General features: G+C 47.9%; 5 protein-coding genes, 2 non-coding genes and 1 pseudogene across 12 annotated transcripts; 6 read left to right on the top strand and 2 right to left on the bottom strand.

Moving 5' to 3' along the window:
• Nucleotides 1-6,819: 6,819 nt before the first annotated feature.
• On the top strand, nt 6,820-17,407 carry PSME3 (proteasome activator subunit 3). Its single transcript, XM_010385849.2, has 11 exons — nt 6,820-7,716; nt 8,360-8,392; nt 8,513-8,575; nt 8,770-8,874; nt 11,317-11,365; nt 11,758-11,870; nt 12,407-12,475; nt 12,621-12,688; nt 12,788-12,842; nt 12,970-13,056; nt 15,155-17,407. The coding sequence occupies exons 1-11, from the start codon at nt 7,675-7,677 to the stop codon at nt 15,233-15,235; spliced, it is 765 nt and encodes a 254-aa protein (XP_010384151.1). The 5' UTR covers nt 6,820-7,674; the 3' UTR covers nt 15,236-17,407.
• A 125-nt stretch (nt 17,408-17,532) lies between these two features.
• AOC2 (amine oxidase copper containing 2) lies at nt 17,533-24,379 on the top strand. 3 transcript variants are annotated; one of them, XM_010385826.2, is made up of 4 exons: nt 17,533-19,862; nt 22,762-22,966; nt 23,268-23,397; nt 23,748-24,379. In XM_010385826.2, the coding sequence occupies exons 1-4, from the start codon at nt 18,275-18,277 to the stop codon at nt 24,012-24,014; spliced, it is 2,190 nt and encodes a 729-aa protein (XP_010384128.1). In that variant the 5' UTR covers nt 17,533-18,274; the 3' UTR covers nt 24,015-24,379. The 3 variants fall into 3 exon arrangements, with proteins under 3 accessions (XP_010384128.1, XP_010384119.1, XP_030779205.1); XM_010385817.2 differs by having other exon boundaries at nt 22,762-23,047; XM_030923345.1 differs by lacking the exon at nt 23,268-23,397 and having other exon boundaries at nt 22,762-23,047.
• Nucleotides 24,380-24,793: 414 nt separating this feature from the next.
• AOC3 (amine oxidase copper containing 3) lies at nt 24,794-32,108 on the top strand. Of its 3 annotated transcripts, XM_030923344.1 has the most exons (5): nt 25,760-25,899; nt 26,076-26,610; nt 28,418-28,703; nt 29,426-29,555; nt 30,254-32,108. In XM_030923344.1, exons 1-5 carry the CDS (start codon nt 25,891-25,893, stop codon nt 30,527-30,529), a joined length of 1,236 nt encoding a protein of 411 aa, XP_030779204.1. In that variant the 5' UTR covers nt 25,760-25,890; the 3' UTR covers nt 30,530-32,108. The 3 variants fall into 3 exon arrangements, with proteins under 3 accessions (XP_010384093.1, XP_010384101.1, XP_030779204.1); XM_010385791.2 differs by having other exon boundaries at nt 24,794-26,610; XM_010385799.2 differs by lacking the exon at nt 29,426-29,555 and having other exon boundaries at nt 24,855-26,610.
• An 8,924-nt stretch (nt 32,109-41,032) lies between these two features.
• LOC104679997 (membrane primary amine oxidase-like) lies at nt 41,033-49,505 on the top strand. Its single transcript, XM_010385770.2, has 4 exons — nt 41,033-43,298; nt 47,136-47,421; nt 48,125-48,254; nt 48,851-49,505. The coding sequence occupies exons 1-4, from the start codon at nt 41,702-41,704 to the stop codon at nt 49,124-49,126; spliced, it is 2,289 nt and encodes a 762-aa protein (XP_010384072.1). The 5' UTR covers nt 41,033-41,701; the 3' UTR covers nt 49,127-49,505.
• A 17,074-nt stretch (nt 49,506-66,579) lies between these two features.
• Nucleotides 66,580-66,686, bottom strand: LOC115894990. The gene has a single exon (XR_004055204.1). It is a non-coding gene; the product is annotated as a U6 spliceosomal RNA (small nuclear RNA).
• Nucleotides 66,687-76,872: 10,186 nt separating this feature from the next.
• Nucleotides 76,873-87,737, top strand: G6PC (glucose-6-phosphatase catalytic subunit). 2 transcript variants are annotated; one of them, XM_010385751.2, is made up of 5 exons: nt 76,873-77,245; nt 80,525-80,634; nt 83,746-83,851; nt 85,589-85,704; nt 86,903-87,737. In XM_010385751.2, the coding sequence occupies exons 1-5, from the start codon at nt 77,016-77,018 to the stop codon at nt 87,412-87,414; spliced, it is 1,074 nt and encodes a 357-aa protein (XP_010384053.1). In that variant the 5' UTR covers nt 76,873-77,015; the 3' UTR covers nt 87,415-87,737. The 2 variants fall into 2 exon arrangements, with proteins under 2 accessions (XP_010384053.1, XP_010384060.1); XM_010385758.1 differs by having other exon boundaries at nt 76,952-77,245; nt 80,525-80,640; nt 83,829-83,851; nt 86,903-86,948.
• A 749-nt stretch (nt 87,738-88,486) lies between these two features.
• Nucleotides 88,487-104,551, top strand: LOC104680591 (annotated as a pseudogene).
• An 18,355-nt stretch (nt 104,552-122,906) lies between these two features.
• Nucleotides 122,907-123,034, bottom strand: LOC115895046. Its single transcript, XR_004055251.1, has one exon. It is a non-coding gene; the product is annotated as a small nucleolar RNA SNORA40 (small nucleolar RNA).
• Nucleotides 123,035-125,735: the final 2,701 nt, after the last annotated feature.

The following is a 125,735-nucleotide window of genomic DNA, read 5'->3' as shown; positions in this document are numbered from 1 at the left end:
GGTTTCACCGTGTTAGCCAGGATGGTCTCGATCTCCTGACCTCATGATCTGCCTGCCTCGGCCTCCCAAAGTGCTGGGATTACAGGTGTGAGCCACCATGCCTGGCCTTTTTTTTTTTTTTTTTTTTTAAAGAGACACCGTCTCACTCTGTCACCCAGGCTGGAGTGCAGTGGTGCAATCTCAGCTCACTGGAACCTCTGCCTCCTGGGCTCAAGCAGTAGTTACTTTTTTATGAATTATGTTTGCATTCTTTGGTTATTTAGATATTGGATTCTTAGTATTTTTCTCAGTATTTGTAGTAATTTTTCATGAAGTGCTTTAATTAACGTATTTTCCCGATGTTTAGAAAGTTTTAAATTTTCAAGTCAAATCTGCTTATTTTTCTTGATGACTTATATTGCTTAGAAAGTTATTCCCACTTCCAGAAGTGTCTTTCTTTTCTTTTAAATGTATGTGGTCTTCTTATAGTTGGTATTGGATGTGATATGTGGAACTAGATTGATTTTTCTCCTGGTTTTGTGACTAGGGATAGTGTTCACAATCCTTCTTCTTGGCTTTTTCAGCATGAAAGCCCCTTTAGGAGAGGTGACTGAAATCATCCCCAAAGAATTCTCCCCTAGTCCTGGTGTGGCTGCTTCATCGTCCTGCGTTTCTTCCTGCTTGTCTGTCCCTAACACCATCTCAGAAAAGCGTAGAGAAGTAACAGGCTTCTAGAGAGGTAGGGCGTATAGTGTCACAACTGAAGATTTGGAAGTTGAGACCACCTGGTTCTTTACCATCCACTAGCCATGTGACCTTGTGCAATTCATTCAACTGTTCTGTGCTTTGTTTTCTTATTTACAAAATGAGAATAATAGTATACAATAGTAAATACCATAAAGGGTAAGGTGATAAATGACCTGATACAAGTGGAACAGAGGGCAATGACTGTTCCGTAGTGAATGCTCTGTGTGCCGTCCCACTTGGGAAGTATATGTAGTCAGTGTATGTAGTGCTTGAGGGATTAGTGAATAATCCACAACATATCCTCAGTCATCGATTCAACAGATGTTTATTGAGGATCTATTATGTGCCAGTCCCTATTCTAGGTCTGAAAGGATATACTGGTGAATTGCTCTGATAGTTTATATTCTAGAGAGAATTTGACAATAAACATGTAACTAAGTTAATAAGATAATTTCAAATAATGGCACATGCTATGGGTTGAGTGGTGGCCCCCAGAAGATGTTGAAGTCCTAACATCTGGGACTAACACATGGGAATGTGATCTTTTTTGGAAATAGGATCGTCGCAGATGAGGTCATTAACGTTAGCCCTAGACCAATATGACTGCGTCCTTATAAATAGGGGCAATCTGGACACAGAGACAGACACGTACTGTGTCTGAGGGAAGATGATGTAAGGAGACACAGGGTGACCTCTAAGCCAAGGAAGACCTGAGGCTGCCAGAAGCCAGGAAAGAGGTCTGGAACAGATTCTTCTCTGGCTCCCTTAGAAGGAACATGGTCCCGCTGATACCTTAATTTTGGACTTCTAGCATCCAGAACTCTGAGACAATATATTTTTCTGGTTCTAAGCCATCCACTTTGTGGTACTTTGCTACAGCAGCCCTGGAAAGCTAATACAGTAGGTAAAAGGGTGATGTGATAGAGAGTAAGTGGGGGCAGGGTGGGAGGAGCTACTTCAACTGGGGGATTCAGGAAGGCCTGTGCTATCTGGAAACCACTGAGGGTGATAAGCAGGGAAGAGACATGACTGGGTGACTTAAAAAGAAACTATTTACTGGGGGATAGAATATTTAGGGGAAAGGACATAAATCATATGTGTATTTTCAATGAATTTTTACAAAATGAACACGTCAATGTAACTAACACCCAACTCCCTCTCCCATGCCTCCTTCTAGTTGATGCCCACCCTAAGGGCAAACAATATCATCAATTCTGACACCCTAGATTGAGTTTTGACTGTTTTTTGAATTTCATGTAAATGGAATCATACATGATACTCTGTTTCTGTTTTCTTTTGCTTATCATGAGATTCACCCACCTTGTGTAGTTTTAGTTCATACATTCTCAATACTTTGTAGTATTCCATTGTGTGACTATATTAATCTATATTAATCTATATTAATATAGATATCTCTCTTGCTGTTCAGAGGCATCCGGGTAGTTTCCAGTTGGGTCTATTGTGAATAGTGTCGCTATGAACATTCTTGTTCATGTCTTTTGGTGAATATATTTATGCATTTCTCTTGGGCGGGTCCCTAGAATTGAGGTTTCTGGGATCTGTCTCTCTCTCTCTCTGTCTCTGTCTGTCTCTCTCTCTCTCCCTCTCTTCCCTAAGTATAGATATTCAGCTTGAGTAGATGCTACCATGTCTGTGGTTGATATATTAAAAAATTATTTTGAGCTGGCCTAGTGTGCACCTGTAATCCCAGCTCCTCAGGAGGCTGAGGCGGGAGGATCCCTTGAGCCCAGGAGTTCGAGACCACCTTAGGCAACATAGCAAGATCCTGTATCAGTCAATCAATCAATCAATGATAAATTTTGGTGCTGAGTGAAGAATAGAATGTGACAGTTGGTGGGGGGTGGCAAGAGTGGAAATGGAGAGACCAGATAGGAGCCTAGTGTAATAGTCCTAGCAAAGGATGACAGTGGCTTTGGCCAGGGTAACAAGAGATGGAGGAAAGCACACTCATACAGGATGCATTATACAGAGAAAGCTGACAGGACGTGCTGATGGATTGACTGTGGAGACATAAGGGAAAGAGAGGAATCAAGATTGACTGTTAGGTTTTTGGTTTGAACAACTGGGTGAACAGTTATGTCAATTACTGAGATGGAGAAGAATAGGAAAATAACAGGTGTGTGGGAGAATCAAGAATTCTGGTTTGGCCATGTTAAGTTTGATATGCTCATTAGGTTTCCAAGTAGAAACATCAAATAGGTGGTTGGAACTCAGTGAAGATGTCAGATGGGAGATACAAACCTGGGGCCCTCAAATCAGCATACAGATGATTTTTTTGTTTTTTTGAGATGGAGTTTCGCTCTTGTTGCCCAGGCTGGAGTCCAATGGTGCGATCTTGGCTTACCACAACCTCCACCTTCCAGGTTCAAGTGATTCTCCTGCCTCAGCCTCCTGAGTAGCTGGGATTACAAGGCATGTGCCATCGTGCTGGCTAATTTTGTATTTTTAGTAGAAACGGGGTTTCTCCATGTTCAGGCTAGTCTCGAACTCCCGACCTCAGGTGATCTGCCTGCCTCGGCCTCCCAAAGTGCTGGGATTACAGGCATTAGGCACTGTGCCTGGCTGCATACAGATGATACTTAAAGCTATGAACATGCATCGATCCTCTTAGGGAGAAAGTGTAAGTAGAGAATAAACGACATAAGTCTCCTGAAGCATGCCACCATTAAGAAGTGGAGCAGAGGAGGAAGAGCCAGCAAAGGAAATGGGGAATCACTGTTGAGGCTGGAGAAAGATCAGAACAGGTTGCTGTGTGTATTTTAAGAAGGGAAGTGGCTAAGATGTTGAGTACTACTGAGAAGTTCAAATAAGATGAGAGGTGACCACTGGTGCTGTCAACATGGAAGTCACTGGTAACCTAACAAAAATTATATCATTGAGAAAGTGGGGTTGAGAAGTCTGATTAGAGTGGACTGGAGTAAATGGGGCATGAGGAAGTAGAGTAAGAGACAATAAATAATTCAAGAAGTCTTGCCAGGAAGGAGAGCACAGAAAGGGAGTAATAGCTACAGAGGAACCTGGATTCAGGGGGGAGTTTTCTCAAGATAGGGGATATTGGTCATGTCTGGAAATGACCCAGCAGAGGATAAATGTGATGTAGGAAAACGAGGGGCTAATCATGGGCACAGACATTGAGAAAGTGAAAGGGGATGGAATCCAAGGAACAAAAGGAAGAAATGGGAACAGGTATGTTTCCTTCAACGAAAGAGGAAAGGCAGAAAGTATTTTGCAGATTGGCAGATTTGGTGGTGAGATGATGAGGAAGTTCTCATTTGCTTCTGTTTTCTCAATAAAGAATGAGCCCAGGCCGGGCGCGGTGGCTCAAGCCTGTAATCCCAGCACTTTGGGAGGCCGAGACGGGCGGATCACTAGGTCAGGAGATTGAGACCATCCTGGCTAACACGGTGAAACCCCGTCTCTACTAAAAAATACAAAAACTAGCTGGGCGAGGTGGCGGGCGCCTGTAGTTCCAGCTACTCAGGAGGCTGAGGCAGGAGAATGGCGTGAACCCGGGAGGCGGAGCTTGCAGTGAGCTGAGATCCGGCCACTGCACTCCAGCCTGGGCGACAGAGCGAGACTCTGTCTCAAAAAAAAAAAAAAAAAGAATGAGCCCAGACCCTAAGTTGGAGGTGGGAGGGAAGGAATACTGGAGGTTCAGGGAGATGAGAAAGTATGACAGTCATTGGGAGGGGGGAGAGCAAACTTGTCAGGAGCATGTAGTAGGACCTCAGGCAGTGTTGTGCACTCATTTGAGATTTCGGGACATGAATTTAAAATTAGACCAGTTATCAGTAATCACATGTGACTTGTAAGCACCCAGAAATGAATAGTTATTGTTAAATGTAGTGGTACCCTCCAGTTGTTCACTGAATAAACAAATGAATGAATAGAGTATTATATAAAACACTTGGATGGGGAGGAGGAAGGGAAATAAAGAGAATGTGTATCTGTCTTATAACCTACTTGAAGGAGACAAAACATAATTATTTGAGAACAAAGCATATTTTAACAGACACAAATATATTAAGTTTTCCAGTTGATGTTATAAATTCTGAAAGAAATACAGAATAGTGGCATACTTAAAATAGCATGGAGTTAATGTGGGAAATAATTCCTCAAGTTTCAAATCGGATCTCAAAAGTTCCCGGGGAAATGTGTTAACAGAAAACAGAGGTAAAAGGGGGAAAACTGTTAGATGTTTATGAGCAAGATGGATAGTATGGGCTATGTTATATGTGGCCTTCTATAAGCTGAAAAGGACTTTGAGCTTGAAAGCAGGAATGAAAATAATTACTGTCATTTAAGGACTAACCTCTTCATGCTAAGCGTTAACAGATCAGTTACTTATCTTACAGTGGCTACTATTTATTTTGTATCTAAGCACTGTGCTAATTGTTTTACATATATTATTTCTTTCTTTTTTTTTGAGACGGAGTCTTGCTCTGTCGCCCAGGCTGGAGTGCAGTGGCGCGATCTAGGCTCACTGCAAGCTCCGCCTCCCGGGTTCCCGCCATTCTCCTGCCTCAGCCTCCCCAGTAGCTGGGACTACAGGCGCCCGCCACCTCGCCCGGCTAGTTTTTTGTATTTTTTTAGTAGAGACGGGGTTTCACCATGTTCGCCAGGATGGTCTCGATCTCCTGACCTCGTGATCCGCCCATCTCGGCCTCCCAAAGTGCTGGGATTACAGCCACCACGCCCGGCCTACATATACTATTTCTAATAGTCACAACACTACAATATTACATACTATTATTTATTACTAATTATTAAAATTCCATTTTACAGATGAAGGAATTGACTCAGCATTTCAATAATTTGCCCAAGATTCCAGTTAGTAAGGAGCTGAGGTGGGATTTGAGGCACAGGTCTCTGATTCCAAAGGCCATAGTCAGTCTTCTGTGTTTTACTCCATTTAATTGTGTATTCCCCTCATTCTCCTAGCACTTAGTAGAGAGGCCAGTCTAGGATAAATGTTCAACAGCAAGAGCGACCCAAAAATATAAATCTGATGACCTCTTTTCGTACTTAATCTAGATTGTTTACTAACAACCCTCCTCACCCCCAGCTCACCAGTCTTTGTCTTCAAGACAGTCTCTTTCCTTCCCTAGAGCATTTGCCTGAGCTGCACTTACACCTCTCAAGGCTCTTCTCACTCTTTCCATGCTAACCCCTTTATGTCCTTTAGATCACAGCTTGTCACTTGTTCAGAGGCCTTCCTTGGCCATGCGATCTAAAATAGATCTCTGGTATTTTCTATGTCATCCACTTGTTTCCTAATATTTATCAAATTTTGCAGTTACTTTGTCAGTTTACTTTCTGGTGTTTTTCCAATATTATGCACCATGGGACCAGCGACCTTGAATCTTGTTTGCCTATGATTTCCCAGAGCTGTGCTGTTCAATACAGAAGCCAGCAGCCACATATGGCTACTGAGCACTGTACTGCAAATGTGTTGTTTTCTTATTGAGATGTGCAGTTAAGTGTAAAATACGCACTGGATTTTGAAGACTTGGTATGAGAAAAGAATGCATAAGATCTCGATTTTTTAATGTTGATTATATGTTGAAGGACTTGGATAAATTGGGTTGAATATATGACTAAAATTTTCACTTGTTTCTTTTACTTTTTATTTTATTTTTATTTTTTTTATTTTTATTTATTTATTTATTTATTTTTTTGAGACGGAGTCTGGCTCTGTCGCCTAGGCTGGAGTGCGGTGGCCGGATCTCAGCTCACTGCATGCTCCGCCTCCCAGGTTTACGCCATTCTCCTGCCTCCGCCTCCCAAGTAGCTGGGACTACAGGCGCCCGCCTAGTCGCCCGGCTAGTTTTTTGTATTCTTTAGTAGAGACGGGGTTTCACCGTATTAGCCAGGATGGTCTCGGCCTCCCAAAGTGCTGGGATTACAGGCTTGAGCCACCGCGCCCGGCTCTTTTACTTTTTAATTGTGGCTACTAGAAGATTTCAACCCATATATAAACTTACATATTTCTAGAATCTGAGACAGTGCCCTGGCCCATTTTATTGAATGAAATATCCAATGTCGAGAGAGAGATCGAATGAACGGGTGCATGAAGAGGTATAGTCTCAAGCTTCCATTAGGCAAATAGATACAGCACTGCCATAGAAGTTAGGAGATCTGGGTCCTGGCTCAGAATGTACTGGAAACGCCTTGGACAAGTCTTGCCCTACTTTGGGCATCAATTTGCCCATTAGGTAGTTGATCTTTGAGGTCCGGAAGCTTACGACAGTCAGTTGGCAGGGAAATGTACCAGGAAAGCTTGGCACAACCGCACTTGTCTTTTTCGCTCTAGCCTAAACACTTGAGCCGCGGCAAAGGGGCAGAGGCAGCGGGAATCAGGGACTACACCCCCGAACCCAGCACCCGGGTCCCCGACTTCCCCGAGCCTACGTCACTGGGGCGCGACGGCGCTGTCCCCGGGACTGCAGCGACTGAGGTCCCTTCGGTGAAGGCGAGTTCCAGGCCAACAGAGAGGGTCGCACCGTTTCCGAGTCTTTCGGAGGCTCAGTTCTCAGCGCACCATTCCCCACAGCTCTCCTTTTTACTTCACCCCTACCCAACACTTTACCCCGGCAGTGTGAACCCGCCTGGGAGCGTCCAAACCCGAGTCTCATCGCGGCTGCGCAGCGCACGTGCACAGCCTCGCAGGAGTCTCGGCGATTGGCTGTGACGCAGTTTCCGGCGTGAGCGGCGAAAGCCGGGAGGGCAAGCGAGAGAGCGAGCAGGCAGCAGGCTGCCGGCGGGCGGGCGGACGGCACGGAGGGAGCGAGCAAGCGAGCAGTGAGTGAGCCAGCGAGGGCGGCCGGGTCCCGAGGTCAGCCGAGATTTCTCAGGTCCCTCCGGCCCCCTCCCTGGAGTCCACAGCGCCTCCGGTGTCCAGCGGATCGGACACGGCCCGGCCCGGCCATGGCCTCGTTGCTGAAGGTGGATCAGGAAGTGAAGCTCAAGGTAGCGGCACCGGTCCGGCCTTTTTGCCCCTCGCTTTGATCCCCCTGCAGTCTGACCGGCTTCCTACTCCCCATGGCGTCTTTGTCTCCCTGGGGATACCAGCTCTGAGCTTCCGCTCGACTCAGCCCAGCCCCCAACTCCCGGGGTCGGCTTTCTTTACCGCGTCTGATGATGGAGAGTCCCGGGGACACCTCCGCGGACACGTGTTGGACTCAGGGCTTTAGGCCAGTGACAGCTGGAAATCCCCCAGCCCAACAACGTCCCTGGACACTGCCCCTGCCCTTGGTGGCTGGCCTGCCTGGTATCATAGGCCAGGTCTGTCTGGGTGGGGGGTTGGCACGTTTGTGAGCTCACATCTTTCCTAACTACCTGTCTTTTGTCTGCTTATCAAATTCAGACAGCTTCAGACACAGGAGGGAGGGAGGGGAGAGGAGAGAGGAGACAGGCAGGTGCTGCCCTCAAAGCCCTGCTTCTCCTGAGATGGAAAAATGGATCCTCAAAAAAATAAAGTATTTGCAGTCTGGGGGCCTCTCATCTTCTTATTACAGTTACAAGGTGAGGCAAAGACAGTTGGATTTGGGATTCTCCATCCTGCTCTTACCTCTGTCCCCAGGTACTGAATTGCTCTCTTTGTTAATTTTAGGTTGATTCTTTCAGGGAACGCATCACAAGTGAGGTGAGTGAAATAAATAGAAAAATGAGTGTTGGTTGAGAGTTTCCCAAAGAGGAGATATCTGGAGAGAGAGAGAGACCTTCCCACAGATATTAATTCAGCTGTATTTTCCCTCCTCCTTAGGCAGAAGACTTGGTGGCAAATTTTTTCCCAAAGAAGTTATTAGAACTTGATAGTTTTCTGAAGGTGAGAGACCCTTTTCTTTCTTCAAATTCCCCTATTTTTTTGGCCCTGGTATTACTGTGAACTGGAACAAATTGTGTGTTGATTCTTCTTTTTATTTTTTTAAACTGTAAAAGCGCTTTCATTTCTTGCTCTTCAATCAAATACTTCTTTATTCAGCTTGAAAAGATTAATGTTTTGGGGTGGGTGTCTTTCAGGAACCAATCTTAAACATCCATGACCTAACTCAGATCCACTCTGACATGAATCTCCCAGTCCCTGACCCCATTCTTCTCACCAATAGCCATGATGGACTGGATGGTGTAAGTGTCCTATATTTATCTTTGTGTTATTGAGCAGTAGGTCCTCTGTCCTCTGTTTCCTTGTCAGTTTTAAGATGTACAGAGGCAACAGTGGGATTTGGATCTGGGAACTAGGACTGTTACAGGCATGATGACTCTAGTATAGTTGTTTTATTTCTTATTTATTTATTTATTTTTGAGAAAGGGCGTCACTTTTTTTTGCCCAAGCTGGAGTGTAGTGGCGTGAGCACTGCTCACTGCAGCCTGGACCTCCCAAACTCAAGTGACCCTCCCTCCTCAGCCCGCCAAGTAGCTGATACTACAGGAGTGTGCCACCATGCCCAGCTGATTTTTGTATTTTTTGTAGAGACAGGGTTTCACCATGTTGCCCAGGCTGGTCTCAAACTACGGAGCTCAAGTAATCCACCCACCTCAGCCTCCCAAAATGCTGGGATTACAGGTGTGAGTCACCGCACGAGGCCTCCGGTATATTCCTTTTAGACCCTGAGTTTCATTTACGATGTGAAGTGAATGTGCCAATGCTACTCTCAGTGTTAGAGTGAGTTTCAAATAAAAGAGAACTAGCTTCGGCCAGGCGTGGTGGCTCACACCTTTAATCCCAGCACTTTGGGAGACCGAGGTGGTTGGATCATGAAGTCAGGAGATGGAGACCATCCTTGCTAACACGGTGAGACCCCATCTCTACTAAAAATACAAAAAATAGCTGGGCGTGGTTGTGGGCGCCTGTAGTCCCAGCTACTCGGGAGGCTGAGGCAGGAGAATGGCATGAACCCAGGAGGCGGAGCTTATAGTGAGCCAAGATAACGACACTGCACTCCAACCTGGGCAACAGAGCAAGACTCTGTCTCAAAAAAAAAGAGAACTAGCTTCATCAGGTTATCTGATTTTTCCCGTGGCTCTGAACAAGACTTTACTTACCTTTGTTTCCATGTCTTGATAAGTGTTAGGGATATGAAGTTCTTGCTGTGTAACTGCAATCGCTGTTTTGCTGTGCATCTTTAACAGCTAGTCCTTATCAGTCATGTGTCCACATGCTACTATAACACTGATGATACTGAATTGTTGTCTGTAGTACCGCCTCATTGACAGAACTTGTACGTCTGGAAGGCAGGAACTCCTTTTTTTTTTTTTTTTTGAGACAGTCTCACTCTGTTTCCTAGGCTGGGGTGCAATGGCACGATCTCAGCTTCCTGCAACCTGCCCCTCCCGGGTTCAAGTGATTCTCCCACCTCAGCCTCCATGTAGCTGAGATTACAGGTGCGCGCCACCAAGCCCAGCCAATTTTTTTATTTTTAGTGGAGACAGGATTTCACCATGTTGTCCAGACTGGTCTCGAACTCCTGACCTCAGGTGATCTACCCGCCTCAGCCTCCCAAAGTGCTGGGATTACAGGCGTGAGCCACCGTACTCGGTCGTCAGGAACTATCTTAATCTTTATATTCCCAGCACCTAGCGTTGATCCTGGTCCATAGCAATTGCTGAATGCATGTTTGTTGACTGAATAATGTGTTCCTTTGTGGAACCAGCAGATTTGTACGTATTCCCTTAATTATCTTGCCTACTTTGATAAGGTTCTTTTTTCTATTCCTTGTAATACTTAATGTGTTGTATTTCTGGAAAGATTGGTCTTCCCAACTACAGCATAATTTGCTTTGTGGCAAGAGCCTTTTCTTTCTTTTTCTGAGGGGGGACAGAGTCTCACTTTGTCACCCAGGTTGGAGTGCAGTGGCATAATCTCAGGTCACTGCAACCTCAAACTCCTTGACTCAAGCAATCCTCCTACCTCAGCCTCCCAGGTAGCTGGGACTACAGGCACATGTGCCATCATGTCCAGCTAGTTTTTGTATTTTTTTATAGGGACAGGGTTTCCCTGTGTTGCCCAGGCTGGTCTCGAGCTCCTGGGCTCAAGCGATCTACATGCCTTGGCCTCCCAAAGTGCTGGGATTACAGGTGTGAGCCTCCACGCCTCACCTCCAAGAACCTATTCTTTTTTTTTGAGACGGAGTCTCGCTCCGTCGCCCAGGCTGGAGCGCAGTAGCCAGATCTCAGCTCACTGCAAGCTCCGCCTCCCGGGTTTACGCCATTCTCCTGCCTCAGCCTCCCGGGTAGCTGGGACTACAGGTGCCTGCCACCTCACCCGGCTAGTTTTTTGTATTTTTTAGTAGAGACAGGTTTTCACCGTGTTAGCCAGGATGGTCTCAATCTCCTGACCTCGTGATCTGCCCATCTTGGCCTCCCAAAGTGCTGGGATTACAGGCTTGAGCCACCGCGCCCAGCCCCAAGAACCTTTTCTTAAAGCTTTATGTGTACTTAGGAAATTGTGCAGAAATTAATAACACAAGCTATGAGGCTGAGGAAGGGATTAAACTTGCTTGAAGGGTATCTTGTGATGGACATGTGGGTGTCAAAAGTAGGCTCATCCCTGCCTCTTTGTATCCTTAGCCCACTTATAAGAAGCGAAGGTTGGATGAGTGTGAAGAAGCCTTCCAAGGTAAGAGGCACCCTTACCTTACCTCCCCTCACCCCACCCCTGACTTGCAACCCTGAGAAGCAGGTGGATCTAGTTCTCCTGACCAGGAGGCAAGATCTGATCTTACTTCCCAGAGGTAGCATTCCAAGCTCCTCCAAACGTGCTTGTTATTTAGTGCTCTAAACCTGGTTTTCCAATAAACAGAGGGTTTAAGACTTTTGTCATGTTTCAGATGCTCATCTGTTGTTCTTTTGTTCCATACATTCTCGTTGATTCTAATAGTGGTGTCTTGGTAGGATTGTGACAAAGGCAGAGGTCACAGCATCTGATAGGTATAGGGAAAATGAGAGAGAGACAGGGGATGCTGTGTCCTTCCCTCTTCCCTGATCATTTGACCTTCATATCTCTGCCAGGAACCAAGGTGTTTGTGATGCCCAATGGGATGCTGAAAAGCAACCAGCAGCTGGTGGACATTATTGAGAAAGTGAAACCTGAGATCCGGCTGTTGATTGAAAAATGTAACACGGTGAGGCACAGGCTAGTGACCTATGGGCCGGTCCCAAGTACCCCAACCTGAAGTGCAAAAAACAGTGGATGTACGGGTGGTATGGAAATTGGCAGACTAGATTTTTGTGTGTGTTTTTTTTTTTTTTTTTTGAGATGGGGTCTTGCTCCGTCACCCAGGTTGGAATGCAGTGGCGCCATCTCGGCTCACTGCAACCTCTGCCTCCTGGATTCAAGCGAGTCTCCTGCCTCAGCTTCCTGAGTAGCTGGGATTACAGGTGTCTGCTAACACACCCAGCTACTTGTTGTATTTTTAGTAGAGATGGGGTTTCACCATTTTGGCCATGGTTAGCCAGGCTGGTCTCGAACTCCTGACCTCAGGTGATCCACCCGCTTCGGGCTCCCAAATTGCTGGGATTACCAGTGTGAGCCACTGTGCCTGGCCAGACTAGATATTTTGGCTTCTGTGTTCCTGGCATCTGGCCCCAGCCATCTGAATTGTGTACTTAATGGCTTCAGCCTTCAGGCAAAGGTCCTCATATATGTTTTGACCTCCAGGTCAAAATGTGGGTACAGCTCCTGATTCCCAGGATAGAAGATGGAAACAACTTTGGGGTGTCCATTCAGGTAATGTACTTGAATTACAAACTGGGAAGAGTGGTTTGGGAGATACTCTCATCTCCCCTGCGTTATCTTTTTTTCCTTTCTCCTTGGGGCTGCTGTGGATGTCATGGAAGTGGCTTTTGATGCACCTGTTGTTTGTTTGTTTTAGGAGGAAACAGTTGCAGAGCTGAGAACTGTTGAGAGTGAAGCTGCATCTTATCTGGACCAGATTTCTAGGTAGGGCTGCTTGGGCTTGGCCGAGGCATTGGGGACTGATGAGGTGGTGGGCACCATCAAGGGTCTCCTGCAGCTTCCTCCTCTTCTCTTTCCTTTCAGATATTATATTACAAGAGCCAAATTGGTTTCTAAAATAGCTAAATATCCCCATGTGGTAAGTAAGCGGTTTGTGGCCTGAGGGTGGAGGTGGCAGGATAGTGAACAGTGACTGTTACTGGGAAGGAGCTATCTGGGAACAGTTGGGCCTTGGGGACTAGCTTTTTCCTCTACCCTCCTTGCAGGAGGACTATCGCCGGACCGTGACAGAGATTGATGAGAAAGAATATATCAGCCTTCGGCTCATCATATCAGAGCTGAGGAATCAATATGTGAGTAACCTCAGTCCTTGTCCATAGTTGCTGTGGCTTCACTTAGCTCTGTTGAGAATGTTCTTGAAATTCTCTGAAGGGCTGAGATGAGGGTCTGAGGTAAAATTAGTAGACCAAATTCTGTTCATCATCTGAGTGTTGAGAACCATGAAGTCATCTAGCAGGGTGTCTCTCTCCTTTCTACCTGAGAGGAGGGGTGTGCAGTACAGTATGGTTAAGATATAGGTGTTAGAGTCAGACAGACTTAGGTTTGCAACCAGGCTCTACCTGTATTGTGTGATCTCGAGCAAATTGTTCAAGCTCAAACTTCAATTTCTTCTTTAAAATGGGACTGGGCTGGGTGCAGTCGCTCATGCTTGTAATCCCACCACTTTGGGAGACCAAGCCAGGTGGATCACCTGAGGTCAGGAGTTTGAGACCAGCCTGACCAACATGGTGAAACCACATCTCTACTAAAAATACAAAATTAGCTGGGTGTGGTGGCGCATGGCTATAATCCCAGCTATTTGGGAGGCTGAGGCAGGAGAATCACTTGAACCCGGGAAGTGGAGTTTACGGTGAGCTGAGATTGTGCCATTGCACTCCAGCCTGGGCAACGAGTGAAACTCCATCTAAAAAAAAATAAAAATAAAAATAAAAATAGGCCTGGTGTGGTGGCTCAGGCCTGTAATATCAGCACTTTGGGAGGCCGAGGCGGGCATATCACTTGAGGTCAGGAGTTCGAGACCAGCCTGACCAACATGGAAAAACCCTGTCTTTACTAAAAATACAAAAAAAAATTGACCGGGCATGGTGGCACATGCCTTTAATCCTAGCTACTTGGGATGCTGAGGCAGGAGAATTGCTTGAACCCGGGAGGCGGAGGTTGCAGTGAGCCAAGATTGTGCCCCTGGACTCCAGCCTGGGCAATAAGAGCAAAACTCAGCCTCAAATAAAAATAAAAATTAAAAAAATAAAATGGGACTGAAGAGGCCGGGTGTGGTGGATCACACTTGTAATGCCAGCACTGGGAGGCTGAGGCAGGTAGATCACATGAGGTCAGGAGTTTGAGACCAGCCTGGCCAACATGGTGAAGCGCTATCTCTACTGAAAATACAAAAATTTAGCTGGGCATGGTTGGTGGACCCCTGTAATCCCACCTAATTGGGAGGTTGAGGCAGGAGAATTGCTTGAATCCAAGAGGCGGAGGTTGCAATGAGCCAAGATTGTGCCACTGCACTCCAACCTGGGCAACAGGAGCGAAACTCCGTCTCAAAAAAAAAAAAAGGAAAAGAACTGAAGAGTACCTACTCACAAAATACATTCGCTTTTTTAAAATAAGTGAGATAACACATTGAAGAACCTGGTACAATTCTTACTATGTTAAGTGCACAATACCTGTTAGTTGCTATTAGACACTTGGGGCCTTGGAAATACCCATTTACACCCAGTTGAAGTATAAGAGAGGTGGTGCTGCCACCCTGAATGCAGGCTCAAGTGAGATTAAAATTACAGTAAGTCGGCCGGGTACAGCAGCTCACGCCTGTAATCCCAGCACTTTGGGAGGCTGAGGTGGGCATTTCACGAGGTCAGGAGATCGAGACCATCCTGGCTAACACGGTGAAACCCCGTCTCTACTAAAAATACAAAAAATTAGCTGGGCATGGTGGCGGGCGCCTGTAGGCTGAGGCAGGAGAATGGAGTGAACCCGGGAGGCGAAGCTTGAAGTGAACCGAGATTGTGCCACTGCACTCCAGCCTGGGCGATAGAGCAAGACTCTGTCTCAAAAAAAAAAAAAAAAAAAAATTACAGTAAGTCCTCACCTAATGTTGTCCGTAGATTTTTATAAACTGTGACTTTAAAAATGATGTATATCAAAACCAAGTTTTTTTCATTAACATTGTAACAAAATGACGTTATTTAAATCCAGGTTATTTGAGGGCCTTCTGTACTTGATTTGCTCACCTGCTTAAAGTCGCAGTTACTAAGAACCTATTGATGACATTAAGGGCTTACTGTATGCAGATGATTGCTTGGGAATTTGTAGAGGGGTCTGTCACTTTCTTGGTGAGGTAAGGGTTGTACAGATATGTGATTTCCCTGATACCTCTTCTCCCAGGTCACTCTACATGACATGATCCTGAAAAATATCGAGAAGATCAAACGGCCCCGGAGCAGCAATGCAGAGACTCTGTACTGAGGCCAGAGCCAGGGCCAGGGGACTCTGTGAGTCTGGCTCAAGACCGACATTGCCTTGGTTTGTTACATGACTATCGTGATGGGGAAACTGGCTGGAAATAGTAATCACACCTCTCTGTTTTTAGTTAGAGTCTAATGAAACTCTCATCTAGTTCTGTGATGTGTTTACCTCTTTTTTCAGGCCTCAGGAACTCTTCTATTTCCTTCCCTAATACCCCACACCCAACCTGTCGTAATTTCTGGAGAACTCCAGGTTTGTGTGTGCAGGATGTTGGCACAAAAATACTTGTGTTTTCACTCTCCTCCTCTCTCCCTCCTGTGTCTTGTGCTTTATGTTTTCTTCTTTTGATAATTAGTTGGTTAAAAGCTGAAGGGAACCGGAAGGAAAGTGCTAGGTGTTTTTTAGGAACTAGGGTGGCAGGGGGATGAACTTCTCTTCCTCACATGAGGTTACTGTTTCTTTCCTCTGTGGGGCATTGGATCCTTCCACAGTTGCCCTGGTGATGACTTCGGGCTTTGCATGTGTGTACATCCCACCTTGAATCTTGATCATGACAAGAAACACCTTAGGCCTTCAGTCAATTCCCAAGCTCCTTCAGATGTTTTTATAATGAGCGTTTTCACATGCACATGTGTGCATGTACGTATACACCCATACAGACATGCACACACACACTCCTACTCCATTAGCTAACATACCCTCCCTCTCCACAATCCCTGTCATGTACCTTTCAGGAGGTGATGGTTGTCTTAGTTGTCATCTGCCCAAACAAACGTCCTGGGCCCGTCCTCCGTCCTGATACTGTAGCCTCTTGGTACCCAGGGTGAGTTGGTGGAGAACAGAGAGATGAGAAGCAGAGGGCTTGGGGAAGGCCTCTCTGACTCAGCCCTTTTTGGCATTATTGCAAAAGCTTGACTCCTGGTTGCCTTTTCCCAGCCATTTGTTGGTTGGGGTGAAGATGTCTGCAAGTGTGAGGTCTGGACGCTGCTGCTCATGTTGGGCTTTCCTTTTGGGAAATATTTCTCTTATTTATAGTGTCGGGTTTCTGGGGAAAGCAATCACTGGTGTGTATGTGTATGTGCACGCACACACATACATATACACGTTTGTGTATGTGGAAATGCGCTGGGCAAGTCAAAACTATAGAAGAGTTGCCTCCTGTCTCTTGAATCTTCCAGAGATATCACTTAACTGTTAATAGCTTTTGTGTTAATCCCCATCAGCCCCCAGCTCTTTTATTCTACCACGGCTGGAGCGTTGATACCTGCAGTCAGCCTGCCAGTGACTCTTAGTGTCTGTTTCCGACTTCTTATTCCTGTCTCTGTCTTCCAACCCCCAATAATATTTCCACCTGGGATGCATCATTTGTACTCCCGATATTCTGTAGAGAAGGAGTCAGGATGCTGTCTTCCCACGAATAGTACTCAGTAACAAACCAACTGCATTTTAGTTGGGCAGTGCTCCCACCCACCCTCCAGATCCCTTCCAGCTAAAACCCTTCCCCCTTCCCTCCATGTGTTTCTCAGTTCCCCGTTTTGTTTGTTGGATTGTTCCACTGCCCCTACTCCTCACCCTACCACCCTTGGATCGTAATGTAAAATTCTTTTACCATGTCAAGAAATTATTAAAAATACAGGTACTTTGACCTCTTTCTAAAGCCGCAGACCCTGGTGCAATGCTCTGGTGGCTAGGGACGTACTCATGCTTGCATGTGTGCACACTCGGACACCCACCTCCATGGACACCTAGCCACCCTGTTGTGTGTCCTTATGCCAGTTGAGCTGAATCTTTTCCCCAGTATAGTGGAAAGACTGAGGCTTCTGCCTAGTGAGCTAGGGTGGGTGCTTTATTTGTGTTCAGTCTGAATTATGGGAAAGTTAGCTCTTCCCAGACCTAAGCTGCCTTCTTTCCCTACTTTCAGAAGATCCTAGTTCCTTCTTTCTGAGTGATACCCGTGAGCTGCCAGTAGAGGCTGCTATTGCTCCATGTGTAAGGAATGACCTGGTTCAAGGCGTGTCCTACCCAATCATTTTCTTTACCTTATACTAATTCTCCCTGAATAATGTCTTCAGTTTCTTGAGGAGACTCATAGTTTTGGTTTTCAAATTACTTGGAGGGCTGCCTAGGAATCTATCTCCCTCTGAAATAAAAGTTTCCTCAACTTGCACCTTGCAAGTAGCCTTCTGATTTCCAATGATCCCCTCGTTGCCTCTGTGAGGAGTTTAAGGTCTTGAACAATGGAGAAGCAGCTGCTCTGTTCTGTTTCAGAGATGACTACCAAAAGCTAGCAGTTTGTGAGTGCCTCCCCTGTTCCAGGCTGTTAAGTACCTAATGTGCGTGATCACATTTAATCTTTAGGATTCTGTAGGGTAGTTGTGTCTGTTTGTTACAGATGAGGACACTGAGACTCAGGATAAGTTTTTCTGCTAAGTTTACACAGCTGAGGGAACTGGGATTGGTGGACAAACCTGATTACTAAGCCCAGGCTCTCAGCCACTCCACTGGATGGAAAAGGCCTGACTACAAATCAAGGGCTTGGCATTAGGCAACAGGCAGAATTCAGTGCTTACTGCTGAACATGGCAGTGAATCCTGGAGTTGTTGAGATGCAGTTCCTGCCAGGAGGTAGGAAAATGGACAGCTCAGTGCTTGCATGCAGGCTGCAGAACTTAATTGGGCATCTGAGGTTTGTACTCTTCCTGAGACCCATTCTGGGTGGAAACTGGAGGTTAGCATCGTTAACCCAGATTCCCTTTCATCTGGTCTAAATGGTGGAAATCAGTAGTTAGTACTGACTGCTACCAGTGGGAGTTCAGGGGCGAGGAAGAGGCTATGCATGTGGAAGCAGTGCCTTGGGCCAAACCACAGGACAGAAAATTAGAACAGAATTACATAAATCAAGGTCAGAAATTTCCTGCCCAACCCATGGGGTGGAGTTTTCTCCATTCCTATCCATCCTAGTGAATATAAACCCCGACTTGATGTCAGTAACTGGAAGGAGCGGCTGTTAGAACTCTGATTTCAGCTCTCAGCATCCACTATGCATCTCAAGATAGTCCTGGCGTTCCTGGCACTGTCCCTCATTACCATCTTTGCCCTGGCCTATGTTTTGCTGACCAGCCCAGGTGGTTCCAGCCAGCCTCCCCACTGCCCCTCTGTATCCCATAGAGCCCAGCCCTGGCCACACCCTGGCCAGAGCCAGCTGTTTGCAGACCTGAGCCGAGAGGAGCTGACAGCTGTGATGCGCTTTCTGACCCAGCGGCTGGGGCCCGGGCTAGTGGATGCAGCCCAGGCTCAGCCCTCGGACAACTGCATCTTCTCAGTGGAGCTGCAGCTGCCCCCCAAGGCTGCAGCCCTGGCCCACCTGGACAGGGGGAGCCCCCCACCTGCCCGAGAGGCACTGGCCATCGTCCTCTTTGGTGGACAACCCCAGCCCAATGTGAGTGAGCTGGTGGTGGGACCGCTGCCTCACCCCTCCTACATGCGGGACGTGACTGTGGAGCGTCACGGCGGGCCCCTGCCCTATCACCGTCGCCCGCTGCTGAGAGCTGAGTTTACGCAGATGTGGAGGCATCTGAAAGAGGTGGAGCTACCCAAGGCACCCATCTTCCTGGCTTCCACCTTCAACTACAATGGCTCTACCTTGGCAGCTGTGCATGCCACCCCTCGGGGCTTGCGCTCGGGGGACCGAGCTACCTGGATGGCCCTCCACCATAACATCTCAGGTGTTGGTCTTTTCCTTCACCCCGTGGGGCTGGAGCTACTACTGGACCACAGGGCCCTGGACCCTGCCCACTGGACTGTCCAGCGGGTCTTCTACCTTGGGCACTACTATGCAGACTTGGGCCAGTTGGAACGGGAGTTTAAGTCTGGCCGGTTGGAAGTGGTTAGAGTTCCTCTACCTCCACCAAATGGAGCTTCATCCCTGAGGTCTCGGAACTCTCCAGGTCCTCTTCCCCCTCTTCAGTTCTCACCCCAGGGTTCCCAGTACAGTGTGCAGGGAAACCTGGTGGTATCCTCCCTCTGGTCATTTACCTTTGGCCATGGGGTGTTCAGCGGCCTGAGGATTTTTGATGTTCGGTTCCAGGGTGAGCGAGTAGCCTATGAAGTCAGTGTCCAGGAGTGTATGTCTATCTATGGTGCCGATTCACCCAAGACGATGCTGACTCGCTATTTGGATAGCAGCTTTGGACTTGGCCGTAACAGCCGAGGCTTGGTGCGGGGAGTGGACTGTCCCTATCAAGCCACGATGGTGGACATCCATATATTAGTGGGCAAAGGGGCAGTCCAGCTGCTTCCGGGGGCTGTGTGTATATTTGAGGAAGCCCAGGGACTGCCCCTCCGAAGGCACCACAATTACCTTGAAAATCATTTCTATGGTGGTTTGGCCAGCTCAGCCCTTGTGGTCAGGTCTGTGTCATCTGTGGGCAACTATGACTACATTTGGGACTTTGTGTTGTACCCAAACGGGGCACTTGAAGGGCGGGTCCATGCCACGGGTTATATCAACACAGCTTTCCTGAAAGGGGGAGAGGAGGGCCTCCTCTTTGGGAACCGTGTGGGGGAACGAGTGCTGGGAACGGTGCACACACATGCCTTCCACTTCAAGCTGGACCTGGATGTGGCAGGTGAGTGCTGAGGGATGAGGGCTTGGGGGTGGGGTCAGGTGGGGTGGAGGGAAGGGAAGGGAATCTCCCAGGTCAAGCTGAGATAAGTGGCAAGAGCGGGGTGTTCCAGCACCACAGATCTAGTGGCAACAGGACAGGGACTGAGCATATTCAGTGCAGTCAGTCTGGTACTGGGCTACTGGGTATCTGGCAAAAGGTGAAAAGGGTTCCCCCGCCTAGCCCCTCTGACTTACTGTGATTGTGAAACCAGTTTAAATGTAATGGCTGGGCATGATTGCCTTAGCCTCAAGTGACACTGGGTGGACTGGCCCAATGGGGCTGGAGTTGGAACACTGCTTCTTCCTAATTCTGAGGGTCAGTGAGGGTGGGGAGGGCAGAGTCCTGAGCCGAGGTCAGAAGCAGTCTGTCCAGAGTCTTCAGGAGGGGGGTGGACCTGGGGCTTGGGAAGGGGAGGGTACCAAAGCTGGGGTTGCTACCCATGATAGGGCCACTCCTTGTCAGGGGGGCCATCCCATTCCTGTCATCACTGTTGACTCATGGCAGGCACACAGCTTGCTGCAAGTATGGAAAGAGATTTCTCAAGCACAAAGGGCTCAAAGCACACAGAGGACTTGCTGTTCCTGACAGACTTTGTCAAGGACAGAAAGGAACTTACAGACTCAGACTTTGAGATCCACAAAGAAAATTAGAAACTCACCAGACCCTCTCCATTTTAAGGGAAACTAAAGAGGGTGGCGGGAGATGGGACAGGAAATGACTGCCCAGGTATAATGCAACATAAACTAGTATTTCTTGTGAAATGTTTTCTTATCCTCAAGTCTAAAGACATGGCACTTGCATGCCTGCGTGTGTCTGTGTGCATGCCCTTGCACTTGTGTTCGCAGTGGCGTGGAGGGTAGGGAGGACTAATAGCATGGTTGAAATGATCGTTTTTTAACTAGATAGACACACTTGGATTTTGACTTGTCTTCTGATTGGAAGTTTTTTTCAGCATCTTTGGCATTAAAGACCCTTGTTTTGGGAAGTAATATTTATTGGACTCCTAGCATGTGCAGCATGGGCTGCTGCTTTGGGCCAGTGAGGCTGTGTCAGGCACCAGCGCACAGGATGGCTGCAGAGGCACCAGCTTCAGCACAGTCCCTCCTGTGCCAGGTGCCTTCATATAGGTCTTGTTGAAAGGAACTAACAGTCCAGACCTGCAGAAAGTGTATGACCAAGTGCTGAGTTAGGCAATGCAGGTTATGGATGCTGTAGAATTCCAAGGAGCTCCCAGACAAAGGTATGAATGTGCTCGCTTCTGAAAAACACTGACAGTACTTCCCACCTTGCTGAGATCGAAGGTGAAGCCTCAGAGCTGGGAGGAGTATGCAGGGGACCATGGGAAGGGATTGGGTTTTCTTTTTTTGAGGCAGAGTCTCACTCTCACCCAGGCTGGAGTGCAGTAGTGCAATCACAGGTTACTGCGGCCCCGACCTCCTGGTCTCGAGCAATCCTTCCTCAGCCTCCTGAGTAGCTGGGATGACAGGCACACACTGCCACACCCAGCTTTTTTTTTTTTTTGAGACAGAGTCTCACTCTGTTGCCCAGGCTGGAGTGCAGTGGTGCGATCTCAGCTCACCGCAACCTCCACCCACCAGGTTCAAGCAATTCTTGTGTCTCAGTTCAAGCGATTCTTGTGTCTTGGCCTCCAGAGTAGCGGGGGTTACACGTGCACGCCACCATACCTGGCTTTTTTTTTTTTTTTTTCTTTTTAAGTAGAGATGGGGATTCACCATGTTGGCCAGGCTCGTCTTGAACTCCAGTTTCAAGTGAGCCACTCGCCTCGGCCTCCCAAAGTGCTGTGAGCTACCATGCCTGGTGGGTTTTTTTTTTTTTTTTTAAGTTTTTTTAATTTCTTTTTTTATTTTTTAAAGAGGCAGTGTTTCATTCTGTTACCCTAGCTGGTCTCCAGCACCTGGGCTCAAGGGATCTGCACCACCCTGCCACCAGCCTCCCAAGTTGCAAGCTGCCACACCTGGCTCCGGAGTCAGTTTTTCAACTTGCTTCTCCACGACAAGTATCATTATCCCTTTCATAGTTAAACGAATGTCATCAGTCAGCTGCGTGTGCTTTTCTGTTTATTGGGCACAGCTATAGAACAGCTTTAATTATGCCCAGTGTAGGGATTCAGAAAGTGAATCAGAGAAGCAAATTGGTCCGGGACTGTTTGGCAGTCTAGTGCTAATAGAACTTTCTGCAGTGATAGAAATGTTCTGGGTGCTGTGGCTCTAAACAGTAGCCACTAGCCATGTATGGCAACTGGGCACTTTAAATGTGGCTAGTGTGACTGAGGTACTGATTTTTTTTTTTTTTTTTTTTTTTTTTTTTTTTTTTTTTTTTTTTTGGAGACAGAGTCTTGCTCTGTTGCCCAGGCTGGAGTGCAGTGGTGTGACCTCAGCTCACTGCAACCACAACCTCCTGGGCTCAAGCAGTCCTCCTACCCCAGCTTCCCAAGTAGCTGGGACCACAGGCATGTGCCACCATGCCTGGCTGATTTTTTTATTGTTTGTAGAGTCAGGGTTTCACCACGTTGCACAGGCTGGTCTCAAACTTCTGGGTTCACGTGATCCACCCACCTCAGCCTCCCAAAGTGCTGGGATTGCAACTGTGAGCCACCTCAGCTGGCCCTGAGTTTTAATTTTCATAGCCACATGTGTAGTGGTTACCCTATTGGACAAGGCAAGTTGGAAGAACACAGGAGCTTGCGCTTGCCCAGACCTCCTGGCTCCCAGCACAGTGTGCTCTGATGCTCTCTCTGCCTTTTGTCACGCCAGTGCAGTGGACATCGTGTGGAAGACAGGGACCTGACCCAGAGACCTTACCTGGTGTGGAACTCATCTCCCTTCCCTCCCCCTGGCAGGGCTGAAAAACTGGGTGGTAGCTGAAGACGTGGTGTTTAAACCTGTGGCCGCCCCCTGGAACCCGGAGCACTGGCTACAGCGTCCACAGCTGACTCGGCAGGTCCTGGGAAAGGAGGACCTGACAGCTTTTTCCTTGGGAAGCCCCTTACCCCGTTACCTCTACCTGGCTAGCAACCAGACTAATGCCTGGGGTCACCAGCGCGGGTACCGAATCCAGATCCACAGCCCCCTTGGCATACACATACCCCTGGAGAGTGACATGGAGAGGGCCCTCAGCTGGGGGAGGTGAGGAGGGCCCTGGCCTGGGTGGAAGGAAAGGACTGCCCCTCCCCTACCCCAGCCCTTGGAGACGAACTCCCTGCCCATGGCTACCTGTACCTCCCCTCAAACCCAAGTTAGATACACGGTGGGAAATGGTCTCACACAGAATCGGATCTAAGGGACTTCTGGGCCAGGAAAGGCACCTGACATCTTCCAACACCACCTTCTTACGATTCCTGGTCAGATACCAGCTTGTGGTGACCCAGAGAAAGGAGGAGGAGTCACAGAGCAGTAGCATCTATCACCAGAATGACATTTGGACACCCACAGTTACCTTTGCTGACTTCATCAACAATGAAACCCTCTTAGGAGAGGTTGGTTGCCCTAGGGACATAGGAAAGGGACACCTGTGGGCATGGTGTCTTGGCTGCCCAGCCTCTGGCCAGAGGTTAGAGGGAATGGCTGATTTCCAATTCACAGATTCAGAGGCCATGGAGTTTTCTGATGACCAACACAGGTCATCCCTCCTGGGGTGAGATTAGCTCTGGGACACTGGCTCCCCCTCTCCCCACATAGCTGCTTACATAGATTGCGCCATGTGTCGTATGGGCATGAGGCTCTGCAGAGTGGAAGCCAGGCTGAGACTGCAGGTGGGGATTGTGGCTGAATGGTGGTTCTTTGGGTCTTGCTTCCATAGTCCTCCAGCTCCTCCCTCTTCCTGCAGGATCTGGTGGCTTGGGTCACAGCCAGCTTCCTGCACATTCCGCATGCCGAGGACATCCCCAACACAGTGACTCTGGGGAACAGAGTTGGCTTCTTGCTCCGACCCTATAACTTCTTTGATGAGGACCCCTCCATCTTCTCCCCTGGCAGTGTCTACTTTGAGAAGGGCCAGGATGCTGGGCTCTGCAGCGTCAATCCTGTGGCCTGCCTCCCCGACCTGGCAGCCTGTGTCCCGGACTTACCCCCTTTCTCTTACCAAGGCTTCTAGTCCTGAGGGTGTGGTGGGGGGCATGGTTAGGCACAGGTACCTTTCCCTGTTTCTACTTTCTGTTCCCGGTGTTTTTCACACCTGCTCCCCAGATTCCCAGCCCTTCAATGTTTCTCTCACATGAAAACCCCATTAGTCCCTTTGGTTAATTCTTACTTCCTGTTCATCTCTAAAATGTTAAGTTATAAAAATGATTTTAAAATATTCAAACAAAAATACCACAAATCCTACTACTCAGAAATAGGTGGTGTTCACATTACACCAGACATCTTTTTATGCTTGTGCATTCAAAAGGAAGAGTAGATAGAAGTTTGTAAAACAGATGTTATATGTAATTTATAATAAAAAGTATTCCAGGAATTTTACTTGAATTTATTCTTTGACCTTTTAAGTAGCTGGAGTCCCCTGGAGCATACTAAGAACTCTGGCCAGGGAAATTAGCAGTGGGGGACAGAGGGCAAGGGAGATAGACCTGGCCAAGGAATGTTGTTTGGAAAGCTGAAGGGGCAGGGGTGGGGGTCTTTGAAAGGAGAACAATAGTTTGAAGTTACAGGAAAACATCTGGCCCTGACTAAGTGCAGGGTTGGGGAAGAAGCTGGGCTGAGGGCAGGAGAGGCTGGTCTGCGCAGATCCTGCTCCTTCCCGGTGCTGCATTAGCTTGAAATCTTCCTTCCCCTTCCCCCAGCCCCAACTCTCCCCAACTCCAACCCTGACCCAGAAAGTAGTCTGATTTGGAGCCTGGAAGACGAAACCATGTAAGGTCTGTGGAAATCACAGCTGCTCAGACCCGCCTCCAACCCCAGCCACCCCGCCCCCTTGCCCCAGCCTTCCTGTGTCCTTCCCACCCTTAGTCCCAGGCATCTGACTACCGGGAACCTCAGCCAGAGTCCGGGAGCACCCAACCCCCCGTCCAGGAGCCAACAGAGCCCCCGTTGTGCTGGCGTGAGAATACATTGCTCTCCTTTGTTTGAATCCACTGCCCCTCTTCGTGGGAAAATGAACCAGAAGACCATCCTGGTGCTCCTCACTCTGGCTGTCATCACCATCTTTGCCTTGGTTTGTGTCCTGCTGGTGGGCAGGGGTGGAGATGGGGGTGAACCTAGCCAGCTTCCCCATTGCGCCTCCATATCTCCCAGTGCCCAGCCTTGGACACACCCTGGCCAGAGCCAGCTGTTTGCAGACCTGAGCCGAGAGGAGCTGACAGCTGTGATGCACTTTCTGACCCAGCGGCTGGGGCCGGGGCTGGTGGATGCGGCCCAGGCCCGGCCCTCAGACAACTGTGTCTTCTCAGTGGAGCTACAGCTGCCTCCCAAGGCTGCAGCCCTGGCTCACCTGGACAGGGGGAGCCCCCCACCTGCCCGGGAGGCACTGGCCATCATCTTCTTTGGCAGACAACCCCAGCCCAACGTGAGTGAGCTGGTGGTGGGGCCACTGCCTCACCCTTCCTACATGCGGGACGTGACCGTGGAGCGTCATGGAGGCCCCCTGCCCTATCACCGACGCCCCGTGATGTTCCGAGAGTACCTGGACATAGACCAGATGATCTTCGACAGAGAGCTGCCCCAGGCTTCTGGGCTTCTCCACCACTGTTGCTTCTATAAGCGCCGGGGACGGAACCTGGTGACAATGACCACGGGTCCCCGTGGTCTGCAATCAGGGGACCGGGCCACCTGGTTTGGCCTCTACTACAACATCTCAGGGGCTGGGTTCTTCCTGCACCCCGTGGGCTTGGAGCTGCTAGTGAACCACAAGGCCCTGGACCCTGCCCGCTGGACCATCCAGAAGGTGTTCTATCAAGGCCGCTACTACGACAGCCTGGCCCAGCTGGAGGCCCAGTTTGAGGCCGGCCTTGTGAACGTGGTGCTGATCCCAGACAATGGCACAGGTGGGTCCTGGTCCCTGAAGTCCCCTGTGCCCCCGGGTCCAACTCCCCCTCTGCAGTTCCATCCTCAGGGCCCCCGCTTCAGTGTCCAGGGAAGTCGAGTGGCCTCCTCACTGTGGACTTTCTCCTTTGGCCTCGGAGCATTCAGCGGCCCAAGGATCTTTGACGTTCGCTTCCAGGGAGAAAGACTAGTTTATGAGATCAGCCTCCAAGAAGCCTTGGCTGTCTATGGTGGAAATTCCCCAGCAGCAATGATGACCCGCTATGTGGATGGAGGCTTTGGCATGGGCAAGTATACCACGCCCCTGACCCGTGGGGTGGACTGCCCCTACCTGGCCACCTACGTGGACTGGCACTTCGTTTTGGAGTCCCAGGCCCCCAAGACAATACGTGATGCATTTTGTGTGTTTGAGCAGAATCAGGGCCTTCCCCTGCGGCGACACCACTCAGACCTCTACTCCCACTACTTTGGGGGCCTTGCAGAAACGGTGCTGGTCGTCAGATCTGTGTCCACCTTGCTCAACTATGACTATGTGTGGGATATGGTCTTCCACCCCAGTGGGGCCATAGAAACCCGATTCTATCTCACGGGCTACATCAGCTCAGCATTCCTCTTTGGTGCTACCGGGAAGTACGGGAACCAAGTTGCAGAGCACACCCTGGGCACGGTCCACACCCACAGCGCCCACTTCAAGGTGGATCTGGATGTAGGAGGTAAAACATTTTGGTGGGGAGAAGGCTTCTGGAAGAAGGGCTGAAAAGTTGTTTCCATTTGCTTTGGGTTTTATGTAGATTGTCCCATAAAGGAAGATGTGGATTTTTGTGCTTCCCCTTTTGCTAGATGGGAGAGAGTTGGCAGCTGAGTTTTATTTGGATCTTAGCTCACTGGCTGGGTGCAAAGCTGCAGCCTTCCTCCACATGACCTCATCAGAAGATCTTGGGAAATGGCCAAGCTCAGGGAACAGGCAGGATCTGGGCTAACAGGGTCCCCATTGCCCTCTTCCCTCCCTTGTACTTATATGGGCTCCGCTGCTGGGAGCAGCCTTCTGTTTGTCAGCTCATTTCTGTGTCTGGCCTGTGGTGCTGGTGTGTTGGAGAATCTCTTTGCATTCTACCAAGTCCCTGGCGTGTGCAGGTCCGTCATTCTAGGTTGTACATTTCTTCTGGAGATGGACCCTCCTCCTCCCTGATTTTCCTTCTTTCTCTGGTCACAATTCACAATCCACGTGAGGGTCACATGGAGCCTGTGGAGCATTCTGGATAGATCCTGGAGTCTGGTCACCGAGAGCCAAGGCTACATGATGGCTTGGAGTCTTCATCTTTGTCTTTTCACTGTCCTTTCCAACATTGAGTCAGTCACCAGGTGTTTTTTTTTTTTTTTTTTTTTTCTGTTCTGCACCTGCAGTACCTCTCTGGGTCACACTGCCATGCCCTGCAGGTGCCAGCCCTCTCTCTGCTGTTTCCGCTCTTGTTGCTCTCAGATCCAAGAGCCATTCTGCACACAGAGGGCCTCCCATCCACACCAGCCTGCCTTTTACTCAGCTCTCGCATTCCTCATCACCTGTGGGATCCTGTCCACAGAAGCCCCTCCAAACTCTTTCTTTCACAGTGCAGCTCCAAGCTGCCTTGCTGTGCTCTGCACAGCTACACCCAAATACTCCAGGTCCATGGACACGCACTCCACACGTTACAGTCAGGCATCCTCTTGTTTGCTTATGCTTTGTCTCTGCTTAGAATGTCCTTCCATGTCATCTCTTCTGGTAATATCCTTTAAGGCCAGGCTGAAAAGTTGGCCGGAAGGGCCCCCTTTTCCTGCCTGCAACTGTATTCCTGTGGCCCGGAAGCTGCCTAGGCCATGCTCCTCTCACAGGACAGGACAGTCAGTGGTTTGCCTGTCTGCATGGAAAGCGAGAGGGTAAGGGTGATGTTCATTCATCTCTATCCCCAGGGGTGAGCACAGTCCTCTCTGCTAATGAATGTTGAAAGAATGAATGAGTCGCCGGGCGCGGTGGCTCAAGCCTGTAATCCCAGCACTTTGGGAGGCCGAGACGGGTGGATCACGAGGTCAGGAGATCGAGACCATCCTGGCTAACATGGTGAAACCCCGTCTCTACTAAAAAATACAAAAAACTAGCCGGGTGAGTTGGCGGGCGCCTGTAGTCCCAGCTACTCAGGAGGCTGAGGCAGGAGAAGGGCGTAAACCCAGGAGGCGGAGCTTGCAGTGAGGTGAGATCCGGCCACTGCACTCCAGCCCGGGCGACAGAGCGAGACTCTGCCTCAAAAAAAAAAAAAAAAAGAATGAATGAGTGAAATGGAATGAAATCCCTGATGAAATATTTTAATTTATAGGTCAACAGCTTTGGCTGAAGGATTGGAGGTATCTTGGGGAGAGGGAAGAAAAGCAGGGGCACACTCAGTTCTGGGCTGCTCTTTGGCCCCCAGTCTGAAGCCAGGTGGAGGCAGAGTCCAGAGGGGCCAGGGTGGTTGCATGACAGGCCCTCCCCTATCCCACCCTGAGCAGGACTGGAGAACTGGGTCTGGGCCGAGGATATGGTCTTTGTCCCCATGGCTGTGCCGTGGAGCCCTGAGCACCAGATGCAGAGGATGGAGGTGACCCGGAAGCTGCTGGAGACAGAGGAGCAGGCCGCCTTCCTCGTGGGAGGCGCCACCCCTCGCTATGTGTACCTGGCCAGCAACCATAGCAACAAGTGGGGCCACCCCCGGGGCTACCGCATCCAGATGCTCAGCTTTGCTGGAGAGCCGCTGCCCCAAAACAGCTCCATGGCGAGAGGCTTCAGCTGGGAGAGGTGAGTGGTGGGCAGTCAGAGAGGAGGGGCAGTGAGAGTGGGAAAGGAGTGTTGGCGGACACTAAGCTCACCCTGTATGTGAGGGGAGAGATCTCTCAGGAAGGTTTTTCTTTTCTTTCTTTTTCTTTTCTTTTCTTTTTTTTTTTGAGATGGAGTCTTGCTCTGTCCCCCAGGCTGGAGTGCAGTGGCGCCATCTCTCTGCATCCTCCACCTCCCAGTTTCAAGCGATTCTCCTGCCTCAGCCTCCCCAGTAGCTGGGATTATAGGCATACGCCACCACACCTGGCTAATTTTTGTGTTTTTAGTAGAGACAGGGTTTCACTGTGTTGGCCAGGCTGGTCTTGAACTCCTGACCTCGTGATCCACCCGCCTTGGCCTCCCAAAGTGTTGTGATTGCAGGCATGAGCCACCACGCCTGGCCAAAGGTTTTTCTAGTTATCCAAAGAAACCATGATGGGCACATTTTCCCCTTGGAGGCTAAAGCCCAGGAGTGAGAACTCTCTTCTGTTTTGGATGGGAGAGGGGTTGTGCTGTGAAATGGCTGGGGATAAAGAGGAGGACTTGACCCCCCCCTTAGGGTGTCATCGGGGATTCTGTAGCGCCGAGTCAGTTGTGTCAAAGCAGTTGGGGAAGCTGAGCTCTGAGCAGTCAGTTCCCTTTCATCACAATCAGGCAGCAGGATGGGGTCAATGGCCATGCAGGCCTGACCAGTGCCTCCCTAGGTACCAGCTGGCCGTGACCCAGCGGAAGGAGGAGGAGCCTAGTAGCAGCAGCGTTTTCAATCAGAATGACCCTTGGGCCCCCACTGTGGATTTCAGTGACTTCATCAACAATGAGACCATTGCTGGAAAGGTCAGCTGGCCGGGGTAGAGGGCACAGGATGAGCCTTACTTTCTCTTGGGAGGGTCCCTGAAAACCACCTGCACTTCTCAGGGGTGGTGCTGATTCCTGCCTTCTGCACTTCAGTAGATCTGATCACTATCCTTTGAGGGAACCTTTCTGAGCTGGGTGTCCATATTCAGACACTGAGTGAGACCCTGGGCCTGTCCTTGAGATCTTAGAGCCCTCTTAGTTCCAGTTTCATGGACTGAGTCCTTTCCAGGCTCCAGGACTCAGGAGGGATGGAAGTTACCAAGGAAAATGACATCTCCTGTATCTGAAGCTTCTCCCATTCCTGACTTGAATTTCACAGTGTTGGCCTAGTTCTGCTTCCCAAGCGCTGGTTCTCACTCCTCCACCCTTCTTCCCTCAGTTGTGGGGAACTCTTGGAGAGTTAGGAGAAGAGGAGCTGAAGTAGCCTGTGGGTGTCACCCTCTGGGGGTAGGTAGGCAGTGGGCAATATGATGGGAAATGTCAGAGATGGAGGCTGCAAGCCAGGGAGAGGGAAGCAGGTGTTCCTAATATGAAATGGACTGTTTATGGTTTGACTTCTATCCAGTAGGAAAAAATGTTTAAAGACTCACGATCCTTGGGCTGGTGAGCTGAATCCCTACCAGGGCATGTCCTCAGCAAAGCCAGACCTCGTGATCCTCTTTCTTCTCCCCTGCTAGGACTTGGTGGCCTGGGTGACAGCTGGTTTTCTGCACATCCCACATGCAGAGGACATTCCTAACACGGTGACTGTGGGGAACAGCGTGGGCTTCTTCCTCCGACCCTACAACTTCTTTGATGAAGACCCCTCCTTCTACTCTGCCGACTCCATCCACTTCCGAGGGGACCAGGATGCTGGGGCCTGTGAGGTCAACTCCCTGGCTTGCCTGCCCCAGGCTACTGCCTGTGCCCCCAACCTCCCTGCCTTCTCCCACGGGGGCTTCTCTCACAACTAGGAGGTCCCTGGGATGGGGCATGTGGCCAAGGGCTCCAGGGCCAGGGTGTGAGGGATGGGGAGCAGCTGGGCACTGGGCCGGCAGCCTGGTTCCCTCTTCCCTGTGCCAGGACCCTCTTTCTTCCACTGCCCTCCCTCACATCCCCCTCTATGCCAGGAGCCTCCTGACCCTGTGATGCCTGACACAGGGGACACTCAGTCTTTTGATGCCAGCTGTGCTGAGTTCCCATCCAGTGAGGCCAGGACATGGCCCAGCCTGGAACCATGGCCAAGGGCTTCCCTAGACGGCTCACTTTTTTGCTCTCTGGCTTTCCCAAATCTTTTTAGGCCATCTCTAAGGACTCTAAAAGGGGGTTATTCCCTGGAGACCCCAGGGTGGGGTTGCCAGTCCTGCAAGTCCATAGCTGAGCTGGAAAGGACGCTTCTGCTCACATTCCCTCTCATCCAGGTCTTTTCCTTCTTGTCTTCCTTCCTCTCGCCTACTTCCTCCTCGTCCTGTTCCTGCCTTCTCTTCTATCCTGCAATTTCTCCCGAATCCTGAGGGGATATCCCTATGCCCCAGCCCCTGGTGCTCCCCCAGCCCTCAGTTCTCAATCAACTTCAGTCTCCTCTCCAGCCCTATGGAAGTCTCAAAGATGCAATGGGACCCCAACTGGAGTGGCCAATCCCTGTGTGTCATTCCCTTGTGTCTGTTGCTTATTGGGAGCAGGAGTTGCTCCTACCCCTGTCCTGGGGCTGGGTGTGTTTCAGGACAGCTGCCTCTGTGCATTTGTGTCTGCCTACCTCATGCTCTCTAGAGGAGGATGGTCATTGTGACAGCAGCAGCTCAAGTTAGCATTTCAAGCGGTTTTGTGGGTACAGTGATAATGAAGAATGGTTATTTTGTACCAGGGCTCTATATTCTGCAACAACCTGCTTGGGAGGCTGGAGTGGAAACCAAGGGTGGGCATCAAAGATGAGGAGCCAAAGCCCCTAGAACTCCGGCCACCCAGCCAGGAGGGGCTGTCCAATCACATTCAGGCTTGCAAATGAGCTGGGCCCTGGGTGAGGTGGGGGTCTGGCCTAATGGGGAGGGGCCTGGCGTGGGTGGGGCGGGGCCTGGCCTGGTCCAGGCTTGGGCTCCGTACCCATCACTGCTGTCCCTCCTGAGGTCTGGATTGGGGATGGGGACAAAGAAATAGCAAGAGATGAGAAACAACAGAAACTTTTTTCCCTAAAGGATTGGTTAAATCAGTTCTGATACAGCGTTTCAATACAATAGTATGCAGCTGAAAAATAATTGTATGTCTTTATATACTAATATGTAATAATCTTCAAGTGAAAACGGCAAGCCACGGAAATATGTATAGTGCACTTCCCATTTGTGTTTCAGAAAGGAGGAGAATATAAATACATATTTGCTTATGTATACCTATTCAGAATAAATGGATAACACTGATTACTTTTGGGAGGGGAACCAGGAGGTTGAGGACAGGGGAGGGAAAGGTCTTAACACTTACACCCTTTTGTACATTTTGAATTTTGAACCATGTGACTGTATTACCTATTCAAAATAAACAATAAATGGGCCCAAACAGGAACTGACTTTTTTTTTTTTCAGACACTTTTTTTTTTTTTTGGTGGGGAACAGGTTGAGGGTAGGGTAAAGTGGGTTAAGGAGTAGGACCAGTGATGAAATTTTCTCCACTTCTTGAGACCCAGAGAAGCAGATGTGGCCTCTAGTGACTTCTTTTACCTTCTCATGCTTGTACATTTTTGAGGAAATGTTAAACCTCGGTTAATTCCCTGACATACACCCCACGCCGGCCCTTTCCCTCTCCTTCTCTTTTCTCTCTCTCAGTGAGGGCACTGAGAAGCAGTGAGGAGGGGTGACTTATGCTTGCCAGAAGCCCAGGCCAGGGCAGGAGGTAAAGTGCAGGAAACACATTCTGGATGCCACTCAGCTTCTGACCAGAAAAAGACCAGAATATGATCTAGGAGCTCCAGCATCATGGAAGCTTCTGTTACCTTCTGTCTGTTCTGCCCCAAGCCCAAGTTCTGCCATAGGTCAGTGGAACAGTGGATGGGGAGGAGTCAGTGAGCTGGAGAGAAATGAGGCTCTAAAGAACAGGGAGAAAGCCTTCAGTAAGGAGCAGGGGGCCTGCAATGGCATATATTAATTCATAACATGGCCAGGAGCGGAGGCAGGAGTGAAGGAGGACAGGGAGAGACGGAGAGAAGGGCAGACTCAGGACAGAGATGCAGAAGAAAGGTGGACGCTATGGCCTGATGAGGCGCTGATGCAGGCTTCATAATCCCTTTGACCTGAGGACCTGAACTTCTCCTTTCTTTTTTTTTTTTTTGAGATGGAGTTTCACGTTTGTCACCCAGGCTGGAGTGCAATGGTGCGCTTTTGGCTCACTGCAACTTCCACCTCCTGGGTTCAAGCAATTCTCCTGTCTCAGCCTCCTGAGTAGCTGGAATTACAGGCATGTGCCACCACGCCCAGCTAATTTTGTATTTTTAGTAGAGATGGGGTTTCACCATGTTGGCCAGGCTGGTCTCAAACTCCTGACCTCAGGTGATCTGGCCGCCTTGGCCTCCCAAAGTGCTGGGATTACAGCTGTGAGCCACTACGCCCGGCCTGAACTTCTCCTTTCAATGCATATCCTCTTGTCCCCACCTCCTTATGGCTCTTTCTTATGGCTACTTGCACCATCAACAGTGCTGGGGGAAGGGGAGCAAAGGAATTCAGGTATCCACCCCCAGCCCCTCAGCATCTTGTTCACTGGAATTTAATTGCCTTGAAACCCATCTCCAGACCAAAGATCATGAATGTTTGTATGTGGTGTGTGTATGTAATTGTATGTCAATTCTCACAAGCTTTTATATGAAAATGTGACTGGTTATGTCTGCCTCCTTACATCTCAGCATGATGATGATGCCACCTGGCCCAGGTCCCAGATGAGGGGAGGCAGAATGGACATCTAGACTGTTAGAACATCAGTTCAGCTCGGGTCAGGAGGGCCGTAAGGTGGAACTCCAGCCTCGTGCCCCAATCCAATCTCTTCCTTAGACCACAGAAGTTGTCTGGAGTCTTGGCTTCAGACTTGTGGTCAATTGTCTAGGAGTGATTACTGGCTGAGGATGTCAGGTTCTGAAGGAAATGGTGCTGCCAAGGCTCAGATCTTTAGGACCTGGGGCCCAATGGCCTGAGATAAAGGAGCTGGACAATGGAATCCCTGAGGCTTGAGTCAGAGGGCATGACTAGGACTTTTCCAGGAATGTAGACATGGCAACCCCCTGTAAGGACATGAGGTGTGCCCACTTGCCTTGCCTCTTTTTATTTATTTATTTATTTATTTTTCTTTTTTGAGACAGAGTCTCACTCTATTGCCCAGGCTGGAGTGCAGTGGCGCAATCTCAGCTCACTGCAAGCTCCGCCTCCCGGGTTTACGCCAATCTCCTGCCTCAGCCTCCGGAGTAGCTGGGACTACAGGCGCCCGCCACCTCGCCCGCCTAGTTTTTTGTATTTTTTAGTAAAGACGGGGTTTCATCGTATTAGCCAGGATGATCTCGATCTCCTGACCTCATGATCCGCCCGTCTTGGCCTCCCAAAGTGCTGGGATTACAGGCTTGAGCCACCGCGCCCGGCCGCCTCTTTTTTATTTTTTTATTTTGAGACGGAATTTCACTCTTGTTGCCCAGGCTGGAGTGCAATGGCATGATCTCAGCTCACTGCAACCTCCACTTCCCGGGTCCAAGTGAGTCTCCTGCCTCAGCCTCCTGAGTAGCTGGGATTACAGGCACGCCACCACGCCCGGCTAATTTTGTATTTTTGGAAGAGACAAGGTTTCTCCAGGTTGGTCAGGCTGGTCTCAATCTCCTGACCTCAAGTTATCCGCCCGCCTTGGCCTCCCAAAGTGCTGGGATTACAGGTGTGAGCCACAGAGCCTGGCCCCCAGTGACTTCCTAAACACAAAATCAATAGGAGCTCCTGGCCGCCTACTTTCTGGACCTCTCGGTGGCATTTGACAACACCAACTGTCCTCCCTTCTCAGAACTCTCTCCCATCTTGACTCCCCAACATTGTCCCCTTTTCATCCATATTTGTTCCTTCTCAGCCTTCTCAGGCTCCTTGACTTCTGCTCCCCTCATCTACTCATGGAGCCCCAAGCTCTTGCGTTTTCTAGGGCTTTGTCCTTGGTCCTCCTTTCTCCTCTCTCCGGAAGTCCTCCCTAGGTGATCTCAGCCTTTCCTTCCTTCCTTCCTTCCTTCCTTCCTTCCTTCCTTCCTTCCTTCCTTTCTTTCTTTTTTTCTTCCTTCCTTCCTTCCTTCCTTCCTTCCTTCCTTCCTTCCTTCCTTCCTTCCTTCCTTCCTTCCTTCCTTCCTTCCTTCCTTCCTTCCTTTCTCTCTCTCTCTCTTTCTTTCTTCTTTCTTTCTCTCTCTCTCTCTCTCTTTCTTTCTCTTTCTTCTTTTCTTTTTTTTTTCCCCTTAAGACAAGGTGTTGCTCTGTCACCCAGGCTGGAGTGCAGTGGTACCACCATGGCTCACTGCAGCCTCAACCTCCCAGACTCAAGCGATCCCCCCACCTCAGCCTCCCGAGTAGCTGGAACTACAGGCGTGTGCCACTATGCCTGGCTAATTTTAAAAACTTTTTGTAGACCAGGCACAGTGGCTCACGCCTATAATTCCAGCACTTTGGGAGGCCGAGGCAGGTGGATAACCTGAGGTCAGGAGTTCAAGAGTAGCCTGGCCAATATGATGAAACCCCATCTCTACTAAAAATACAAAAAATTAGCTGGGCATGGTGACAGGCATCTGTAATCCCAGCTACTCTGGAGGCTGAGGCAGGAGAATCGCTTGAACCTGGGAGGTGAAGGTTGCAGTGAGCCGAGATCGTGCCACTGCACTCCAGCCTAGGTAACAAGAGTGAAACTTTGTCTCAAAAAAAAAATTTTTGGCCGGGCGCGGTGGCTCAAGCCTGTAATCCCAGCACTTTGGGAGGCCGAGACGGGCGGATCACGAGGTCAGGAGATCGAGACCATCCTGGCGAACACAGTGAAACCCCGTCTCTACTAAAAAATACAAAAACTAGCCGGGTGAGGTGGCGGGCGCCTGTAGTCCCAGCTACTTGGGAGGCTGAGGCAGGAGAATGGCGTAAACCTGGGAGGCGGAGCTTGCAGTGAGCTGAGATCCGGCCACTGCACTCCAGCCTGGGCGACAGAGCGAGACTCCGCCTCAAAAAAAAAAAAAAAAAAATTTTTTTTTGTAGAGTCCATGTCTCACTATGTTGCCTGGTCTCAAACTCCTGGGCTCAAGTGATCCTCTCACCTTGGCCTCCCAGAGTGATGGGATTACAGGTGTAAGCCACGATGCCCAGCCAGCCTTTCTTACTTTAACTGTCAATATTTGTCATTGGCCAAATATCTCTCTCTACATATATGTTTTTGGTGTTTTGTTTTGTTTTTGAGACAGGTTCTCACTGTGTTGCCCAGGCTGGAGTGTAGAGGTACGATCTTGGCTCACTGCAACCTCCACCCTGTAGGCTCAAGTGATCCTCCCACCTCAGCCTCCCAAGTAGCTGGGACTACAGGCATACACCACTATACCTAGCTAATTTTTTATATTTTTGGTAGACAGGGTTTTGCCATGTTACCCAGGCTGGTCTTGAACTCCTGAGCTCAAGGAATCTGCCCACCTTGGCCTTTCAAAGTGCTAGGGTTATAGGTATGAACCGCCACGCCAGCCTATATATATTTATTTTTTAAAGTTATTGTAGAGATGAGGACTGGCTATGTTGCCCAGGGTGGTCTTAGACTCCTGGGCTCAAGCCATTCTCCTGTCTCTTCCTCACAAAGTGCTGGAATTAGAGGCATGAGGCACCACGCTTAACCAAAATAAATCTTTTCTGTTTTTTTTTTTTTTTTTTTAAGTGACAAGGTCTTGCTCTGTCACTTAGGCTAGAGTGCAGTGGCACAACCATAGCTTACTGCAGCCTTGAACTCCTGGGCTCAAGCAATCCTTCTGCCTCAGCCTACCAAGTAGCTAGGATGTGCCTGGCTAATTTTCTTTTAAAATTTTTTTGTAGAGATGAGGTCTCTCTATATTGCCCAAGCTGGTCTTGAACTCCTGGGCTTATGTGATTCTCAAGTCTTGACATCCCAAAATGAAGGGATTACAGGTGTGAGCTGCTGCACCTGGTCAACATTAGTCATCCTTTTTTTTTTTTTTTTTTTTTTGAGACAGAGTCTTGCTCTGTCACCCAGGCTGGAGTGCAGTGGTGTGATCTCGGCTCATTGCAATCTCCACCTCCCAGGTTCAAGCAATTCTCCTGCCTCAGCCTCCTGAGTAGCTGTGATTACAGGTGCCCACCACCATGCCCAGTTAATTTTTGTATTTTTAGTAGAGACAGGGTTTCACCATGTTGGCCAGGCTGTTCTCAAACTTTTGACCTCAAGTGATCTGCCCATCTTGGCCTCCCAAAGTGTTAGGATTACAGGCGTGAGCCACTGTGCTCAGCCCCAGCATTAGTTATCTTAATGGCATGTTCTTAGCCGAGAGCTGGAGGTACCTTCCTCACTATTGACTATAACTTACCATAGGGCCCAGACACAAGTTCCTTGGCTGGGATGGATTGCCTTGTGGCTAGGCCTTGACATTAGATTTTATTTCCTTTATCCTAAAGGTCACATAACTGTTGCAGGACACAGAGGACTAGAGAGACTAGCATGGGTGAATACAGGAGGATGTTTATTAGGTGCGCACTGGCTTAGTGGACTCACATCTAAAAAGCTGAGCATTGAACAAAGACAGAGTTTAGCTTACATAGGCTAGTACACAGAAACAGGACAAAGACAGTAAACTATACAGTGACAAGTCACGTAACCTATAGCATAACTGTTGACTTGGCATAACTTGTAAAACAGAAATTTACAAATTTTACTGAATAAAAGTATTGGCAAACATAGTCATAATTAATGGTTTAGAGAAAGGGGAGACAGCAAAGAAATTTGTTTTTCTTCTTTTAACTTTGTTCGGGGGTGTCTGGAGCCTATTTGTGCAGGCTAGGTCACCATGACCTGTCTATAGCCTTCCCTGCAGTAGAAGAAAACTTCTGTTTTTCACTTAACCTTTACTTTTCTTGCAGTGAATACATGCAGTATTTATTTTCTTTAAATTTCTGCTTCACAATCTGTTTCCAATGACCCCTTCCCGCCTTAGTTACAGTAATTCCATTGTCTTCACTTCAAGAAGCTTTCTAGTTCCTCATCTCCATGTTACTGCTCATTGATGGGAATATTGGGTGTGAGTTTTACTCCCCAACATTTGGGCGTAATTATTAAATGTCACTTTTCTTTTTGTTTATTTTTCTGAGATAGCATCCTGCTCTGTTGCCCAGGCTGAAGTGTAATGGCATCATGATCATGCCTTACAGCAGCTAATTCTTTTTTTTTTTTTTTTAACTTTTTTATACAGATGTGGGTCTCTACAAAATGTTGCCCAGGCTGATCCTGAACTTCTGGGCTCGAGCAATCCTCCCACCTCAACTTCCCAAAGTGCTGGGGATTACAGACGTGAGCCACCATGCCCGTTTACCTTCCTTTCTTTCTTTTCTCTTTTCTTTCATCTTTCTTTCTTTCTTTCTTTTTTTCTTTCTTTCTTTCTTTTTCTTTCTTTCTTTCTTCCTTCCTTCCCTGCCCTTCTCCTTCCTTCCTTTCTTCCTTCCTTCCTTTCTTCCTTCCTTCCTTTCTTCCTTCCTTCCCTCCTTCCTTCCTTCCTTCCTTTTCTTCCTTCCTTCCTTTCCTCCCTCCCTCCCTCTCTCTCCTTCCTTCCCTCCTTTCCTTTCCTTTCCTTTCTTTTCCTTTCCTTTCCTTTCCTTTTCTTTCCTTTCCTTTCCTTTCCTTTCCTTCCCTTCCCCTTCCCTTCCCTTCCCTTTCTTTCCCTTCCCTTCCCTTCTCTTCCCTTCCCTTCCCTCCTTCCCTTCCCTTCCCTTCCCTTCCCTTCTCTTCCCTTCCCTTTTCCTTCCTTCCTTCCTTCTTTCCTTCCTTCATTTCTCTCTTTCTCTCTTTCTTTCCTCCTTTTTTCTGAGATAGAGTCTCGCTCTGTCACCCAGGCTGGAGTGTAGTGGCACAATCTTGCCTCACTGCAAACTCCGCCTCCCAGGTTCAAGCAATTCTTGTGCCTCAGCCTCCCAAGTAGCTGGGATTACAGACGTGGGCCACCACGCCCAGCTAATTTTTGTAATTTTAGTAGAGACGGGGTTTCACCATGTTGGCGAGGCTGGTCTTGAACTCCCGACCTCAGGTGATCCACCCGCCTCAGCCTCCCAAAGTGCTGGGATTACAAGCATGAGCCACCATGCCTGGCCTTATTTTTTATGTTAGATAACCAGCTCTGTGCCCTCAGCTACCCGCCCGGCAGGAAATTAAACTCCAGGCATGTTTGTTGAGAGTGCTCATCTTTAGGGTTAGGTAAGACTCTGGAATCTGGGACTTCCAGGGACTGTCAGCTAGTCTTCAGTGGACAGTGATCACTGCTATTAAACTCACTTTCCACTGCCTTGCCAAGTCTTGCCAAGGTGGAGACAGAGGAGGGGCCTGGGCATGAGTTCCCCTCTAAGGCTATCCCTTCCCTAAGGCCTTGCTGGGCGGGAGAGTCGGCTCTAGCCATTCTTTCTCTTAACACACACACACACACACACACACACACACACACACACTCCCTACTTGTGAATCTCACAAAATTCCCCTAAGACCTGCCCTCACTCTGTGGGGGATCTCTCAGAAACCTTTCTCCTTCCCGAGTTGATCCAGGGAGCTGTCATCTGTAATCCAAGAGCTTAGGGAGGCTGCAGCGGGAAGAGTGCTTGAGTCCAGGAATCTGAGGCTGCTGTGAGCTATATGGTGACACCACTGCGCTCCATGCACTCTAGCTTGGGAGACAGAGCGAGACCGTGTCTCAAAAACTAAACAAAACGAAACAGAAAAACAAAAAACCCAACTTTTTTTTTAAAACAGTTTTTTCATGAAGAGCTTCTGCAGAGCATCAACACCAGCTCAGCAAGAGAAAATGTGGTTCTTGGTTTCCCTGAGGACAAGAAGGGCTCACATGCCTAGAGGGGGGAGTTATTATGTTGAAATTCCGTCCTGCAGGAAAGGGGAACCCTACTTTTCTTACAGCCTTGAAATGAGCCCTACTACTTCTACAGCTTTAAATAACAAGAGGCCAGACACAGTGGCTCACGCCTGTAATCCCAGCACTTTGGGAGGCCGAGGCGGGTGGATCACTTGGGGGTCAGGAGTTTGAGACCAGCCTGGCCAACATAATGAAACTCCATCTCTACTAAAAATACAAAAATTAGTCAGGTGTGGTGATGGGCATCTGTAGTGCCAGCTACTCGGGAGGCTGAGGCAGGAGAATCGCTTGAACCCAGGAGGTGGAGGTTGCAGTGAGCTGAGATTGTGCCACTGCACTCCAGCCTGGGCGACAGAGCAAGACTCCATCTCGAAATCAAATGAAATAAATGAAATGAAATGAAATGAAATGAAATGAAGATACAAAAATTAGCCGGGTATGGTGGCATGCACCTGTAATCCCAGCTACTCTGCAGGCTGAGGCAGGAAAATTGCTTGAACCCGGGAGACGGAGATTGTACCATTGCACTCCAGCCTGGGCAATGGAGCAAGACTGTTTAACAAAAAATAAAGTAAAATAAAAGAACAAGAGGCAGGAAAACCAGGCAAGTTTCCTTATCAAAATACAACCGATGGCATAAACATTTCTGGATAGCCTGACCCTTCTGATGTTGATTTATCTGCTTAAACTCTTCTAGGTTTCCAGGTGTCTGTCTCACTGTCTGCTACAATGACTACCTTGCTGAAAGCATGCGCCATGCAAGGCTTCATGATCTTACCTCCTCTGCCTACTCCCCTCCTCCCCAACTCCCACCAAATAGGCTGATCCTTGACTGTTCCCTGCTTGTGCTGAGCTGTTTCGGGTTTCGGTGCTGGAATATCCTTCCTCTTCTCTGCCAGGTGAATGCATCATCTCCAAGGTTGGCTCGAACATCTCTTCCTGAGAAGTCTTCCTAGATGTGTGCAGGTTGGAGAGGATTCTTCCCCAGGTACACGAGGGAAGCACAACCCCTTCTGGAACCCTCAGTCTCTTCTAGTTCCCCTCAGGACCTGGCTGCCCAAATGACAGTGGCTTTCCACATGTTTGTCACCTGGAAAAGAAGCTGCTCAGCCATTGGCTGTGAAGGACAGAGGCGGCTTCACTCTTCATGTCGGCACCATTTTGAAAAAGGATTTTCAGGCGTGAGATAAGTCCACAGCCAGTTTCCCAGCCCCATCTGACCTCTGCCCTGGCCTATCCCTCGGTCCAGTACAAGGGGAGGCCTGAAGGTCTTGGTTATACTCTGGTTCCTGCCCACACCCTCACCCCCACCCCAATGAACCAGGCAGCTTCTAGCTCGTTCTGCACCCTGCACGCTCCCCTGCAGTGACTTAGGGTGCTTGGGGCCTCCACAAAGCTGACCTGGCTCAGCCCTTCAGCCCCTCCAGCTCCCTACCAAATACTTTGCCTTCTCATCATTACTCTCAGGCTTCCCTCAGGCTGCTGCTAGGATTCTGGTTGATGGATGGAGGCAGGAGAGAGTGGTGGGAGGCAGAACCTGGAGGACATCAAAAATTAGAGGAGGGAAGGAGGGAATCTGGCTGTGAAGGCGTGGCAGGTGAGTTTCCCTTGCAGCCTTGCAGCCAGGAGAAAAGTTCCACCTGGAGGGAAGAGAAAGGAGAGCCACAGGACAGTCACCCCCACTTCCTCTTGCGCCTTACTAGTTCTAACCTCCAAAACACACCTCTCTGCCTACTTGGTTCATTGACCCTGACCCTGAGTGTGTTGTTTGATTTGGAACAGGAGGACAGAGGCTTACATGGGTCAGTTAAAGTCAAAGTTCCTAACTCTGCCCCACCTACTGAACACGGCCTGATTCCTAGTTCCCTCTAGCTCCACCCCCGACCCCTCTGCCCTTGGGGTTTTTCACAATATCCATCATTCCTCTTGACCGGCAGCGCCTTCAGAGGCCGAGAGAAACATCCTGCACCCAGGTCCTCTCTGTCTGTTTATCGATGTCTATTTTGCATTCTGCATTCAGAACCAAGAGCCTGAAGACGACTCAGGAGCTTCAGCTATGGCTGTCTTCATTATTTTGGCCCTGTTTAGTGTTCTGGTGACAGGCATAGGTGAAGGTGGGGCTGGGAGTGAGAAAGGAGGTGAGAAGGAGTGTAAGCTGGACCAGCTTTCCCATTGCGCCTCCATATCTCCCAGTGCCCAGCCTGGGACACACCCTGGCCAGAGCCAGCTGTTTGCAGACCTGAGCCGAGAGGAGCTGACAGCTGTGATGCACTTTCTGACCCAGCGGCTGGGGCCGGGGCTGGTGGATGCGGCCCAGGCCCGGCCCTCAGACAACTGTGTCTTCTCAGTGGAGCTACAGCTGCCTCCCAAGGCTGCAGCCCTGGCTCACCTGGACAGGGGGAGCCCCCCACCTGCCCGGGAGGCACTGGCCATCATCTTCTTTGGCAGACAACCCCAGCCCAACGTGAGTGAGCTGGTGGTGGGGCCACTGCCTCACCCTTCCTACATGCGGGACGTGACCGTGGAGCGTCATGGAGGCCCCCTGCCCTATCACCGACGCCCCATGTTGTTCCGAGAGTACCTGGACATAGACCAGATGATCTTCGACAGAGAGCTGCCCCAGGCTTCTGGGCTTCTCCACCACTGTTGCTTCTACAAGCGCCAGGGACGGAACCTGGTGACAATGACCATGGCTCCCCGTGGTCTGCAATCAGGGGACCGGGCCACCTGGTTTGGCCTCTACTACAACATCTCAGGGGCTGGGTTCTTCCTGCACCCCGTGGGCTTGGAGCTGCTAGTGAACCACAAGGCCCTGGACCCTGCCCGCTGGACCATCCAGAAGGTGTTCTATCAAGGCCGCTACTACGACAGCCTGGCCCAGCTGGAGGCCCAGTTTGAGGCCGGCCTTGTGAACGTGGTGCTGATCCCAGACAATGGCACAGGTGGGTCCTGGTCCCTGAAGTCCCCTGTGCCCCCAGGTCCAACTCCCCCTCTGCAGTTCCATCCTCAGGGCCCCCGCTTCAGTGTCCAGGGAAGTCGAGTGGCCTCCTCACTGTGGACTTTCTCCTTTGGCCTCGGAGCATTCAGCGGCCCAAGGATCTTTGATGTTCGCTTCCAAGGGGAGAGGGTAGCCTATGAAGTCAGTGTCCAGGAGGCCTTGGCCATCTATGGAGGCAATTCTCCTTCTGCTCTACGAAGCCGGTACATAGATAGTGGCTTTGGCTTGGGCCACTTCTCCACGTCCCTGACCCGTGGGGTGGACTGCCCCTACCTGGCCACTTATGTGGACTGGCACTTCCTTTTCGAGTCCCAGGCCACCAAGACAATACGTGATGCCTTTTGTGTATTTGAACACAACCAGGGCCTCCCTCTGCGGCGACACCACTCAGATTTCTACTCCCACTACTTTGGGGGCCTTGCAGAAATGGTGCTGGTCGTCAGATCTGTGTCCACTATGCTCAACTATGACTATGTGTGGGATACAGTCTTCCACCCTAATGGGGCCATAGAAGTCAGACTCCACACCACCGGCTACATCAGCTCAGCATTCCCCTTTGGTGCTGCCCAGAGGTATGGGAACAAAGTTGCAGAGCACACCCTGGGCACGGCCCACACCCACAGCGCCCACTTCAAGGTGGACCTGGATGTAGCAGGTAAGGCATCCTGGCAGAGGCAACGGTGCTGGAGGGGTGAGCTGAAGTCTTCATGCCTAGTTTTAAAAGTTTTCTTTGGGCTGGGTATGGTGGCTTATGCCTATAAGCCCCGCACTTTGGAAGTCTGAGGCGGGCAGATCACTTGAGGTCAGGAGTTCAAAACCAGCCTGGCCAACATGGCGAAATCCTGTCTGTACTAAAAATACAAAAATTAGCTGGGCATGGGTACACCTGTAATCCTAGCTACTCAGGAGGCTGAGGCAAGAGAATCATTTGAATCTGGGAGTCAAGAGGTTGCAGTGAGCTGAGATCGAGCCACTGCACTCCATCTTGCATGACAGAACCAGACTTTGTCTCAAAAAAAAAGTCTTCCTTAGTTAAAAAAATTATCTCTGTGATTATAGAATTTATTATGTTGTATACTATGTATAAATATGATATACTGATCGAAGTATTTAGATTTCTATAATCAAATGTTATCATAATGTACCTACATTTGTTCACTTCTGTTTTTTCACATAACAACATTTTTCAAGCAAGCAACAAAAATGTGTGAATGCACACTTGTGCCAAGCACCCCACTATGCAGTTTAACAAAAGAAACAACAGTGTTGCTCTCAGGTGGTTTACATTCTTTTTTTCATCTCTTTTCTTTTTTCTTTTTTGAGACAGGGTCTCACTCTGTCACCCAGGCTGGAATGAGGTAGTGTGATCATAGCTCACTGCAACCTCCAACTAACTGGGCTCATGTGATCCTCTCACTTCGATCTCCCAAAATGCTGGGATTACAGGTGTGAACTACCATGCTCAGCCCTTATCATTTTTTGGTGGTGAGAACACTTAAACTCTACTCAGCAATTTTCCAGAATATATAATACATTGCTATTAACTATAGTCACCGTGTTGTACAATAGATCTCTTTGGGATTTCTATTGTTGTTTGAAACAGGGTCTTACTCTGTCAACCAGGATGGAGTGCAATGGTGTGATTATAGCTCACTGCAGCCTCAACTTACTGAGTTCAAGCAATCCTCCCAATTCAGTCTCCTGAGTAGCTGGGACTGTGGGCACACGCCACCACACTCAGCTAATTTAAGTTTTTTGTTTGTTTGTTTGTTTTTAATAGAGATGGACATCTCACTATGTTGCCAAGGTTGGTCTGGAACTCCTGGGCTCAAGTGATCCTCCCTCCTCAGCCTCCCAAAGCGCTGGGATTACAGGCATGAGCCACCATGCCCAGTCCAATAGATCTCTTGAACTTCTGAAATTTTTTTTTTTTTTTTTTTTTTTTTTTTTGAGACGGAGTCTTGCTCTGTCGCCCAGGCTGGAGTGCAGTGGCCGGATCTTGGCTCACTGCAAGCTCCGCCTCCCAGGTTTACGCCATTCTCCTGCCTCAGCCTCCCGAGTAGCTGGGACTACAGGCGCCCGCCACCTCACCCGGCTAGTTTTTTTGCATTTTTTTTTAGTAGAGACGGGGTTTCACCGTGTTAGCCAGGATGGTCTCGATCTCCTGACCTCGTGATCCGCCCGTCTCGGCCTCCCAAAGTGCTGGGATTACAGGCTTGAGCCACCGCACCCGGCCTGGAATTTTTTATTCATTGAGCTACATCTCCCCAACTCCACCCTCCTTAAGGCACTGGTAACCACCATTCTACTTCCTACTGCTATGAGTTCAACTTTTTTTTAGATTCCACATATAAGTGAGATCATATAGTGTTGTCCTTCTGTGTCTGACTTATTTAATTAATATAATGTCCCCTAGGTTCATCCATGTTGTTGCAATGAGATTTTCTTCTTTTAAGGCTGAATAGTATTTCATCATGTATATATACCACATTTTCTTTATCCTTAAAAGTTTTCCTTATTCCTTATACATTTATTAATTGGAATTTTCCATAAAGAAGAGTAGTCCTTCCTTTTTATTTCTGTTTTCAATTATTTATTCAAATTTTATAGACTCATGGTTTTTTATTGTACTTTAAGGATTATAACGGAGTACTATCATTTACTTTGTTCCTTACATTTTTCCAACTTTGGCCATTGGGAGGTCCTTCAGATTAGTTCCTATGTCCTTTTCACACACCTCCACGCTTTTTTGAGCACTTCCTTACTTTCTGGCACCCAAAAATGTTTCATCTGGCATTTTCCCTGCTCCTACCTTGGAATCAACCTTGTCTGCAAGGAGATCAGGTTCACTTAATTGGAGAATGGTATTTAGAAACCAATATCTGGGCACCAAGTGTGCTCATCATTACTGGGATGTCATTGCTTTTAGGCCCTCTCAGTAGACTTAGCTAGAAAATTTAAGCATATATTTCAACCAACCCATACACACACATCTATCTTTATCTCTGTATTAAATGATGGCAACTTTTAAAACACTTGTAATAGTGCCTGACACATAGCGGGCCCTTGAGAAATACTAGGTATTATTGTGATTAGCCACAGGAGCCTACTTGTGTGTGTGGACCATAAAGAACTCTTAGTCTGTGGCTGGGCGCAGTGGCTCACGCCTGTAATCCCAGCACTTTGGGAGGCCGAGGCGAGTGGATCACCTGAGGTCAGGAGATTGAGACTAGCCTGGCCAACATGGAGAAACCCTGTCTCTACTCAAAATACAAAAATTAGCTGGGCATGCTGGTGTGTGCCTGTAATCCCAGCTATTCTGGAGGCTGAGGCAAGAGAAGCACTTGAACCCGGGAGGTAGAGGTTGCAGTGAGCCAGGATCATGCCACTGTACTCCATCCTGGGCAACAAGAGCAAAACTCTGTCTAAAAAAAAAAAACCTCTTAGTTTGCAATTGTCACCTAAGGATGGAAACACTGGGATATGGATTAGGGGCAGTGAATCTACAAAAGGAAACTAAGGGTTTGCTGAATCAGACTCTCCCCTCTCCTGGTCTTTGGAAGGTGCAGAGGGAACTACCAGCATGTTTTGATTTATTGCTCCTTGTCTCAGATCACTTAACTTGACTCCTAATGTGGGACCTAGTTGGACTCAAATAAAATCATTCCGACTCCAAAAGTTCAGGAAACAGAGTGTGTCTTAAGCCCTGCTCCCTGCTCCCTGCCAAGTTTCAAACCCAAAAGGTACCTCCAAGCCCCAGCAGCATCGGGTCCAGCGTTGGTTTTCCTTCTCCTTGGTCCTCATGTCTGCTGTTCCTGTGTTGTGATGTCTCTCTATGCTGTCTTCCTCTATGTGCTGATATGTGGGCAGTGTAAGGCCAGACTAAGACCCAGGTCCCCAGCACTGCCATGATATTAACCGTGTGTCCTTGCTGACCCACCAAGGTACATTATTGAATGCTCTAAACCTCAGTTGTCCCATCTGTAAAATGGAGACAATGATAGTTCCTCCTTTTTGAGATTGTTGGAAAAGTGAAAGCATGAATACACAGAAGGCACTCGGCATGCTGCCTACACAGCTCCTTCAGGTTCAGTCAATGTGCGGCTTATTTTCATGATAAGGCAGTCCTGGCAATGCCACAGGGCTTCACATGTGAGGGGAAGTCTTCAGATCAGAGGGAGTGCCACCTTGCCCATTGCCCACAAGGTTGTTCCAACCTCAGGTAAACACCCTCCCATGCAGCCCCTCAGAGGGAGGAGATTGGTGGAGGCCCAGTCGCAAGGCATCTGAGATTATTACCAGAGAAGAGAGTAGGGAGAAAGACCTCCTCCAAATCCCTGGGCTGGGGTTATCTTGGGGAGAGGGAAGAGAAGCAGGGGCACACTCAGTTCTGGGCTGCTCTTTTGCCCCCACTCTGAAGCCAGGTGGAGGCAGGGTCCAGAGGGGCCAGGGCAATTGCATGACAGGCCCTCCCCTATCCCACCCTGAGCAGGACTAGAGAACTGGGTCTGGGCTGAGGATACGGCCTTTGTCCCCATGGCTGTGCCGTGGAGCCCTGAGCACCAGATGCAGAGGATGGAGGTGACCCGGAAGCTGCTGGAGACGGAGGAGCAAGCCACCTTCCCCATGGGAGGTGCCACCCCTCGCTACCTGTACCTGGCCAGCAACCACAGCAACAAGTGGGGTCACCCCCGGGGCTACCGCATCCAGGTGCACAGCTTTTCTGGGGAGCCGCTACCCCAGAACAGCTCCATGGAGAGAGGCTTCAGCTGGGGGAGGTGAGTGGTCGGTGGTCAGGAGGGAGTGGGGCAGGTAGAATGGATGAAGGGCTCCACACTGTTCCACCTCCCACAGGTACACACACACACACACACACACATTCCTGTGGCCACAATCTGTAGCCACTCAAAACAAAGCCTAATGTGTGGGTGGAGGAATGCTGAGATATAAGGCATTGAAGCAAATCTAGGAAAATATTAGTAGTAGATGCTAGACTTGAGTATGTGGATGTTCACATACAATTCTTCCAATTTTTCTGTATGTTTAAAATGTTCACATTAAAGGTTAGAGGAAAAAAACAGTGAGATAGGAGCACAAATCGGAGGGAGGATTCCCTAAAATCTAGGTATTTGAGATACTGAATTTGACCTAGGATGGGGAAGAGGCCATGTCCATATGTATGGTTCCAAGGCCCAGGCTCAACATCATGCTCTGATCCAGATGGATGGATGAGCAACACTCCTACCTGAAGTCTGCTGGGCCAGTGATGTTTAAGGTACAGGACAGTGGACAAGTCAGGAAGTCTACAGAGGGGGGAGAGAGAGAGAGAGAGGCAAGGAGAACTGGACAGAGAATGATACAGAGACTCAATACTCTAAGACTTCGGGGCTCATTTCCCCCTTGTGCTTGTTCAGTCTTCAGTGCAGCCTCAGGCAGTGGAACAGTTGATGAACTTGTTGGTCTAATCAAAAACTCCTGTAGGTACCAGCTGGCGGTAACCCAGCGGAAGGAGGAGGAGCCCAGTAGCACCAGCATCTACAATTTGAATGACCCTTGGACACCCACTGTGGACTTCACTGACTTCATCAACAATGAGACCATCGCAGGGCAGGTCAGTTGCATGGAGTGGTGAGCAGGCAGCTGGGGAGGAGGGGAGGAGTCAGGGGGACACGATGAGCCACTTCACTGCCTCAGGAGCCAGATTCCTCAGGGACCTTCAGAACCCACTAAGAATGAAACTTCAGCCGGGTGCAGTGGCTCATGCCTATAATCCCACCCAGCACTTTAGGAGGCCGAAGCAGGTGGATCTCTTGAGGTCAGGAATTCGAGACCAGCCTGGTCAACATGGTGAAACCCCATCTCTACTAAAAATACAAAAATGAGCAGAGTGTGGTGGCGCGTGCCTGTAATTCCAGCTATTTGGGTGCCTGAGACTTGAACCCAGGAGGTGGTGATTGCAGTGAGTCGAGATCACACCACTGCACTCCAGCTGGGTAACAGAGCGAGACTCTGTCTCAAAAAAAAAAAAAAAAAAAAAAAAAGAAAGAAGAAGAAGAAAAGAAACTTTATGACTTCACATTTTTCCTAAGGAACTAAGAACATACAGGTGGGTGAGCTGACTCCCTTGCAGAGCAAGGTCACTGCGGGAGGCAGGGCACATTCTCAGCAAAGCCAGACCTCGTGATCCTCTTTCTTCTCCCCTGCTAGGACTTGGTGGCCTGGGTGACAGCTGGTTTTCTGCACATCCCACATGCAGAGGACATTCCTAACACGGTGACTGTGGGGAACGGCGTGGGCTTCTTCCTCCGACCCTACAACTTCTTTGACGAAGACCCCTCCTTCTACTCTGCCGACTCCATCCACTTCCGAGGGGATCAGGATGCTGGGGCCTGTGAGGTCAACCCCCTGGCTTGCCTGCCCCAGGCTGCTGCCTGTGCCCCCAACCTCCCTGCCTTCTCCCACGGGGGCTTCTCTCACAACTAGGCAGTCCCTGAGATGCGGCATGTGGCCAAGGGCTCCAGGGCCAGGGTGTGAGGGATGGGGAGCAGCTGGGCACTGGGCCGGCAGCCTGGTTCCCTCTTCCCTGCGCCAGGACTCTCTTTCTTCCACTGCCCTCCCTCACATCCCCCTCTATGTCAGGAGCGTCCTGAACCTGTGATGCCTGACACAGGGAACAGTCAGCTTTGTTGATGCCAGCTGTGCTGAGTTCCCATCCAGAGAGGTGAGGCATGGCCCCTCCTGGAGCTTAGAGCCGTGGCCAGGCATTTCCCCAGACCACTCCTGGTTTTCTTAACAGTTTGTTTTTATGAGTAAATTATGAGACATAATTTACATACCATAAAATTCATCCCTTTAAAGTATACAATTTCATGAGTTTTGTTTTGTTTTGTTTTGTTTTTTTGAGACGGAGTTTCACTCTTGTTGCCCACGCTGGAGTGCAATGGCGCATTCTCAGCTCACTGCAACCTCTGCCTCCTTGGTTCAAATGATCAAGTGATTCTCCTGCCTCAGCCTCCTGAGTAGCTGAGATTAGAGGCTCCCACCACTATGTATGCCTGGCTAATTTTTTTTTTTTTTTTTTTTTTGTATTTTTAGTAGATACGGGGTTTCACCATGTTGACCAGGCTGGTCTCAAACTCCTGACCTCAGGTGATCCACCCGCCTCAGCCTCCCAAAGTGCTGGGATTACAGGCGTGAGCCACTGTGCCCGGCCCAATTTCATGTGTTTTAGTATATCCACAAAGTTTTGCAACCATTGCTACTAATTCCAGAACATTTTTATCACCCCAGCAGGAAACCCTGTACGTATTAGCGCTCACTTTCTATTTCCCCACAGTCCCTGTCCATCTCTAGATAACCACTTCCCTACTTGCTGTCCCACTGGGCTTGCCTATATTCTGGTCATTTGCATGAAAAGATTCAGACAATATGTAGTCTTCTGTGATTGGCTTCTTTCACTTAGTGTAATGTTTGTGAGATACGTCCATGCTGTAGTGTATGTCAGTGCCTCACTTCTTTAGGGCTAAATGATATCCCATTGTATCAATATATCTCATTGTGATTATCCATTCATCCATTGGTGGATATTGGAGTTGTTTCCACTTTTTTGGTTATTATAGATAATGCTGCTATAAACGTTCATGCACAAGTTTTCGTGTGGACGTGTGTTTTCACTTCCCTTGGGTATACGCCTAGGAGTAGAATTTGAGGGTTATGCGGTAATTCTATGTTTAACCTTTTGGGAAACTGCCAGATTGTTTTCCAAAGTGACTTACTTTTTTCCTTCTTTTAAAATTGTATAAAATATATGTAACATAAAATTTGCCACCTTGGCCAGGCACAGTGGCTCACGCCTGTAATCCCAGCACTTTGGAAGGCTGAGGCAGGCAGATCAACTGAGGTTGGGAGATGGAGACCAGCCTGGCCAATATGGTGAAACCCCATCTCCACTAAAAATACAAAATTAGCTGGGTGTGGTGGCATGTGCCTGTAATCCCAGCTACTCGGGAGGCTAAGGCAGGAGAATCACTTGAACCCAAGAGGCAGAGGTTGCATTGAGCCCAGATTACACCATTGCACTCCAGCCTGGGCAAAAATAGCAAAACTCAGTCTCAAAAAAAAAAAAAAATTTGCTACCTTAACCATTTTTAAGTAAGAGTTTGGTGACATTCAGAAGCTCTTTTGGGCCTCCTTAGCGTTCCTCTGCCCTGGTGTGTTCTTTTTGTTTTTTTTTTTTAAGATAGATTCTCACTCTTGTCGCCCAGGCTGGAGTGAATGGCACAATCTCAGCTCACTGCAACCTCTGCCTCCTGGGTTCAGGTGATTCTCCTGCCTCAACCTCCCAAGTAGCTGGGATTACAGGTGCCCGCCACCACGCTTGGCTAATTTTTTTGTATTTTTAGGAGAGATGGGGTTTCTCCATGTTGGCCAGGCTGGTCTTGAACTCCTGACCTCAGGTCATCCACCCTCCTCGGCCTCCCAAACTGCTGGGATTACAGGCGTGAGCCACCATGCCTGGCCTGCCCTGGGTCTTAAAGGTGAGTAGAGAGCCTCTAGAGACCAGACTGTTCTCCCAAAGCCCCAGAGCAGTTTTTCCAGTAGAAGTGCATCTCAGTTTTGGGCCTTGGACAGCAGGTCCTTCTCTCTGTCTGATCCCTCTCATGCTGACAAAGTCCTCCTCCTCTCGGTCTTCCTGTTACTTCAGCTTCTATTCCCTACTGGTTTTTGTTTTTTGGTTTTTGTTTGAGATGGAGTCTCTCTCTGTCGCCCAGGCTGAAGTTCAGTGGCATGATCTCGGCTCACTGCAACTTCAACCTCCCGGGTTCAAGCGATTCTCCAGCCTCAGCCTCCCCAGTAGCTAGGACTACAGGTATGTGCCACCATGCTAGGCTAATTTTTGTATTTTTTGGTACAGACAGGGTTTCACCATTTGGCCAGGCTGGTCTCAAACTCCTGATCTCAAGTGATCCTCCGGCCTCGGCCTCCCAAAGTGCTGGGATTACAGGTGTGAGCCACTGTGCCTGGTCTGTTCCCTGCTGTTTCTAGCGGAGGTCCCGTGGGAGCGTCCCTGCTGCCTCAGATCTTGTAGTTCCTTCCTCCATTCCTTACTTCTGGTGTCCTCCTCTGCCCCTGGGCTGGGTTAGCCTTGGATCTGCCAGGGACGGTCTTGTTTGAAGAAGGACAGTGCTTGGTTATCTCCTTGTGGGGGCCTATGTCTCTGAACAGTTTTCTTCATCTTGTCTCTTTGCCTTTCATTGTCATCAAAAAATGTTCCTCCTGTCGAATGGCTTGAACCCGAGAGGCGGAGCTTGCAGTGAGCTGAGAGACGGCCACTGCACTCCAGCCTGGGCGGCAGAGCAAGACTCCGTCTCAAAAAAAAAAAAAAAAAAAAAAAAATGTTCCTCCTGTCATCTTGTCATCTGCCTACACTGACAAATAATCCTGTTACGAGTTCCTGCCATTTACACAGGCCATGCGGAGTATGCATTTGTGAGGGGGAAGGATGGTCAAGTGTCAGCAGCAGCCCCAGGGGTTTGTGGGTGGAAGGATGAAAAAGGTGAAGGGTCATCTGGTCCCAGGGCCCTGGTGACAGTAGCCTCTGTTACTCTGCAGCAGCCAGTGTAGGTGACCAGAATGTCACTGAGGGTAGGCACTAAAAAGCCTCAGGAGTGGCCGGATACAGTGGCTCACACCTGTAATCCCAGCACTTTGGGAGGCCGAAGTGGGCAGATCACGAGGTTGGGAATTCAAGACCAGCCTGACCAGGGCTGTCCCTCATGGGCTGTGGACTTTGGACTTTGGATAGGCATAAATAAGAACCGGGACTATTTCCAGGAGGGGATTTGGGGGTGGGAGTAAAGTGGGGAGGAGGTAGGGCTCAAACACCAAGCTTTCTCAGGTGTGTCAAGGCAAGAGAAACTTCCGCGGTATGTGGCATCCACACCTCTACTCCATCAGTATCTTTTCTGGGAGTGAGATCGAGAGGAGAAGGGGGTCCCGTCTCAGCAGGAAGCCCAGGCTGCCCACCCAGCCCGAGGGGAGGGCACTGACTAGGCAGGATCTGGCAAGAGGGAAGTTCAGGGTGCAGATATGGGTCCAATTCAGCTTGTGACCAGAAGAGAGATCATAAACTGGGATCTCACATCACATGGAATCCTATGGTTCCCTTGAGAACTGCCTGGACCCCCAGGTCAACCATGTGGGCTGGAAAGGAAGTAAGTTCTGGCAAAGGGACCTTCATACAAGGACCAAAGCCGTGGGAACCACACTTCAATTCGTGACTTTCAGCGTATCTTGAAAGCACTTAGATGGGGAAGATTTGGAAAGGCAGAACTGCTACTGCTGCTGCTGCTGCTGCCTCTTCTTTCCATTTTGTGTCTCAGCTCAAAGACTGAGCTTCTCTTTACCCTCTCAGCCCAGACAAATATCTTGTTTTGCTTTTCTTGCATTTTTTTTCTTTAAAGAAATTTGGAGTCTGAATTGGGAGGATCACTTGACCCCAGAAGGTCGAGGCTGCTGTGAGCCATGATTGCACCACTGCACTCCAGCCTGGGCAACAGAGTGAGACCACGCCTAAAAAAAAAAAAAAAAAAAAAAAAAAAAAACAAACAAACATAAAAAGGGAGTCATAATAGTGGAAATGCTCTGTCTTGCCCCGAAAATGAATGCTGCAGGGAGCCAGGTCTGCCACTCTTGGCTGCTCCGCAGGTTGCTTCTCCAGATGCAGAAATTGGGAGAAGGTACCTGTGGCCCAAGGCTGAGGTCTGTGGGGGGCCTGCTGCTGTGGCTCACCTGCTGACCAAGGAGGATGAGATACGGCCCCTCACTGGGGTCTGAGGGCACAACCCAAGCCACCCTGAAGGGGTATGTGCACAAGGAGCTCTCAGGAGAAGTCCCCGAGATGGCCTGTTGGAAGGCTCTGATGGGAACATTTCCTTCCACCTTCAAGAAAGAAGCAACATGACCCTGAATAATGCAGCCCAGAGAGATCCAAAGGGTCAGAAGCTCTGGGGCGAGTCTGGTGAGCTTCCTAGGGATGCCACAGACTCATCTCCACCTTGCCCTGTGGTCTGGCCCTGCCTCCTGGTGGAGCCTGCCCTGTCCCCACCCTGACACTTGACCTGTGGCTGACAGTGGGCCACCTCTGCTCCACTCAGGCTCTTTGGCCAGGGGGTCTGCAGCTTCTCTGGCATTTCTCCTCACCACCTGGGTCCTGCAATGGAAACAGTCTCATTCAGCTGCCCCAGAGACTCACAAGTCCTTTACTCATTCAGCAAGTATTTTCCAGCCCCTGCCATGTGTCGGGCCCCTGTTAATTCTATAGTAGTATTTGTTGTGGTAAATAAAATTGCCTTCATAGTGATGTCATGGTGGAGGGAGGAACACTCAGAGGAAGAGGCTGTCTCTGAGCCCACAGAGCTCCCACTGCTATTTCTAAGAGGCCAGCAATATGTCTTTGCATTTCAGAAAACTGGGTCTATTCAAGAAATAAAGATGGATGGAGGTCAAAATGGCAATGGATTTGGAGAACAGAGTAGGGGTGGGGATGGAGTAGGATGGAAGTGAGAGAGGGGTGGAGAGGGAATAGTGGGGAGGTTGGTGATGGGGAGGGGACAGGATAAGGAACAAGATGAGGAAGGGGGAAAGTGGAGTTGGAGTGGAGATGAAGATGAAAGTGAGGAGGGCTGGATCATCCTCTGGCCTCTCCTACCAAGCCCCCTCTACACGATGCAAAGGAAACTTCATTCACTCATCGGACGTTTCTGGGACTCTTCCTGAATGCCAGACCTGCATTGGTACAGAAAAATGACTCTCTTCATAAAAGCTCTTGCCTTTAAAGAGCTCAGAGTCTGGGCTGCAGAGAGGTCTTTTTATAAACAAAAACACTAGCCGGGCGCACTGGCTCACGCCTATAATTTCAGTGCTTTGGGAGGCTGAGGCTGGTGGATCACATGAGGTCAGGAGTTTGAGACCAGCCTGGCCAACATGGTGAAACTCTGTCTCTACTAAAAATACAAAAATTATCCAGGATTGGTGACACGTGCCTGTAGTCTCAGCTACTTGGAGGGTGAGGCAGGAGAATCACTTGAACCTGGGAGGCAGAGGTTGCAGTGAGCCGAGATCACACCACTGCACTCCAGCCTGGGCGGCAGAGCGAGACTCTAAAAACAAACAAACAAAAAATAAACAAAAATACTTAGATAAGAGCTATGAGCTGGGTGCAGTGGCTCACACCTGTAATCCCAACACTTTGGGATGCCGAGGTGAGAAGATCACCTGAGGTCAGGAGTTCAAGACCAGCCTGACCAACGTGGAGAAACCCCATCTCTACTAAAAATACAAAATTAGCTGGGCGTGGTGGTGCATGCCTGTAATCCCAGCTACTTGGGAGGCTGAGGCAAGAGAATCACTTGAATCCAGGAGTCGGAGGTTGTGACGAGCCAAGATCGTGCCATTGCACTCCAGCCTGGGCAACAAGAGTGAAACTCTGTCTTAAAAAAAAAAAAAAAGAGCTATGACAGACTAGCGGAGCATAGCATGTGGGAGTCTGGGAGAACTTCAGAGAAAAGGTGATAGTTACGTGTGTTTAATTGGATTAATTTATTTATTTCAATTAGTAATACATTCATATGTTCAAAATCCTAAAGGCACAAAAGAACTTGTGTCTGGTGATGGTTGCACAATTCTGTGAATGTACCAAAAACCATGGAAACCATTGAATTATATACTTTATTTATTTATTTATTTATTTATTTATTTATTTATTTTGAGACAGAGTCTTGCTCTGTCACCCAGGCTGGAGTGCAGTGGCGCGATCTCGGCTCACTGCAAGCTCTGCCTCCTGGGTTCACGCCATTCTCCTGCCTCAGCCTCCTGAGTAGCTGGGACTACAGGCGTCCGCCACCACGCCTGGCTAATTTTTTGAATTTTGAGTAGAGATGGGGTTTCACCGTGTTAGCCAGGATGTTCTCGATCTCGTTACCTGGTGATCCACACGCCTCGACCTCCCAAAGTTCAGCGATTACAGTCATGAGCCACTGCGCCTGGCCTGAATTATGTACTTTAAATGGGCGAATGATACAGTATGTGACTTATAGCCCAATAAAATTGTATTTCAGAAAAGAGTTTGTGTCTCCATCCCACATCTGATTCTAGTCCCTCCCTGAAGTCAAGTAATACGGTGAGTTTCTTCTGTATCTTTTTCACTGGGAGTCAGGGAGTGACATTTGAAGTGGTGAACGAGTTGAATTTAGTCAAGTAGTGGACTGTGGAACACAGTGTTCTGGCAGTGACAGAGGCATGAAGGCTCGTGGTTCTGTGAATGTCCCAATGGCTGGAGCATGGGGTCAGGGTGGCAGAATGGCAAAGGCTGATTGGGGTTGGGGTGAGCAGAGCCTTAGAGGCCATGCAAGGCAGTGTGTACTTTATCTGTAAGCAGCGATGATCCAGACCTTTAAGCTGCATGAAAAACAATGTGACAATAATTTAAAAACACCCAAATCTCCCTCCAACATCCCGTTGTCATTCATCTAAGTGAAACTGCAGTTCTTGTCTCTATGCACTCATGTGTTTACCTAGTTAGGTAAGTACAATCTAAATACCCTTTTGTATTCTACTTTTTCCATTTAATATTAGTCATAAGCATCTTTATAGGTTGTCATGTAATACTCAAATGGATTTTTTAAAATTTGAGATGAAGTCTCGCTCTGTTGCCCAGGCTGGAGTGCAGTGGCGTGATCTTGGCTCACTGGAAACCCCGCCTCCTGGGTTCAAGCGATTCTCCTGCCTCAGCCTCCCTGAGTAGCTGGGATTACAGGCACCCGCCATCATGCCCAGCTAATTTCTGTATTTTTAGTAGAGATATGGTTTCATCAAGTTGGCCAGGCTGGTCTTGACCTCCTGACCTCGGGTAATCCACCCGCCTAAGCCTCTCAAAGTGCTGGGATTACAGGCATGAGCCACTGCTCCTGGCTAAATGGATGGTTTTTAAAGGATAAGAGGTATTCTATCAAGTCGATAGTAAACAAATCATTCCCTGTTGGGCAATTGGGTTGGTTCCAATTTGCTATCAAGTGGAAGAATGACCCAATTGGATCTTGGCTTTGGATAATGGCTTTTACATGGCCAACTCACCGGCTCAGAGCTAAAAGGAACTCAGGGAGTCATCTGGGTTCATCCTTACGGTTTCTGTGGCCATGAGTAAGTATCTGAACCCATTTCTTCATCTGGAAAATGATAATGTATTTAAATCACTCAAAAGCTTTTTAGGCCTTGGTAGATTTCTCTGACACTGGAAAGTCCATCCACAGCCTACGTGTTATGCATCAAAGGAACTATGTGAAGACACTGGGGTCCTGGCCAGGCAGGGTGACTCATGCCTGTAATCCCAACACTTTGGGAGGCTGGGGCAGGAGGATCGCTTGAGGCCAGGAGTGCAAGGTCAGCCTGAGCAACAGAGTGAGATTCTGTCTCTACAAAAAATTTTTAAAATTAGCCAACCATGGTGGCACATGCTTATAGTTCTAGCTACTTGGGAAGCTTGAGGTAGGAGGATCAAGTGACGAGCCCAGGAATTCGAGGCTGCAGTGAGCTATTACTGTACCACTGCACCCCAGCCTGGGTGACAGAGTGAGGCCTTGTCTCAAAAAAAAAAAACAAAGACATAAGACTTTGAGGTCCAGATGGGCTCTCCCCATATTCTGGCCTAGAAAAGTGTCCCCATCGCCCTCTTGCCTTCCTTGGACAGATGGCAAAAGAGTGTCTGGGGCAGATGCACTCTGGAGGCTCAAGAGGAAACATTCGGGGCTGCCTGCAGCAGTGCTGAGGCTGCAGTTTAATTTTCTTTGACATCAGTGGTAGAATTTGTCCACTAGGGGCCGGGCGCGGTGGCTCACACCTGTAATCCCAGCACTTTGGGAGGTTGACGTGGGTGGATCACCTGAGCTCAGGAGTTTGAGACCAGCCTGGCCAACATGATGAAACCCTGTCTCTACTAACAATACAAAAAAATTAGCCGGGCATGGTGGTGGGCGCCTGTAATCCCAGCTACGTGGGAGGCTGAGGCAGGAGAATTGCTTGAAATCAGGAGGCAGAGGATGCAGTGAGCCAAGATTGCACCATTGCACTCCAGCCCGGGCAACAAGAGTGAAATTCCATCTCACACACACACACACACAAAGCCGGGGAGACAGCAGGTCCCAGACAAGACAGACATGACCCACTGACTGGCTTGGCCCAGGGGAGACGCTGCTGGAACAAGAAAACCTCCCTGATGGTTCTTGGAAGTGGGAGCTGGCCCCAGGCCCTCTATCTGCCCCTTATCTCCCTCGCAGAGGCTGCTGCTTCTTCACTCAGACTATCTGACCCCACCTACAGAGACCTCATAGCTACAGGTACCTCATCATATGAAGGGAAAGAGGTTGTAGCATTCTCAGTAGGGCCCAGGTCTCAAATACCTCCCTGCTGCATGTCTCATATACATTTTTTTTTTTTTTTTTTTTTTTGAGGCAGAGTCTTGCTCTGTCGCCTAGGCTGGAGTACAGTGCCACAATCTCGGCTCACTGCAATCTCTGCTTCCCAGGCTCAAGTGATTGTCGAGCCTCAGCCTCCCAAGTGGCCGGGACTACAGGCATACACCACCAACCCAGCTAATTTTTGTATTTTTAGTAGAGACAGAGTTTCGCCATGTTGCCCAGGCTGGTCTCGAACTCCTGAGCTCAGGCATTCCATCTACCTTGGTCTCCCAAAGTGCTAGGAATACAGGCATGAGCCACAGTGCCCGGCCCCTTATGCCTCTTAACTTTACATCTCTGGGTCAGAATACGATGGGGAACTTTCCCTTTCTTGAGGACCTCCAAGGAATGTGACGTCTGTCACTCCCAATTCTCCTATTGAGAAGGAAAAGCCGGTACAGGACAGACTACTCTGGGCCAGATGATTTCCATCTTTGCTTCACTTAATCCTCATAACAACCTTGAAAGGCAGATGTTAATTATACTCATTTCACAGATGCAGAAACTATAATTCAGAGAGATTAGGAAACATGTCCACAGTCACCTGGCTGGTAAAAGGTGGGGCTGGGAATGAATTCAGATCTTTGCAGAATTATACCTCATGGCCTTCCCTGGGCCATGGCTCTTTTTCACTGCCTGGAAGGCCTGTTTGAAGAATTAAATAAGGTATCAGACTAGTCTGAATATTGTAAGAAAAAAGAAGGAATGAAACAAGGTGATGCTTGAGAAACCTTTGGTACCAGATCCATATTCAGTGACCCTCTCACAGCAAAGTCAACACTCAAACGACAAGGGCAGAAATACGCACAGCTGCTTTTCACAAAGGTGCTCAACCTTGACTACACATTGAAATCACCTGGGAAGCTTGTAAAACTCAACATACCCGGACTGCGCCTCAGCCTAATATGATCAGAGCCTCTGGGGGCAAAGCGCAGACATGACTGGTTTTTACATTTCCCCAGGTGATTCTACTCTATAGCCAAGATTGGGAGAACTCTGGAGACGGTAGTTCAGTTTCAAGCCTCCCAAGAGGAAGCTGACTAGAGAGTCTAAGACATAAAGAATGTGTCCATTAGAAGGTGCAGAAAGGGGCTGGGCACAGTGGCTCACACCTATAATTCCAGCACTTTGGGAGGCTGAGGCAGGCAGATCACTTGAGTCTAGGAGTTCGAGACCAGCCTGGCAACATGGCAAAACCCTGTCTCTACAAAAATACAAAAAAAAAAAAAAAAAAAAACATTAGCCAGGATGGTGACATGCACCTGTGGTCCCAGTTACTAGGAAGGCTGAGGTAGGAGGATCATTTGAGCCTGGCAGGCAGAGGCTGCAGTTAGCCAAGATCATGCCACTGCACTCCAGCCTGGGTGACAGAGTGAGAAGACCTTGTCTCCCTCAGAAAGGGAGCATCACAGAGCCTGCCCTGACAGTGACAATCAGCCACATCTAGAGCAGAGGACCTGGCCAGGGCCAGGACACATCCCATCCTAGAGGCACTTTAGCCATGCACATGGAGGCACCAGGCCCTATTGAAGCTATCTTGTGACCAACTGCTGGTTCTGATGCCCAGCTCGACAGGCCAGCTTCCCACCACATCATGGTGATGGGAAGAAAACGGGCACATCACTTTCATCTCTTTTTGTAAATGAACTAATTGACATTCTAATAAGAATTACTTTTGCTTTGACAGTTACAGTAAATCAACAGATTGACCTTCAGGTGTAATTTTGGTAAATATAGACCTTCCCTGAAAGACAATTCCCGTTGGTGAGCTGAGGAATCTGGTTTCTGATTCAGGCTTATCCCTTGGACTGGAGTGAATTCACCAAGAAACCATCTTGAGGTATCCTGGGAGATGTCAACCAGCCTCGTCTGATGCAACCAGCCTAGCCACGGACTTTATGTTTAACTTTCAGAGCAGAGACTCCATGTCAGCAAATTCCTCGCCTCCTTCCCTCCTCTCATACAGTTTTGGCTTTTTGTATTGTTTTTTCTTTATCTTTATTTTATTTTATTTTACTTTATTTTTTTGAGATGGAGTCTCGCTCTGTCACCCAGGCTGGAATGCAGTGACGCGATCTTGGCCCATAGCAACCTCCGCCTCCCAGGTTGAAGCGATTCTCCTGCCTCAGCTTATTGAGTAGCTGGGATTACAGGCGCCCGCCACCATGCCCAGCTAATTTTTGTATTTTTAATAGAGATAGGGTTTCACCATGTTGTCCAGGCTGGTCTCGAGCTCCTGACCTCAGGTAATCTACCCGCCTCGGCCTCCCAAAGTGCTGGGATTACAGGCACGAACCACTGTGCCCGGCCTGTTTGTTTTCTGAGACCAGGTCTTTGTCACCCAGGCTGCAGTACAGTGGCTCAATCTTGGCTCACTGCAGCCTAAACCTCCTGGGATCAAGTGATCCTCCCAACTTAGCCTCCTGAGTAGCTGGGACTGTAGGCGCATGCCACCACCACTGGCTAATTTTTTTTTCTTTTTTTTTTTCTTTTTTTTTTTTTTTTTTTTTTGAGACATGGTCTCACTCTGTCACTCAGGCTGGAGTGCAGTGGTGTGATCACAGCTCACTGCAGTCTCGACCTCCCAGGCCCAAGCAATCCTCCTGCCTCAGCCTCCTGAGTCACTGAGATTACAAGTGTGCACCACCATACCCAGCTAATTTTTAAATATTTTGTGTAGACAGAGTCTCCTTATGTTGCCCAGGCTGGTCTTGAACCTTGAGCTCAATGGATCTTCCTGCCTTGGCCTCCCAAAGCACTGGGATTATAGGTGTGAGTCACTGTGGCTGGCCCCCTCCTATAGTTTTTCCCTGGCCAATATCCCTCTGCAGAGCTTCTCACTCTCTGCAGGGAATATTAGGTCATTCACATACCTGGGTTCAGGCCCTGCACTGCAGTCATCCTGATGCTTACACCCCAGACACCCCAGATGTGCGTCCTCCTTTGAACAACCCATTCCCACCCACTAAGCCTCTGCCCAGGTGTTCTGACTCCTCCCTCCCTTCCTTCCTCTGCTTCCTTCCTCTTTCCTCTTCCTTCTTCATCTAGTGACAGCTTATTCACCCTCTAAAACCCAGCTCGAATCCCACTCTCTACCCTTCCCTGAATATTATTTACTTTGTTCTTTCTGCTCCCGTAGTACTTTGGACAGAACTCTGCCACGGAGGTTCGCACACTGAACTCTAGTTCCTTGACCACGTGTGTCCTCCCCTCACTCCCCTCACTGCACCTGGCTTTGGTGGCCTGGTGCCCAGCTTGGTGTCATCCCCATGTGTGGATGCTTAAATACATCTTTGAAATTTGAATAAACAGTAAACATTATTATATATGAGTCGTTTTTTCCCTTTAAAAGCCACATCATATCCATTTTCTCATTGGACTACTTCAGAAGAGAGATCTAAGGACATCCAAAGATCCTAAGTGAAAAATCACCCTGGCTGCACGGATCAAGCCAGGACACAGGGCTAAAGGGCAGCACTGGTGCGCTGAGCCCAGGCGTTTGCTTTCCAGATGAGACCTGCACTGCCTGGACCAGCAACGCAGCAGAGGTAGCAGGAAGCGGGAGATGGAGCCAAAGGGTTTCTGGGCAGGTGGTTGCTGGCAGATCTATAAATCCATTCCCCACAATGGGCTGTCACTGAAACAGCCCAGGAGTAGCCCAGAGCCTGGAGGTAGACCTGAGAGGGCAGGATGTGAGAATATTAGAAGCATAGGCTAGGCCAGGCATGGTGGATCATACCTGTAATCCCAGCACTTTGGGAGGCCGAGGCGGGTGGATCACCTGAGGTCAGGAGGTCAAGACCAGCCTGGACAACACGGTGAAACCCCGTCTCTGCTAAAAACACACACAAAAAATTAACCAGGCATGGTGGCACATGCCTGTCATCCCAGCTACTCGGGAGGCTGAGACAGCAGAATCGTTTAAACCCGAGAGGTGGAGGTTGCAGTGAGCCAAGATCGCGCCATTGCACTCCAGCCTGGGCAACAAGAGAAAAACGCCATCTCAAAAAAAAAAGGGACCATCCTGGCTAACATGGTGAAACCCCGTCTCTACTAAAAACACAAAAAATGAGCCGGGCGTGGTGGCGGGCGCCTTTAGTCCCAGTACTCAGGATGCTGAGGCAGGAGAATGGCTTGAACCTGGGAGGCAGAGTTTGCAGTGAGCTGAGATCACGCCACTGCACTCCAGCCTGGGCGACGAGTGAGACTCCGTCTCAAAAAAAAAAAAAGAAAGAAAAAAAAAATCATGGACTAGAAATTGGACCACTAAATAATATAGAATTTGACATGTGGGTAGAGAGGGGTGTTTTGGGGGCTGCAAATCAATAATGTTCTCCTCAATCTGCATAAGCAGAGGCAATGTGGTATAGTGGTTTACAGTGTGGCTTCTGGAACTAGGTTCCTGGGGTTTGGATCCAGCACATGTGACACATGTGACCTTGAACAAGTTATTTAACTTCTCTGGACTTCACTTTCCTCACTTGTAAAAGGGGAACAGTAATAAAATCTACCTCAGGATTTTTATGAAAATTAAATTAGTAAATCCATGTAATTTTTCTTTTTTTTTTTTTTTTTTGAGACGGAGTCTCGCTCTGTCGCCCAGGCTGGAGTGCAGTGGCCGGATCTCAGCTCACTGCAAGCTCCGCCTCCCGGGTTCACGCCATTCTCCTGCCTCAGCCTCCCGAGTAGCTGGGACTACAGGCGCCCGCCAGGTCGCCCGGCTAGTTTTTTGTATTTTTAGTAGAGACGGGGTTTCACCATGTTAGCCAGGATGGTCTCGATCTCCTGACCTCGTGATCCGCCCGTCTCGGCCTCCCAAAGTGCTGGGATTACAGGCTTGAGCCACCGCGCCCGGCCTGTAATTTTTCAAAACAAGTCCCTGGCTTATAGTAAATGCTCAGTGAATGTGAGCTATTATTTAATATTTTATTAAGTAGCATCTACAAGGTGTTTCTGTGACTGTGTAAGGAAATCACGGTGGCTCACATCTGTAATCGCCATACTTTGGGAGGCCAATGCAGGAGGATCCCTTGAGCCCAGGAGTTCAAGACCAGCCTGGACACCACAGCGAGACCCTGTTTCTACCAAAAAAATGTTAAGTTAGCCAGGTGTGGTAGCAAGCACTTGTAGTCCTAGCTACCTGGGAGGCTGAGGCAGGATGATCTCTTGAGCCCAGGAATTCAGGGCTGCAGTGAGCTATGACGGATTGCACCACTGCACTCTGGCCTGGGCAGCAGAGCAAAACACTGTCTCTAAAAAATATATATATATAAGGAGCCGGGCATGGTGGCTCAAGCCTGTAATCCCAGCACTTTGGGAGGCCGAGACAGGCTGATCACGAGGTCAGGAGATCAAGACCATCCTGGCTAACACGGTGAAACCCTGTCTCTACCTAAAAATACAAAAAAATTAGCTGGGCGAGGTGGCGGGCACCAGTAGTCCCAGCTACTCGGGAGGCTGAGGTGGGAGAATGGCGTGAACCCGGGAGGCGGAGCTTGCAGTGAGCCGAGATCGCGCCACTGCACTCCAGCCCGGGCGACAGAGTGAGACTCCATCTCAAAAAAAAAAAAAAAAGGAAAGAAAAAGGAAACCACTCGAAAACGTAGTGGCTTAAAACAGCAAACCAACACCTTGCTCACAATTCTGTAGGTCAGCAATCTGGCCCAGGCTCTGTCGGGCAGTTCTGCCAGATTCTCCTGGGATCGCTTCATGGATCAGCCACGTGGACTAGGGCTGGGTAGTCTAAGACCTCACACTCAGCTCTGGTGACTGGGGGTGGCTGGCAGGCTGCATGTTGTAGCAACCTGTCTCCAGGAGGCTTCCTGGACTTCTCCCCTTTGTGAGTTGGGGTTCTAATCATAGCCCAAAGAGGGTAAGCCCTAGCAAGCAAATGCTTTTCAAGCTTTTACTTAGATCACATTTGTTTTTTGTTATTTGTTTGTTTGTTTTTCTGAGACAGTCTCACTTCTGTCACCCAGGCTGGAGTGCCATGGTGCAATCTCAGCCTACAGCAATCTCCATCTCCCAGGTTCAAGCAATTCTCCTCCCTCAGCCTCTCGAGTAGCTGGGACTGCAGGTCCCTGCCACTGCGCCCGACTAATTTTCATATTTTTAGTAGAGACGGGGTTTCACCATGTTGGCCAGCCTGGTTTCGAACTCCTGACCTCAAGTGATCCACCCACCTCAGCCTCCCAAAGTGCTGGGATTATGGGTGTGGGCCACTACACCTGGCCTACTTATATCACATTTGTTAATGTCCCATTAGCCAAGGCAAGTCACAAGATCAAGCCCAGATTCAAAGGATGAAGACATAAACTTTATATCTTGATGGGAAGAGAGGCAAAGTCACAATGCAAAAGAGCACACGTCAGGGAGGGGAGCATTTTCACAGCCGTGTGTACAGTCTGCTGTACTGGGCACCAGACATATAAGCAGAGCTCAGTTCTGGAGGCTGGAAGGAATGCTTTCTTGGCACTCAGGGCTCAGGATGGCAGGTTAAGATGCAAGCAAAACCATTATAATGCAAGGTCTGAATGCAGTAAGTGCCCCAACATAGGAGTTCAAATCAGACAGATCTTTTGCAGCTAATGAGGGGTGGAGGTCAACGGGTTGAGAGGCTTTATTTCCTTGACCTTGAAGTGTAGTTAGAATCTGGTCATACAGAGATGGGGAAAATGATATTCCAGGTGGAGGAAAAGCAAAGTTGGAAAAACCAAGGCAAGTTTGGGAAATCCAAACTTATCTAATGTATCTGGTGTGTGGCCATCAAGGGGGACGGCAGGGCATAAAACTAGAAAGATAAGCTGGTGTCCAATGTGGGTGAGCTTGTGTTTGAACTTCATTCTGTAGGCAATGGGGAGCCACTGAATATTTCTCAGGTAACAAGTGAGAAGAACCGTATTGTAAGAAGACTCCTTGGCCTGTATTCTATAGGATGGCTTGGGGTGGGAAGCAAGAAGAGGAGAGGTGATCACAGGTAATGAAGGGACTAGGGGACGTCTAGGCAATGGGGTTGGCCAGGGGCAGCACGAGTACAAAGTATCTGGACAGATCCTGATGAGTGACTGCAAATGGGGCATGAAGAGCTGTCAAGGTTGGCTCTGAAGTTACCAGGCTCACTGCCCAGAGGATGACAGAGAGGAGGAGATTCACTTACAAAGCAGGAAAGTCTGAGCAAGAACAGGTGTGAAAGGAACCTATGGATGTGGGGACTGTATGGGACATCCGGTTGGTGTCCAACCAAGATCCAACATCATGCTGAGGAAGGAGGAAGAAGAGAAAGGAGAGGAGACTTTGTCAGAGCAACACTGAACACAGGGTTTCAAGGTGGTTGACAGTCAAGTATCAGATGTGGCCAAATGATTAAGGAAGAAGAAAGATGAGTAGAGGCCAACCAGCTGACTTGACAATGAGGAGGTCACAGGTGACTTCCTAGGAGAGCACAGGAGGCTGAAGTCTCCAGCTTTCTTTCTTTTTTTTTTTTTTTTGAGATGGAATCTCGCTCTGTCACCCAGGCTGGAGTGCAGTGGCACGATCTTGTCTCACTGCAAGCTCTGCCTCCCAGGTTCATGCCATTCTCCTGCCTCAGCCTCCCAAGTAGCTGCAACTACAGGCGCCCACCACCACACCCAGCTAATTTTTTATATTTTTAGTAGAGACGAGGTTTCACCGTGTTAGCCAGGATGGTCTCAATCTCCTGACCTCGTGATCTGCCCGCCTCGGCCTCCCAAAGTGCCCAGGTTCTATCTATCTATCTGTCTGTCTGTCTGTCTATCTATCTATCTATCTATCTATCTATCTATCTATCTATCTATCTATCATCTATTTATTTATTTATTTGAGACAGAGTCTCTCTCTGTCCCCAAGCTGGAGTGCAGTGGTGTGATCTCAGCTCGCTGCAACCTCCACCTCCTGGGTTCCTGCCTCAGCCTCCCGAGTAGCTGGGACTACAGGTGCATGCCACCACTCCCAGCTAATTTTCGTATTTTTAGTAGAGACAGGATTTCACCATGTTGGCCAGGATGGTCTCCATCTCCTGACCTCATGATCCCCCCTCCTCGGCCTCCCAAACTGCTAGGATTAGAGGCGCGAGCCACCACGCCTGGCCCCCAGGCTTTATTTTTATTTGTTTGTTTGTCTCACTCTGTCACTCAGGCTGGAGTGCAGTGGTGAGATCTCAGCTCATTGCAACTTCTGCCTCCTGCCTCATGTGGTGCTCCCACCTCAGCCTCTCAAGTAGCTGGGACTACAGGCACATACCACCACACCCAGGTAATTTTTGTGGGTGTTTTTTTGTGGGTTTAATTTTTGTGGGTTTCTTTTTTTTTTTTTTTTTTTTTTTTTTTTTTGGTAGAGATGGGGTTTTGCCATGTAACCCAGGCTGGTCCAAGCTTTATTTTTCATATTTATTTTTAATTTAATTTTTTTTGTATGGAATGCTTCACGAATTTCCATGTCATCCTTGTGTAGGGCCCACGCTCATCTTCCCTGCACCATTGCAATTTTAGTATATGTGCTGCCGAAGCGATCACTGAAGTCCCCAGGCATTGAGGAGGGAGCAACAGGCATCCTGCTCTCTGGGATTCAAGGTGGAGAGAACACCTGGACTTACATGACCCTGGTGCTAGCCTCTCTTTCCACTTCACAACCACTGGAGTGAATGAAATGTTAAAAATAAACACTGCTGTTCCTTTCCACCCTAAAGAAGAGAGGCACGCTAGACTCTTCCCTGCTGCTCTCCCTGTCTCTCTGGCCTGCTGGCTAAAGATCAGGCACTGCCAGGCAGACAGGCGCTGGCGGGACAGGCGGCTGTTTACTTGCTAGTAGAGCACTGCTGTGTTTTCACAGCTCAGAATAGCTCTATAGCCACCCCCAGGCCTGGGGACCTAGGAGCCTCACTGTTTATTTTCATGACAATTCTGGGCCTCACCTCTTCCCTTCTCTGAGTCAAGGTCCTTATTTGAGAACTCTTAGAGGGGGTAAGGTGTGGGTTAAAGGGTCCAAGACTACTAATTTCCTAATTATCTTTCCCAGCTGGCTCTGGAAGAGGGAAGAACTAATAACTGACTGTACAACACTGGCATTTTGGTTGGGATGGAATTTCCTCTGCTTTTAAAGAAAGAGTTGATTAAAGGACTGCATGGCCAGAGCCAGGGGGCAAGAAAATGTGGGAATGAAAGTGGGTAGAAGGGATGACTCCAATCTGAACTGCGGCAGGTTCTGTGTAGGGAGCTTTCACTAGAGAATTGTGGGGGCTTCTCTGACTCATGGTGCCCCTAAGGTCAGGCTGGGTTCTGGCTGCCCTGGTGTTTAGAAGGTATTCAGGAATAGGGGAAAGACTAGCTTCACGGAATACTCTTTTGAACTCTGAATCTTTTTAATAATGTGAGTGTATACTACTTTTGAAAATAATTTAGGCTCACTCCTATAATCCCAGAACTTTGGGGGACCGAGGCAGGTAGATCACCTGAGGTCGGGAGTTCGAGACCAGCTTGGCCAATATGGTGAAACCCCACCTCTACTAAAAAAAAAAAAAAAAGCAAAAATTAGTCGGGCCATGGTGGCATGCGCCTGTAGTCCCAGCTACTCGAGTGGCTGAGGCACAAGAATCGCTTGAACCCAGAAGGAGGAGGTTCCGGTGAGCCAAGATCATGCCCCTGCACTCCAGCCTGGGCAACAGAGTGAGACCCTATCTCAAAAAAAAAAAAAAAAGAAAAAGGCTAGGCATGGTGACTCACACCTGTAATCCCAGCACTTTGGGAGGCCGAAGTAGATGGATCAACTGAGCTCAGGAGTTCGAGAACAACCCGGGCAACGTGGTTAAACCCCACCTCTACTAAAAATGCAAAAAGTTAGCCGGGCATGGTGGCGTGTGCCTGTAATCCTAACTACTCGGGAGGCTGAAGCAGGAGAGTTGCTTGAACCCAGGAGTCGGAAGTTGCAGCAAGCAGAGATCGCACCATGGCACTCAAGCCTGGGCAATAGAGTGAGACCCTCTCTCTCTCAAAAAAAAAATTAATTTTTGGCCGGGCGCGGTGGCTCAAGCCTGTAATCCCAGCACTTTGGGAGGCCGAGACGGGCGGATCACCAGGTCAGGAGATCGAGACCATCCTGGCTAACACGGTGAAACCCCGTCTCTACTAAAAATACAAAAACTAGCCGGGCGAAGTGGCGGGCGCCTGTAGTCCCAGCTACTCGGGAGGCTGAGGCAGGAGAATGGCGTAAACTCGGGAGGCGGAGCTTGCAGTGAGCTGAGATCTGGCCACTGCACTCCAGTCCGGGCGACAGAGCGAGACTCCGCCTCAAAAAAAAAAAAAAAAAAAAAAAAAAATTAATTTTTAAAATACGACCAACGTTTATTTTTTTCTTCTGACAATCATTAATCATTTACTTCTGTTAGATAATTCAAAGCCAGGCACCACTTCATTGGAGTTACGTTCAAAGGACTGCCACTGCTCAGAATATCAAAGCTGAAAGGAGGGTGAGGGTCCCTGGGTCTCATTTTACAGTTGACAAAAGCAAAACCCAGAGACTCCAGTGACTTGGCCAAGGTTGCACAGCTCTTTAATTTTATTTATTTTATTTTTAAAAACCAGTGATGCCCATGGCGGGGTTACGGTTTCCTGGGCTGCCTGCTGGAGGCTTGGGAGTGTTTCTGAGAGTCTCCTAAGGAGAAGGAAGAAGCACCTTCTGCCCCCTGCCCACCTTCTACCCACCAACCCCCACCTCTCTCCCATCCACAACCAGGCTGAGCAACAGCTGGGAAATTGATGACTTGGTTTCTTTCCCTCCTTTAGTCTGTCTCAGTTCTTCCAAAGAATCCTTGAGTTGAAGCAAGGAGGGACAGCGGTTTGGGCTTAGCTCAAGTCACACTTCCCTTCTCTCCTCAAATAGCCCTTCTTTGCCTCTGGCATACAGACCGGGACCAAGGGGAGCCTTTTAAAAATAGTCCTGACCGCACTTTTGCAGGTTTGCTTCCCTTGCCTCTGCCTCTGTAGTGCACCATCAACAAAGTTTAACTCCTGGCAGGATGGATGAAATTTGACAGCAAAAATGTTTTCTGACTGCAAAGGTGGTTTGGCACTGCAAAGGGTTGATTAAGAATGGGAGAAGAGGTTGGGCGCGGTGGCTCAAGCCCTGTAATCCCAGCACTTTGGGAGGCTGAGGCGGGTGGATCACTTGAGGTCAGAAGTTTGAGACCAGCCTAGCCAACATGGTGAAACTCCGTCTCTACTAAAAATACAAAAAATCAGCCGGGCGTGGTGACATGCACCTGTAATTTCAGTTACTTGGGAGGCTGAGGCAGGAGAATTGCTTGAGCCTGGGAGGCAGAGGTTGCACTGAGCTGAGATCATGCCACTGCACTCCAGCCTGGACAACAGAGCAAGACTCTGTCTCAAAACCAAAGAAACAAACAAACAAACCACAACAACAAAACAGAAAAGTCTGTCATCTGTTTGTGAGGGAACTAGTTAAATGTTCATGGAAACAGGTTACTTCCTGGAGGGAACAACAGCTTCTTTTGGGGAAGGGGACTAAGGAAGAGGGAGGTGAAGAAGAGGAAGGGCAGTTCGTGCTTCCCATGAAGGTTCTGGTGACTCATTTGATTTTGGAAGAAGGCAGGCCATGGGATGGCAGGAGGAAGGTGTCTAGTGGGGAGTTCTGAACTGTTTACAATGCAGCAAATGCCTTCAGGTTTTCTTCTGTGGACAAAATGTGCAACCCATCCTGAGACACGCTCCATGCTTCCCCTACCTGGTCAACAGATGCACAGTTCAAGGTCCTGAAGCTGAACTTTCTCACTGTGCCAGAGAGAAGCCAGCCCTTTGCACTAGCGAACAATGATTAACCCACCTCTCCCTCCAGCTGTTTTTCTCAACATGTTTTTCTAAAACATAAACTGGGTCACTCACTTAGAAGGTGACAGCAGTTGATCTGGCCAGTTTCCCATGTCTACTGTGAAACACTTCCTCCATTGATCACTTGGTAAGGGGGAAAAAAAAAGCATACAAAAGAAAAGTAATTAAAAACAAAAATAAAACTGTACATTTTGCAGTTTGAAATGTAGCCCTGCTGCTCGGATGAAACTGTGAACCGGAGCTAGGTTTTGAATCCCATCTATAAGTAATGCAGACAACACTCATTCTAGGCCAGGCGCAGTGGCTCCTGCCTATAATCCCAACACTTTGGGAGGCTGACACAGGAGGACACTTGAGCCCAGGAGTTACAGACCAGCCTAGGCAACAAGGCCAGACCCTGTTTCTACAAAAAATACAAAAAATTCTCCGGATGTGGTGGCACAGGCCTGTAGTCCCAGGTACTGGAGAGACTGAGCTCGGAGGATCACTTGAGACCCAGGAGGCTGTCAAGTGGTTGCAGTGAGCATTGATGGGACGACTGCACTCCAGCCTGGGCAACAAAGTGAGACCCTGTCTCAAAAAAAAAGACCCATCGTAGGATGATAACTGAGTAAAGGAAAGGTGGCTCCTCTCTCAACAGAATCCAGACCCCCCACCTAGAATAGAAGATTCGGCTTCAGGTAAAATCAGACTTTCTTTCTGGTAGTAAATGCAATTTTTGGATGAGGTGTGTGGTAAGTTACAGCTCCTTTTCCCTCTTTGCTTTCTCGTCTGCAAATAAAGTTGTTCGAGTGAATGAGTCAACCTCGCCCTGGGAGAAGGTGCCAGGGCCCTGGGCCCAGCTGCACTTATTTATCAGCAGACCAGACTGTACTTCCTGGCATCTTTCCTTCATGTTTCTTCTCAAGATCCAAAGCCTCTGGATTTCTAGTTGTGGGGAAAATGCCTGAGGAGCGGCTTGCTTGGGTACCTACCAAAGAAGAGTCCGAATGACTTTCCATTCTCATTCCTTCCCCAAATTGGCTGACCATGTCCCTAGACGGCATTAACGAATCTTCTCTATCGAGGACAGAATAATAGGGAACTCACTGATATTTCTACAAAGAAAATCAAAAGATGTCACCCCAAACTATGACTCCCAATATAATAAGTACTTTTTTTGTTCGTTTGTTTGAGATAGGGTCTTGCTCTGTTGCCCAGCAGGAGTGCAGTGGCATGATCACGACTCACTGTACCTCCTGGGTTCAAGTGATCCTCCCACCTCAGCCTCCCGAGTACCGGGATTACAGGTGCCCGCCACCTCGCTGGGCTAATTTTTTTTGGCGGGGGGACAGAGTCTCGTTCTGTCGCCCAGGCTGGGGTGCAGTGATATGATCTCGGCTCACTGCAACTTCCACCTCTTGGGTTCAAGCGATTCTCCTGCCTCAGCCTCTTGAGTAGCTGGGATTACTGGCATGTGCCACCACGCCCGGCTAATTTTTGTATTTTTTTTTTTTTTTTTTGAGACGGAGTCTGGCTCTGTCGCCCAGGCTGGAGTGCAGTGGCGCGATCTCGGCTCACTGCAAGCTCCGCCTCCCGGGTTGACGCCATTCTCCTGCCTCAGCCTCCCGAGTAGCTGGGACTACAGGCGCCCGCCATCTCGCCCGGCTAATTTTTTGTATTTTTTAGTAGAGACGGGGTTTCACCGTGTTAGCCAGGATGGTCTCGATCTCCTGACCTCGTGATCCACCCATCTCGGCCTCCCAAAGTGCTGAGATTACAGGCTTGAGCCACCGCGCCCGGCCTAATTTTTGTATTTTTAAGTAGAGATGGAGTTTCACCATGTTGGTCAGGCTGGTCTCGAACTCTCGACCTCGGGTGATCCAACCGCCTCAGCCTTCCAAAGTGCTTGGATTACAAGCGTGAGCCACTGCACCTGGCCAATTATTGTATTTTTTGTAGAGATGGGGTTTCACCATGTTGGCCAGGCTGGTCTCAAATTCCTAAGCTCAAGTGATCCGCTAACCTCAGACTCTCAGAGTGCTGGGCTTATAGGTGCGAGCCATCGCACCAGGCCATGACTATATTAAATAAAAAACCCTTGAGAGGTTTTTTTTACCCTTGGGAGCCTGGAAGTGATTTTTTTCCCCTATCTTTTGCCTATAAAGATAGGACTGGCCGGGCGTGGTGACTCATACTTGTAATCCCAGCATTTTGGGAGTCCAAGGCAGGTGAATCACTGAGGTCAGGAGTTCAAGACCAGCCTGGCCAACATGACAAAACCCCATCTCTACTAAAAATACAAAAATTAGCTGAGCCTTGTGACACACACCTATAATTCCAGCTACTTGGGGGGATGAGGTACAAGAACTGGTGGAACCCAAGAGGTGGAGGTTGCAGTGAGCTGAGATCATCCCATTGCACTCCAGTCTGGGCAACAAGAGTGATACTCTGTCTCAAAAAAAAAAAAAAAAAAAAAAAAAAAAAAAAAAAAAAAAGGACTGACTTACAAGAACAATTGTTCTTCTTCTTCCTTTATCCCATTTTCCATTACAGGAAAGAAGACCAAAAATGTAGCCATAGAAAGAGTCTCAACATGACCCTTTTTCAAGATAATGACTGTCTCTGAGAACCATTTAAAATCCAGGGAGAACTATTTACAAGTTAATTTCTGTTCCTCGATCCAACCATTCTCCCTCTGCCCTTCGATAGAATTCCTCTTCTCCCCCTTCCCATGACCTGTTTTTAACAGAATCCAAGCCACCCATTCTTTCTGTAACCTCAAGATGGTGGATGAGCTTCCATACCTCACTGGGAAGTTGGATCTTCATTCTTAAGCCTCCCATGTATACATGTTACATACATTTGTATTCCTATTCTCCTATTAATCAATCTGCCTTGGCCAGGCGCAGTGGCTCACGCCTGTAATCCCAGCACTTTGGGAGGCCGAGACAGGCGGATCACAAGGTCAGGAGATCGAGACCATCCTGGCTAACACGGTGAAACCCCATCTCTACTGAAAAATACAAAAAACTAGCCAGGCGTGGTGGCAGGCGCCTGTAGTCCCAGCTACTCAGGAGGCTGAAGCAGGAGGACAGCGTGAACCTGGGAGGCGGAGCTTGCAGTGAGCTGAGATCGCACCACTGCACTCCAGCCTGGGCGACAGAGCGAGACTGTCTCAAAAAAAAAAAAAAAAAAAAAAAAAAAAAATCAATCTGCCTTATGTCAGTGACTTTTTGGCAAACTTGTAGCTTGTCACTTACATAAGGATCCCCCAGTTTACATAGTTTTGTAAATGTCAGGCCACCCTGTCCCACTAGACCACCAAAGTCCTGCAAGACAGCTGGGATTTAACTTTTTTTTTTTTTTTCTTGAGACAGTCTTGCTCTGTCACTGAGGCTGGAGTGTAATGGCAGGATCTCCACTCACTGCCACCTCCACCTCCCAGGTTTAAGTGATTCTCCTGCTTCAGCTTCCCGAGTAGCTAGGACTACAGGTGCCCCCCACCATACCCAACTAATTTTTGTATTTTTAGTAGAGACGAGGTTTTACCGTATTGGCCAGGTTGGTCTTGAACTCCTGACCTCAGGTGATTCGCCCGCCTCGGCCTCCCAAAGTGCTGGAATTACAGATGTGAGCCACTATGCCCGGCCTGGCTTTTAACTTTTAATTCCTCAGAGAGCCAGGCATGGTGCTTTGCTCAGGAAGCGTTGGTTGAATTAAACCAGAGCACTTCTTGAAAAGGGAAAAGAACAGGAGTTAGAGGGAGATGGCGGGAACCCCTCTCTGGAGATGGTTCTTTAAATGAGTGGATTCTGCAGGGCGCTGTCGCTCATACCTGTAATCCCAGCATTTTGGGAGGCCAAAGCAGGAGGATTACCTGAGGCCAGGAGTTTGAGACCAGTCTGGGCAACATAGAGAGACCCCCCTCCCCATCTCCACAACAAATAAAAAATTAGCCAGGTTTGGTGGTGTGGGCCTATAGTCCCAGCTTCCCAGAGGCTGAGGCAAGAGGATACCTTAAGCCCAGGAGATTGAGGCTACAGTGAGCTGTGATGGTGCCACCGCACTCCAGCCTGGGCAACAGAGTGAGACCCCATCTCAAATAAATAAACAGATAAACAAGTGGATTCTCAGCAAAACTTCTAGCCACTCACCTCATAAATCCACAAGACCTTTGAGAATCCACAGTGTCTTGATGCAGTCAGCTTTCTAACAAGCTGGGGCTTCACCTGTTTTCCCACAGATAAAAACGTGCTAGAGGAAGCAGAAAGGGGCTGGCAGGTGGAAAGGTGAGAACTAGCTCATCATCTCAAGACTATGAGGTTGCTGTGATCTAGAGGGTCCCCCTGCCTGGTGGCCAACGGCCAGGAAGACTCCCACTGCCCCGGATGCCCAGAGTGGGATGTCAGCTCCATCACTTATCAACTCTTCATCTATAGGGGCATTCTCCCTCCCTGAGGCTTCTCAGAAAATAGGGCCCTCCATTTGCTCCCCATGTGCTGAGCACATGATGACAGAACCCCTCCCGACTCAGAGACCCTGGCTCCTCGCTGCCCTGCCATGACCCAGACGGTGGCCTTTGTATAATTTTTTAGACTCACCTCAGACCATAGAAACTCTCATCCCAGAGGTCACTGCAATAGTTACTCCACAACAGAGGCTTATCTGGGTAGAGGGAGGCTCCCTACCTATGGCCCAGCAGCCCTGACAGTGCAGATCACATATACCCCATGCCCCAGCACTGCCTGCCATGCATGGGCTTACTTTGCACCCACCCACAGTTACCACCACATTACCTGCTCTCCAAGGTTAGGCGTGGCAGGAGAAGGTTGCTTGGACCAGCAGAAACTATGCAGTCAAGGGCAACTGGAGTCAGCATGGGCTGAGTGGGAGCCCTTGGTGGGGTGGGGAGGAGACTCCAGGTCATACCTCCTGGAGGATGTTTTAATCATTTCCAGCATGGAATGCTGTCAACCTTTGCCACAGATTCATTAGCTCTGAGTTTCTTTTCTCTGTCCCCAGCTACCCCTTACATGTCAATATGGACTTAATGATGGGAAATTCAGGCAAGTTTTTAAACATTTTATTCCCCCTGGCTCTTATCCTCAAAAATGCATGAATTTGGAGGCAGTGGCTCATGCCTGTAATGCCAACACTTTGCGAGGGTGAGGTGGGAAGATCACTTGAAGCCAGGAATTTGAGACCAGCCTGGGCAGCGTAGTGAGACCCCGTTTCTACAAAAATAAATAAATAATTAAATAATAATAGTGATATGAAGCATGATTAAATAGCTGTATTTTTTAAAATACATGAATTCGTTACCTGGTTCATTCCCTGGTTCCTTTCATAGTCCTCTGTGACCTCAGTGTGAGGGTTTTGGTCTCTCTACTATTTGTAGGCTGATATACAGTACACACACATACACACACACACACACAGTGTATCTTGAGCTTTCTTTTGTGTATCTACACACACACACACACATATATAAGAAAGCTCAAAACATAGAAGCCCTTTTTCAAAAATAACTGAAAGTTTCAAACAAAGTCTTTAAGTCTCCAGTTACCAATTTGCTGGTATTCTTATTTAGAACCATACGTTCATCATACTGTTGCACAGGAAGACTATACATTCATTCTTTTGCTTAAATGAGTTAAAACACTTGGCCAGGCATGGTGGTTCACACCTGTAATCCCAGAGCTTTGGGAGGCCAAGACTGGCGGATCGCTTGAGCTCAGGAATTGAAGACCAGCCTGGGCAACATGGAAAAACCTCATCTCTACAAAAGATAGAAAAATTAGCCAGGCACGATGGCGTGTGCCTGTGGTCCTAGCTACTCAGGAGGCTGAGGCAGGAGGATCACATGAGCCCAAGAGATTGAGGCTGCAGTGAGCCATGATTATGCCACTGCACTCCAGCCTGGGAGACAGAGTGAGACCCTGTCTCAAAAGAAAAAGAGAGAGAAATTTTAAAAAAGAAAACACCACCAAGGGCTGTAACTTTAAGATCATTAAATGAATTAATCACTGCATTAAAAAATGATTACTTTATGATCCTAAGAGATATGAGGCCAATACCAGGAAGGGGGTTGATTTCCCAAACCAGAGGCAGACCCTAGACTCTAATACAGTTGAGGAAAAACCAGCAAGATAACAGTCCCCAGTACAATAGAAGTTACTATATTTTATTTGTTGTTTTTCTTTTGTTTTGTTTTTTTAGAGATTGGGGTCTTGCTCGATTGCCCAGGCTGGAGTGCAGTGGTGGGACAATAGCTCACTGCAGCCTCCAGTTCCTGGGCTCAAGCATTCCTCCTGCCTCAGCCTCCTGAATAGCTGGGACTACAAGAGTACACCACCACACACACCAAAACAATTTTTTAAATATTTGTGTAGAGACGAGGGTCTTGCTTTGTTGCCCAGGCTGGTCTCCAACTCCTGGCTTCAAGGGATCCTCCCACCTCAGCCTCCCAAATTGCTGAGACTACAGATGTGAGCCACCACAACCAGCTAGAACTTACTAATTTTAAAATTAAGAACTTAAACTTGCGCAGCTAGAGCACCAAGATTTTTCTTTGTCCCCAAATAAGTACAGTTGCAGGCATAGAAAATCTGACATCTTTGCAAGAATCATCGTGGATGTAGACTCTGTCCCATGTCTCTGGCCTGGTTTCGGGGACCAGGAGGGCAGCCCCTTGCACTGCCAAGAAGCATGCCAAAGTTAATCATTGGCCCTGCTGAGTACATGGCCGATCAGGCTGTTTTTGTGTGCCTGTTTTTCTATTTTACGTAAATCACCCTGAACAAGTTCGCATCAACCTACTGGTGATGCACCTTTGATCAATACATTTTAGACAAAAGTGGTTTTTGAGTCCAAAGATCAGAGCTGGGTTGACCTGAATACTGGATACAGGGCATATAAAACAGGGGCAAGGCACAGACTGATAGCAGAGCAATCACCACCAAGCCTGGAATAACTGCAAGGGCTCTGCTGACGTCTTCCTGAGGTGCCAAAGAAACGAGGATGGAGGAAGGAATGAATGTTCTCCATGACTTTGGGATCCAGTCAACACACTACCTCCAGGTGAATTACCAAGACTCCCAGGACTGGTTCATCTTGGTGTCCGTGATTGCAGACCTCAGGAATGCTTTCTACGTCCTCTTCCCCATCTGGTTCCATCTTCAGGAAGCTGTGGGCATTAAACTCCTCTGGGTAGCTGTGATTGGAGACTGGCTCAACCTCGTCTTTAAGTGGTAAGAACCATATAGAGAGGAGATCGGCAAGAAAAAGAGGCTGGCATTCGCTCTGGAAATATCTGTCCATCAGAAGTTGCTTCCCCCAGGCTATTCAGGCAGCCACGGGCTACTCATCCTACCAACCCTTCTCTCTGACTTTGGATCATCTATATAAAGGGGGAAGACAGAAAAAAATCCTACCAGTGAGTTGAAAATACAGGAAAGCCTATTTCATACGGGTTAAAGGGTAGGACAGTTGAATTTCGTGAAAAGTCTGAGTTATATAGGCTTTGAGCAAAGAGTTTTCTTAGTATGAAGCAGAAGAGGTAACATAAAGAAAGATGTATGGGGCCATGCATGGTGGCTTACACCTGTAATCCCAGCACTTTGGGAGGCCGAGGTGGGCGAATCACTCCTGGGTGAACTCAGGAGTTCAAGACCAGCCTGGGCAACATAACGATACTCCATCTCTACAAAAACATTACTAAAATTAGCTGGGCGTGGTGGCGTGCACCTGTAGTCCCAGCTACTCAGGCGGCTGAGGTGAGAGGCGGAGGAGGTTGCAGTGAGTTGAGATCGTGCCACTGCATTCCAGCCTGGGCAACAGAGTAAGGCTCTGTTTCAAAAAAAAAAAAAAGATGATGTATGCTGTATGAAAAAAGGAAACAGATGATTCAACAGCCTGTTTTGTGGAGTAATGAAAAGTCACCCTGGGAACTGGGCTCCAGCCCTCGTTCTACCACCCACCAATTACATGTCCTTGGCAAGTCATATTAATTATCTGAGTTTCTGTTTTATAATCTACAAATAGGTTATCTCTGGCAGCTTAATAATAATCAGGGTTAACATTTATTAAACAGTGCGTGCCAGGCCATGTGCTATGTGCTTTCCTGTGAGGTAGTTACTGCTATTTACAGAAATAGTAGATGCAGAGACCAAGGTGCTGAGTTAAATGATTAGGCCAGCGAGGTTAGTACATGCTGAGCCACGATGGAAGCCCAGGCAGGCAGGCTGGCTTCCGCAGCAATGCCCTTAAGAACTATGTTACATCCCGTGCTGATAAACTGACTCTTTGTGGGGGGAAAAAAGCCCTGAGTTTAGCATTTGCCAATTTTCTACCATATAAACATTCCCATTATGGCCTGCCTTCCTTCCTTCCTCCCTCCCTCCCTTCCTTCCTTCCTCTCTCTCTCTCTCTTTCGTTTGAGATGGAGTCTTGCAATATCACCCGGCTGGAGTGCAATGGCGCGATCTCAGCTCACTGCAACCTCTGCCATTCGGGTTCAAGTGAGTCTCCTGCCTCAGCCTCCTGAGTAGCTGGGATTACAGGCGCCCGCCACCACGCCCAGCTAATTTTTTTGTATTTTTAGTAGAGACGGGGTTTCACGATGTTGACCAGGCTGGTCTCAAACTCCTGACCTCATGATTTGCCTGCCTTGGCCTTCCTAAGTGCTAGGATTACAGGCGTGAGCCAACACACCCAGCCACATGATTCTAAAAAATAAGAAGATGAAGTGTTATTCCAAACATCTGATCTCCATTGAAGAACCATGCAATCTCTCTCCGTTGGTAGAGGTCAGAGTTAGTGGCTCTCCCTGATTTCGGTGAGAAATCACTATTCCACCATCATAGGGGATAAAAGACATCCTGACTGACAGTTGACACCTATTTCCACAGTGAAAGATACATCTAGTGCTTTTAAAGGGGAAGTGGTTTGTCTGAGACACTCTGTTTCAAAGCAGAGAGGACACCAAACGAACATCCGAAGCTATATACATCCTTACAGAGAGCAATTCTGATGGAAATACAGGCTGTTTCCTGGGGGAGCTCCTCCTAGGGGCTGGAGTGCATTCTCTGATGTCAGAGGAAATGCAAGATTCCTTGAGGCCTGAGGGAACCCATGGTATATGCAAGTCCAAGTTTCAAACTCTAGTTCCATATGCATTCTTCCAGGACAAATACTGCTGAGGTTAAAAAAAAAAAAGGGCCGGGCGCGGTGGCTCAAGCCTGTAATCCCAGCACTTTGGGAGGCCGAGACGGGCGGATCACAAGGTCAGGAGATCGAGACCATCCTGGCTAACACTGTGAAACCCCGTCTCTACTAAAAAACTAGCCGGGCGAGATGGCGGGCGCCTGTAGTCCCAGCTACACGGGAGGCTGAGGCAGGAGAATGGCGTAAACCCGGGAGGCGGAGCTTGCAGTGAGCTGAGATCTGGCCACTGTACTCCAGCCCCGGCGACAGAGCAAGACTCCGTCAAAAAAAAAAAAAAAGTCACATAGCTGCCATTATATGGATTTCAGGATCTTTTTTTTTTTTTTTTTTTGACATGGAGTCTCGCTCTGTCGCCCAGCCTGTAGTGCAGTGGCATAATCTCAGTTTACTGCAACCTCCGCCTCCCAGGTTCAAGTGATTCTCCTGCCTTAGCCTCCCGAGTAGCTGGGATTAAAGTCACGCACCACCACACCTGGCTAATTCTATATATTTTTTGGTAGAAACAGTGTTTCACTATGTTGGCCAGGCTGGTCTCAAACTCCTGACCTCATGCGATCCGCCCTCCTCGGCCTCCCAAAGTGCTGGGATTACAGGTGTGAGCCACCGCACCCGCCCGGAGTTCAGAATCTTGGGCTTCATTATTTGTGTTTAAATAGATCATACAGTCAGGCGCAGTGGCTCATGCCTGTAATCCCAGCACTTTGGGAGGCCAAGGTGGGAGGATTGCCTGAGTTCAAGAGATGGAGACCAGCCTGGGCAACATGGTGAAACCCCATGTTATCTACTAAAAATACAAAAACTAGCTAGGTGTGGTGGCACACACCTGTAGTCCCAGCTATTCAGGAGGCTGAGGTGGGAGGAGGTAGAGGTTGCAATGAGCCGAGATTGCACCACTGCACTCCAGACTGGGTTACTGAGCCAGATCCTGTCTCAAAAAAAAAAGAAGGAAGGAAAGAAAGAAAAAAGAAAGAGAGAGAGAGGAAGGAAGGAAGGAAGGGAGGGAGGGAGGGAGGGAGGGAGGGAGGGAGGGAGGAAGGAAGGAAGGAAGGAAGGAAGGAAGGAAGGAAGGAAGGAAGGAAGGAAGGAAGAAAATACATTCAAACAAACAGTTCAAAATGCAAAAGTTACATACATAAGGATGTGTCATGAAACATCTCCCTCTCACACTTCTCCCCAGCCACCCAGTTCTCCCTTCTAGAGGCAACATGTGAAATCCTTCTCAAGCTACACTATTGTTGAAGGTGTGGGCTTTGGGCAAAAGCGTTCATTCAGTAACCCCAGAAACTCGTTCTGTTTTTCCATAGGATTCTCTTTGGACAGCGTCCATACTGGTGGGTTTTGGACACCAACTACTACGGCAACACTTCTGTGCCCCTGATAAAGCAGTTCCCTGTCACCTGTGAGACTGGACCAGGTAAGAGTCCCAGCCCCTGTAGAGACAGAAGCTGGGTGGACCTCGTTCATCTGTTATGGATGAAACTGACCTTGAGGGGACATGAGGAAAGCCATTCCTTTGTACTTTTGTCATGCTCTTCAATTGGCACAAGTTAATTCACTTCAGCAATGCTTTCCTGAATAGCACAGTAGTATTGGAAATCTGCCTGTTACAGAACCTGGGTGGAGTCCAGAGAGGTACAGGCACCCACGGGCAAAAGTTCATGAGAGTCACTGCCCTGCAGCGCTGTGTCCTGAGAAAGGAGGGGGCAGAAGCCTGAGCTCCTGCGGGTCCTTCCCAATGGCCCGGCCCACTGGATGTGCCCTCCTGAGCTGACTGTCCAATCCGTTGCTGTGCCTACATTTTATTAGTTACAGCCAGATGGGTACTGTCAAATCAAATGATAGATTTCATTTTCAGTATGTAATAGGAAGCCCCCTCCGTCGCCCTAAAGTCTCAGCTGCCCTCTGAGACTAGTACCCTCTAAGGTACTAGCATCCCTCCCTCAGAGACCCTTTCCTGACCCCAAAATTAGGGAAGGTCCCTTAGTTATTCGCTCTCACAGAGCATTCATTCACCTCAGAGCATTCACTCATTCAGCTGTTACTTACCAAGCACCTACTGGGAGCTCTACACTGTTCTATGTGCTAGGGATACCTCACAGACACAAAGATCCCTGCTGCCCTTGTGGAGCTGAAATCTGAATAGAGGAGGTGAAATACACAAAAATTATAATAATAAGTAAACTAGGCCAGGCGTGGTGGTTCATGCCTGTAATCCCAGCACTTTCAGAGGCCAAGGTGGATAGATCACCTGAGGTCGGGAGTTCAAGACCAGCCTGGCCAACATTGTAAAATCCTGTCTCTACTAAAAATGCAAAAATTGGTTGGGCATGATGGCACATGCCTGTAGTCTCAGCTACCTGGGAGGCTGAGGCAGAAGAATTGCTTGAACCTGGGAGGCAGAGGTTGCAGTGAACCAAGATCGGGCCACTGCCCTCCCGCCTGAGTACAGAAGGAGACTCTCTCCAAAAAAAAAGTTAATTATTAATATGTAGGATAGGCCAGGCACGGTGGCTCACGCCTGTATTCCTAGCACTTTGGGAGGCTGAGGCGGGTGGATCACCTGAGGTGAGGAGTTCAAGACCAGCCTGGCCAACATGGTGAAACCTCGTCACTAATAAAAAAAAAATGCAAAAGCTTAGCCGGGCGTGGTGGCAGGCACCTGTAATCCCAGCTACCCAGGAGGCTGTGGCAGGAGAATCACTTCAACCCGGGAGGCAGAGGTTGCAGTGAGCCAAAATCGTGCCACTGTACTCCAGCCTGGGCAACAGAGAAAGATTCTGTCTCAAAAAAAAAAAAAAAAAAGTTTAAATGAATTACCCAAGGTATATAATTAGTTAGAGGGAAGAAGAAGGGAGGGAGGAAGGGAGGCAGAAGGGAAGGGAGAAATGGAGGAAGGGAGGGAGGGAGGGAGGAAAGAAAGCCTTTATTTATCTATGGGGTTCCCTGGAAAGCAGGCTGAAATGGAGTTTCACGTGCAGGAGTTTAGATACTCTGAGGAACTATACTTGTAGAAGGGAAGGAACAGGAAAAGGGCAGAAGGAGAGGTCCGGTTGTGATTCTGCCTCATCCGACTCCACAGGGAGCTCTGAAGCTGGGGATGGCTCCTCAAAGTTGGCCCCAATTGGGTCAAGGGAATCAGACCCCGGGCAGGGCGTAACCTTGATCAAGGCAACTCTCTTTAGCCCAGGGCAATGCCCGGAGAAGGCTGAGAGCAGAGAGCCATCTGCCATCACACTCTCAACAGCTACGAAATAAGTCCTGCAGTTCAGGAGGGAGGTCTGGGCGGCACATCTCAGGAACCTCTGTCTCTCAGGGTAGAGGAATTAAGAATGGGATGGGAACCAGACTGGGCATGGTGGCTCACACTTATAATCCCAACACTTTGGGAGGCCAAGGGTGGGAGGATTGCTTGAGCCCAGGTGTTCAAAACCAGCCTGGGCAAAAACAAACAAACAAAACACATTTTTTTTTTTTTTTGAGACGGAGTCTCGCTCTATCGCCCAGGCTGGAGTGCAGTGGCCAGATCTCAGCTCACTGCAAGCTCCGCCTCCCGGGTTTACGCCATTCTCCTGCCTCAGCCTCCCGTGTAGCTGGGACTACAGGCGCCCGCCACCTCGCCCGGCTAGTTTTTTGTATTTTTTAGTAGAGACAGGGTTTCACGGTGTTAGCCAGGATGGTCTCGATCTCCTGACCTCGTGATCCACCCGTCTCGGCCTCCCAAAGTGCTGGGATTACAGGCTTGAGCAACCGCGCCCGGCCACAAAACACATTTTAAAAAGTTGCTGGGTGTGGTGGTGTGCACCTGTGGTCCCAACTACTCAAGGGGCTGAGGCGGAGGATCGCTTGAGTCCAGGAGGTCAAGGCTGCAGTGAGCTATGATCATGACACTGCACTGCAGCCTAGGAGACAGAGCAAGACCCCATCTCTAAAAAACAAACAAACAAAAAACGGAACCGGTTGCAGGCAGGGTTAGATAGCGTGGTCAGAGTAGGACTCACTGAGAATGTGAGATCTCAGTCAAGTTTTAAAGGATGTGAGGGAGTAAGTTTCTGGCAGAAGAGCTATGAAGGGCTGTCTGGCCAGAGGATCGCCATGCAAACGCCCTGAGGTGGGAAAGTGCTTGGTGTGTTTAAAGGAAAGCAATGAGGCCAGTGTAGCCAGCAGAGTGTGCAAGGTGAGAAGGAACAGAAGATGTGGAGGGCAGATCAGTTTGTAATTGTACGCCCAGTATACTGATTCTTTGTGTAATCTCCAGACTGCACTTAACTGCAAGAGCAGGGACCCTCTCTGATTTTGCTCACCATTGTATTCCCAGGGCTTTGCACAATGCTTGGTGCATAGTAGATGGAAATTTGTTAAATAAATGACTTACGGATAACGAATAGATGGGAAGATGGGTGGATGGATGGGGGGTAAACAGATGTATGAATGGGTAGAGTGGATAGGGGGATGGCTGGGTAGATGATGCACTGTCTCCCAGATGAGGACTTTTTCACCTGTACTCATTCTCTTTCCTGCCCTTTAGGGAGCCCCTCTGGCCATGCCATGGGTACAGCAGGTGTATACTACGTGATGGTCACATCTACTCTTTCCATCTTTCGGGGAAAGAAAAAGCCAACCTACAGATTTCGGTAAGAACTCAACACTGGGGTGTAGGTGGTGGAGGGCAGGAGGTGGCTCTCTCTGTAGCTGACACACCACGTGCTCTTCCTCACATACCCCTAGCCCGCTCCCACACCTGGGCAGGCACTGATTAAAATTGTGGCAGTTTGGATAAGGGTGAAACTCAGAGTGAAACTCAGAGTCACGGAATGTTTGGGCTGAAAGGGATCCAGTAGTGCAATCCCTTGTTTTACAGATAAGGAAACAAGGCCCAACACCATGAAGGGACTTATAAAAATCAGGTAGTGAGGCAGCAGCAGGGCTTAAATAAAAACCCATGTCTGTACCAACCACAGAGTCGCCCACTCAGGTTAAAATAACCAGAGAAACAGAAGATATTCCTATTACAGAGAATTCCGGGTGTGCAGCCACAGTGCAAATCCTTTTTATTTTTATTTTTGAAACGTGGTCTCATCTGTCATCCAGGCTGAAGTGAAGTGACATGATAACGGCTCGCTGCAACCTCTACCTCCCAGGCTCAAGCGATCCTCCCACCTCAGCCGTCTGAGTAGCTGGGACCACAGGCCATACACCACACCCAGCTAATTTCTCATATCTTTCTGTAGAGACAGGGTTCTGCAATGTTGCCCAGGCTCAGGCTGGTCTTGCTCTCAAGCAATTGGCTTGCCTCAGCCTCCTAAAATATTGGGATTACAGGCGTGAGCCATGGTGCCAGCCCATGCAAATCCTTAATTATCAAATAGATAAAATAGGGAGGTTAAAATTCATATACACAAGGGTTCACCACTTGCCACAGGCATCTTTCTTTTTTTTTTTTTTTGAGATGGAGTCTCGCTCTGTTGCCTAGGCTGGAGTGCAATGGCGCGATCTCGCCTCACTGCAACTTCCACTTCCTGGGTTCAAGCTATTCTTCTGCCTCAGCCTCTCGAGTAGCTGAGACTACAGGCTCGTGCCACCACATCTGGCTAATTTTTGTATTTTTAGTAGAGATGGGGTTTCACTATATTGAACAGGCTGGTCTCGAACTCCTGACCTAGTGATCCGCCCGCCTCAGCCTCCCAAAGTGCTGGGATTACAGGCGTGAGCCACCGTGCCTGGCCTGTTTATTATTATTATTATTATTATTATTATTATTATTATTATTTATTATTGAGATGGAGTTTCACTCTTGTTGCCCAGGCTAGAGTGCAATGGTGCAATCTCGGTTCACTGCAGCCTCCACCTCCTGGGTTCAAGCAATTCTCCTGCCTCAGCCTCTCAAGTAGCTGGGATTATAGGCATGCACCACCACCACACCCGGCTAATTTTGTAATTTTTTTTTTTTCTTTTTAGTAGAGACGGGGTTTCACCTGTTGATCAGGCTGGTCTCAAACTCCTGACCTCAAGTGATCCACCCACCTCGGCCTCCCAAAGTGTTGGGATTACAAGCGTGAGCCACCGTGCCTGGTCAATTTTGACTTTTTTTTAAAGATACAGGGGTCTTGCTATGTTGCCTAAACTGGTCTTGAACTCTTGGCCTCAAGTGATCCTCTCACCTCGGCCTCCCAAAGTATTGGGATTACAGGTAAGAGCCACTGCACCCAGCCCCCAACAGGTATCTTTGGGCTTTTGAGTACTGGCTTTAATTTACAAAAATTCCACTGAGAGCACCCAAGTTTGCCAGGCTCCAACATTCCTGCAGGGGCTGTTTTCTTTTCTGAAGGATCTGCACCTGTGTTCTGTTATGGTTGCCTCTTCCATTGCAGGTGCTTGAATGTCATTTTGTGGTTGGGATTCTGGGCTGTGCAGCTGAACGTCTGTCTGTCACGAATCTACCTTGCTGCTCATTTTCCTCATCAAGTTGTTGCCGGAGTCCTGTCAGGTACGGGCTGATCTGACTCCCTTCCTCCTCCCCCCAACCCCATTCCATTTCTCCCCCTAAGATGAGGACAAAATCCCAGCATTCCAGCCACATCCTGTGTGTAATCAGTACTGTGAGCATTTCTGTGGGTTCAAAGTCAAGAATGAGCAAGTTGAAATGATTAATTTCTGTAGGAGTGCCCAGATCTATAGAATGAATTGTGTAGAAGTTACCATGCATCAAATTAACTAACCAAATTGAATTAGCTTGAAATCTCGGAGCTTTTTACAATCTTTATTTCTTACTGATCTTCAACAGGCCCTAATTTACTTTTCAGGGAATCTGCCAAATTTAACAAATTAGCACGGTGTCCTAGGAAAGCTCTTTATTTAAATACATTTATTTGCAAACCTAATAAATAACTGCAGTTGATCTCTTTTATAGGTTTAGAGTTTTGAATATCTGAGTTTTCTTAGATCCAGTTAACAAGGTTAAGACAAGATTTAGGTGAAACATAAGAAAGAGTTTGTGGGAGGCACTAGAATATAAGACCTTAACAAAACTGTGGAATTTCTCCCCTGGAGATTTGTAAGAACAGAACACAGCAGCATTCAAAGAAGAATGTTGAGAACAAGGGAGATGATGGTTTCATGGTAATCACAAAAGTAACACAGCATTTAGTAGTGGGGTCCATGTTTGAGGAAGAACCTGAAAGCCATATCACATGAAAAACCTGGGAATGTTTAGGTTGGAGAGAATAACTGTGTCCAAATGTGTGACAGAGGGACTAGATTCATCACTTACTAACTCCTGCAGAAAGAACTGAGAAAACAGACAGTATTAGAGAGGGACCAGTTTCACACAGACAAGGAAGAACTATTCAGCAATCAATTCCATTCAAAGATAAAATGGACTGTTCTAGTGGGGGCGAGCTCCCTACCTCTAAGGGTATTCAAGTAGAGATAGGAGGACCTCCTGGTAGGAAATTTGCGTATGGGGGGAGAATGTACGTGATATGGCACCTCCATCTGAAAGAGTCTATGTTGAGGGCAGACTGGAGTCACACATGGGAATAAGCCGGGCGACCCTGCAATCTGCCGTCTGTGATATAATTCCACAGTCACAGAACGGAGGGCATGTCACCCACTGCTCCAAACCCACCTCTAGCAAAGGTCCCAGATCCTTCCTATCTCTCACAGTAATTCTTTCTTCCACCCAGGCATTGCTGTTGCAGAAACTTTCAGCCACATCCACAGCATCTATAATGCCAGCCTCAAGAAATATTTTCTCATTACCTTCTTCCTGTTCAGCTTCGCCATCGGATTTTATCTGCTGCTCAAGGGACTGGGTGTAGACCTCCTATGGACTCTGGAGAAAGCCCAGAGATGGTGCGAGCGGCCAGAATGGGTCCACATTGACACCACGCCCTTTGCCAGTCTCCTCAAGAACCTGGGCACCCTCTTTGGCCTGGGGCTGGCTCTCAACTCCAGCATGTACAGGGAAAGCTGCAAGGGGAAACTCGGCAAGTGGCTCCCATTCCGCCTCAGCTCTATTGTAGCCTCCCTCATCCTCCTGCACCTCTTTGACTCCTTGAAACCCCCGTCCCAAGTCGAGCTGGTCTTCTACGTCTTGTCCTTCTGCAAGAGTGCGGTAGTGCCCCTGGCATCCGTCAGTGTCATCCCCTACTGCCTCGCCCAGGTCCTGGGCCAGCCACATAAGAAGTCGTTGTAAGGGATGTGGAGTCTTCAGTATTTCAAGTCAACAACTGTGCCAGGGATTGAGGGGGACTAGTATTTGAAGCAATGGGTGCTGGTATTTGGAGCAAGTGACATGCCATCCATTCTGCCATTGTGGAATTAAATCACAGACGGCAGATTGGAGGGTCGCCTGGCTTATTCCCATGTGTGACTCCAGCCTGCCCTCAGCATAGACTCTCTCAGATGGAGGTGCCATATCACATACACCCTCCCACCATAAGCAAGTTTCCTGCCAGGAGGTCCTCCTCTCTCTACTTGAATACTCTCACAGGTAGGGAGCTCACGCCCACTGAAACAGCCCATTTTATCTTTCTTTTTTTTTTTTTTTTTTGAGACGGAGTCTCGCTCTGTCGCCCGGGCTGGAGTGCAGTGGCCGGATCTCAGCTCACTGCAAGCTCCGCCTCCCGGGTTTACGCCATTCTCCTGCCTCAGCCTCCCAAGTAGCTGGGACTACAGGCGCCCGCCACCTCGCCCGGCTAGTTTTTTGTATTTTTTTAGTAGAGACGGGGTTTCACCATGTTAGCCAGGATGGTCTCGATCTCCTGACCTCGTGATCCGCCCGTCTCGGCCTCCCAAAGTGCTGGGATTACAGGCTTGAGCCACCGCGCCCGGCCCCATTTTATCTTTCAATGGTCTTCTGCCAGCCCATTTAGAGGCCGGAGGCGCTGTCAGCTCAGGTGGTCCTCTTTTACAATCCTAATCATATTGGGTGACGTTTTTGAAAAGCTAATGAAAAGCTATTGAGAAAGACCTGATGCTAGAAGTTGGGTTGTTCTGGATTTTCCCCTGAAGACTTACTTGTTCTTCTGTCAGATATACAAAAGTAAGACTTCCAGGTAGGGTCAGATCACAAGCCCAGGCTGGAGATCCTAACTGAGAATTTTCTACCTGTGTTCATCCTTACCAAGAAAAGTAGAAAGGAGCTCTGAATCTGATAAGAAAAAAAGGCTACATAAGGAGGAATTTTTAGTATGTAGCATATCATGCAAGTGCTATGCCAAGCCATGTCTAAATGGCTTTAATTATATAATAATGCACTCTCAGTAATGGGGGACCAGCGTGAGTATAATTAATAGGTTGTTAGTGGGGTAATTCTGCTTCTAGTATTTTTTTACTGTGCATACACAGTCTTTGTATTTCCTTGGATTTCTGAATGGCTGCAGTGACCAGATATTGCACTAGGTCTGAACATTCAGGTTTAGCTGACATCTCCTCTATCACATTACATCATCTTCCTTATAACCCCCAGCTCTGCTTTTTCCAGATTTTTCCACTGGCTCCACATCCACCCCACTGGATCTTCAGATGGCTAGAGGGCAACTCTGGTGGTGCTTTTGTATGTTTCAATTAGGCTCTGAAATCTTGGGCAGAATGACAAGGGTAGGGCCAGGATTTCTCTCTCAGAGGTCACTCCAGTGTTTCTTTTGATTCCCAGAGGGTAAATATGACTCCTTTCTCTATCCCAAGCCAACCAAGAGCACATTCTTAAAGGAAAAGTCAACATCTTCTCTATTTTTTTTTTTTTTTTTTGAGACAGGGTCTCACTACGTTGCCCAGGCTGCTCTTGAATTCCTGGGCTCAAGCAATCCTCCCACCATACCGCAGCCTCATAGCTGGGACTACAGGTGTAAGCCACTATGTCCAGCTAGCCATCCTTGCCTGTTTTTCTTTTCTTTTCTTTTTTTTTTGAGACGGACTCTCACTCTGTCACCCAGGCTGGAGTGCAGTGGCACAATGCTGGCTCACTGCAACCTCTTCCTCCTGGTTCAAGCAATTTTCATGTCTCAGCCTCCTCAGTAGCTAGGACCACCATGCCAGGCTACTTTTTACATTTTCAGAAGAGATGGGATTTCATCATGTTGGCCAGGCTGGTCTCAAACTCCTGACCTCAAGTGATCCATCTGCCTCGGCCTCCCAAGGTGCTATGATTACAGGCATGAGCCACTGCGCCCGGCCCTCCTTGCCTGTTTTTCAGTCTCAGCTGATTTGCAGAGTATTTCTTCCCCACACCGCCCCCCACCAAAAAAAAGCTGAAGCCTATTTATTTGAAAGTCCTTGTTTTTGCTACTAATTATATAGTATACAATACATTATCATTCAAAACAACCATCCTGCTCATAACATCTTTGAAAAGAAAAATATATATGTGCAGTATTTTATTAAAGCAACATTTTATTTAAGAATGAAGTCGTGTTAATTACTATATTTTAGATGCAATGTGATCTGAAGTTTCTAATTCTGGCCCAACTAAATTTCTAGCTCTGTTTCCCTAAACGAATAATTTGGTTTCTCTGTGCCTGCATTTTCCCTTTGGAGAAGAAAAGTGCTCTATCTTGAGTTGACCAAGAGTCCCATTAGGGATAGGGAGACTTATAAAGCATCCACAGGGGCAAAGGCAGACTCGAGCACATAAACGGAGGCCCAAAATCAGCAAAGAACCAGAAAGATTCAGAGTTGGCCAAGACTGAACATTGGCTACCAGACCACAAGTCAGCATGAGTTGCTCTATGGCATCAAATTGCAACTTGAGAGTAGACGGGCAGGGTCACTATCAAACTAAGCAATCAGAGCACACAAGTTGCAGTAACACAACAAGACTAAGCCAGCTCTGGCATCCAGTAACTTAATGTCAGCAAGATTTTGGGTTATAAACGTTCAAGAAAGTCTAAACAGAGCCAGTCACACCACCAAGGAATGCTCAAGGGAGCTATTGCAGGTTTCTCTGCTAAGATATTTGTTTCATCCTGGGTGCAGGGTTCCACCTCCAAAGGCCTCAAATCATCACCATATCCCTGGATTTCCTGAGGGCGAGATCTGCTATTTCACATCAGAACTCTGGAGTCTGTATATTCAGGGAAGATTGTATTCTCCTACTGGATTTGGGCTCTTAGAGGGCACTGTGGGAACTAGGCCCCTCACAGAATCAAATGGTCCCATCCAGGGAGAAAGAAATAGTCTTTCTTGTTTTTTTTAATAGAGATGGGGGTCTCACTATGTTGCCCAGGCTGGTCTTGAACTCCTGGGTTCAAGTGATCCTCCTGCCTCAGCCTCCCAAAGTGCTGGGATTACAGCGTGAGCCACTGCACTTGGCCAGAAATGGTTTTGATCTGTCTGAACTGAACCCTACTGCTTAGGCACAGCCCTATTCTTGATAATCTATTTGCTCCCAAGGACCAAGTCCAAGATCCTTAAAAGACAGGTCTGCCAGAAAGTAAATACTGCCCCCACTCCCTGAACTTTATGAGGTTGATAAGGAAACATAACAGATAGTTTATTGAGTACTAACTTTATGCCAGACTCTGTTCTATGTACTTTGTTTATACAATTAACTCGCTTGGTTCTCCCAGCATCTCTGTGATTTGGCTACTGTCATTTATCCTCATACTACAAATAGGTCTGGAGGGATTAGGCATCTTGTCCAGAATGGTGGAAGTAGGTTAAGGATCAGGCAGTCTGGGCTGGGCATGGTGGCTCACACCTGTAATCCCAGCACTTTGGGAGGCTGAGGTGGCAGGTCGCCTGAGCTCAGGAGTTCGAGACCAGTCTGGGCAACATGGTGAGACCCCCCCCCCTACCAAAAACACAAAACATTAGCCAAGCGTGGTGATGCATGCCTGTGGTCCCAACTACTCAGGTGGCTGAGGTGGGAGGATCCCTTGAGCTCAGGAGACAGAGGTTGTAGTGAGCCGAGATTATGCCACTGCACTCCAGCCTGGGTGACAGAGTGAGACCCTGTCTCAGAAAAAAAAAAAAGAAGCAGGCAGTCTGGGCTGGGCGCTGTGGCTCAAGCCTGTAATCCCAGATACAAAATAATCATTTTGTAATATAGCCAGCTTATTTAACTTAATTAATTAATTAATTAATTTATTTATTTTGAGATGGAGTCTCGCTGGTCTTCCAGGCTGGAGTGCAGTGGCGCGATCTCGGCTCACTGCAAGCTCTGCCTCCCGGGTTCATGCCATTCTCCTGCCTCAGCCTCCGGAGTAGCTGGGACTACAGGCGCCTGCCACCACGCCCGGCTAGTTTTTTGTATTTTTAGTAGAGACGGGTTTCACCATGTTAGCCAGGATGGTCTCGACCTCCTGACCTCGTGATCCGCCCCTCTCAGCCTCCCAAAGTGCTGGAAATACAGGCGTGAGCCACCATGCCCGGCCTATAGCTGGCTTATTAGACAGAACAATTTGATCACTCATCTGTTCCCCAAGTTATAGATTTATGTCCACTTTAGAAATGGTTTGTGAGGCAAGTTTAAGTGACCGATGACAGTTTTAAAGCAAGGTCCATGTCATGTTATGGCATAATTTGGTAGAATGTTCTAGTAGTGTATCAGTTTTCAGGTGGTAGGCTTGAGGATGATACACACACACACAAACACACACACACACACAATGCAATTCTATTAATGCCCAAGGAAAATAGACCCACTAAGGAAGTCCAACTTCTGCTGCCTGGACCAGTGCTGCCACAGCACACATAGACCAAAAGCTTAGGTTTTTGTGGTTCTGGAGTCTATTCCTATTGCTATTCTATTCTATTCTATTCTATTCTATTCTATTCTATTCTATTCTATTGTAGATGGAGTCTCATTCTATTCCAGATGGAGTCTCACTCTGTCACCCAGGTGGGGGCACAAAGGCACAATCTCAACTCACTGCAACCTCCAACTCCTGGGGCTCAAACGATCCTCCAGCCTCAGCCTCCCGAATAGCTGGGACTACAGATGCGTACCACTGTGCCTGGCTAATTTTTTTATTTTTGTAGAAACGGGGTCTCAAGCATCCTCCTGCCTTAGCCTCCCAAAGTGCTGGGATAACAGGCATGAGCAACTGCACCCAGCCATGTTTTTGATTTTTAACAAAATTGTAACACCTTTAAAAAACACCTTTAAAAAAATGTATAACAAGGCCAGGCACGGTGGCTCATGCCTGTAATCCCAGCACTTTGGGAGGCCAAAGCAGGGGGATCACCTGAGGTCAGGAGTTCGAGACCAGCCTGGCCAACATGGTGAAACCCCGTCTCTACTAAAAATACAAAAAATTAGCCAGGCGTGGTGACACATGCCTGTAATCCCAGCTACTCAGGAGGCTGAGGCAGGAGAATCGCTTGAACCTGGGAGGCAGAGGTTGTGGTGAGCCCAGATCGCACCATTGCACTCCAACCTGGGCAACAAGAGTGAAACTCCATCTCAAAAAAAAAAAAAAAAAAAAATTGTATGACAGCTTCAGATATAATTCACAATACCATACAATTCACTCATTTAAAGTGTACAATTCAGTGGTTTTCATTCTACTCCAACCCACTCAAGCCTAGGCAACCACTAATCTACTTTCTGTCTCATAGAGTTGCCTATTTGGGGCATTTCATATAAATAGACTCTTATAATATGTGGCCTTTTGTGTCTGGCCTCTTTCACTTAGCATGATGTTTTCAAGGTTTATCTGTGTTGTAACATGTATTGGTACTCCATTTCTTTTTACGGACAAGTAATACTCCATTGTATGAATATATCACATTGTATGAATATACCACATTTATCTGTTTATCAGGCCAGGCATGGTGGCTCACATCTGTAATCTCAGCACTTTGGGAGGCTGAGGCAGGAGGCTTACTTGAGCCTAGGAGTTCAAAACCAGCCTGGGCAACACAGGGAGACCTGTGTCTATAAATACTAAAAGATTAGCTGGGCATGGTGGCACAAGCCTGTCGTCTCAGCTACTCAGGAGGCTGAGGTGGAAGGATGGCTTGAGGTGGAGATGGAGGCTGCAGTAAGCCACTGCACTCCAACCTAGGCAACAGAGCAAAAGCCTGTCTCCAAATAATGATTAAATGAATGAATGAATGATAAATAAATATTTGTTAATCAGTTGACGGGTAACTGGCTTGTTTCCACTGTTTGGCGACCACAGGCACACACCACGACATCTGGTTGTTTGTGTTTTTTTTGTAGAGACAAGGTCTCACTATGTTGCCCAGGCTGGTCTCCAACTCCTGGGCTCAAGCCATCCTCTTGCCTTAGCCTCCCAAAGTGTAGGGATTACAGGTGTGAGCCACCTCACCCAGCCAGGTGGTCAGATTTTATGTGAGGAACTTTCAGTGCATTCCTCCATTTGCATTGCCAATGTCTTTGTTTGTCCAACAGGCGTTCCAGGAACATTTCATTTGCAGACATGTCTACATATCTGAAATTCCAGCAGTAATTAATTGACTCATTGTTTGCAACCTGTCAAAATTTGCTGATTTGTTTTCTGAAAATCATGACTTTAGCTGCTGAATTATTAATATTCATTGACTTCACTCTGCAGTAACTGCTGAACTAGGCTGTAAGGCCTGTTTGTGTGCATAAGATAGGACTATACCATTTGTATGCAGAAGTTTTTCAAGTGTCTTCTTGATAATAGAAAACACTCCGGCTAGATAGCCTTCTGGCTATGTGGTTAAGGAAATAATTGACTAGAAGTGGCATGAAGAAGCAGGCAACAAAAATCACTTCCATCGGGGAACCAAGACCTTCGTTAATCAGAGGGAAACTAGTGATTTTCTAGTCCAGTGATGGACAATTCGAAGCTCAAAGTCTAATTTCAGGGAGAAAGGTTAAAAAGCTGCATCCAACCGGGCGTGGTGGCTCAAAGCTGTAATCCCAGCACTTTGGGAGGCCGAGGTGGGGGGATCACCTGAGGCCAGGAGTTTCAGACCAGCCTAGCCAACATGGTGAAACCCCGTCTCTACTAAAAATACAAAAAGTAGCCGGGCGCGGTGGCACATCCCTGTAGTCCCAGCTACAGGGGAAGATGAGGCAGGAGAATCACTTGAACCTGGGAGGTTGCCGTGAGCTGAGACTGCGCCACTGCACTCCAGCCTGGGCAACAGAGTGACACTCTTTTGTTTGTCTCAAAAACAAACAAACAAACAAATAAAATACAAAGCTGCATCTGGACTGGGTGTAGTGGCTCATACCTGTAATCCTAGGACTTTGGAAAGAGGCCCAGGCAGGAGGATTCCTTGAAGCCAGGAGTTCAAGACCAGGAGTGCAACATGACAAGACCCTATCTCTACAAAACTTTTTTTTTTTTTAAATAAAAATTAAGCCGGGTGCGGTGGCTCATGCTTGTAATTCCAGCACTTTGGGAGGCCGAGGCAGGAGGATCACTTGAGGTCAGGAGTTCGAGACCATCCTGGCCAACATGGTGAAACCCTGTCTCTACTAAAAATATAAAAATTAGCTGGGCGTGGTGGCGCATACCTGTAGTCCCAGCTACTCAGGAAGCTGAGGCAGAAGAATCTCTCGAACTTGAGATGCGGAGGTTGCAGTGAGCTGAGATCTTGCCACTGCACTCCAACCTGGTGACACAGTGAGACTCTGTCTCAAAAAAGAAAAGAAAAAAAAAAAAAATTAGCCGGGCATTATGGTGTGCTCCTGTAGTCCTAGCTACTCGGGAGGCAGAGGTGGGAAGACTGCTTGAGCCTGGGAGGGTGAAGCTGCAGTGAGCTATGATTGTGCCACTGTACTCCAGCCTGGTGACAGAGCAAGACCCTGCCTCTAAAAAGATAAATACAGAAAAATAAAGCTGCATCTGGGCTGTTCTTCTCAATAAAAGAAAGAAGTCTTTAAATATTTTTTATTTGTCCTGAGTTGGCCTTTATTTCAAAAAAGAAAGTTGCTCACTATAAATTCTACTCAAAAATTTTTTTCATTTCATGAATATAGAAATGAAGGCCAAGAGAGGTGAAGTGGTGCGTCTAAGTCACATAACTCACATGTTCACAGGCCTCTTTCTTCTCAGCAAAGAGCAGTCTCCTCTCTGCCAGTCTGTTGCGTATGTTTGGGCTGCTGTGTCAATGTGCAGCTGTTGAAACAGAAGTAAAAGACATATGTAAACAGTACAGTCAGATTATTTGAGCCAGACTGAGGCCTTATTAACCAAATTAAAGGCAAAGCTAGAATAATTGTCTTTGAAGTGGCCTTCTCCTAATTATGTTACGGGTTTCTCTCTTCTTTTACTTTCGTAAGTCTCCCCAGGACACAAGGGTAATAACTAACTACAACCAGGAACAGCTGGGTGTGTTTGTGGAATGTGGGTTTTTTTTTTAGCAAGAAGCTAGTTTTCCAGCCAGCAAATTTTCAATACTTTCCTTTCTGCCACCTCCTCACTTTCTTCTGCTCTTCTCATTCCATAGTTACTGCCCTCAGAACAGCTCAACTCGGCTTCAACACTAGAATGGCCTCATTCTGCTCCATCACAGAACTGGGGATTCTAATCCTTTATTATTCTGTGCTCCTTTCTCTCTCTCCAGAGGCAAAAAGAATGAAAACTGGGGCTGGGCGCAGTGGTTCACACCTGTAATCTCAACACTTTGGGAGGCCGAGGCGGGTGGATCACTTGAGGTCAGGAGTTCGAGACCAGCCTGGCCAACATGGCAAAACCCAGTCTCTACTAAAAATACAAAAATTAGCCAGGCATGGTAGCACATGCTTGTAATCTCAGCTACTCAAGAGGCTGAGGTAGGAGAATCACCTGAACCTGGGAGGTGCAGGCTGCAATGAGCTGAGATTATACCACTGTATTCCAGCCCAGGAGGCATAGGTTGCAGTGAGCTGAGATTGCACCACTGCACTCCAGCCTGGGTGGCAAAAAAAAAAAAAAAAAAAAAAAAAGAAAGAAAGAAAAGAAAAAAGAAATTTGTGGAAAAAAAGGATGAAAGTCAAATTTCTTTCCCTCCATTGTGAACTGTTTTGAGATTCTTGACAGAGGCATGCCACCTTTGAGGGCATGAATGTCATCTTTTCTACTCCATCTTTCATTCTAATCTTCTACCCCGGCTGATTGGCAATGCTGCCGCTGATCCGTGCTTGATCCACCCTGGCAATGAACTCAAATGAGCCTTTTGAGAGATGTAATTTGGCTTAATTGATTTAATAAGCTCGGTGGCAGCTGGGCGCGGTGGCTCACGCCTGTAATCCCAGCACTTTGGGAGGCCGAGGTGGGCGGATCATGAGGTCAAGAGATCGAGACCATCCTGGCTAACACGGTGAAACCCCATCTCTACTAAAAATAGAAAAAATTAACCAGGCATAGTGGGAGGCGCCTGTAGTCCCAGCTACTCGGGATGCTGAGGCAGGAGAATGGCGTGAACCCAGGAGGCGGAGCTTGCAGTGAGCCGAGATCGCACCACTGCACTCCAGCCTGGGCGACAGAGCAAGACTCCGTCTCAAAAAAAAAAAAAAAAAAAGGCGGGATGGCATAAGTCTGTTTCTTTACTTAGATCTTTAAACTGCCAAGGTCTTTCCTGCCAGTCCATTTGTTCCCTACACAGTGACTGCAGTGGAATGACAGGGGCGTCATCTCTCCTTACAGACTGCTGTGAAACGACTATGGACACCCCTGCACCAAAGCCTCCAAAGCGCTCCTCAGTGGAGAAGCCTTAGGTGAGGCCCTGACTCCTGATGGGTATTAGTGTCGATCGGGGAGAAGCTGACACAGCAGCCTTGGTCTTTGATCTGGCTCTCTGAGCTTTGTCAGCAGGCTCACTAGCTACAGCGGCCGCCAACTGTTATCTCCAGAACTATGCCCTTTCTCATTTTTCACCTGTGCTCTGCACAGCGATAAGATACTCTGCACAGCTTCTAGGAACTTCCAAAGGGTAAATGATCCCAAAAGTAAAGACTTCATCAACTGGTGAGTTAATTTATCCTCTAGTTAGGAGACAGCTGAACTCAACCCACTTTGTTGTTGTTGTTGGTTGAGACACGGTCTCACTCTCACCCAGGCTGGAGTGCTGGAGTGCAGGGGCCCGATCACGGCTCGCTGCAGCCTCAACCTCCCAGGCTCAAATGATCCTCCCACCTCAGCCTCCCAAGTATCTGGGACTACAGGTGCATGCCACCATGCCCGGCTAATTTTGGAGGTTTTTGGTATTTATTTGTAGAAATGAAGTCTCCTTATGTTGTCCAAGCTGGTCTTGAACTCCTGGGGTCAAGCAATCCTCCCACCTCAGCCTCCCAAAATGCTGGGATTACAGGCATGAGCTACTGCACCTGGCTCAGGTCTGTCTCAAGTGGATTTGTCACTCTAAATTCCAAAATGTTTCCCTCCCATCAGGTCTACTCTTTAAAACTGGAGTTGTCCCATCTGAGTTCACATAAGTAAAATGACTCTTGGCTCCAGGCCTCCTGTAGAGACCGTGAGCTGAATATGTTACTAGGTACCCACGGATGTGCACATCATTAAATACAGGATAAAATGTGGAGCCAGATTGAGAGTCTTAGCCAAACACTGAGGGGGAAATAGGCAGGGCTGGCAAAGAGCCACCTATTGTAAATTTGGTAAATAAACTGCTCTCCCCAAAAAAGGCTCTGGGTGTACTTCATATTGTTGTTAAATCACCAGGGAGAGAAAAGAGTAAAACAAAACACATTCTCAGATGAACAAACAAAGAACGTAGTTAAGAGAAATTCTGCCTAACACTGGTGCTGAGTGATTCTCAGCTTGGATTGGACTTCTTCGGAGAAGGTGGAAGAGATGACATACTTCTCTGTTGTCTCATTGCTGTAAAACTCATGTCCAATATTGTTGGCACATACTCCCATTTTAATTTGTTACTAATGAAAAATATCCTAGCCGGGCACGGTGGGAAATGGGGTCTGTAGAAATGAGGTCTACAGAAATGAGGTCTACATTACAGCCTGATTCTGTAATAGTAATTGAAGAGTCAGTGTTACTTTTCTGTAAATGTTTCTTTGACATCTCTGATTTATTTGATTTCTGAAATCTAATTTCTTCCTCTTTTTCCTTTGAAAAAGTAGGTCCCTTCTACTTGCTTCGTTGTGGTGAGCCCTGAGCAATGTCTAGAGATTGATCTTCCAGCAGACAGTGGACCGATTCCAGGAAGGTTTTAGTACCTGGCCTGTCTTTGCAGTTCTGCAGTCCTCAGAGTCTCCAAACTCTGATGCTAGCATTTACATTTTCCTGTGCACAGGGACAAAACTACGAAGACTTTTTGCTGCAAAACGAAAACCCACTGTCTGATCTACCTTGTAACTGCTGTCTACTTTATATACTCAAATAGCTGTGTTTAGGATCGAAATGGTCAGGTCTGGAATGTACTGCAGTAGATACTGCAATTCACAAGCAATTTGACGGAAGAAGCACCCAAACTCGACTCTAAACTATGTCTGCCTTTCCTCAAGAGTCACTTCTAAACTTTTTTTCACAACACACATTTTTCATAGTTGTAACCTTTCCATTTGGTGTTTTGTTTTGGGGTTCGTCACTTAATCTAAACTACACATTCCCCAGAGCCAGCAGAGGCTACATTCCTGTCATTTAAAATCATTTGCTGGTGTTTTCCTTATGTCACTATACCATAATTTGCTGAGCCATTTCCTTATTTGGTATTTGGATTCTTTCCAATTCTTCACTCTTATAAATAGCGGCACAGCAACATCTTTGAACAAGTTACATTTTTTCCCTTTTGGGTTATTTCCTTGGGGTATATTCCCAAAACTGGTATTGCTGGGTCAAAGGTTTGAAGTTTCATAACTCTTGTTACCCACTGCCAGAATGTTCTCCACGCAGATCGCGGCATGTTTGAGCATTTCAAATGTTTAAGTAGGTTTCCCACGATATAAAATAATATTAACCATCATCTTTTTTTCTGATTCTTCCATAACCTTCATGAGGGAAGGAATTGCAAAATTTCAAAACAAAATAAAAATAAAGATGAAAAGCACTATTTCTGTAGCCAGAGATGAGCCCTTTTAGGCTAGCTTGATTGTAATGTCAGCTGATGAGGATCTGAGACTGAGATAGTTTTCGGGAGAATTTAAACCCTACTAGTGGCAAGCAATCAGGAAAACTTGTTAAGAAGAGTAGATAGGGAGGCAAAAAATAATAAAAAAGGTTGCATTCTCTTTGCTCAGCTATCTTTTTTTTTTTTTTTTTTTTTTTTTGAGACGGAGTCTCGCTCTGTAGCCGGGGCTGGAGTGCAGTGGCCGGATCTCAGCTCACTGCAAGCTCCGCCTCCCGGGTTTACGCCATTCTCCCGCCTCAGCCTCCGGAGTAGCTGGGACTACAGGCGCCCGCCACATCGCCCGGCTAGTTTTTTTGTATTTTTTTAGTAGAGACGGGGTTTCACCGTGTTAGCCAGGATGGTCTCGATCTCCTGACCTCGTGATCCACCCGTCTTGGCCTCCCAAAGTGCCGGCATTACAGGCTTGAGCCACCGCGCCCGGCCTGCTCAGCTACCTTTAGAGTAATGTCCCCAGCAGAGAGAAAAATAAACTTTCCGTGCCTTTCAGATTCAGGTTATCCATTATCCTTAGGTGACTTCTAAGGATTGTGAATGCTTGCAGACCTTGATCTCCTTGGCTTAAGAACTGAAAGGTTTTTTGGTTTTGGTTTTTATTTTATTGAAACAGGGTCTCACTCTGTCACCCAGGCTGGAGTGCAGTGGCGCAATCATGGTTCACTGCAGCCTCCACCTCCTGGACTCAAAGGATCCTGCCACCTTAACCTCCCAAGTAGCTGGGATCACATGCACGTGCAACCATACTGTTTTTTTTTTTTTTTTTTTTTTTTTGAGACAGAGTCGCGCTCTGTTGCCCAGGGTGGAGTGCAGTGGTGGGATCTTGGCTCACTGCAACCTCTGCCTCCTGAGTTCAAGTGATTCTCCTGCTTCAGCCTCCCAAGTAGCTGGAATTACAGGCGCCTGCCACCACACCTGGCTAATTTTTGTATATTTAGTAGAGACGGGGTTTCACCATGTTGGCCAGGCTGGTCTTGAACTCCAGGTCTCAAATGATCTGCCTGCCTTGGCCTCCCAAAGTGCTGGGATTACAGGCGAGAGCCACCGCACCTAGCCTTCTACTCTTTATTTTGAAAAACAGCAAATTAAAAAAAATGCAATGGTTCTCAATCAGCCTGGACAACATAGTAAAACCCATCTCTACTTAAAATACAAAAAATTAGCCAGGCGTGCTGGTACACACCTGTAATCCCAGCTACTCGGGAGACTGAGGCAGGAGAATCATTTGAACCAGGGAGGCAGAGGTTGCAGTGAGCCGAGATCATCCCACTGCACTCCAGTCTGGACAACAGAGTGAGACACTGTCTCAGAAAAAAAAAAAAAAAGCAATGAATTTCTGTATATTCTTCATGTAAATCACCAACTACAGTATTCACATGTTGCCACACTGCTCTATCACTCTCTCACTAGATATGTACATATTCTTGGTTTTTGATCATTCATTTCAGCAAAATTTACAGTCATCATGGCCTTTACTTCTAAATAACTTCATGTATCTCCCAAAAGCAAGGACATTTTCTTACATAGCCACAATAACATGTGTTCTTTTATAAATGAACCTCAGTTTCAAAAAAACAAACTCAGTTTAAGAAAAACAAAAAATTAAAAATAAACTGAGGCAAATTAAATATCTTCTGTTTCAATACCTTGCACCCTGGGTTCAAAGACCTCCTTGCTCACTGAAGCTCACCTGCCCTGCTTGCCACTTGTCCATACCCTGGAGCTGTGGCCCATCCCTGCTGGGGAACATTCCGGAAGACCCTTGACTCCTTGGCTCTGCTGAGCCTCAGCTTCCTGCTGGGGCTTTGAATGTCTTAGTGCCAATCTACACATTTCCTTCCTTCTCTGAAAGCCAACAAGTTGATCATTCAATTAACAGAACACTTAGATTACTGTCAAAGTTAACATCTTTATTTTATTACTGTAATAAGAAACTTTAAACTCTAAAGGTTTCAAATTATTTGTTCATAAAATCCCTTATGATTATTACTTATGTAAGCAGGGTCCATCTTTTAATTTAATAATTTTTCAACTAGAGCAATTCGTTCATTTCACATTTATCAAGCATCTACTATATTCCAGGCATTACTGGAATTTACATAGCTAGTACAGGCCGAGCGCGGTGGCTCACGCCTGTAATCTCAGCACTTTGGGAGACCGAGGCAGATGGATCACCTGAGGTCAGAGTTCAAGACCCACCTAGCCAACATGGTTAAACCTTGTCTCCCTAAAAATACAAAAATTAGTCACACCTGTAATCCCAGCACTTTGGGAGGCCGAGGCGGGCGGATCACGAGGTCAGGAGATCGAGACCATCCTGGTTAACACGGTGAAACCCCATCTCTACTAAAAATACAAAAAATTAGCCGGGCGTGTGGCGGGCGCCTGTAATCCCAGCTGCTCGAGAGGCTGAGGCAGGAGAATGGCGTGAACCCAGGAGGCGGAGCTTGCAGTGAGCGGAGATCGCCTCACTGCACTCCAGCCTGGGCAACAGAGCGAGACTCTATCTCAAAAAAAAAAAAAAAAAAAAATTAGCCTGGCGTGGTGGCATGTGCCTGTGGTCCCAGCTACTCGGGAGCCTGAGGCAGGAGAATCACTTGAACTCAGGAGGCAGAGGTGCAGTGAGCCAACATTGTGCCACTGCTCTCTAGCCTGGACAACAGAGCGAGGCTCTGTCTCAATAAATAAATACATAAATAAATAAATAAAATAGCTAGTACATTTGAACAACTACTATGTCCCAGGTACTGGGACACCTAGGTTAATCCTCACAATGATTTCTATTCCAATTTTCCAGATGCATAAACTAAGAAGTTAAGTAACTTGCCCAACACCCAGGCAATCTGCCTCCATCTGGAACCTGTGTTCACAGGCACCAGGTAACACTGCTGGGCAAGCCTTAGGGGAAGCTCTTCTGTGGGGCCAGCAAGAGCACCCACACTGCTGAGATAGAGGGGACTCTTGCCTTAGGTGGGGCTGGTTGTTTTTGAAGGAAGGACTCCCCCAAAAGGCAATTCCATTTTCCCAGCTTCTGTGCTCTAGCAGATAAAATAGATAGCAGCAAAAAAATGGCACCTCTGTGTGTGTGTAATTTTTTCTGAAAAATTGACAATGCAGTCAACCTTAACTTGGCTTCTAGGACATTCTCAGTGTTCTCTTCCCTCTGGTCATGCCTCCTCTGTCTCCTTCATCAACCTTCACCCTGGTTTTCCATGTCCCAGGACCTCAAGGCTCTGTGTGGGTCCTTTTTCCCTCACGTCCTATCTGACATTTAAATTTCCCTCTGTGGCCAGGCACGATGGTTCACACCTGTAATCCCAGCACTCTAGGAGGCTGAGGTGGGCAAATTGCTTGAGTCCAGAAGTTCAAGCCCACCCAGCCTAGCCAACACGTGAAACCCCCGTCTTTACTAAAAATACTAAAAATTAGCCAGGCGTGGTGGTGCGTGCCTGTAGTCCCAGCTACTCAGAAGGCTGTGGCAGGAGAATTATCTGAACCCTGTCTGGGCAATCAGAGTGAGACCCTGTCTCAAAAATAAAAAAGGCCGGGTATGGTGGTTCACGCCTGTAATCCCAGCACTTTGGGAGGCTGAGGCGGCTGGATCACCTGAGGTCACGAGGTTCGAAACCAGCCTGACCAACACGGCAAAACCCCGTCTCTACTAAGTACAAAAAAGTAGCCAAGTATGGGGGCGCATGCCTGTAATCTCAGCTACTTGGGAGACTGAGGCAGGAGAATCACTTGAACCTGGGAGAGAGAGATTGCAGTGAACTGAGATTGCGCCATTGCACTCCAGCCTAGGCGATAACAGCGAAACTCCGTCTCAAAAAAAAAAAGGAAAAAAAAATCCCCTCTGGATCCCACAGGGCTCCATCTTTCCCACGCTGCTCTGCAGCCTGTGTTACAGCTACATGGAGAACAAACTGTTTGCCGGGATACGGCGGGACGGGCTGCTCCTGCGTTTGGTGGATGACTTCTTGTTGGTGACACCTCACCTCCCCCACGCAAAAAACTTCCTCAGGACCCTGGTCCTAGGTGTCCCTGAGTACGGCTGCGTGGTGAAATTGTGGAAGACGGTGGTAAACTTCCCTGTGGAAGACGAGGCCCTGGGTCGCGTGGCCTTTGTCTAGCTGCCGGCCCACGGCCTGTTCCCCTGGGGCGGCCTGCTGCTGGACACCCGACCCTGGAAGTGCCGAGCGACTACTCTAGCTATGCCCGGACCTCCATCAGAGCCAGTCTCACCTTCAACCAAGGCTTCAAGGCCGGGTGGAACATGTGTCCCTTGTGAACTCTTTGGGGTCTTGCGGCTGAAGTGTCACAGCCTTTTTCTGGATTTGCAGGTGAACAGCATCCAGATGGTGTGCACCAACATCTACAAGATCTTCCTGTGGCAGGCCTACAGGTTCCAGGCGTGTGCACCCCAGTTCCCGTTTTCAGAGGTGAAGCCAGCTGGACTTCCTGGGTCAAGTGGGGCCTTGGAGAATTTTTCTGTCTTAAAGAAGGATTGTAAGACACACCAATCAGTGCTCTGTAGCTAGCAAGAAGATTGTAAAATGCACCAATCAGCACTCTGTAAAATGCACCAATCAGCACTCTGTAAAATGCACCAATCAGCATTCTGTAAAATGCACCAATCAGCAGGAGTCTAAAAGTAGCCAATTGTGGGGAGGATTGAAAAAAGGGCACTCTGATAGGACAGAAATGAAAATGGGCGGGGACAAATAAGGGAATAAAAGCTGCTCCACCACCAACCCATCCCCGCTCCCAGCTGCTAGAGGTGGTAGCGGACTTGGGTATCCTCTCCATCCTATGGGAGCTTTGTTGTGTTCCTCTGCACATCACAATAAATTTTGCTACTGGTCACTCTTTGGGTACGTGCCATCTTTAAGAGCTGTGACATTCACGATGAAGGTGTCTGTGTTTCATTCTTGAAGTTAGGGAGACCAGGAACCCACCAGCAGGAAGCAACTCCAGACGCAGTTTCATCGGTAAGTTTGAAAGAATTACCCGTTTTTCGTGCGCCTCGTCTCTGACACGGCTTCCCTCTGCTACCCCATTCTGTGAAAGCCAAGTAACACAGGAATGTCGCTGGGGGTCAAGGGCGCCGCCGGTCGTCTGTCTTCTGAGGCCGTGCAGCGGCCTTCCAGCTCAAGTTTACTAGATACCGCGTCACCTACACCCACCTCGTGGGGTCGCTCGGGACAGCCCAGAAGCAGCTGATTCGGAAGCTCCCAGGGACAACGCTGGCTGCTCTGGAGGCTGCAGCCAACCCAGTGCTGCCCTCAGACTTCGAAACCATCCTGGGCTGATGGCCGCCCACCCACAGCCCGGCCTAGCAAGGGCACACCCCAGCTCTCTCACACTGGGTTCTACGTCGGAGAGGGAGAGGGGCGGCCCACACCGAGGCCCGCACCGCTGGGAGTCTGAGGCCTGAGTGAGTGTCCAGCCGAGCCCTGAATGTCCAGCACACCCGCCATCCTCACTCCTCCTGGGCTGTCGCTCGGCTTCACCCCAAGTCCCGCTCCTCTTCACCGGGAGCCCGGCTTCCACTCCCCACAAGGGAATAGTCCTTTACCAGACTTGCCGTTCTCCACTCATCACCCTGACCTTCTCTGACGTCCACCCCCACCATCCAGGTGGAGACCCCGAGAAGGAGGACCCTGGGAGCTCTGGGAATTTGGGGTGACCAAGGGTGTGCCCTGCACTTGGACGGGAGTCCCTGGGGGTTACACTGGGGGTCTGCGGGAGAAAATACTGAATCTGTTTTTCAGTTTTGAAAAAAAATCTCCTCTGTGCTGGGCATCTCCTGTTTGCCCTCCGTTCTGCCTCCCTCTCTGTTCTGCAGGCTGCCCTGGAGAACTGCAGCAGGCTCACTTTCCCTCGGTTTCCACATGGGTTTTGCCAGTGGGAGGCACAAGCAAGAGATCAGAGTGAGGCAGGGAGTTTATTCTTGAGGGGTCATTGAGCGTTGGTGGTGGTCCTTACTGAAGTCCACAGTTCCTATTAGAACACCCTCTCCGTATAGCCCTCTCTCTCTGGCTTCCAGTAATCCTTCAGGCCTATTGTAGTAGTAGCTCCCAGTATGCTGGCCCCAGGGTACTGCAGCCTTCGTTGAGTTTCCTTTTGTAATATTCCCTGTCCAGACCATCACCATTTTCTAGAGCTATACATTCAACTACGCATTCAGCCTCTTGACTTGAATTTCACACAGGTGCCTCAAATTCAAAACATGCACACCTGGGTTTTGTTACCTGCGGTTTTTTGTTTTCAGGCAGGGTCTCACACTGTTGCCAGGACTGGAGTGCAGTGATATGATCATGGTTCACTGCAGCTTTGACCTTCCAGGCTCAAGAGATTCTCCCACTTCAGCCTCCTGAGTAGCTGGGACCACAGACACACACCGCCGCACCAAGCTAATTAAAAAAAAAAAATTTTATAGAGGCTAGGAGCAGTGGTTCACACCTGTAATCCCAGCACTTTGGGAGACCGAAACGGGTGGATCACCTGAGGTCAGGAGTCTGAGAACCAGCCTGGCCAACATGGTGAAACCCCATTTGTACTGAAAATACAAAAAATTAGCCTGGCACTTTGGCAGGCACCTATAATCTCAGCTATTTGGGAGGCTGAGACAGGAGAATTGCTTGAACCTGGGAGGTGAAGGTTGTAATGAGCTGAGATCGCGGCACTGCGCTCCAGCCTGGGTAACAAGAGTGAAACTCCTTTTCAAAAAAGATGTTTTCATGAAGACAAGGTCTCTATGTTGCACAGGCTGGTCTTGAACACATAGACTCAAATGATCCTCTTGCCTCAGCCTCTCAAAGTGCTAGGATTACAGATGTGAGCCACCACACCCAGTTTAGATTCTTAATATTTTACCCCAAACCGGGTCATTTCTGGAATTCTGTGTCTTCATGAATGGTTAAGTCCATCCATCCCACATGCTATCTTCCTCCTCATCCATCCTCTACCATCAAATCCTCTTAATTTTACCCCTTAAATATCTCTAAAATTTCCCATTTCTGGCCATTTCTACTGCTGCCTATCCCAGATCAAAGTTACCACCATCCATGGCAGTGGCCTGCAGTGGCCTTGTTTGTTTTTGAGACAGAGTTTTGCTCTTGTCGGCCAGGCTGATGTTGGCTCACTGCAACCTCCGCCTTCCAGATTCAAGTGATTCTCCTGCCTCAGTCTCCCAAGTAGCTGGGATTACAGGTGGCCCGTTCCACCATGCCCAGCTAATTTTTATATTTTTAGTAGAGATGGGGTTTCACCATGTTGGCCAGACTGGTCTTGAACTCCTGACCACAGGTAATCCACGCAACTTGGCCTCCCAAAGTGCTAGGATTACAGGCATGAGCCACCCGCCTGGCCGCAATGGCTTTTATAACTGCTGCCTGCATTCACTCTCACCCTTTTCATATCCATTCACCAGAACACTGATGGAGCGATCGTTTTAAACCCAAACTCTGATATCACATTCTTGCTTGAAACTTTTTAATGGATTATCACTGTTCTTAGGATATAAATCTTTATTATGAAAAACTTGGCTGGGCGCTGTGGCTCATGCCTGTAATTCTAGCACTTTGGGAGGCTGAAGAGATAGGATTGCTTGAGTCCAGAAGTTTAAGACCAGCCTGAGCAACGTAGTGAGACTCTGTCTTTGTTTTTCTTGTTTGTGTGTTTTTTCATTTCTGCTTTTTTTTTTTTTTTTTTTTTTTTAAAAGATGGAGTCTTGCTCTGTTGCCCAGGCTAGAATGCAGTGGCACAATCTTGGCTCACTGCAACTTCCACCTCCCAGGTTCAAGCAATTCTTCTATCTCAGCCTCCTGAGTAGCTGGGATTACAGGCACACACCAACACACATGGCTAATTTTTGTATTTTTAGTAGAGACGGGTTTCACCATGTTGGTCAGGCTAGTCTTGAACTACTGACCTCAAGTAATCCACCTGCCTCAGCCTCCCAAAGTACTGGGATTACAGGAGTGAGCCACCACGCCCGGCCTCGTTTCTTTTTGCATCTTGGTCCTTTTTTTTTTTTTTTTTTAGTCTTTTATTTTCTACCCATCTCCATTTTTTAATTAATATATATACAAATTTTAAAAAGGAAAAAAAATTCTACATGAGTATTCAGAGCAGGATTATTCATAATAGCTAATAAGTGGAAATAACTTGAATGTCCATCAGCGGATGATAAATAAAATATAACTTAGCCATACAGTGCAGTATTATTTGGCCATGGAAGTAATGAAGTATGAATACATGCTAGAGTGTGGATGAACCTTGAAAACATTATATTAAGTGAAAGAAGCAAGGCACAAAAGATCGCATACCATATAATTCCATTTATAGAAATGTCCAGAGTAGGCAAATCCAGAGACAGAAAGTAGATTGGTGGTTGCCTAAGGCTAGATGTTTGGGGGAAATGGAGAGTGCTGAAGGCTGCAGGGCTTTTTTTAGGGTGATGAAAATGTTCTAAAATTGACTGTGGTTATTGTACAACTCTGTGAACATACTAAAAACCAATGGATTGTATTTTTTTCCTTTATTGATTTTTTTTTTTTTATTTAAAAATTTTTTTTTTTTTTTTTTTTTTAAGACAGAGTCTCACTCTGTTGCCCAGGCTGGAGCACAGTGGCATGGTCATAGCTCACTGCAGCCTCAACCTCCTGGGCTCAAGAGATCTTCCCAACTTAGCCTCTAGAGTATTGGGAATACAGGTACATACCACCATGCCTGGGTAACTTTTTAATTTTTCGTAGAGATGAAGTTGCACTATGTTGCCCAGGCTAATCTCAAAATCCCGGCCTCAAGCAATCTTCCCACCTTGGTTTCCCAAAGTGCTGGGATTACAGGCATGAGCCACCGTGCCCGGCTGAATTATACATCATTTCATTTCATTTCAGTTCAGTTCATTTCAGTTCATTTCGACTTAGTTTTGCTCTTGTCTCCCAGGCTGGAGTGCAATGGTGTGATCTTGGCTCACTGCAACCTCACCTCCCAGGTTATGTTAATTAGCTAGATTGAGCCATCCCACAATGTATACATATTTCATAACATCATGTTGTACATGATAAATTTATACGGTTTTTTTTTTTTTTTTTTTGAGACAGAGTGTCACTCTGTTGCCCAGGCTGGAATGCAGTGGCATGATCTCAGCTCACTGCAGCCTCCGCATCCCAGGTTCAAGCGATTCTCCTGCCTCAGCCTCCTGAGTAGCTGGGATTACAGGCACCCGCCACCACACCCAGCTAATTTTTATGTTTTTAGTGGAGACGGGATTTCACAATGTTGGCCAGGCTGGTCTCAAACTCCTGACTTCAAGTGATCTACCCATCTTGGCCTCCCAAAGTGCTGGGATTACAGGCATGAGTCACTGCACCCTGCCTTTTATTTTCATTTTTATTTTTTTGAGATGGAGTCTCACTCTGTCACCCAGGCTGGAGTGCAGTGGTGCAGTCTCAGCTCACTGCAACCTCCACGTCCTGGATTCAAGCAACTCTCCTGCCTCAGCCTCCCGAGTAGCTGGGATTACAGGCGTGTGCCACCATACCCAGCTAATTGTTTGTATTTTTAGTAGAGACAGTGTTTCAGCATGTTGGCCAGGTGGTCTTGAACTCCTGGCCTCAAATGATCCACCTGTCTCTGCCTCCCAAAGTGCTGGGATTACAGGCATGAGCCACTTCAACCAGCTACCAAATTGTGCATTTTAAATGGATGAATTTTGTGCTGTGTGAATTATATCTCAATAATGCTCATATAGCCTGTGAAAGCTTACTTCAACTGGACCTTGTCTGCCGCACCTTACCTGGTCAACCTTAACCTCATTCCACAAAGCACAGCTCAATGTTCTCTTGGTTCCTCCAATGCAGCACACTGCAGCCCTCCTCCGAGCTTGGGCTTTTAAACACACCCCTTCTTAGAGCACTCTTCCGCCTTTTCACATAATTCACTCCTCCACATTGATACCACTTTCTCAAGGAAGCCTCCCTGCCCACCCACCCTGAGTGATGATCAAGTTCCTCTTCTGGGCCTGCCAAAGCACCTCTTTTACTTTGCTCTCTACCAAACGTCACTTTGTGATGATTTGAATCATGTCCGTCTTCCCCACTAAACTAGGCCCCAAGAAGGCAGCTCCATGCCTGCTTTGCTCACCCTTGTGCTTAACCCCTGTGCCTAGCCCTGGCCTAACACATGAGGAGGCCTCCAGATATCTTGGTTGAATAATAAATGAGCACTGTATTACTGTTTGCCCGCAACTTGGAAAACAAATGATAGGTTCAACAATTCTAGAGCTGCACAAATGACTCAACAAAAACATGTTCGTAGGCACTCCCAACTTGAAATTAGAAGGTTGGAAACTCAGAGGACGGAACAGGCTTAGATAGAAACATTGGCCTCTTCCCAGGAAAGTTCTCCCCAGGAGGTGGGGAGCAAACTCTCCGAGCAGCCAATTACTGGGAACTCATGACTAAGCCCTGTTGCTGTTTATCAAGATACAGACTGACTCTCAGAAGTTCTAGGGTGAACCAAATCCTGCTTCAACCCCATGGGCTTTCAGCGTAGGACTTTTTCTTTTTGTTGGTGATTGCACACCCTACTGGTGGCTTAACCAATACATTGCCTCAGCCCCTGTGATACTCCAGCTCCCCATCCCTTTTATGATGCCTCAAGTATCATAAAAGCAGAGAAAAATCATATATCAACTTTTTTGTTCTGAGGTCTTTCACACACTGGACTTATTTTAATCATAATTGTCAATTGTAAATAAATGTAATTACTATGTTCCTTTTTTGATGTCAAATTGTTGCAATTTGGACAGTGGCTTCCTTATCCTTCTACCATTGCTGGCCTAAAATCCTTGTGTTCTAGGCCCATTCTAAATTGTCCTTGTTCCAAGACACAGAATCAGCCACCCCCTAAGAAGTCTCATTTCCTTTTGATGGGTGCATGAAAGTGGGAGGTTGGAGGAAGAAATGCTGTTAATGAGCTAGGTGCAGTGGCTTAGCCTGTAATCCCAACACTTTGGAAGGCTGAGGCAGGTGGATCACCTAAGGTCAGGAGTTCATGACCAGCCTGGCCAACATGGTGAAACCCCATATATCTACTAAAAATACAAAGAATTAGCTGGGCATGGTGGTGTGTGCCTGTAATCCCAGCTACTCAGGAGGCTGAGGCAGGAGAATTGCTTGAACCCGGGAGGTGGAGGTTGCAGTGAGCTGTGATTGTGCCACTGCACTCCAGCCTGGGCAACAGAGAGAGACTCCATCTCGAAAAGAAAAGAAAAGATGTGGCTGGGGCACGGTGGCTCACGCCTGTAGTCCCGGTACTTTGGGAGGCCGAGGCAGATGGATCACAAGGTCAGAAGTTCGAGACCAGCTTGGCCGTTATGGTGAAACTGCATCTCTACTAAAAATACAAAAATTAGCCAGGTGTGGTGGCAGATGCCTATAATCGCAGCTACTCAGGAGGCTGAGGGAGTAGAACTGCTTGAACCTGAGAAGGGAAGGTTCAGTGAGCCAAGATTGAGCCACTGCACTCCAGCCTGGCAACAGAGCGAGACTCCATTTCCAAAAAAAAAAAAAAAGAAATGCTGTTAATGAACTGTATTTTAGGGTCAGAGCCAGGAAATTATATTTCTCTTAAAGGTTTTGGGTTCACAATAATGTTTCCAGTTGAACTCTACTTTGTAATTTTTTTTCAATATGAAATATTTTAGGCCAGGCCGGGCGGCTCATGCTTGTAATCCCAACACTAGGAGGCGAGATGGGAGAATTGCTTGAGACCCAGAGTTCGAGACCAGCCAGGGCAACATCACAACCCCATCTCTATAAAAGAAAAAAAAAAGAGATAATTGTTTTCATTTATCTTATCTGCAATATTCCTTCATAGAGATTTAATCTTCACCCTCACTGTAATTGCATTTCCTTTACTAGCCCTCATTTGCCTTGCCAACCACCATTATACCGTTACTTTGCTGATGGTGATGTCTGTTGGCTTAGGTCTCCTTGTTCTGGTTGACCAGACTCTACTCCTGTTACAAACAGCAGGAAACACACCCCCCAAACACAGATACACACACATTGGAAGCCCACATGAATTTCACGTGCATCGTTTGAAGCAGCCTCCTGAGAGCCAGTCATCCAAGACAGTGACTGCTTCGGGAGTAAAACTAACTGAGAGAGTTTCAGGGAACTTTGTTGTTGTTTTACTGGGTTGACATTTGGGAAGTTTAAGGTCTTTATTGCCCTGAGAGAGTCTTTTAACTTAATTTTTTTTTTTGAGACAAGAGTCTTGCTATGATGCTCAGGCTGCTCATGAACTCCTGGGCTTGAGCAATCCTCCTGCCACAGCCTCCTGAGCAGCTGGGATTACATAGGTGCACATCACCATACCTGGCTGTTTATCTTGCTTTTTGTTATTAGAAAAGTATCACACAAAGGAATTACAAAGAAGACTATTTCATTCAGAAATGTTGAAAACTACTGAAAAGTATAAAGATGAAACTAAAAATCACGCCAATCTCATCATCCAGAAATAACTGAGGGCCAAGGCGCAGTGGCTTACGTGTGTAATCCCAGCACTTTGGGAGGCTGAGGCAGAAGGATCACTGGAGCCCAGGAGTTAAGACCTGCCTGGGCAATATAGAGAGACCCCATCTCTACAAAAATACAAAAGAAACAAATAACTGAAGCTAACATTTTGAAAAAAGAAGTAGGCTGAGCGTAGTGGCTCACGCCTGTAATCCCAGCACTTTGGGAGGCCGAGGTGGGCAGATCACCTGAGGTCAGGAGTTCAAGACCAGCCTGACTGATACAATGAAACCTCATCTTTAATGAAAATACAAAAATTAGCCGGGCGGGGTGGCACTCACCTGTAATCTCAGCTACTCGGGAGGCTGAGACAGGAGAATTGCTTGAACCTGGGAGGCAGAGGTTGCAGTGAGCCAAGATCACACCATTGCACTCCAGCCTGGGCAACAAGAGTGAAACTCCATCTCAAAAAAAGTACTGAGAATATGAAAAACCTTTTTTTTCTAGATCCATCAATGCCTCTTGAAGAGAGTATCAAAAATCAATATGAAACTGAAAGAGCTACTGAACTGCAGACAAAAATTTCATCAGATACATCAGAGATTTCTCTAAAGGTTAAAAAAAATGTGAGAAATATTAAGAGTCAATTGCCTGGTGTGGTGGCTTGCACCTATAATCCCAGCTACTTGGGAGGCTGAGGCAGAAGAATCCTTTGAACCCAGAAGTTAGAGGTTACAATAAGTTCTGATTGCACTACTGCACTCCATCCTGGGCCACAGGACAACAAGACTCTGTCTCAAAAAAAAAAAAAAAAAGTCAGTTGTAAAAGTCATCAGTGTTGGTAGAATGCTGATTTTTTTTTTTTTTTTTTTTTTTTTTTTTTGAGACGGAGTCTCGCTCTGTTGCCCAGGCTGGAGTGCAGTGGCCGGATCTCAGCTCACTGCAAGCTCCACCTCCCAGCCGATAGAATGCTGATTTAAATGTATTTATGAGAAAATGTCACCTTGTCACCTGAGTTAAAACACCCTTACAATCAAAATGGCAGGGTAAAAACTGTGGGCTCCAAAGTTCATGCTTTCCCTAATTTCATTTCTTTAAAAACATTTTTGGCTGGGCACAATGGCTCACGCCTGTAATCCCAGCACTTTAGGAGGCCGAGGTGGGTGGATCACAAGGTCAGGTGATTGAGACCATCCTGGCTAACACAGTGAAACCCCGTCTCTACTAAAAATACAAAAAATTTAGTCAGGTGTGGTGGCATGCACCTGTAGTCCCAGCTGCTCGGGAGGCTGAGGCAGGAGAATCACTTGAACCCGGGGGGTGGAGGTTGAAGTGAACCGAGATGGTGCCACTGCACTCCAGCCTGGGTGACAGAGCAAGACTCCATTGCAAAAAAAAAAAAAAAAATTAGTGGGTAACTATGTTTTGTTTTATTCTTAACTAATGTTTCTTTTTTCTTAATCCAGTGAAATTGAGCAGTGGGGGGTTGTATACCAACTTTAGTGACACTAATGTTAATAAGTTCTGATGACCTGCTACCATCGGACCAGCTGAATATTTCTTAATGAGGAACACTTCTTTCTGGGTGGTTAAACTTAGTCAACCATCCCATAAAAATCAGAAGACTTCTCTGCTGCCTAATTAAACAGTCAGAAAACCAGTTTTTTAATTTAAAAAAAAAAAGGTTTAAGATTCAAGCCTATTTTTAGGCTCATCCTCTAAGAGAAATGAGTAAGCAAAGGCTGAGCTGTAATCACAACATCCAGGGCTGCACTCAGTCCTGAAGCATCAGAACACACACACGGGCAGCCTGAGCGCCTCGAGTGCCCTTGCTGCCGCCACTGTTACCAGAGAAAAATGAGGTTGGTTCGCCTGGCAAGTAACAAACGACTTGCCGTGAGAACACAGGGTTTTTGGTTGTTGTTTTTGTTTATTGTGGGGTGTTTTTTTTGAGACAGAGTCTCACTCTGTTGCCCAAGCTGGAGTGCAGTGGCGTGATCTCAGCTCACTGCAACCTCAGCCTCTCAGGTTCAAGCGATTTTCCTGCCTCAGCCTCCCAAGTAGCTGGGATTACAGGTGCCCGCCACTATGCCCAGCTAATTTTTGTATTTTTAATAGAGATGGGGTTTTGCCATGTTGCCCAGGCTGGTCTTGAACTCCTGACCTCAGGTGATCCACCTGCTTCAGCTTCCCAATACTGGGATTCAGGCATGAGCCACCGCGCCTGGTTGGAGAACGCAGGTTTTGATCAGTAGGAGTTTTACTCAGCACAAGAAAGAAGGACACTGGGCATGTTCTTGAAAGCAGTGTCTCCCTGAGGGAAAGTGACAGGAAGGTTTTCCAGGGTGATAGAAATGGGAGAGGGTGCATGACCACTTATAGAGGAGGGGTCCCAATTGTCCAGATGCAGTGAGCCATTATGCCAGCCCATACATGTGATGGTAATGAAACCGTTGCTCCTGGGAGCAGGACTCTAGCACTGTCGTGAGGAAAGTTCACTCTGGTTCATCTGTGAGTTGGGGTCTGTCAGGAGCTGGTTCCAACAAACAAGAGGACCACATTCCACATAGGGTTCAGTGGAAAACAGGTTGCAGGGCAGGAGGCTGTAGAACAGGCTGATGGCTCAAGTTGACTAAACCCTTATAATCCCTGGAGACCCTTCCTGTCTGCTTATAGCCTCCCCATCCCCCCAACACTGCCACAGCAATGAAGGGCCCAGCAAGGCACCCCCACAACCTGTTCCAGCCCCAGCAGAGCATCCTTCACTCCTCTCTTTCCCTCCCTCCTGCATCCAATCATCAAGTATGTCCAAAACCCACTCCTCCCCCAGATCTGAGTCTCCATCTCCTCTCACCAGAATTACAGTGTCAGCCTCCAAACAGACACCTCCTCCTCTACTCCCTCCTGTACCTCCCCATACGGTCTCTCAACACAGCAGCTGTGCTGATTACTTGAAAATGAGGCCTGGCGCGGTGGCTAACACCTGTAATCCCAGCACTTTGGGAGGCCGAGGCAGGTGGATCACCTGAGATTGGGAGTTCGAGACCAGTCTAAGCAACATGGAGAAACCTCATCTCTACTAAAAATACAAAATTAGCTGGGTGTGGTGGTGCTTGTCTGTAATCCCAGCCACTCGGGAGGCTGAGGCACGAGAATCACTTGAACCCAGGAGGTGGAGGTTGTGGTGAGCTGAGATTGCGCCATTGCACTCCAGCCTGGGCAACAAGAGCGAAACTCCGTCTCAAAATAAATAAATAAATAAATAAATAAATAAATAAATAAACCAGACACTGTCCCTGTGCTTAAAACCCTTCATGGGGTGAGATCTCACTCAGAGTAAGAGTTGTAACTTTACAGGGGCCCACAAGACCCTTTACTGTCTGACTTCATCTCCTCCCACTCTTCCCTGCAGCCCCCCCACTCAGCCCCTCCAGCCCCTGCAGTCCCTAGTGCAGACCAAGCACACTCCAGGCATAGGGCCTTGGCACTGCCCACCCCTCTAATGCTGTACCCCCAGATACCTGCTTGCCTGATGCCCTCATCTCTGGCAAGTCTCTGTTCATTTCTCAGTTCCCTTCCCCTTCTCCTTCCCTCTCCTCTTCCCCTCATCTCCTCCTCCCTCCCTCTCTCCTTCCCTCCCTCCCTTCCTTCCTTCTTTCTTTCTGTTTCTTTCTCTCTTTCTTTCTCTTTCTTTCAACGGAGTTTCACTCTTGTTGCCCAGGCTGCGGTGTAATGGCACAATCTTGGTTCACTGCAACCTCCGCCTCCCAGGTTCAAGCGATTCTCCTGCCTCAGCCTCCTGAGTAACTGGGATTACAGGTGCCCGCCACCAAGCCCGGCTAATTTTTTTGTATTTTTAGTAGAGACGGAGTTTCATCATGTTGGCCAGGCTGGTCTTGAACTCCTGACCTCAGGTGATCTGCCCACCTCGACCTCCCAAAAGTGCTGAGATTACAGGCGTGAGCCACTGCACCTGGCAGTTTTTTTTTTGTTTTGTTTTGAGTTTCACCCATTTTTTGGGGGTCTCATTGTTGCTCAGGCTGGAGTGCAGTGGTGCAATCATGGTTCACAGCAGGCTAGACTCGAGTGATCCTCCCATCTCAGCCTGCAGAGTACCTGCGACTATAGGTGCACACCCCCACACCTGGCTAATTTTTTTTGTATTTTTTTTTTAGAGATGAGATTTTGCTGTGTTGCCCAGGCTGGTCTCAAACTCCTGGGCTCAAGCAATCAGCCTCAACCTCCCAAAGTGCTAGGATTACAGGCATGAGCCACTGACCCCAGCCTATTTCTATTTCTTAATGAGATCTTCCAGGACCACCCTATTTAAAATTTCAACCCGGCCGGGCGCGGTGGCTCAAGCCTGTAATCCCAGCACTTTGGGAGGCCGAGACGGGTGGATCACGAGGTCAGGAGATCGAGACCATCCTGGCTAACATGGTGAAACCCCGTCTCTACTAAAAAAAAATACAAAAAAAAAAAAAAAACAAAAAAAACTAGCCAGGCGAGGTAGCGGGCGCCTGTAGTCCCAGCTACTCGGGAGACAGAGGCAGGAGAATGGCGTGAACCCGGGAGGCGGAGCTTGCAGTGAGCTGAGATCCGGCCACTGCACTCCAGCCTGGGTGACAGACTGAGACTCCGCCTCAAAAAAAAAAAAAAAAGGCCGGGCGCGGTGGCTCAAGCCTGTAATCCCAGCACTTTGGGAGGCCGAAGCGGGTGGATCACGAGGTCAGGAGATCGAGACCCTCCTGGCTAACACGGTGAAACCCCCGTCTCTACTAAAAATACAAAAAACTAGCCGGGCACGGTGGCGGGCGCCTGTAGTCCCAGCTACTGGGAGGCTGAGGCGGGAGAATGGCGGGAACCCGGGAGGCGGAGCTTGCAGTGAGCCGAGATCGCGCCACTGCACTCCAGCCTGGGCGACACAGCGAGACTCCGTCTCAAAAAAAAAAAAAAAAAAAAAAAAAATTTCAACCCACCCTATTACCCTCCTCTCCACACTCCTACCTCCTGGATTCCCAATTCTCCTTCCCTTCCCTTCCACGTTTCCTTTTATGTCCCCCTTAGCACTTAAAACTTTTTAACATAATGTATCATGGTGGGGCAAGGTGGCTCACACTTGTAATCCCAGCACTTTAGGAAGCCAAGGTGGGCGGATTACCTGAGGTCAGGAGTTCCAGACCAGTGTGGCCAACATGGTGAAACCCCTGCCTTGTACTAAAAATACGGAAATTAGTTGAGTGTGGTGACGCATGCCTATAATCCCAGTTACTGAGGTGGCTGAGGCACCAGAATCACTTGAACCTGGGAGGTGGGGGTTGCAGTGAGCCAAGATCGCACCACTGTAATCCAGCCTGGGTGATAGAGGGAGCCTCCCTTTCAAAAAAAAAAAAAATAATAATAATAATGTATCACTTGTTTACTGTTTATTCTGAGTGTCTGCATCACTAGAACATAAACTCTACTAGGAAGGGAATTGTTCACTAATGTATCTGCTGGCACATGGTAGGCACTCGATATATATTTGTTGAAATTAGTCAATACTCATGCCACAGCAATTGGTAAATAATTTGAATATATTGCCTGAAAATATCCCATAAAAGTATCTTATAAGCCGGGCGCGGTGGCTCACCCCTGTAATCCCAGCACTTTGGGAGGCCGAGGCGGGCGGATCACGAGGTCAGGAGATCGAGACCATCCTGGCTAACACAGTGAAACCCCGTCTCTACCAAAAATACAAAAAATTAGCCGGGCGTGGTGGTGGGCGCCTGTAGTCCCAGCTACTCGGAGGCTGAGGCAGAAGAATGGCGTGAACCCAGGAGGTGGAGCTTGCAGTGAGCCAAGATGGCGCCACTGCACTCCAGCCTGGGCGACAAAGCGAGACTCTGTCTCAAAAAAAAAAAAAAAAAGTGTCTTATAAAAGATAGTCAAAGGAAAAAGAAACAATGAACCACATCATGGAGAAATGATTGTGGTTAGCAACGATCCACTCTTTATATTCAAAATGATAGTACAGGTCAGGCACAGTGGCTCATGGCTGTAATCCCAGCACTCTGGGAGGCCAAGGTGGGTGGATCACCTGAGGTCAGGAGTTTGAGACCAACCTGGCCAACATGGTGAAACCCCATCTCTACTAAAAATACAAAAGTTAGCCAGGCGTGGTGGTGGGCACCTATAATCCCAGCTACTTGGGAGGATGAGGCAGAAGAATCACTTGAACCCGGAAGGCATAGGTTACAGTGAGCCAAGATCATACCACTGCACTCCAGTCTAGGTGACAAGAGTGAAACTCCATCTGAAAAAAAAAAAAGATTTTACATAAAATCAGAGTATCTGTCCATCCCACTGCTCCTGCCAACCTTGCCTTACCTGACTGCAAGCAGCTTGCCTTTGTTGGTTTAGGAAGTGCACTGCTCCTGCTTCATTAATTCTCAAATTCATTTCAAAATTATAGATTGCTGGACAGGTGTGGTGGCTCACGCCTGTAATCCCAACACTTTGGGAGCTGAGGTGGGTGGATCACTGAGGTCAGGAGTTCGAGACCGGCCTGAGCAACATGGTGAAACCCCGTCTCTACTAAAAATACAAAAATTAGTTGGATGTGGTTGCAAGTCTCTGTAATCTCAGCTACTAGGGAGGCGAGGCTGGAGAGTCGCTTGAACCGGGAGGTGGAGGTTGCTGTGAGCCGAGATCATACCATTGCACTCCAGCCTGAGTGACAGAGGGAGATGCTGTCTCCAAAAAAAAAAAAAAAAAAAAAATCATAGATTGCTTTATTATCCAATCATGACTTTCTTGAACAGTGCATCTTTTTCATTTTTTTTTTAGAGGTTTCTAATCATCTTTCCATTTTTTCATTAGAAGACAAGAGTTTTTTTTTTTTTTTTTTTTTTGATACGGAGTCTCACTCTGTCACCCAGGCTGGAGTGCAGTGGCGCGACCTCGGCTCACTGCAATCTCCGCCTCCCGGGTTCACGCCATTCTCCTGCCTCAGCTTCCCGAGTAGCTGGGACTACAGGCACCCGCCACCACGCCCAGCTAATTTTTTGTATTTTTAGTAGAGACAGGGTTTCACTGTGTTAGCCAGGATGGTCTCGATCTCCTGACCTCGTGATCCGCCCGTCTCGGCCTCCCAAAGTGCTGGGATTACAGGCATGAGCCACTGTGCCCGGCCAGAAGACAAGACTTAATGCCTGCAGCTCACTGAGGACTTCAACATTCATCATCACATAAAGCAGCTGTTATGTTGCAATGTCTTTATCTGCAGTCCTCGGTCAGTTTCACTCTTTCCTATATCCTATATGTTCCTCTGTCTTGAATTATTCTCTTATTTTCCTGGAATTCATGCAACAAATGAAATCAAATGTTGGTTGTCATGTGTCTACCAGTATCTCTGTTTCGTTCGTGTCAAGAATCTTGTCAATGTTTATAGCCCGGGCGACTATTGGTGCCAACAGAAGCCAGACTTTGCAGCCCAGTTTTGCTCATATGTTGCCCAAGCTCACTCTGCATCCCTATACGCCTCTCTCACAGTGGCTAAGAAACCACACAGAAACCAGCCTGGGTGGCATGGGGAACATCTAGATTCTTATAAAGCAAATCTGCTTAGAGCAAAGTATAACTGAACTAGCCAGAAATGTAGAGCATCATTGTTGCTTTCTGTCAACCATCAAGAGGTGAAATCGCTGTAGGAAGACAACCAGCTGGGGGGAGGGGGAGAATGAGTTAAGGATCTGGAATTTCAGGAAAAATGGAGAAAAGTTGAGAGAGAACCTGGATTTAACATTCAAACCTCAGCTTAAGAAAGAAAACTGAGGCCAGGTGCAGTGGCTCACGCCTATAATCTCAGCACTTCGGGAGTCTGAGGCAGCTGGGTCACAAGGTCAGCAGTTCCAGACCAGCCTGGCCAATATGGTGAAACCCCATCTCTACTAAAAATACAAAAAATTACCCGGGCGTGGTGATGCGCGCCTGTAGTCCCAGCTACTCAGGAGGCTGAGGCAGGAGAATCACTTGAACCTGGGAGGCAGAGGTTGCAGTGAGCTGAGATTGCACCACTGCACTCCAGCCTGGGCGAAAGAGCGAGACTCCGTCTCAAAAAAAAAAAAAAAAATACAAAAATTAGCCAGGCGTGGTGGTTTGCCCCTGAGGTCCCAGCTACTCTGGAGGCTGACAGAGGATCGCATGAGCCCAGGAGGCAGAGGTTACAATGAGCCAAGATCATGCCACTGCACTCCAGCCTGGGTGACAGAGCGAGATCCTGTCTCAAAAAAAAAAAGGCCAGGCATGGTGCCTCATACCTATAATCCCAGCACTTTGCGGGGCAGAGGCAGTTGGATCACTTGAGGTCAGGGGCTCGAGACCAGCCTGGCCAACATGGCAAAACCCCGTCTCTACTAAAAATACAAAAATTAGCCAGGCATGGTGGTGGACGCCTGTAATCCCATCTACTCCGGAGGCTGAGAATCGCTTGAATCCACGAGGCAGAGGTTGCAGTGAACCGAGATCGCGCCACTGCACTCCAGGCTAGGCAACAGAGCAAGACTCTGTCTCAGAAAAAAAAAGAGAGAGAAATCTCCAGTTTGGCTAGAATGATGGAGTTAAATGCACAAAATATCAAGCATAAATTTAATTGGAGAAGAACTGAAACTCGTCAAAAATAGAGATGATAATTTCCAGAAGGCCACAGCTTGTCCCTTGATTTCCTACTTGCGTTTTGGGAAACGCCATACTCCACATCGCATGGGCAAGTCATCCGAAGCCACATGGGAACAGAACAACCAGAAGCCTCCTTCCAGGCTGGCTGAATGAGGGTCTCTTTCATCTTTTTCTTCTGGCGGAGGCCTTGGCAGCCACAGGCTCACAGCACCCTCTGCTGTTAAATTGCAAAGGATGGTGCCTGGGTTTTGAGACTGAGACTGCTAAAGGATTCTGGTCTGGGACAGGAAGAAAATTACATGAGCAGAAGAAATTCAAAATTGTTTTAATACCTCTAAATAAGTAAAAGAGCCAGGTGTGGTGGTGCCCAGTTACAGTCCTGGCTACTCGAGAGACTGAAGTGAGAGGATCACTTGAACCCAGGAGTTTGAGGCCAGCCTGGGCAACAGAGAGAGACCTCATCTCTACAAAAAAACACTTTTTAAATTAGCTGGACATAGTGATGTGAGCCTATAATTTCAGCTACTCCGGGGGCTGAGGCAGGAGGATAGATTGAGCGCGGGAGTTCAAGGTTACAGTGAGCTATGTTGTGCCACTGCACTCTAGCCTGGGTAACAGAGCAAAACCTCATGTCAAAAAAAAAGTTTAGTGTTCTTAATTGATTAATTTTTTAAAAATTGTTTTCATGAAAACCTTCAGGATGGGTTAATTTTACGGGTGACAGGAGGCAATGATAAAGCCAAGAAAAATTATGCAGCTAAACTTTTTCACCAAGGCAGATTTTCAGCCTTTTCCAAGCCAAGTGGTGGAAATGCCCAATTCACCCCCACCGAGGTTCCAAAAAGAGGAAAAACACACTTTCTAGCAGTGTTAGTGAAACTCATGTAACACTGTCTCCATTGAGATCGAGCCCTGAGTAAAAAAATGGGGGAGACGAGCAGGCTTAGAATTATATATAGGGGACTGGGGCATAGCTTTCAGACCCCATAAAGAATAAACCTCCAGCTTTTCAGTTCCAGCATTTTAATACGCCTACCTGCCTGAACAGAGGTAAAATTAGAGACTACATGGTAACATTACAATAGAAGTTTTTACTTCTATTTATAACTTATTTGGTTATTTTTCCTTACCAAAAGCACAAGACAGCCTCAATATCCTTAAATGCCCCAAGTCCTGAAGTTACTTATTTAACCCTGAGAGATCTAGCCGTTATAAAATAGAACAGTTGTCAGTCATGAATCATTTGTGTGCTTTTTTTTTTAAGTCAATCAATTTTTATTCAGGGAATTGCATTTGTGTTGTGATTTCTTCCACTGTCCATCAAGGTCACTTTAGATCCTCTAAAGAACTGGAGTCAAAATATTTATCTTCAAGTTAGCCCTTTTTAATGAAACGGATGCTTATTTTAATCCAGTTGTCCTGTCAGCCCGTAATTCTTTTATTTTGCTTCTGTCATCTCCTTTTAATGTGGATATACTGAAGAAGACTTCAAAATTCACCAAGAATCTTTGAGATCTAATTTCTTTTTTTTAAATGGAGTCTCACTCTATTGCTAGGCTGGAGTGCAGTGGCATGATCTTGGCTCATTGCAACCTCCCCCTTCCAGGTTCAAATGATTCTCCTGCCTCAGCTTCCCGAGTAGCTGGGATTACAGGCGTGCCTCACCACACCCGGCTAATTTTTGTGTTTTTAGTAGAGAAGGGGTTTCAACATGTTGGCCAGGATGGTCTCGATCTCTTGACTTCATGATCCGCCTGCCTTGGCCTCCCAAATTGCTGGGATTACAGGCGTGAGCCACCGCGCCTGGCCACAGGATCTAATTTCTTCAACCAATTTAAGGTCATTTTTAGTGTAGGTGATCTGCCTGGTTCTCAGTTTGACACCCTCTCTAAACATAAATGAGTTCAAATCATATTCATTCCTAAGCGATTGCACTCAAGAATAGTACAGATGTGTGGAATATGCCAATACCTTTAACTCCAGACATCATGTTCTCAAGATAAAAGCCTTTCAAACAAAAAGCCATTTTATGTATCAAGTCAACATGAAATTGGAATACAAAATTAATACAGCTGAGGATTTCGCTCATATCCCATGCTGTTTAACTAACTATTCTACAGTCCTAGAATCAACCTTTTTTATTATTATTAAGAGACAGAGTCTGTGTTACCCAGGCTGGAGTACAGTGGTGCCATCAAAAGTCAGTGCACCCTCCAACTCCTGGGCTCAATCCTCTTCCCTTAGCCTCCGCTTCCTGAGTAGCTGCAACCATAGGCACATGCTGTGATACCCAGCTAATTTTTAAATTTTTATGGAGATGAGGTGTTACTTTCTTGCCCAGGCTGGTCTTGAACGCCTGGCTTAAAGCAACACTCCCACCTAGTGTGGGGATTGCAGGCATGAGCCACTGTGCCTGGCCTGGAACCAAACTTTATGGCTATCAATACTCCCATAAATTAACTGTCTCAGGTATCAAAATATCCCTTCTTATATGTATCAAAACTCATACTGAACAATGAGTTCTAGGTTGCAAAAGAGGATTTATTTTTTGCACCTATCCATAAGTCTTTGTCCACAAGTTAAACAAAAACATATGTAAGTGCAGTGTGTGCTCTTCTTAAGTACGTTAGTAGACATACTACTGAGAGGCCACGCCGCACAGGGGTTAGGTGACTAGACCTGGGAGCCAGGTTGCTAGTTCAAAGATGTGCCCTTCCATTTACTGAGTGACTTTAGGCAAACTCCTTCTCTTGGTGTCTCAGTATCCTCAGTTGTGAAATGGGGATGACATTAAGACCTATTTCGGCCGGGTGCGATGGCTCATGCCTGTAATCCCATCTCTTTGGGAGGCCGAGGAGGGTGGATCATGAGGTCAGGAGATCGAGACTATCCTGGCTAACACGGTGAAACCCTGTCTCTACTAAAAAACAAAAAATTAGCCGGGTGTGGCGGTGAGGGCCTGTAGTCCCAGCTACTCGGGAGGCTGAAGCAGGAGAATGACGTGAACCTGGGAGGCGGAGCTTGCAGTGAGCCAAGGGTGCACCACTGCACTCCAGCCTGGACGACAGAGCGAGACTCTGTCTCAAAAAATAAAAATAAACATAAAAATAAAAAAAGACCTATTTCATGGGGTTTGTTATGACGATTAAATGAGTTAATTTTTGTAATGTGCTAACAACACCACTTGGGAGAACTATGTAAGTATTGGTTTAATGCCAACCAATAATTAAATGATGCTGAACAATAATACAATAAAAATTATACAGTGGTTTGAAGTCGGCTTTTCACTATTTAGAATTGCAACTGACAGAGGTGTTTTGTTTTATTTTGTTTTGTTTTGTTTCATTTCGAGATGGAGCTTCGCTCTTGTTGCCCAAGAGTAGGAGTGCAGTGGCGTGATCTTGGCTCACTGCAACCTCCGCCTCCTGGGTTCAAGCGATTCTTCAGCCTCAGCCTCCCAGGTAGCTGAGATTATAGGCGCCCGCCACCACACCAGCTAAATTTTGTATTTTTAGTAGAGACGGGGTTTCGCCATGTTGACCAGGCTAGTCTTGAACTCCTGACCTCAGGGGATCTGCCTGCCTCGGCCTCCCAAAGTGCTGGGATTGCAGCCGTGAGCCACTGCGCCTGGCCTTGACAGAGGTTTTATCAATAATATCTTCTTGTTTGTCTTCATGAGGTCTCTTTCAGGCTGTTATGCCTTGGTCACCATCTTCTGCTGAGGTCTAACAAAGGCTTTACTTTCTGCTAAGGGGAAGAAAAGTTGGCCTTATGGGGTCAGAAGAAATGGTTTAGCAGTGGTGGAAGAGGCTCTTGGAGTGTAAAGTGACACAAGCAAGTTTCATGTCAGTCTTATTCTTTGCTTCCTTGTAACTGCCACATAAAAGGTGCCCAACATATGTATCGTTCATTGATGAATCCTGTAACCCCAAGACAATGGTCATCTTCTGTGACTGGCAGACAATTCACAGCTCTAGAATTTCTATAAAGAAAAGGCTAGGATGGGCGCAGTGACTCACGCCTGCAATCTCAGCACTTTGGGAGGCCAAGGCAGGCAGATCACGAGGTCAGGAGTTCAATTCCAGCCTGGCCAACATAGTGAAACCCCATCTCTACTAAAAATACAAAAGTTAGCCAGGCATGGTGGTGCACACCTGTAGTCCCAACTACTCAGGAGGCTGAGGCAGGAGAATTACTTGAACCCAGGAGGCAGAAGTGGTGGTGAGCTGAGATGGCATCACTGCACTCCAGCCTGGGCAACAGAGCAAGACTCTGTCTCAAAAAAAAAAAAAAAAAAAAAAAAAAGAGAAAAGGCTGAAGGCCGGGTGCAGTGGGTCATGCCTGTAATCTCAGCACTTTGGGTTTGTTTGTTTGAGATGGAGTCTCACTCTGTCACCCAGGCTGGAGTGCAATGGCATTATCTTGGCTCACTGCAACCTCCACCTCCCAGGTTCAAACGATTCTCCTACCTCATCCTCTCGAGTAGCTGGGACTACAGGTGCACACCACCTTGCCCAGCTAATTTTTGTATTTTTAGTAGAAACGGGGTTTCACTATGTTGGCCAGGCTGGTCTTGAACTCCTGACCTCAAGCGATCCTCCTGCCTCAGCCTCCCAAAGTGCTGGGATTACAGGTGTGAACCACTACACCCGGCCGTAATCTCAGCACTTTGGGAGACTGAAGCAGGAGGATTACTTGAACACAGTTCTAGACCAGCTTGGGCAACATAGTGAGACCCCTGTCTCTACAAAAATTTTAAAAATTAGGCAAATGTGGTGGCATATGCCTGTAGTCCCAACTACTCAGGCAGCTGAGGCAGGAGAATTGCTTGAGCCCAAGAGGTCAAAGCTGCAGTAAGCCATGATCACACCACTGTACACTGTACTCCAGCCTGGGTGACACAGGGATACCCTGTCTCAAAAAAAAAAAAAAAAAAAAGACGGATGCTTAGGCATGGCCATGTGATTGGAAGGGAAACCAGCAGACTTCTGTCAAGTAAAGAAAAATATCAAGGTTTTAAAGAATTAAAGTTAACTTTATTCAGAAGTCTTACTAAGGACTATAGATTGAGGCCTTTAGCCTCAATCAGAGCAGGCTCTGGCCCAGTGTTTCAGACCTCTGCTTATATACAGGGGTGGAGGTTCTGTATATGCAAAATCCCATCAGACTTGCTCAGAATTACATGAAAGCAGAATCACAGCAAGGTTTGTGTGTCAGAGTACATCTGGTCCTGAATCACAGAGGTATCATCACTAACCCCGTCAGATGTCATCTTATGTGTAGGAGAAGTCAGGGATTAAGGCCA

The sequence above is a fragment of the Rhinopithecus roxellana genome, chromosome 19 (genome assembly GCF_007565055.1).
Source record: "Rhinopithecus roxellana isolate Shanxi Qingling chromosome 19, ASM756505v1, whole genome shotgun sequence".
NCBI lineage: Eukaryota > Metazoa > Chordata > Mammalia > Primates > Cercopithecidae > Rhinopithecus > Rhinopithecus roxellana.
The sequence above is the reverse complement of the archived record's forward strand: the minus strand, read 5'-3'. Positions and strand labels throughout refer to the sequence as shown.

What these genes read in the sequence shown, in the direction of transcription:
- G6PC (XM_010385751.2), top strand. Translation starts at nt 77,016, where the DNA reads ATGGAGGAAGGAATGAATGTTCTCCATGACTTTGGGATCCAGTCAACA. An exon ending in CTCAACCTCGTCTTTAAGTG is followed by an intron (nt 77,246 to 80,524) that starts GTAAGAACCATA and finishes GTTTTTCCATAG; the next exon opens with GATTCTCTTTGGACAGCGTC. An exon ending in CACCTGTGAGACTGGACCAG is followed by an intron (nt 80,635 to 83,745) that starts GTAAGAGTCCCA and finishes CCTGCCCTTTAG; the next exon opens with GGAGCCCCTCTGGCCATGCC.
- LOC104679997 (XM_010385770.2), top strand. Translation starts at nt 41,702, where the DNA reads ATGGCTGTCTTCATTATTTTGGCCCTGTTTAGTGTTCTGGTGACAGGC. An exon ending in GGTGGACCTGGATGTAGCAG is followed by an intron (nt 43,299 to 47,135) that starts GTAAGGCATCCT and finishes CACCCTGAGCAG; the next exon opens with GACTAGAGAACTGGGTCTGG. An exon ending in ATGAGACCATCGCAGGGCAG is followed by an intron (nt 48,255 to 48,850) that starts GTCAGTTGCATG and finishes CTCCCCTGCTAG; the next exon opens with GACTTGGTGGCCTGGGTGAC.
- AOC2 (XM_010385817.2), top strand. Translation starts at nt 18,275, where the DNA reads ATGCATCTCAAGATAGTCCTGGCGTTCCTGGCACTGTCCCTCATTACC. An exon ending in AGGGCCCTCAGCTGGGGGAG is followed by an intron (nt 23,048 to 23,267) that starts GTGAGGAGGGCC and finishes ATTCCTGGTCAG; the next exon opens with ATACCAGCTTGTGGTGACCC. An exon ending in ATGAAACCCTCTTAGGAGAG is followed by an intron (nt 23,398 to 23,747) that starts GTTGGTTGCCCT and finishes CTCTTCCTGCAG; the next exon opens with GATCTGGTGGCTTGGGTCAC.
- AOC3 (XM_010385791.2), top strand. Translation starts at nt 25,011, where the DNA reads ATGAACCAGAAGACCATCCTGGTGCTCCTCACTCTGGCTGTCATCACC. An exon ending in GGTGGATCTGGATGTAGGAG is followed by an intron (nt 26,611 to 28,417) that starts GTAAAACATTTT and finishes CACCCTGAGCAG; the next exon opens with GACTGGAGAACTGGGTCTGG. An exon ending in AGAGGCTTCAGCTGGGAGAG is followed by an intron (nt 28,704 to 29,425) that starts GTGAGTGGTGGG and finishes GTGCCTCCCTAG; the next exon opens with GTACCAGCTGGCCGTGACCC.
- PSME3 (XM_010385849.2), top strand. Translation starts at nt 7,675, where the DNA reads ATGGCCTCGTTGCTGAAGGTGGATCAGGAAGTGAAGCTCAAG. An exon ending in ATCAGGAAGTGAAGCTCAAG is followed by an intron (nt 7,717 to 8,359) that starts GTAGCGGCACCG and finishes TGTTAATTTTAG; the next exon opens with GTTGATTCTTTCAGGGAACG. An exon ending in TAGCTAAATATCCCCATGTG is followed by an intron (nt 12,843 to 12,969) that starts GTAAGTAAGCGG and finishes CCCTCCTTGCAG; the next exon opens with GAGGACTATCGCCGGACCGT.